Source organism: Arctopsyche grandis, chromosome 4 (genome assembly GCF_051622035.1).
Source record: "Arctopsyche grandis isolate Sample6627 chromosome 4, ASM5162203v2, whole genome shotgun sequence".
In the NCBI taxonomy this organism is placed as follows: Eukaryota; Metazoa; Arthropoda; class Insecta; order Trichoptera; family Hydropsychidae; genus Arctopsyche; species Arctopsyche grandis.
The window spans coordinates 28,320,333-28,464,511 of NC_135358.1; the positions used below are offsets into that span (position 1 = coordinate 28,320,333).

General features: G+C 31.8%; 1 protein-coding gene across 5 annotated transcripts; it reads left to right on the forward strand.

Moving 5' to 3' along the window:
- Positions 1 to 20,581: 20,581 nt before the first annotated feature.
- Positions 20,582 to 75,764, forward strand: dsx (transcription factor doublesex). 5 transcript variants are annotated; one of them, XR_013260533.1, is made up of 5 exons: positions 20,582 to 21,484; positions 70,274 to 70,414; positions 72,245 to 72,375; positions 74,437 to 74,477; positions 75,351 to 75,390. XR_013260533.1 is itself a non-coding variant. In XM_077429846.1 (5 exons), the coding sequence occupies exons 1-5, from the start codon at positions 20,941 to 20,943 to the stop codon at positions 75,645 to 75,647; spliced, it is 819 nt and encodes a 272-aa protein (XP_077285972.1). In that variant the 5' UTR covers positions 20,582 to 20,940; the 3' UTR covers positions 75,648 to 75,764. The 5 variants fall into 5 exon arrangements, 3 of the variants coding, with proteins under 3 accessions (XP_077285972.1, XP_077285973.1, XP_077285974.1); XR_013260532.1 differs by lacking the exon at positions 75,351 to 75,390 and adding an exon at positions 74,568 to 74,604; XM_077429846.1 differs by lacking the exon at positions 75,351 to 75,390 and adding an exon at positions 75,637 to 75,764 and having other exon boundaries at positions 72,245 to 72,326.
- Positions 75,765 to 144,179: the final 68,415 nt, after the last annotated feature.

Below are 144,179 nucleotides of genomic sequence, written 5' to 3' on the forward strand. Positions count from 1 at the left end.
TACTGCTCTTTCTGTATTTGCCTTTTGTCCTATTTTTGCGTTAAAGTCGCCCATGATTATTTTAAAGTGGTGACGGCTATTATCGTATGCGTCCTGTATTTTTTCGTAGAAGTCTTCTATTTCCTCGTCTGGGTGGCTAGATGTGGGGGCGTACACTTGGAAGATTTGACAAGTGTACCTGCTCGAGATTCTTAATACTATATAGCATATACGTTCCGATATGTCGCTTATTTCTATAATATTTCTTTCTATTCTCTTATTGATAAGAAACCCTACTCCTCCTATTCTACCATTTGGTAGCCCTCTCCAGTAGAGACAGTTACCACTTTTTAGGATTATTTGGTTTTGCTGTTTTCGTCTTACTTCACTAAGTCCTACTATATCCCATTTGATATTTTCTAATTCATTCTCTAATGCAAGCACACTTCCTTCACTCGATAACGTTCTTACATTGTACGTGGCTAAATACAGGTTTCTATTAGCTAAGCTATCATCCATCGTCACTCTTACCTTGTTGGCGGTTTGGATATTATTTTTCTCGCATTTATCCAAGATGTGTTGAGAAAAAGGCGGTACTTGAGAGAGATTTCCATTCAAGGAGTGAGTTCTTACCGCCATAGACTCTTCTCTGTGGTCAGCTTTGACAGATAGTCATCCTAGGTATCACTTGGATCACTTATGAGTTATTACATGCCATTTAACAGGGTTACTTTGTAAGTGAAAGTAGTTAGTTATGATAATAATAGATTAGCAATTGTTATACTACTTTTTTATAAATCTTTATCGTGAGACGCCTCTTTGGAGACAACGGATTTATATATGTGAGTGCGGTTTGCAATTTAAATATATATATATATATATATATATATATATATATATATATATATATATATATATATATATATATATATATATATATTATCATTTACAGCCATTCGCCATCCACTGCTGGATGAAGGCCTCTCCAACACGCTTCCACTCGTCTCTGTTTTGCGCAACACTCATCCATCTCATTCCGCACATTTTCCTAATTTCGTTCACCCATCTTCCTTGCGGTCTTCCTTTTACTCTTTTGCCTTCTCTCGGGTACCATTCATTCAAGCACTTCTTTTGTCCACATTTCGTCCATCCTCCTAGCTACGTGACCCGCCCATTGCCATTTCAATCTCTTCACTCTATCCACTATATCCACTACCCTTGTCATACTCACCCACGTGTTCCGCTTTCTGTCTTTCCTCGTTATGCCAAGCATACAGCGTTCCATACTTCTTTGAGTGCATTGGATTTTATTTAGCATCTTGGCGTTCAGTGTCCAAGTTTCACATCCATACGTCATCACTGGCAAAACGCATTGATCAAAGATCCTTTTCTTCAGGCAGAGTGGCATTTTTGATTTAAAAACAGCATTCATCCGTCCAAATGCACTCCATCCTAATTTCATACGTCTCTTTGTCTCTTCATCTTTACTACCATACATGTCAATTATTTGACCTAAATATAAATAATTATTTACTACTTCTACTGGTTTATCATCTAGCGGGATGCTATCAGTCATGCAATAACTATTCTTATCTACGTTAATTTTTAGTCCTACTTTTCTACTTTTCTACTTTCTTTTTTAAATTATATATATATATATATATATATATATACATATATATATATATATATATATATATATATATATATATATATATATATATATATATATATATATATATATATATATATATATATATATATGTATATGTATATCAACACATGTGTATATAAAATTTATGTAGGGTTCAATTTTTGATGGTACCTACAATGTACGTGTAGAAAGAATGCCAAATGAGACTTAAGTACATATTTAACTCTTAAACCATATTGTTCTCGTTGCGCCGAAACGAACTCTTGTTTAATCGAAGAGCTAAAACTTAAATGTATATATGTATGTTTACTGGATCCCTGCATACCAACTTAATCATTTATACAAGAAAAATCCTGGGTTCGAAATCGCGGCCGGCGCACTGTGTATGGGGATTTTTAAAGGAAACGGTAGCTTTGAGCTTTCGTAAATGAGCCAAAACTTGACCTAATTCAACGGCAATATAATGAATATTATATTATGCCTTTAGTTTTTTAATGCTTTAAAAATTGAAAATATTCTCGAAATATGTGAAAAAACCTATTTAGTCGAGATAAATCGATTGGTTAGAGGCACAGGACATAAACATAATATTAGGAGATGAAGGTTGAAATATAATAGATGTATAATAATTTGGCGTATTTATTAATGAATTTCTAAAAAAAATATTAAATATTAAAAGAAGAAAAAAAACATTTTTAATATACAAAATTCATTTAAGGAACTATATTACAGGGACCCGAACCGTTATTTTTTTGTTCCCGTTCGTCAAAAAAATATATATCGGTTCAGTTTCGGTTTTCGTTTTTCTTGTATTTTAATATTAGCAAGTTAATGTAAATATGTACATACATCCACACTGTGTGTACCTCTCTTTATACGGCTTTTCGCTGTAACTTATTGTGATCATATAGGTACATAATTAAAATGTCAAAGGAGAATATTCCCTAGCATGAGAAATAGATGGCGGATTCTGATGCTGCTAAAATGCAGACAAAATGCATATTTTTTTATTTTTCCCACTTATGTCTTTGACTTTCTCTAGGTGTCTCCTATGGGTGTATCTATTTTTTTAAGTTTTGTAGTTTCAATTCCCGTAAAAATCACTCAACGTCATTTACTCGCTTTGCAATTTCATCGTGAATTCTTTTAATGGCCGCAATGTCTCAATTATGGCATTAATTTCGATCCATTTACAAGTGTTCTAGAAAATAGTACTGCATATTGTTTTCAATTAATAAACTATTTTTGAACAAAATTCTTTACATAATAATAAAGAGTTTAACATATCCAATGTATGTACTATTCCATCTAGTAATATTTTTATTTTATTTTATTAATTGAAAAATCAACAGACAGGATGTACATAGATATGTATAAAAAAAAACAAAAAGTAAATAAATAATATATGTAACATCCGAGTCCAATAATAGATTTTTACAAAAATGAAAAAGATAAATATAAGGAAAACAAATTAAAAAGTAAAGAATAAAGGCATGACAAAATATGTAGAACATTGCATAATTAAACTATAGTATTAAAATATTTGGAAAAGGTTATAAAATAGAATATAAGAAGAAATTGAAATTTTTCAAATATAAAACAAATGAAAAAGGTAAATACAAAATAAACAAATGAAAAGGAAAAGAATGAAAGCTATAATATGATTAAATAGCACATTACATAACTAAACTAAAGTATAAAATATTGGAAATATTGGAAAAATAGAATAGGAGAAGAAATGAATCAATCGGTCAAGATTCTCTTGATGTTAGACCTGAATTGATGTAGGGAAATACCAAATAGATCAACCTCATTCAGCTCTCCGTTAAACATACGATAAACGCGCTGTAGATAAAAATATTTTTGGGAATTAGTATTGAAAGGTTCAAGTGAAAAGAGTGCAACGCGTCTAGAGTACCGAACTGGGATTCTGAAATTAACCTTATTCAGTAAATCAGAACAATCAAGGAAACCATTTATGAGCTTAAAGAAGAATATAGCATCAGTATGTCGTTGCCTGACAGAAAGATTGTCAAAAGAAAGGATTTTTAAAATGTCGGAAACAGTAGAATGGGTATAGGTAGGAAAAAGGTAGCGTAAGGATTTAATAAATTTAAGTTGAACTTTCTCAATACAATTAATATGGGATAAATAAAAAGGTGACCAGATAATTGAGGCAATTTCAAGGTGAGACCTTACAAAGGAAAAATAAAGTAATTTTAGTACATAAGGATCATTAAAGGGTTTTGTTGAGCGGAGTAGGAATCCAAGAGATTTAAATGCTTTGTTGCACGACTATGTAAATAAAAGGCAAAACTAACATACTACATATGTACGTATGTAATCCTTTGTAAAAAAAATGTCGGAAACAGTAGAATGGGTATAGGTAGGAAAAATGGGTATAGGTAATATATTCTATTGTAGGTATTTTAGTATCACTATCGTTAAATTTCATTATAAGACGAGGGATTTTAAACCTTTTAACCAAGTCGCGAGCTTCTCATATAATTGTATTTAAATCGGAATCGTTAATGGAATCTTTGATTGCTAATTATAAAGTATGTGCCACACACAATGCCAGCCTTACACCCAATGGAGCCCTCGGGCAATTTTTTCTAAAACCTTTCTAAAATCTAAAATTATAAAAAATGGATTACCATCCTCTCTTTTCCCTGCTTGGGACCTTGCTACAGTTTCAGGCAGTGTCAGCAAAAGCATAGCAACCCAAATGTTTGGATATAATTCTTATAAATTATGCTGTTTTATAAAATTGAATACAATGATTGGATTAAGTTTACCTTAAACTTTATTTCAAAGAAAGGCTTTTAAATTGATAAGTTCATTGCTAATAATATCAGATTTTGAATTCGCGGTGAGCTTAATTTGAAGAACGGCTCTTTCCAGTAGATTGTTTACAATATACAAAAAACCCTACATCTTTGAATATTCGCTTAACTGTTCGAATCTAAGATAATTTTTTTAGGAATATAATTGCACGTAACCAGTTAGAATCTTCCAGCGATACATTGAAGCTGAAAATAGTGTAAGCAATCTTTGGAGAAAAAGTTTACGATGTTACAGAAGATTTCGCAGCGTCGTATAGCACAAGATTTAAATTGTGGCTGCCACAGGGAAACGTTAGTTACATATAATACAGAAGGGAATGCGCCTTCACCCAATGAATAGAATTTGCCGAGTGCAAATGTGTGAGTTTAGGCGCCTTTGTCGCTATAATCTAAAATTTTGTAGGGTCTTAGGCGCTCTAATTTTAATTTTAAAGCGCCTTTGGTGCATCGAGCGGCATCCCAACTTATTTGGCGCCACCCGACCCAGCCCCCCCCTCCCCCTCTAAAACCGGCACTGACCACACATTTTATTCCGATGAGATGAGGGAAAGAACGATTTTCAATGGAAGAAATCATCTCCATTATATTTTGTAACTGAGTAGATTTGTTTGATGTCGATATTATATTTATCTAAAAGTTTCAAAAACATATTTTTAAAATACATTCCTGTGTGTTTGTCCATTAATTCTATCATTTCCAAAGTGTATATGTATATTAGTTTTACCGAACCGCAAAAAAATATCGGTTCGGTTTCGGTTTTCGTTCTGGCAAAAATAGCTGTTATTCTGGTTTTCGGAATTTCTATTCGGTTCCGGTTCAGCTCCCTGCTATATAAAAAACAGTTAAATAATAATAAAAGCCACACATAAATATGTATTTGAAATATTTCAAAAAAAAAAAATTTTCATGGCGGTTTGGCACATTTTTGTTTTTTTTTTCCATCAAAAATAATATATTTGGAAAAAAATTGTTATTCAGAAGGTTTATTTTCAAATCAACAATATATAATAAGTGAAACGTAAAGGAGGTATGTAAAAAATAAAAATATTCGGTAAATTAATCTCTCATATAATATATTTTAGTCAAGATGGGGTGTGCACTGTCATCTATATTTGAATAGTAAAACTAACTTTCATTATAATTTTGAGAAAAAATAATATTTGCTTAAAATATAACATGTGAATGCAAATATATACGCAAATTAAAAAAAACTGTTACTTAAATTTTGGCTTATAAATTAGTATATCTTATTGTTTTTTTTAATTAGTGACATCTATAACATCACGTTTTTAATTTTAAATATAAATGGTTTCGATTTTTGGTAAAATAAAATTTTATAAATGATCAAAAGATGTCTATATTTAGTGAACAAAATTTTAATTAATAATTTCGCGAAGATACTAATATTATAATAACCTATGGGTCGCGACCTTTAATTAAGTCGATTGATATATTTAATGGATCGCGAAATATTTTCATTAAAAACAATACAGAGATACATACGGATAAGATATTCTTTTTATCATAATCAAACGCATTGTTTTCAAAATAGTCAAATTCTTTAATTTAATTACCTTGTGTATTTACTTTATATGAAAATAAAATAAAAATTGAGGAATATTTAATATTTTCATCACTGAATAATTTAATTTTAGGTATATAAAAAAAAATTTTTGGCAATAAAATAAAAAGTCTTTTTACTTCTCGGTGAGAAAAGTCTTTTGCCTTAATAACACGAACAATAAGTCGTGCAGTAAAAATGTAAATTATGTCGTCCCATACAAATGATTGTCTTAAAAAATCATAGCAATTTCTTAGAAAATTATTATCACTAAGGCCTTTCTTAAAAATTATCACTTTCTCAAATGCTACAAAGATGACAAGACGGGATGAGTAAAAAATGAACATATGTAGGTATATGTTATATACATATACTTGTTTCTTTTCTTTTTTCTTTGTTTTAATACAAATATGTATGAGACTTTGAACCTAAGAAAAATGTGTGAAACACACATACATGAAAATTGCTAGATTAAATGGAATTGAGACTTTCTTCCAGGGTTGTCGGAGTCGTAAAAATTAACCGACTCCCTTAAATTATTTTTTTAATTAATAAAAGTTATAACGTTATGTGTCAACTAGAGTCTCCAAAGTAAATCCACTAATAAATTGAAATTTAATAATATTTTTACAAAAATCGTGAATATCCATTACATTATAAATAAAATCGTTAAGTTGCACGTATTTTGATGTGTTATGGCCAAAAATAATTACTTTCCCCATCTCATACTTTTTATATTTCCATTTTTTTATTAAATTGATTTAATTAAATTAGAAATTCCTACAAATTCACCATGAATGTACTATTTTTTATTTGTATTTATTTAATTATCAATAATACAATAAATTTTGTTACATGTCAATTTTTAGTAAATCGTTTAATTTCTTTAATTTTTTTTTTTTGTTTTAAAAACGATATTATTTTTATTATTAATAATATTTCACATTGGCAAGGAAAGTCGATTTTAATAAAATCGTGGAGTTAGAATCGGAATCTAAGTTGAATCGTAAGATAAAAAAATCGGGGTCGGAGTCGTTTATGGTGGTAGTGCGCGTATGTTAAAATGACGAAATAAAACATTCAGTGTCATTACAATGAAAAAATGTCATTGAAAATGCTCTCAAACATTCTAGAAAGTCCAGTGGCGTAGCGTGAATTCCTGGTGCCCCCCCCGCAAAATATATTAAGGCGCCCCCCCCCCCATATATTCATATTATTTACTTACAACAAAATAACTTTCCAAATTAATAATTTATACCTTTTTTACGTAACGTTATATATACCTATATATCGAAGTGCATTGATAGTTTAATCTGGACGACCAACAAGCAGTGCACAATCTGTTTAAAGTAACTGATGGTGAATTTTCCTTAAAAACTTTCCACCTGCTAATGGTGACAGCGAAAAATTTATAAATTTTATTGGTTTTAATCATATAATTTTGTTTTAGCTAAAAGACGACAGTCTTCTAGCCCTATTGGCATAGATCAATTACACACTGAGGATGAATTCAAAATATTGTATAATAATGTATGTCATACATATAGTACATACACATATACATATAGTACATACACATATACTTTTTAAAAAAGTTATTTCAAAAAAATTAAAAAAAATCAGTGAAAAAGGCGCGCTTCGTGGCGCCCCCCCCCCCCCGCATTGCGGGGTCTGCGGGCGCGGTAGCTACGCTACTGAGAAAGTCCTATTACTCCTATTAGGTTTTGAAAATATCCTATAATCATCTAAAAAGCAAATAAACTATCTAGAGATGTTTTATAACCTAGAAAAAAGAAAATTCTCGAATATTCTCGGCGAATAATCTTTTGGAGAATATTCTCGGAATATTCTCGTTCTCCGAGAATATTCTCGACTTACAACACTGTATATGTACATACATAAGTATCTTAATAGTTAACCTCAATTCTTATACGTGATCGTATTATCTTTAAAGAGGAACATCTACTTGCAGCTACATAATGGACATGTAGACATTTTTTACTTTTTGAATTACATACATCAATTATAGAAAGGTGTAGTTTTCGTTTTTTTATTATTTTTGTGAACGACAAATGGCCACTAGTGAGCTAAGCTCCGCCCCATACACCTAGGTGAACGACCAATCGTACTTCGCCTAGATTAATCTTACCAGCCTCTCGAGGTAAAACGACAATTAATATGCTACAATATACCTATGTATATTTTGCGTGAAATGATAATAGCATTGGATACCCCATTTTGTTCCAACGCATGATCACTTTTTAACAAACTGATAAAACCATCATAGTTCCCCTAATCTATTTTTTTGTCAATAATATAATATACATTCGTTCGAAAGCTGCACAAACAAATTATAAATGTGATCATTCTTATTGTTCTACATATATACATATGTATTCCAATATTGTCAAAGTGACAGTCTATCACTGAATTTTGATGTTCCTACTCAATTATAGTTAAAACGTTTCTTTGATGCGAATTCACATTTACTACGCAATTAATTTGATTTAGTCCATCACAGACTTTAAAAATACTATAGAATAAATATCTTATAAACGTGCTTAAATAAGGAACTTTGACATTATTACTATAAATACATGAAAGAAAAATTTCATTCATTGCATAGAATAATTCTTAATTTTTAGGCTCCAATTATAAATGATTTTTTCACGGAAAAATGTTAAACATGTAGTTCGAAAAATAATTTCATACTTACATAAAATAATTAAATCACATTATTAATTAACACAAGTCTGATTGCATATCTATGTATGAATCTAAATTACATATACATATTTATTTAAATACTAGGATAAAATGATTGAGTCCACAAACGTTCTGAAATTTATTCATAATTAACCCTGAAATCCGTTCAAGTTACATATATGTATATACATAGTTTGTTATAGCGTGATTTAAAGTTTTTTGTAAGAATCGATTCCAAGGCTATTAAAAAACCAAACACTTTGCATTTTCGCAAACACCAAATTGTTAAACTTAAACTGGTTTGTCCTGCTTCCCTTTTCGATTTTATCCGGTTTTTTTTAAATCTACTCTTCAAAAGGTAATGAACCAGTTAGTTGAATAAAAGTTAAAACCTCATTTTTGCATGATCGATAAACAATTTCGTTTGAATTGTAGAAAAAATACATTTTATATTATGTGACACGAAATCAAATTCGAAATTTTAGTACTCATACCTAGAATATGAAGAATTTTTCATACATATGTAGTAGTTAAATAAATATTATATTATATATGTATTTTAAATTTAATTTATTATATATCAATTCGTTTCTGTTTTGTGGAACTCTCATCCATCTCACATTTTTTTTAATTTTATCCACCCATCTTCTTTGCAGCTTTGCTTTCACCCTTTTGCATCCCTTATATTTTGATTTTAAAATGCTTTTTATTATTATGAAATTATGTTCACAATACATCTTATATCTATTTTAAAAGCTACTGATCTACTGATCATTTTCTATTTTACAATTTAATTTAATTTGGTTAGTAAACATAGTATTATATTATTCTAATGTTAATCTACATCATAATAGGAAAAATAGCTCAAAAACCTATTTACAATCATTTCATCCCTTATATGATAGTCTAGATATTTATATATTTATGTATGTATTTATATGTTTATGTGGCCTGCCCTCCTTGTACTAGTCCCCTATAATTTAAAAATATCAACAATTTAATCACAATAAATTCAAATCGTTGTCCATATTGATATTGTTCAGATTAGTGAAGTTCAGAAACTGGAATCATCCCTACCTAAGGTTGTGGTAGTGCTTGATTGATTGCTTGCACGGACTCACCGTCTAAATTCTGTTCCCTTCGCGGTACTGGCAAATTGTTATGGTCTGTCGAAGATATGTAAAACGTTTTTTTGATTTAAGTCTCTTCAAGGATTTATAGAAGCTTCACTGAGAATATTCCGATTTGTGTCTATCAATATTTTTTTATTAAAATAACGCATAATTACACATATATGGCAAGGGACTCGGATCGCGAAATGATTCCCTCAGAACAAATCAGTGCGAGGCCTTGGAATGTTTTGAAGACTGACAAGATTTTCTTTAGAAATAGATAATATGTTAACATAAAAATGAAAAATTATACTCATCAAATTCGAGACAGATTATTATAATTCCCCTGTTTTAAAAGTCACGGTACACCACTGGTATGTACATACATACATATGTAGATACAAATATGAATATTATGGAACAACGTACAAACATAGTCTTATTTGTTATTGAGAGAACTTTAACTTTTCTTGTTTGTTATCTTTGGGGCAAATCGGCCGATTATTAACATTCTTTGTTATAGACACATACACACATACACACCAACTTCAACACTATTGTTGCTTCAAATTATGCACAAATTTAGCATACCTTGCATGATATGACACGGCTGTAACACTATGAATACAGAGAGCTTGGCTTTGACTTCCCTTGACACCCACATTACACATTACACCGTATAGAAACGGGTCAATGAATTAATAAATAGAGCAAGTGACATTTTAAAATGTATACCAATGATTCACACATTCGAATGAAATTAAAATATCATCGTCATCCCATCGATTTACCATTGAAAATACAATATATATGTAATATACGAAGGAAAGTTGCATGATATAACAGCAATATAATTTTAAATTGAGCTTAAATTTGATCGCACAAAAAAAATTCAGTAGTAATTCACAGTACGATATAAATTATAAGCTCAATTTTTAAATTTGAAATTGTTATATGTATGTATATTGTATCGAAAATTTCGAAATGGATTATGAAATCAACATACATACTAATCAGTGTACCGACAGTGCTAAGTTTGATTATTTATTTAATCTAAATTATTATTCAATCGTTTAAACATTCACTTCTATACATTATCAATATGTATGAACTTAATTTATGTACATATGTATGTATATATTATTTTTTCATTTTTATTATTTTTAACTGATTAAAATCTATTATATTTTCAAGACTAAAAATTGTACTAAATGGACCCAGAAATTACTACATATTTTCAATTCATATAGTGTTACTCACACTATTTCTAATTATTTATCCCCTTTTTTACAAAGTACATACGTAGCTGATTTATATGTACATAAAGGCAAGTAAAAAAATGTTTTTACCTCACCCTACCTTGATTCAATTTTTATAATAAATCTAAAACATTCAAATATTTGTCCAATATTTCATTGGAATAGTTTCATCAGTAACGAAGCTCGCAAAGAAAAATTAAAAATTGAGGATGATTATTTAAATGTAAACAAAACGGTACTAAAGCATTGGCAACGGGACATTTACAAAAGGTGCTCGGAGCGTGAAGCAAAACTTTCTTACGACGAAAAACACAATATGAACAATACATTTATTAAAGGCCTAATTTAAAAGCATAGACTTAAAAGAAACATTAGTTAGTGGGTACCCATTCATGCAGGTCATTTTTTTAATTGAAAAATAAAGATCCGAACACTGTTTATCATATGGATATTTTGAATGTAGTGAGCAAGTGGAATTTTCAAGAATCTGTGCCAGCGACAATAGCCACGGCTGAAAGAAGTTTCAGCAAATTAAAAATAATCAAAAATGATATCTGTAGGTAGGTCGACATCACACTTCTGATTTAAACTTTTTGCCAATAGAACATAAATTAGTGAGTTATTTAAAATTTCACGATATCATTAATGAGTTTGCTAATTTAAAAAGCGAGAAAAATAAAACTATAGTTGCGTTTTTTTATTATTTTAAGTATGAATCGTTATTTTTTTATGATTGTGTATAAATGTTTTTTCTGTTTTGTAAATGTAGTATACATATATATATTTATTTTTCTCATATCTGTATTTTTTCGACCATTGTGGCGCATTAGGAATTACTGCAATGCCACAATGGTCCAAAGTTAAACATAAATATCAAATTACATAGTACCACGAATAAATATCATAGATTATTATAAATTTATGTTTTACATTTTTATTATTTAAAAAAAAAGTTTGATTTTGTATAATTTAATAGAATAAATAATTTTCGTGATAAAATTATTTCTTTCATTATATTTTTGCTATTAAGCTATTAAAAAATAAACATATAGGCGCTTATTTGATATTTTTGGCGCCAAAATTATTCCTCTCCATATACATACATAAGTTTCAGCATTTTATAAATCTTCTACTAAAATCATCAAACACATATGTACATATATTAAAATTGCAATACGATCTATATTTTTATCAAAATGAAGGTACATATGTACCTACATACATATATTGCGTGACATTTCATAAAGTACTTATTATTTTATAGATCGCATGATAGTGCCAATCCATCAATTCATGAACTTTTATTAACCTTAAATAATTAAATCATTAACAATTACATTGCATGTAACTGAAGTGCAACATCTATGAAGATTTTTTTTAGTGGAGTTGCAATTTAACATAAAATAAACAATGATTACTACTTGAAGAAACCGCAGTTCATTTATAACAAAGCTGCGTAGATTTCCCCATCACTAGGGAAACTCTGCAGTGCGATTTACAAAAATGGTCAGTGCATTTTTTTTTTATTTTTCGGAAATTGCACTCACTCGATCTAATTTCAGTGCATACTAACCAAACACAATCACCATGCGTATATGTATGTATATGTAGTATAAATAAATGCAACCGATCCGTATTTGCATTATGTAACGAAAAGTGCAACCGCACTAATAAGCCAATGCAACACTATTGACATCCGAAAATACATTTCCAAAGTGTCGTCCACGTCCACGTAGACGCCCGGACCAACTGCCAAAGTTCGAGAGAGAGCAAAAATAATCGCATAAAAAATAAATACGGAAAAAAATAGAAGAGCGCGCGTTTAAAACAGTCCGACCCACGGTTGTTGTTTTAAATTACACGCGATCTTCGTGTGATGCCACTCACGCAATATTGGGTCCACTCACACTTGAGCGTAAGTTACGATTGCTCGGATGTGTGAATGCATGATGTGTGTGGACGAGAACGAGCACGTGTGTGAGGAGTTCGCCATTGTGTGCGAATTCAGGGACGGTCAACAGTCGATGTCGATATGCAAAAGGATACTTGTGTATAATACATACCGATCATGCTCGCATATATGAATTATTTATCAAATATTATAATACGAATAAGTATATGTAGAATAGAGTTTTGTCCGTTGCGGAAAATCCACGAGCACTTTGCTTTTGATTTTTAAATGTTTTTTATTATTACGAAATTATGTTCACAATACATCTTATATATATATATATATTTTAATAGCTACTGATCTACTGATCATTTTCTATTTTACAATTTAATTTAATTTGGTTAGTAATCATAGTATTATATGATTCTAATGTTAATCTACAGCATAATAGGAAAAAGAGCTCAAAAACCTATTTACAATCCTTATAAATGTTCATAATACATCTAATACATAATATTAATTAAAGACTCTCTAAAGTCGATGACCTAAAGCAGATTGTGTTTAGGTAATCTGTGTGTTATACCTGAAGGGTATAGACATTTTGTTGTAATCACCGAGACTCTTCACAAGTGTGTTAGTATGGTTATTAGTGATTCTGTCATAGAATCTATTGGTTAGTTTGTTAGTAATGTCTGTAGCAAACGGAATATTATATATGGCATGCAGTTTTTTCAAGTTAGTATACATATATGGGTGTATTATAAATTATTTTTAGGGATTCCACGAGCACTTAGAGTTATTTCCATGTAGGTGTTTTGTGTCAAGAAATGTGATGTTTTGTAAAGCGAATAGATCATAGGTAAAGACAGTGCTGGCCTTACACCCTATTGCGCCCCTGGGCATTTTTTAAGCGCCCTTAGAAAATTAAAAAAAAACGGGTTACCATCTTCTTTTTCCAGGCTCGGGACCGGCAGCAAAATGGTGAAAAAGATTTCCCAACCCCAGGTGGAGTTACAAATGAATAAAAAAAATAATAATTCAACTTTCCGAGCCTTTCTTCTTTCAGCAAAATCTATAATTAAAGCTAAAAAATCAAGATTTTCAGCGGTATCAATTTCAGTAGATAGAATGTCAGCAATATTCGCATAGCAACTCAAATTCTTGTAAATCATGCTGTTTTATAAAATTTCATACAATGAGTGGATTTATTTTACCTGGAACTTTATTCGAAAAAGAGGATTTTATTAATCGCTAAGTTCATTAATAATAATATCAGATTTTTAATCCACGGTGAGCTTAATTTGAAGATCGGCTCTTTCCGGTGCAAAAATAATTTGAAACCTACATACTTCCCGCGCGTTGCCGCATGATCCATGTGTTATATTTTTCAAATACCTTTTAAATATTTTTAATTTAATATTTATATTTAATTGCATAATATGAAAAAAATGATAAAAACTACCTACCTACCTACATATGTATATAGGTAAAGAATAGAAAACACCGATAAAAAAATTAATTAATTAATTAATTAAATAAATTTTCAATAGATGGCAGTAAATTCTCAGCCAAGCAGAAATATTGGCATCGATTCGAATATATAGAAGTTTTTTCTTTTGTTTTTATATCTTCGTATACGTTTTAGCAGTGACGTACATATTTATGTCGAATTGAAACGACTATACATACATATGTATATTATCTTATTATCTCAGACAGACAGACACACAGACAGAATAACGATATTATTTGTATATATTATTATGTCTCCCAAATTTTACAAAACACCCCGTAAATCTTCAAGTAAATAAAAAAAATTTAAAAAGTTCACATACCTACAATAAACACGCAAATGAACAAAAAAGTATTGATATGTAATGAAAAGTAACGATACTTCATATAAAAATAAATATTTTTTATTAATAATATACACATATGTATAAAAACGGACGCAATGTATGTATGTTTGTGGATATGTGAGGAACGCGTCGACCAGTCGTGTCGAGGAGACGCGGGGAAGCGAGGAAGTGGGGTAGTGGGTAAGTGGGGATCTGGTGCTGAGCGTCTGACATGTGCTCCTTATATTGAACGCCGAGCAACGTCTGGCCGAGCGACGGTGACGTCAGCGTTAGATGCGCTGTGCGGGAGCGTATACAACATCCATGGAGACACACACACACACACACACACACACACACACACAAACATTCATTCATCATTTTGAACGGGTGAACGAGTTAGATCGGTGAACAAGTAATGCGCACTCAACTTTTTTTATTAATACGTGCGCGCGTGTGCCTATAAATTACCTTACATTACATTTATATATAACATATACAGTTATTTTAATTCATGTATCAATTCATTTCCGAAACCACGCTGAAATCCACGGACACAAAACTAGTTGTTAATATGTGTTAATTATTAAGACTTACGAGAGAGAAGCACCAAAATAGAAGCTACATAAGTTCATACGTTGTTTTTGGATTGCGTCTCCATCTGACTGAATCAGTTAACCTTTTTACCTTCAGGTACATACACTGATTTCTCAGGAGTTCAAACAAAACCCAATTATGACCCATATTTGATGTTATATACATATATAGCTGAACCAGTCGAATTTCGCGGTAGCTGTATAAATACAGAAAGCTGTATATATATGTACAGAAATTGCAATGAGACGTGTAGCCGCTCGAGGACCGTCATACAACGAATATGTCGAATGAGCAATTTGAACAATTTGGTGTCACCCCAAAAATGATGTTACCCAGTTTCAGACCGCGATCCCCGCACGGGCCAAGACGCTACATATATTTGGATTGCATAAATAGAAATACTATACATAAACTGGATTTCACATACCTAATTTGTTGAATCTTACAAAAATCCTCTTTAGAGAATATTCCTTGTATGATGTATCATTATCATTCACAGCCATCCACTGCTGAATAAAGGCCTCTCTAAAACGCTTCCATTCGTCTCTGTTTTGAACAACTCTCATCCATATTATCCCATACATTTTCCTGATTTCATCCATTCATCTCCCCTTTGGCTTTCCTTGCACCATTTTACATGCTCTCGGATACCAGTTTCAGTCAAATAATTATTTCTTTCATCTACCGTCCGTTCTTCAGCTACGTGACCAACCCATTTAAATTTATTTACTCTCACTAATATATCAACCACATTTGATGTACTACTAATACTCGTATTCCGTTTTTCATCTCTCCTCGTTATGCAAAGTATACAGCGTTCCATACATATTTTAGTGCACAGGACCTAATGTAGCATTCTGACGTTCAATGCCCGAGTTTCACATTCATACGCCATCACTATCATGAAGAACAAAATGACTGTCCAATAGTTTTTCACAGTAACAAATAGCTCATCATTGCTATATTTAAAGGCAAAATATTAAATGGCCAGTATTTTAATCAATTTCGGTAAGTATAAATATATATATATACATATGTAAAACAGTTTTCGGCCAGTATTTTACTAACAAAATGGTCAATATTATATTATAAAATTTCAAAATAAAACATACCATTTAACATTAATACTGATCATTTAATACTGACTTTATATTATTTACACTGGTCACTTGTATACTGGCCATCTAATATAAATACTGAACTTTCATATTTAAATACTGAAAAATAGACTCAAATACTTACCAGACAAATGCAAGCTTATTAAAATAATAAAAAAACACAAAATATTTTATTATTTGGGAACATTCAGTGGGAAGAATGTACTAGAAAATGTATTTTACAAAAAATAAAAATACAATATAGTCACAGTCATTAACCCAGATTTGGTTGTAATTGGGCCTAATCGTATCTTTGATTATATAAATCCTATTCAAATATTTACTATACATACATAGATATACACGAAAATGATCCATCTTTTCGGAAGGACCAGTTCCTATGAGAAAGGTCGGATTCATCGATTAAATAATACGATAAAATCAATAAGTCGTGCTTGCTATATGTGTTATATGCTATATTTGTTATGAATCTTAGGTGTATACTTATGGATTTTTGCCATTAGAAAAATCTAAAATTTCAGATTACGTACAATAATTAAAAAAAATGAAGATTAGATTAGTTTTTATAAATATTAAATATTTAAATTTAGATTTACATTTTATCACATCCACATAGGGACACATGTATGTACATATTGACAAAAAAATATGTACATACATATGTGTATTAAACAACAATTTTATAAAGGACATATTTATTATTGGCGCACCTCACACCACATATACTTAAAATATTATTGTAATAAATATATACATATGTTGAAAGTTGAAACTATGACGTTCGAAAGTTCATACGAAAAAGTTGAACGCAACTGCATATAGCGTGCAACGGACAAAATTGCACTGCATTTGCAACGACGAGTCGCCCTCCTCCCCTCCCACATTCCCCCCTCCTTCCTAAGCCGTCCCGCTCACTCCCCCTTCCATTCCTCACTTGGTCTTGTGAGAAATCGTAAACTTCAGTTGAAAGTCTGGACCAAAATTACTTGATCACGGACCAATATCTATGAATTATATTTGCGGAAAATATCGACCGAAGATGCACCCACAACAAGATCAAGGACAATATAATATTATGCATAAAAAATGCAGGTCACGTAATCTAAAGGTTGAGGCTGATTCGCGAACGAGCAGTAGCCTTTTGCGAGCTACCGTTTGTTTCAGTGTTACCTAACATTTTTCCCATTTCGATCTCTCAAACTATTTACTAAAATCCGCAAAAATATGATCTCATTGATAGCGCTTAATGTCAAGTTTTCACTTAAATTATAAATAAATGTTGTGTTGATTTAATTAATATGCGTGATTGGTTGTACCACATTTGTATAAGAATGTATAAACAGACACTTGAATGCGTTTTACAATAAGAAATGGAATTTTTTTTAAAGAATCAGTCGTGATGCATTCCTTCGTTTCGTGCCAGAAGATAGTAGAATTCGGTGTTTATTTAAGTTTGCCATTTCTTGAGCCATATTCAATCGCATTTTCCGATGTAAATTCGCTATTAGAATTCAAACATGGTTGGATAATTGCGCTGTTAAAGTAACAGGGTCGAGTTGAAACGTGCGCTCGATGCACTGTATCGTAATTGTTTCAATAATATATGGTGCGTCCCATCAAATTGGATGGAAGATTTGTCTGAATTGATATGTCAAAATGTATTCACATTTTAAAAGTCAATACAATGAAATATTTATTGATTTATTCGAGTTTTTTTTTAAATATTCAATACATTTTACTTTATCTACATACATACATATGTACGTAGTAACAATAGATGAAGTTTTGTGATCATGCAAAAACTCGAGATTTTGACTGATTCTAACTCAGAATCGATTACTGATCACGTTTTCATGATCTAGAAAAAAGTGTGTGTGTGTGTGTGTGTGCCTGTGTATTTTGGGGATTTTTTGAACACTGTTAGTCCTATCGAACTAAATCGGTTACTGAAATTCTTGTTGACACGACGTAAATATTTTTCAAATTTTTAAGTTGACTGGAAATAATACCTCCCCTTTATAGGTACCCTTTTTTTTAACTTTTTGAACTCAATTATCTCCCAAACCGCTTACTGAAACGGATTAAAAATTGTTTACATGTAATAAAAATAACAATCTTTATAACTTTATATTTTTTAAATATTTTTATCTGAACCGGAAGTAGTACTTTTACTCTAGAGAATCGAGATTTTTTATGTTTTTCTCAGAAACCTTTTGGTTTATTTAACTGACATTTCATATCTCGAAGTTTAAGCGTAATAAAAAGTTATGTATAAAATTTGGTAATCATCCCTCAACCGGAAGTGGCAGTTTACTCTTGTTCGATTTTTTTTCCACTATTTTTTTCGACCCCTTAAACATGTGTGGTCTTAACGAAAAAATTCAAGTATAATTCATGTATTAATGTGATTAAAATAAAAAAAAATCACTAATTTTAATAAACCGGAAGTGGGATTCTTTCCTCTTAGAAAGGTCAAAAATGTTGTCGCCTGGATTCTGTCCACATCCCTCAACGTATTAAGCTGAAAATTTATATTTGTATTCTTTATGTACTAACTTAGAGCTGCTAAGGTTTTGGTCAGAAGTCGTAAACCGGAAGTAGTATTTTTTTATTAAACAATATTTCATTATTTTATTTTGACCTTTTAAATTATTTAAATCTTCTTGATATTTATTTTTTGTTCGCCAGCACGTTTATTGATGTACGAATAAACAATAATAATAATACCGATTTAATAGAATTAAAAATATATAAAATTCATGCAAGCTACATATGTATGCATACACAAAATTTAAATCAATTTACATATTTTAGCTACCTTATGGTTTTAGTATAAAAAGCAAAACAATTTAAATAATAAGATAATTTAATAATAAAAGCAGAACAATTTAAATGTATAAGATCGTATGTCGTCATAAATAAATATTCTATAAAATTCATAAATGTAAAAAACTAAAAAACAAACAAACAAATGAAATTTCCAAAAAAATCAAAGGAGTATACATACATATGTATGTACATAAATATCGGGTTTCAAAAAACATTTTTATAGTTTTTCATTTTTCCAGTTTATCTTTTGTACTTTTCTAAATTGTTTTTTATTTTCCTTAATTTTTAATTCTTCATATTTCTTTTTGATTTTCTTTGTATTTGATTTTTAAAAAAATATATATTTGATATTTTTGTATTATAACTTTACTTATTAACAAACTCCTTGAGTCTATCAGCAACATATGCCGTCTTATTTTTAAGTCTAAGTATTTTAAATAAATAAACGTAAGAAAAAAATCTATTTCACAGAATTAAACTAAATTTTCGGTTTAAAATCAAAAAAATTTAATACAATCACATTTTTGGGATAAAAACGGATTTTCGAAATTAAAAAATATTTTAGGTACAAAAGTCGTGGTACCTACCATAAATTTATTTTAGTATTTATAATGAACTCTTACAACCCTAGCTTTTATTTAAAATATCTGGATGGAAGGTAGCTATTTTCATATGTAGTTTCTGGCAAGACGGTGACATTGAACTTTCGTTAATCAGTCAAAACCAATCATAATCGAATTAATTATACTACAATAGATGACGTAAATGACAAAAAAAAATATTTTTAAACAGTAAAATAAATTTAAAATATTCTAAAAAAAAAAAACACGAAAACGGTCCAATTTTTCTTCTAGGTAAATCGATTGGTTAGGAGGCACACGAAATAATTTAAAATTGATGATTATTTTTTTTAACGTTACGTCACAATCTTTCCACTAGATCCATTGTTGGAAACCCAAAATTCGCATTTTGCCCAAAAATTCCTCCAGAATGTCATAAAAAAAGAAGTTGTATTTGCTTTTTATTATTTAAATATATAATAAAGAGTTTCTGAATTAATAAATTTTCCACGAGCCGAGCCGAGCCGCTAAAAGTGCATCGGTGCAGCAACAAAGTCCCAGCCTACACAGACACGCCACCAACACAGTGGCGTGCGCTGCAAGTGCATGCCGCGACGCAACACAACACGCCAGTCGCACTCCGACATCGCGAGAGTTCGCAACTGGATCCCGTCCGCGTCTGGCGCCAACTTCTACTATCCCGTCCCATCCTCCACTACCAGGACCAGTATTTCACGTCCCTCAATAAACCCATCCAAAAACAACTCTCCCCGCGATCGTGTGCACCCCGACCAGGACACTGTGCCGTGTGTGTAACTACTCATATATCCACGTGCTCACAACAAACGACCGAGTGACGTACCCACCTAGAGGGGGGGAAGGCCTCACATTGCAACGGTGACCCAGTCGTCGCATCACTCCTCAAAGATTCAGCTTAAGGGGGAGTACCCGCCGAGAGCGGTGGATTCCTCATGCAGTGAGGAGAGCGGGATGGTGCCCGCGGGCAGGGGGTGGCGAGAGGGCGGCTCTTCAGCCGGCCCTCGCACCCCTCCCAACTGCGCCCGCTGCCGCAACCATCGTCTCAAGATAGCCCTCAAGGGTCACAAGCGCTACTGCAAATTCCGATACTGCAACTGCGACAAGTGCCAGCTGACCGCCGAGAGACAGAGGGTGATGGCTCTGCAAACTGCTCTGCGACGGGCCCAAGCCCAAGATGAGGCCCGTCGAATGGAGCACAACGGCGGTCCAATTCCTCAGGGTCCTGCGCCTCGGAGTCAAGCCGAGACTCCAACCTCGCCTCAGGACTCCCACGCTCCTCCGCCGTCGTCCTCACCGTCTAGTCCGCAAGATTTGCAACTAGAGTCGCGTACTTCGCCGCCTGTGATGTTGACTCCTGCCGCCCTATCGACGCCTGCCGCCCTTTTATCTCCTGCCGCCCAGTTGACGCCGCCCTCTGCCTACAAGCAGCTGGCAGCTCCACCACCGCCGCCCACTAGCTCTGTTTACCCGAGCCTAGTGCAGATGCAAGCCGGCGGTAAGCGCCTTTTCATTTTTTAAATCAATAATCTCCAATTGACCTTTGCCTGCCGGTGAAAAATCTATGACCAATTTGCTCATAGACGTCGTGTCTGCTTTCATGTTAACAGGAACGTTGACCGACCGATGTCTTATCACAAGAATCGAACGTGTTCTTTTCCGTCTTGCATTGACCATATTTAAGCTTGACTGATAAGGTCAGAACTCAGTCAATAATTCGGGCGTTTGATACACGGGTCAGAGAGTTACTAAACTCTACCGCTGATTAGTGATTATATCCAGACACTGTGTCTGGTTTCACGTTAACAGTAACCGAACCGGGAAATGATGCTATTGCGCCGACCTCTCTCTCATCTCTGGAGCCGATCGCGTTCTTTTGCGTCTTGCAAATTTTTTCTATTTCAAGTTTGTAAAATGATCATGAATGACAGCGACTAGTCTGTCTACTACTGTTTATATGCAAATATTTTATCTGCATTTACAATATTTGATAAAAATGATTAATATAATAAGCCTATATACAAATACCATATGATGTGTGTTACATTGTAAATGCTTCGTATTGAAATAGTTGCAAATAAATAAATAATAAATATTATTGTTTTGATGCTGTTTTAGAGATTCTCTCACGATTAATTGATTTTAATTTTAAATGCTTTTTATTAATGATAAATTATGTTCACAATACATCTTATATCTAATTTAATAGCTACTGATCTACTGATCATTTTCTGCTTTTTTGTTAGTAACTATAAAATTATCTTATTTTATTGTTAATGTACACCATAATACGAAAAAATGTTCAAAACCCAATTTACAATTTTGATAGGAATAAAAGTTACTTAATTACAATTTTAAAATATCTTCATGAAAATTTCAGCAAAATGTATGGAAATGTTTTATTCAACGCTCGCAGCTTCCACTGCTACAGTCTGAATCTGCTTCCGAAGATTTTTCCATTAATGGTTTATGTATGTCTGCGCTGTTTGGTTAATTAAAATTACAGTAAAAACAAATAAACGAACTTTAATGTATTGATCTTGCAAATTTAGCTACCAATAAGTTAGTTTACCCATCAACAATATGTTCACATATAACAATATGCTAAAAATGCAAAATATGTACATATTTTCGAAATTTTGTTGTTGTTATCGGATTTCGCTTAGTAAAACTCTACAAATAACTGTCGAAAGGCGTTGGGTTTCTGCATAATCTAAAGTCGTTATTTTTTTTCCTTTTGCTCTCCTCGAATGCATACAAATGTATGTATTCAAGACTATTTCATCTACATATTAGAATAAATATAAAATTCATGAAAGTTGTTTACAAAAAATAGTAACAAACATTAAATAAAAACAAAATAGTTGACAGCAAACATTAAAATACAAATCAATGAAATAAGCCTAATTGAAACCGATTTGTAATATTAATAACATCTTTCAAATTGAATACATTTTACCCCAAAATGTGCACAGTATCGTTACAACACGCAAAAATCGATGACATGTGAAATTATTCACACGGTGAAATATTCATTCAACCTTTTAAATGTAAGTTCTTGATATTTGTAAAATTGCGAACTTGTTGGTTTCGCCTGTTTACATATATTGATATCATTCGTGTTTTTTGATCTATAAAATATAAGAAGCGAGTTCAATTTGGAGGATATCATATTTTTCAAATCGTGGTAAATTTTACCGTACTATCACACTACGATAATTTTTTTCGCTACGCGCCTAAATGCAATTGCATTTAATGCATGCAATCCTCATGCACACACACACACACATGGTCGTAATTAGATACTACACGAGTGTGGTTCGATGACCAGTCCCGGTCCAACCATTCAAAAACTTGTTGCAGTTTTCTCTGATACTCGTTTCGCTTGAGCCTTGTACGTATCTCTAGATATGGGCACAACGACATTTTCAATAAATGCTTATATATCACAATTTCTGTATACATATATAGTATTATTAAAACAAATATTTGACATTTTACTATCAAAAAAACAAAAGTACCATGACCCATCTCACTAAATTATCAATTGTGTGTGTAATAAAAAGCGGCTAGTGTTGCTATTTTTCTTTTTCTTGTGCGATAATTACGAAATGTGCCACATGTACACACCGAACTGATAAGAACGATAGTGCGACACGCTTATCTCGAATGTCACTTTTGTGGATTAAAATATTGAGAAAATCAACACTCACCTCCATGTACCCATTCGACGTATCCTACAATTAAAGGGCACATTAAACAAATTTATGTTTTCAAATATGTACATTGCATTCACATGTTTGGAATTATTTAAAGCTAAATTAAAATATATATATGATGGCTTGATAGCTATACATATTTATGTGTACGTTCATTTATTTATTTTTCTTTGTATTCACTTAGTTAGTTATATTATTTACATCAATATAATACAAAATCAAGGATGCTGTGTGTGCCCTGTGACACACTTATTGTATTAAATCTGTATGCTATTGAGTGGAGAGCATCCTTATAACCTGTTGATATTGAATCGTTTACATACTATAGGGTTGCCGCGAAGTTTTATTTGGGGCTTTTCTTCAAAATAAAAAATATTGAATATACAAATCAGTTATTGTAAAATCGTGGAAAAATATTTAGCACACCCGGCAGCCTAGTGTAATATTATAAATCCTTATCAATCGTCTTTACGATTTTATAATCGTAACGATGATTTCGCGCTGACACATTAAAAAGTGCAAAATAAACCATTGTAAATTCACCTACTACGCATTTTAATACAAATTTATTTTAATCGATATTTGATAATTTATTGTAGGTTTATATGATATTTTTATTATTATAAATAAAAAAAATAGAGAAAATCAATTAAAATGATTACAATATTCACAGTTCTTTCATTGATAAGAATGGCGTTTTTTATATGATGAATGTATATATGTATATATGTATGTATTCAATCTAGCTCCATTCAAACCATGTTGGATTTACCCGCCTATTGTTCCTGGAAATGGTTAAACTTTCCCATGTACTATTCTGCCAATTTGTACTCATCGCCATGTCGTATAAAAATATCATAATTAACTTTATTTATAGACTGTATACGGCAGGGAGAGAGTCTTTCCATACTATTTTTTGAGCTCGCAATTTATACTCGAATGAACGTACTTCAAAGATATGCCAAATAATATTTTCTCGTACAAGAAAATAAATGGAGAAAATACAAGGACCACCCGTCGACTATGGCTTGATTATGGCTCCAGTCGTTAAGGGGGTGAGATCTCCCCCGATAGATCAGTTCAGTGCTCAAGAACCTTGACGACAAGCTACAGAGTCGCTACACCATAAAAAATACCATCAAACTTCAGCACTTCTCTTTTCAACCCTCACTTTGGAAATATCTCCGACAGTATCTGACCTTGCACTACTATTATATCGATCGCGGCTAAATTTCGCACTATACTCGTATGAACTCGTATACACGTTGTTACGTAAGGCTCTTAGAAAGGTTTTAAAACATAATTTATTGGGAAATAATATAAAAATGATACGAAAACCGACGGTTTCAAACATTTTAGCATGTGTATATAATAGGTATATATGTATGTGTGTATATATATGTATGTAAATTAAATACGTACCAATTGAGAAAGGAATATCTCCCGCAAACTGCGTAGAAAAGTTGGGCTTTTGTTGCGTTCGTTATCGAGCAATTTTCAACCGTGAAAACGACTTGAAATTATTTTGTTTATATGCACGTATGATTCGATCCAATTTGAAAACCATATAAACGTGTTTATTTTTTTATATACATTGCAATCGATAATGTTGTGAAACACATGCCAATAAAATGTTATATTTTATGCGCTGTTTTAGATTATAGTCGATTTGTCGGATTAGCACACGAACGCATGCAAACAACCGTGCAAAAGTTTTAAATTTCACATTTGATACAATTCAATATTAGATAACAGATTTAGGCAACATATGTAAACGAAAGAACAGCCGACCAACTCAGTAGACATTTTAGCCTTGATTTTCGCGATGCATTTTGCAAACATGAAACTACAATATTTGCATATTCCCGTTTTCGCACTTCGTTGCGTCGCTTACAATACAAATTTATGGCATTTATTTTTAGCTTACTTTAAATTCAATCTGTCGCTGATCACTAAGCATGCATAAATATATAATATGTGTGATATTTGTTATATGTAGATGGCAATTTACCAGTTAAAATTGTGAAAAAATGTCTTAAGTAAATTTTCTAACGTCTTTTCAAATATAATATTTACAAAGGTTCTATGAGTAAATACGAATTGATGATAAGACTTGACGGCACAGTATTCCTTATCGCTTGTGATTTATTTTTATGCACTTTATGCAACTGTCATAGATATACATATAATATACTATGACAGCATTTAATGTAATTTTAACCGTAATGTTAAAAGTATTTCCTCATCGATTTAATTTTTTTTTGTAATATATTTCTGACTATGAATATGTTCCTATAATTATTTTTGATTCAGAAAGTTTATGTATTCTTAAGTTAGTTAATATAGTGATGCACCATCTAATAAAATTAACTTTATTTTTATTAAAATAAAAATTTTACAATATTTTATTTATCATTAAAATTAATAATAGATTTGGTGGTTTCAAAAACAACTTATTCGCGCATTTCCTTACATTAAAAACCTTTTCAAAAATGATTTTGTTTATATACATATGTAAGTACAGTCGCATATTATGCGTATGAAGTTTAAAATTGGATTACAGAAATAAATAAATTACTCTGAATAAATACGGTTTTTTCCAGAGCTGTGGAGTTGGAGCATTTCCGACTCATTTTTATTATTTTCTTTAATATATGGTATTACTGTATGCGTCAACTAGGATATATCCAATTTTATTGAAGTTAATCCACTAATAAATCAATAAAATAAATAATTTATACATATATAAAAACCACATCTAAATTATAAAATCGTTAAATTGCACGTATTTTGATGTATTGTGGGCAATACTGATTGTTCCGTCTCACATTTTTCTTTTTTTCTCATTTTTTGATATAAAATTCATATACCACATATGTAAACTAATACAAAATAATTTAATGTAGGTAAATAATTAAATAAATAAATAAATATTTTAAATATTTTAATTTCTAAAGAAATAATTTAATGTAATCATTGATTATGTGACATACATACATACATATGTATCTATTATATATGTATGTATGTTTAGTTTATATAATGTATTTCTAAACATTGTTCAATAGTCAGTATGTCGATGCTTTATTATTTTCACAAAGCCTGAAAAGTAACACCAATTTTACATAACAACGAATAGACTGCCGTTTTTCTTGGGGTCATTTTTTAATACGTCGTGGGTCATAACACATGTATTATAATAACTATTTAGGTGATAGCGACAAAAAAGTAAGGTACACACGTACATGGGTCATGGGCCGTTTGATTACAAAGCGGTGATAAAATGCAACAAATTACAATATATTTTTTTAAGATTTTGTAAGTAATAGGGACAAATACAAATAATCTATTTACTATCCGTACATACATACATACAGCGGTATCATTTAATTTCTGTAACAACAGGTTTTCAATCAAGAAATTTTTACAATACGTAGTTATTACAAAAATTTTCAATTTTTTCAACGGCCTTATACATTTTCAAACAAATTACATATTATTATAATAATATCTAAATATCCCTATCAACCTACATACATATTTTTTAAATAATAATGGTCCATGGGTTTCTCGCCCCGTCCAATTTATCCTGAATTTGTCTATATTAGATACAACATAACTTCTTATTGAATACTTTTCTCGCAGATAACGCTCAGTGAAGAGATGTAGGTCTAGCAGTGAAATGTCAGATCTGACACATTTGGTCGTAAATCGATATATAGCGGGTATATGCCATTACACGAAGCTATACGCCAAATTTGAAATTTATATATACAAATGAGAGTTAAAACTATAAATATTTATATATCAGAGATAACTAGAACCTATAAAGCAAATTTTATAAAATATAGAGTGAAAAAAGAAAAAGTTATAGGCGTTTAAACAATTGAAATCTGACATGGCGAAAAGTGATAATAGGCTAAACAAACGGTGGATAAACGTCAACGACTATTTCGCCGGGCAGATTTCAAACGCGTCTTACACGATATTTTTGCACCATCGTAATGGCAGAGGATCCATTTTCTTATATTGATGACCAAAATGAGCAATATGGCAAAGTATGAAAACGATCGGATAAGAGATAAGAGCTATAAAAAAGTCGTCTTAATGTAAAACGTAAAAGAGGTTTCTAAAAATAGACTACGGTGCATTAAATAAGGGATTTTCGTTAATTAAAAAAATTAGGGCTTCTATAATACACATACATGTTCATAGATAAAATCATACACGTGAAATTATGTGTATATTTGAACATGTCGTCGTGATTGTCCAGTGGCGTACAAGCAAAACCGCACACCGTCTTATAAGTTGGGGTAGGTCGCCGACTAGTAAAAAAAAACAATCTATCTATTTACATTCATATGTATACATACACATTGTATAATACTAAATTTACGACCGGTTCTCTCTGTTTTTTTTTGTTTGATTTCTTCCGTTGCTGTATTCGCATATAAAAGACGGAGTGGTATTGCAATTTCATTATCTGATACTGCGGCCGCATCTATGTAAGAGCATCTCAACAGCACTATATTTATTTTATTAACATTGACTTTTCGCCTTGATATCAAAGGTGTCACGACCCATGAATATAAAATTGCTCTTTTTAGGTAATATCTTTCGAAATAATTTGTATTTTTTGTTTTTGTTTACATTTTGGCTTCGAAAGTGTCATGTTTTCTTATTGTACTTTTTGTGAGCATCCAATACAGGTATTCCTCGACTTACGACAGAAATACGTTGTTGCACCTCGGTCGTATGTCGAATCGGTCGTAAAATTTCCAAAAACGTAAAATTTTATTCGCTTCAAAGTGCATGTTTGCTAATTTCTCGATAATATGCGCCATTTAACTTCTTCTAAAGGGCAGTGGCGTAACAGCAGCCCACGATTTAATGTTTAAAAAATTAAATAGTTATGTTTAAAAAATAATTTTCTGAAAATCGTTAATTTTTTTCTGACTACCGAGCTTCTTTTCTTTGAGGCTAGGTTTGAAATTATAAAATCTCCTACGTGTTTCAAAAAATCATTTCATTGTGCGTTCATAGCACAATAGCAATTCATATCGAAAATTACAATTCAGCTATTATAATGAACTGGCAATTTAATTTAAGCATTTATTGTTAAATTTATTTATTATTTATTGAAATAAATTACTACTTTTAAGTTTAAATTAAGCTATTTTTGAGGGATTTTGTTCATATAAATGTCAACTTGTGTTAAATCATTTTTATATAAGTTTTAACTTATTATATAATACTAATGGTGTGCCCGTTGAAATTTTAACGGGTGGTTTCGGAAAAAAATTGATACGTGATTTAAAATAAAGTTACAATACGAATCCGAAACTGAATAAGAAATACAGATTCGGAATTGAAGCAAATATTGGGAACCGCAAATGAAACAGGAATCCAGATCCGGAACTGAAATGTGAATCCGTATCCAGAACTGAAAAAGAAGGAAAAGGTCAACTTCCTTTATAATTTGAGAAGTCAATTGGTTACAATAAAGGGTTTTTCATCTGCCCCTAGAATAATCCCTTCAGGAGTTCCTCAAGGTTCTCACCTTGGACCACTTCTGTTTATTATTTTTATTAATGATCTATCTAATCCCCCTACTGAAGTGTCAATGCTTACTTTATGCTGATGATCTTAAGGTTTTCCATCCTATCAATAGTGTATCGGATTACTTAAAATTACAAACCGACATTGATATAATATCTGAATAGTGTAATGTAAACCTAATGCATCTCAATATTTCTAAATGCTTCTCATTGACACTTTCTAGAAATCATATCCTAATTGTCAAAAATAACGTAGATCTTATAGCGAAAAACTGTGCCAGAGACTTACATAGGTATACTTATAGATTCCAAAATATCATTTAGTGAACATATTAACCATATTGTCACTAAAGCATATAAACTCTTGGGATTTATCTGCCGAGTTGCGAAGGCCTTTAAGAATTCCCATACTCTGATTCTGCTCAATTACAGTTTGGTTCGCAGTAATATGGAGTATGCCTCAATCATATGGTCTCCGTATTACCAAACTCACATCGAGCATTTATAGACAATTCAGAAGCGTTTTTTGCGCCATTTATCTTATAAGACTGGTCTTAAAAAACTGTTACCATCTTATAATGACAGACTTTCTTTTTTCCACATTGCAAGTTTGTTTCAGCGCAGAAGGGTTTCTGATTTGTTAATTTTATACAAGATTGCTAATGGTAATCTTGACACATCTGTTTTAAATGAGATTAACTTTAACGTTAATGCCCGATTCACCAGATGCACAAATCTTTTTTATCCACCAATTTGTCAAAACAACACTTCTTTCAATAGTGCAATCGTTCGTATATGCCGTATTTACGATAGCTTAGATGATTGTCCCGACCTCTTTAGTGACTCCTTTATTATTTTTAGGACAAAGGTGAAGAAAATAATCTGTGGTTGATTTGCTTCTTCACCTTCATTGTCTTTCTTTTTCTTTTTTACTTTATCTGTTTTTTTTTTTTTAAATCTTGATGTTTTTGTAATTTTACTTTTTTATATTACCATGTGGTGCTCACTGTAAATGGAATATTATATTTTTATTTGTGTTTATTATAATTTTTTGTCTCACTATACAACTTTCTTTTTATATTTTATTCTCTATGTGTGCCTATTTAAATAAATAAAAATCCGGATTCGGACTTCAAATAGGAATCGGGATCCGGAATTGAAGCAAAAATCGGGAACTGGAACTGAAATAGGAATCCGGATCTGGAACTATATATACATATATACAGTGGCGGACTGGGATTGAAATTAGTGCATGCCAGGAGTCAAAGGGGGCCCAACCAGGGTTAAAAAAAATTGTCCCCCCCCCCCATATAAAAAATTTTCTTTTCAAAAATGGGAATAAACAAATTTAGGTACAATAAAAATGGCAAAAGCAAAATAGATCCATAAATTACATTGTATATTTCATTTTAACCCTTGTCCTAGGTAAATAGAATGCATCATAAAATAATGCGGCATAAAAGCGGCTTTTACTTTCGGTAGAAAACACTCAGGGACGTCATTTCAGCTTTTTCTTGGGGGGGCAGGCAAAGATTGTTCAAATTGAATTTTTTTTCAAAAAATCTTTTTTATATCGGAATAAAAATGGAAAATATTCTTTGCATTCACCTTATTGTTATAAAATATGAAAAAAATAAGCTTAATTATAAAAAAATATTATGCAGAAAACCAAAAAAGCGCCGAAAAGCAGGCGAAATTTTTTTTACAAAAATCTTCATATGATCAACAAAAATCGACCATCTAACTTATTCATAATATTCACACTATTCCTTAATTTAGGGGGGCGAGTGCCCCCCTATGCCTCCCCCCAAATTACGTCCCTGAAAAAAATGCATAATATTTTCAATTAATGTTAATCGAAAATCGGGATTTTGGGGAGGGGGCCCCTATCCTATATTTCTATATACATGGATGTCTCTAGATTAGGAATAGATTTTATATTCGGAAACTGTTTAAAATTGTGTATTTAAATCTTACTATATCGTAGAAGCATAATCAAATGTTATTTTGAAAGTATGAAGTAAATTTAAATCGCTGGTTGATGATGAATCGTCCTATCAACATTGTTTTAAGCAATTCAGTTTATATTATTCATGGAAATTTGTTTATTCCCATTTTTATTTCAGTAGGTAGTTGTTACATAGTTATTGGTATATGCATAATCTTGAGGTTGGAAATGGGCCCGGCAAAAGGGCCCACGCAAATGTTGAAACTTACATTTAGAGCCTAATAAAAAAAGTTAACCGATCCTTGGGCTGTTAAATCAGGTATTAGTTGTTTGTGTATATCGTAAGAAATTTGTTTTGTTGAAATGCCCAAACTTTAGGTCCCGAAGTGCAATATCCTATAAATTTTTACACACGTGAAATAATTAAAAAGTTATTTATTTTTACTGAAGGCCCATATTTTCTAACAGATAGTAAGGCCCACATGCCATCGGGCATGTTCGCTTGTATAGCCAGTTATATACATATATATATATATATATATATATATATATATATATATATATATATATATATATATATATATATATATATATATACATATATAATTATTTGATTTACGGTACCAAATGTGCCCCAACGTTGATTGGCTTCCAAGTTTATAAATATTTTTAAAATTCATTTGGTTATCTGTCGGCGGCTATTTAAATTTTTCGCCTATTTGTATTTAAATTTTATGCGAAATTCAATATGCGCGCTTCAATAGTTCGACCGAACACCTTTAGAAAACTCAGTTTGTATAGAAATACTCTCTTGTGCGATCGATCGCTTAAATGCCCCGCATTTTACATACATATGTAGGTTAAAAAAAATTGTATTGTACCTATGTATATGTATATAAGGACAGAACGAAGATTGTAAACATTCGAATAGAATTTTTTTTTTAAAACACCTAAATGCATACATGTATATTTGTACGTAATTTTCCGATCTAGGCGGAAACGAAAAAAAATCTAATTTACCTTGAATTTATACGGGTCAAATTTGGAAGTTAAATTTAAAGATTGTTGACCACTGTGTTGAATACATTGTATGCGTAATTTTAAGATGATTATCCTTTTGAATGAGCACTGTGCGATGATTCCGTGCAGTCTTATGAAATCCTAACAATATGAAAATAAAAATTTTGTATTTTTTTCTTTTAAAAAATTATTATCAATAACGAATAAATAGCATGGCGTTTCATATACAGTGATTATTTTTATTACCTAGACTTGAACATTTTTGGATTTGATTTTTTGACATTGAAAAAAACATTCTCAAGTAAAATATATGTAATTTATTAACAATTATATGTATATTGCCTTTGTTTTGAAATTTTGACTGAATATATATTTCTTATGAGATTTCAACTCATCCGAAATACATGCACATATGTACATATATGTATGTCTACATATAACCTTTCTAACTTTTGATAGTACGAATTTAAAGCAAAGGTTATTAATATATGTATAAAGAACAACCAATGTGTGTGTACTGATCTAGCAAAAAGTTGACTAACCATCTTCTTAATATCTGTATTGCTCTTTTCTTCTGTCTCTCGTTTGCTCAGTGCTGAGTGTCGTGATCATTCTATCATCTGAAAATCTAATGAGAGACCGTCCTCTCGCTCGCCTTCCCTCTAGTGTAGCGGTGACTACCTCTCCACATTCTTCCTGGCAACATGGCCAAAGTAGGATTGAATCCTTTTTTCTACGTGTTGTGGAGCCAGCACTTTAAGGATGGAGACGTTCGTGCGTTTTGCAGTCCAAAGAATGCCCAACATCCGCTTCCAGCACCTAAACATGTCCCGTTCTCTCTTTTTATCGTACATATCTTGACTCCATACAATGCAATGGGGATAACCAGATATCGCACCAGATGGATTTTCGTTTTTGTCATAATAGAACGAGTTTTCCATATCTTTGTCACACTAAACATCGCCTATTTCGACATTCCGTATTATTCTGCGGATTTCTGATCGGCGTCCTCCTTCTCTTGAGATCAAGGCACCTACATATGTATGTAGGTAGATAAAATCATTGATTTCATAATCGTATTTTCAACCATTTGGACTTTAAGAAGATTTTTGTTTTGTTTTTATTTTTCTCAAGACCCAGGTGTAAACTCTTATTTATATTTCTTAGAATTAAAATATATATATGTACAACAAATCTTTTGGCGAAATCTCGTCTCTTGAATAAATCACATCCATTCATCCCGACATTAAATGTATTATTACAAATTATATAAATATTATAAATACAATTATCTAATATTGTACATCCCTTTATTTATGCTTCACCTCCTCTTCTCGGTTGCAGTCGTTCGAATATAATATATGTAATTGAATGCCAAATTTTAGATTTTTCTCGAATGACTGTGCCAAATCATAACTTCTTTTGAACTCAAATTGAAAAATATAATTCTTACTCCAATACTTATATGTATGTACATGATGTACATACGGTTTTTTCAACTTAACTACACATACATACATACATATGTTGGGTACAAACATCGACTCGGCGACGACTACAAAAATTTGGCAATCTAGTTACCACTAGCTTTCCCAGTTTTATTGAGCTCTGAATCACGACATTTCAACGCAAACTCGCATCCCCCCCCCTATTTCAACTAGACATGAAGTTAATTTAGATAAGTTCACCGATCGGATATTTTAACCCGCATTTGACCTCACATCGGGTGATTTATCTCGTGGTGAAGTATGTGTATGTGTTTGCGTCTCGTCGTCTATAAATAGCTAGGAAGTCCAATATGCGATTCGCGAAATATCTCGAGCGTTTTATTCATTGGATTTACACAACGTTGACGGCCAACACCAGTAGCGGACACATTCATATGTACATATATAAAAAGTTTTTACATCATCTCAGATATATATACATATGTACATTGAAGCTGTTAGTTGAGGTAAATCGTTAACGCGCTTAGAAGATGTGTGTGCATTTCATTGCGTTGTCGTTTTTTATACACTGCAAAAAAAACATACATACGAATGTAAAGTGCGTTCGCGCTCGGCTGGCGCGTCTTCCGCTGCCAACAAGATTAAGATCCAATCATTTGTTGCCCGACTTATTTTCATGCCTCCGTTGATATGGACATTTCAGCTACAATTTCCCTACTGAAATGGTATTGAAAGAAATGCGGGGTATAAAGTATGTGAACATATTATTATCAATTAATATGTTCAAATATGTATGTTAATCTTTATATGTTTGTTTTGTGTGTGTATGTGTAAAATGAATTCACATAAAAATATATCAGTAAACTTTATGACTATATTTCAATAACAATCATACATAATTTGTATAAAAATTCATATTTATTTTTAATTATCTTAAAAATTATACTTCAAAACTCAATAATGCTGCTTCTTCAAATCAACCAGATTTTAAAATCTAAATTTAATTTACCCTTGCATATTTTTTGTTTTTATTTTTATTTTTAATTTAACCGGTTTCACATCAATTAGTACCACATAAATCTGAATGCAATACAGTTTATTTTATTAATACCTCTAAACATTTTTGCAATGTAAATTTATTTAATATAAATTTATTTATTCTATAATTTGTATATAAAATTAATATTTTGAATAAAAACACCAATATTTTTTTTACTACCGCCATCTATGTATAAAATTAATGACTACCAAATGTCACTGAGATTAAAAATCTTCTGACCTGAAATGCGTCTTAAACGATATTTTATCTCTATCGTAATGGCGGAGGATCCATTTACTTATATTGATGACCAAAATGAGCAATATGGCAAAGTATGAAAACGATCGGATAAGAGGCAACCTTTTTCCTGAATTGTAATCGTCAGTGAAACGTAAAGGAGGTATGTAAAAATATATTTGGTTAACCATAACGACACAGGTATCGTTTAAAATGTTATTATTTTCAATTTTATCAGATCGAGAATACGATAGGTGGTTAAGCGTCATAAATAAAGACAACCAGCTGTAAAACTGCATGTGCATTGTGCAATTTTGTTAGGTACGCGACGGTAGTAAGGATTCACACGACATCGCGTTTTTCGTACACTTTTCAGTTGTAAAAATGATGTTCTCGTCGTGTAGAAAATTATCCGTGTATTTTGTTTTATGACCGAAACGAATTCACTTGAGAGGACATTCTTTTTAACGTCATATAAAATATAACAAAACGTATAAAAGTTGTCTAAATAAAGCTGTTACTCTAAATATAGCCAAACCTTAGAAATATGAAATTTTAATTCGATATATTGAATGGTACCGGAAAAAACATGAAAAGTAAGAGTACATACTGCTTTTAATAATACTTCAAAAGTTTCAACTCAAGTATAACGTGATAAGAGATCTATGTACATACATATGTATGTATACTGATTGGATATCTCGAGATCGAAATTTCTCACGATCACAATACATTATACTTTGTCTTTTAATAGTTCGTATGTATAGATGAAAATATGTATATAGTCAATGGTATTGTCTTTAATATTGAATTATTAATTCAAAATTTCCTTTTACGATCAAGTGTATTTTCTAACTTAATAAATATGAGTCTCACCATATTATTGTGCTACCAAGATCGCGTGCTTTTCGAATTCATAATCGATGAATTATATGCTAATATATTCTCCCTCGTATCAATTATGGTTCTTTCGCCGGTTCGAAATTAACATCAACCCTCCCTGCGGTGTTATAAAGTTGGTATTGGAATGATATATGTGCCAATTTTCCGGTAAATGTACCATAATTTTTTCCGACGTGTGTGTGTGCTTTCGAAAAACTATCCGGCAATATATAAATTTACACGGTCATAAAATTTACTTGTAATGGTTAGGTTGACTCGTTTGCAGAGTAATTGCGAACGCACTTGCGTTACATATTTGGAGAGGGTGGTTTCGAACCCGACCTGTATGTGTGTATCCAATTAATTTAAAATCATGCCACATACTGAGAAATTCTCGTATAATTTAAAAGCATATTGAGATTTTTACGCGACGCTTAACATAATCAATTTCATCAATCTGAATTGTCGTGATACATGCAACAATGTATTTTTGTATCGCGTATCTGTGCGATACCAATAATCAGTTCGTAAAACAAATGTGTTAGATTAATCATTTGTTATTGATTCACTTATGTTGTCTTAAATATCAATTGTATCATAGTTAGCAATCCTAGATACTCCTTTGTAATATTTTATTTTTCATACACTTTTATAATATTTTATTTAATTAATTTCTAACTATGCGCGTAATAATCAATTAAAATTATTATAATAATACATATACCTATATATGTATGTAAAAATATACATATGTAATAGCTGCGACCTGCGGCTACCGATATTAACGTAAATTATTATGTAAAATGGTCAGACACATGTGTCAAGTTATTCACAGAATTTTGTAGTGCTTTATAAGTAGAGCTAATTTTCAAGTTTTTTGTATGCTATGCATATATGTATATACATAAATATGTACTTATTTATGCTAACGGTATATATGTTTATAATAATTGCAAGGATTTTATCGTTGGAGTGCAGCAATTAAGTACATTCAAATGTAATAACCTCATGTTATTTTTCAATAAGTGAAAGTAAGAAGAGGTTAGTAAAAAAATATATGTACCTATCCGTTTAAAGCGGAAGAAGTTTATTTTTATAAAAATTAAAACTTTCTAGATATAAATTTGGTATTCGTATATAAAAATTTACTATGAATATATGTAATCTAAAATTATTAATGAGTCAAATCTAATAATCAATTTTGGATCGATTTTCTTGAAATTTCGCACACATTCATATTTTCAGTTACAACACTTTTTGATAAAATTTTGGCGCCAAAACGCGGTTAGTAATTTCGATAATACTTATATTTGAAAATTGTGAGTAGAAAATAGATAAATAAAAAAAGAAGGGGGCGCAAAGTACTCTAACAACGGCTCTGGATAAATGGTATCTTTTATTCAGTCGGATTATAAAAGCGTTCGTAAATTTTTTTCAACAGTAAAAGAAACAAAAAGATACTTCATAATTCGTTTCAACTAAAAATGGTAAATATGGCTTAGTTAATCGTTGACATAATTTATTTTTTAATTTTTTCATAACAGACTTATTTATAATTAAATATAAAATTTTCATTTTATTTTTAAAAATATATTATTAATAAGTTTATTTTTTTTAATATATACATTATATGTGCCATGACAGGAATTATCCCAAGGCGACATAAAATGGTTAGATTATTTTTATACATGAGTATAATATTTACAATTTTTCAAACATAACAGTTCAAATAAAGTAAAAATACAATAGAGATATCTATGAACATTCGACAAATTTTATTCAGTGAAGCCCTCAAAAACAAGTGTGTTGAGAAAACGGTGAAATATGGTGGTGGCTCAATTATGATATAGGGCTGTTTTTCCTGGAAGGGCGTCGGAGTCCAGCCAAAATAGAAGAAATAATGGACTCCGATATATACATCGATTAATCAAAGACAATTTGGAAGAATCAGTCGAAAAAAATGGGTATGAGGAGTACTTTCATCTTTCAACAGGACAACGACCTAAAACACAAATCGAATAAAACAGAGAAATTTTTCGAAGAAGATACAATTTAATTAATTGAGTGGCCTCCCCAATCACCAGATATTAATCCCATAGAAAATTAGTGGTCTATAATGGACCAAAAAATTTTAAAAATCGGTCACAATGATAAAAGTATGTTTTTCGATGAATTGTCCACTATTTGAAAAAAATTAGATGCTGACACACCAAAAATTAGTTGAAAGCATACCCAATAGACTGCAGGCTGTAATGAATTCCAAAGGATCTCATACAAGTTTTAAAAAAAATATATATCTCAATTTCTCTCCGTCCACTTAATTTTGTCTGTACTGCTCATTTTTACGTATTTTGCTCTTTTTTTTTTTAAATAAACAGTATTGTTTTTTTCGAAATATTTTTGTATAATTTTTTAAAAGTATCATGAATATTACTGATTTATTTCACTTGTGTAAAATGTATCATAACAAAAATATTCTGTCTTAAAGTTTTTTTCTGAAGTGTCCACTTAATTCTGTCGGGCACTGTATGTACATGTGCAAATAAAACGCAGCACTGCCCTATACTGCAGATTCTCGTTCTACTTCAATTTTACACGGTTGGTGGCCCCTGACCAGTTTCCGATCCATGATAGCTAGTCCCTGCTCACTGAGTCGTGATCTCAGAGTCAGGAAGGTCACCAATTGACGTTGCACGGCCACCGCGAACGCACTATACCGGTCAGAATGATCTTTTGCATATATCTAAGTGCATATGTATGCATATCTAGACCTGTCGCCGTGCCAACATTCCCCCGCAAACAAACCAGACAATGGCCGGACACCAGCTTGGGAAGCGCTTGTTGACGTTTTCACATTTGAGAAAGCACTGAGCCGGAGAGCAATCACGCCACCGCATTCATCAAACAGTGCACATTTTATTCGCTAATTGTCGTTGCTTTGTGGTACTTTGACGCAACTTTCAACGACGATTCTCCAACTTTATTCGATATCAAAAGAGTTCTGGATTTTAAATAACTCTCTGATATTTTATTTTTTACTAATTAATATACATATGTAATATAGCAATCATTTCTCCATATCGTGCCAAATAAATCAAGTTTTTTTCATAATACTATACTATGATATAAAACTTACTTAGAAATATAATATGTACATTGGATTTAGGGTACCTAGTAGGTACCTAAATGCAATAGAGTACGTACTACATAGGTACTACCTACCATTCATACCTGAGTTTTGAAATGAAACGGGTTGATATTCTCAAGATGAGAATACACGTGTGAGCACGACTCGATTGCATGACTAAGAAGTTATACGTTAACTGGTCTGATCAATTATTATCAAGTATATGAGTGCATTTATCGCAGACAACTTCATGAAATTATATCACTCAAGATATGTATGTACATATGTACATATGTCCATACATACCCACGGACAAATTTCTTCAAACAATCTTTATCATTTTCTACATACTTAATACCTAGTAAACTTTACTTTTTTTTTCACAAAATACGTATGGACGATTGTATTGTGTAGGTATAATATTTCTGCCAGATTATACATATTGTATGAAAATATTATATTCAACCTTTTTCATTTATCTGAAAGCTCTTTTTATACATTTATTTTGTTTTCAAACTACATACATACCTACGATCGTTCGGTTGTCGCATAGTGCGGTCAGACCTTTAGTGCCATATCTTGGAATCAGAAGTCGTCCTGTCCTGATTACGATCCAGCACCAATCAAAATTCACAGACCGATAATTTATTAGGTCAATTTTTAACTATACTTACGTGAGATTGGTAAAAATCAATCGAAATTATAACATTAGTCCATATATTTTTTGAAAATATCGAATTTTGTCATTTTGTGCATATGTACATATGTCATTTTTACATATGTCATTTTTGTCTATGCATATGTACATATGTCATTTTTACATATGTCATTTTTGTCTATGCATATGTACATATGTCATTTTTGTCATTTTGTGCATATGTATGTATGTTCCCGACAGAATTAAGTGGACACTTTTTATGTGTACACAAGAACGCGGTTTTCTCAAAAAGTATTTAACATAGAGCTTTATAGTTTTCAAAAATTAAAAGGGTGTTATTTTATGATCCTAATTTAGACATTTCGTTTTTTTCGCTTTATAGCTGTTTCGTTGACATTGCCGCATTCGTCACAATTCAAAAATTGGGTCGTGCGTTCATGCGGAACGAATGTGTTTGGGACCCTGTATTTCAGTTATTACTGATACGATTTCTTCAATTTTTTTGTGTTTTATCATTCTATTTTTTGAATTGGTAGGAGATAGTTGCTTCGTTAATATTGTTCCCGTGTAGTGTTGTAAAAATAAAATGTCGAAAAAAATCTAAAATTCATGCTTAAGTTCGAAAATTTGTGGTAGAAGATGATAAAATTGGTGAGTTTTTGTGATATCGCGAGTAAATATCATATTTCAAAGTGCTGCCGAAAAGATTTGGAATAAATTCAAAAACCATGACACTGTTGAGAATTTACCGGGTACGGGAAGAAAAAAATGAACAAATCGATGGGGTGATCGTCTGATTTTTAAGAAAGTAAAGCAAGAACCGACGAAAACTTGTCGGGAAATTAAAGAAGACCTGTCGTTGAATAACTTGGAGAAGACAGTGTCGCGTAGATTAAAAGAAGCTGGCTTAAAAAAATGTAGAATGCGGCGCAAACCTTTAACCAGCAAGGCGAACCAAGCGAAGAGATTAAAACTCGCCAAAAAATTTATTGCAATGCCTTTATCGTTTTGGAAACGAATTGTGTCGAGTGGCGAACGTAAATTTGAGCTTTTCGGCACAAAAAGTAAAAGAAAAGTACGGAAAAAATTCAGTGAAGCCCTCAAAAACAAGTGTGTTGAGAAAACGGTGAAATATGATGGTGGCTCAATTATGATATAGGGCTGTTTTTCCTGCAAGGGCGTCGGAGTCCAGCCAAAATAGAAGGAATAATGGACTCCGATATATACATCGATATAATCAAAGACAATTTGGAAGAATCAGTCAAAAAAAATAGGTCTGGGGAGTACTTTCATCTTTCAACAGGACAACGACCTAAAACACAAATCGAAGAAAACAGAGAAATTTTTCGAAGAAGATACAATTTAATTAATTGAGTGGCCTCCCCAATCACCAGATATTAATCCCATAGAAAATTAGTGGTCTATAATGGACCAAAAAATTTTAAAAATCGGTCACAGTGATAAAAGTATGTTTTTTGATGAATTGTCCACTATTTGAAAAAAATTTGATGCTGACACACCAAAAATTAGTTGAAAGCATACCCAATAGACTGCAGGCTGTAATTAATTCCAAAGGATCTCATACAAGTTTTAAAAAAAAAATATATCTCAATTTCTCTCCGTCCACTTAATTTTGTCTGTACTGTTCATTTTTACGTATTTTGCTCATTTTTTTTTTAAATAAACGGTATTGTTTTTTCAAAATATTTTTGTATAATTTTTTAAACCTAAGTATCATGAATATTAATGATTTATTTCTCTTGTGTAAAATGTATCATAACAAAAATATTCTGTCTTAAAGTTTTTTTTCTGAAGTGTCCACTTAATTCTGTCGGGCACTGTAGGTATCTACATACATATGTATATATGTAGTAAGACTGATTTTTTTTAGATCTTTCATACAGTTGTTAATACCTAAATTGTATGTATTGGCTGTACATATACATATGTATGTATGTACGAATTATCAATATATTTTCGTGATTGTGAGAAAATTCGACTGATTTGTACTTAGTATCGATTCCTGTTGGGGACCATAACATGTGTATGCAGAGTATCTTTTATGTATTTTGGAGATAATTCAAATACCGTCAATCCTATCATACTGAAACTTACTATCGGTTGATAAAATACGTATTATTAATCAAAATTTAAATACATACATCATAACATACATATGTATATTACATTTCATACGAATTTCGTATATAAATAAAATCATTGTGTTGATTGGTAAATATTAAATATATAATAAACATATGTATGTATGTATGTATATACATATTTCACCAAGTGCTCAAATGTATTGAATTATGTTCATAAAATTTAATTGGATATTTTTTATATATTCGACAATACACCTATATTTTTCTGATATGCTATATAAAATTTACATATGTATGTATATACATACTTACATATATTAAGTAACCTTGAAAGTTATAGTCAAAGCCAAAATTAATAATGAGAAAGGTCATTAATATCTCAACGAGATACTTGCGAATGTGTGATACATTCCGTTTTTTTTTTATTTTAAGAAATATTTTATTTTAACTATATTAATCAATTCAATCGTGACCCAATGACGTAAATTTCTGATTAGTTTAAAAGAAACATGTATTTCAAATTATATTTATATTTACTATAATTTTAATCACATATTGATATCACTGAGCAACAAAAATAAAGTAAAAATACCGGAGTGGAAACTAATCAATCTTTAGTAAATTTGACCCACTTAATTCGCATATGACATGACAATCATTTGTCTTGGCTTTCTCTCGTTTAAGAGATATGAGCGTTTAAAAAAATAGACAACCCTTATAAACGTAGTAAAGTGAAAATAAACGAAATATTATTCTCATAGTATATGTATATAGCTCATAGTATTACGGAAAAAATAAATATCTTGACTTTAATGCTAGATAATTAAATATATGTATTTTAAAGCAATAAATTACAATCAATAAAAGCAATAAATCAATCAATTATCAATTTTGGCACAGTAATACTTTTTTTTTAATTAATGACTAAAAACCAAAAATTTATAATATTTTTAAACGCTCATGCATATATTTTTAACGCTCTCAAAAATATGTACATAATCGAGTTCAGTGGGTCAAACTTTTTTTAAAGATTGATAACTTTTCGCTCCGGTAAATAAAAAACGTGATTTTTTGTTTCTTAGTGTATGTAAATACATACATACATACATATGTACATTTTAGTAAATTATTAAAGTAATACTACATAGTTTTTAAAATGTAACTAAGACGCAATCAATAAAACAGTGTAAAAATACTTTTAATCAATTAATCCAACGAGGTCATTCAAGAGTAAATCAAATTTAAATCATTCGTACCTGGTTTATTGTTGCTATTTTAAAGATAACAAACACGAAAAAATCGTAGTAGAGATTCCACTATTCGCCGCTATCAAGCAAACGTTATGAGTATAAATTGCACATAAACAAATATTTACACCGATAACGTTTGATATCTATGTAGCATAGTAACACTTTCACGATGCATTTATTTAAACAAATATATGTACATATAAAATATGTATGTAGTTGTCAAAATCGCTAACTAATAGTACATTTCATATTTGTACATACAGACATATGTATATCCAGGGCTAAATAAAAAAGAACCAGTGCGGTGTTTAGTTTTTATGACCCCCCCCCCCTCTTTTTTCATTACTGAAAAAATATGTGTGAAATAATTATAAAAAAAATCGAATTAACAAATATTCTTGTTGAAATTATGATGTTTTTATATTTTATAAAAACTTCCTTCAATGCATCCTCTTCAACATCTTTGATTTTTCAAACCTGTATTTGTGTATCAACAGCAAAATTTGCTTTATAGCAATGCCAAATATACGTACATGTAAGGTACATACAAATGTCAAAAACATATAAAATTTTAAAATGTGAATTTAGAGATGACTATTTATTATTTAAGCTGAGTTCCCTTATTTTATCTATCCTCAAGTGTCCTCAAAATTTTTCTTTTTGGAGTCTGAGAGTGTGACCACTAATATGAGTGTTTTCATTGAACGTAATGAGTTTGGACATAGGACAATTATGATAATTATTTATTATTTTAAAGACTTCAATTAAGTCGCCTCTTATTTTTCTCATCTCAAGTGATATTAATATTAGCCAAAATATTTTTTATTTTAATCATAAAACAATTTTTATATCAATCAAAGTGCCAGGGCAGCGACCTGGCTCAAAAAGAAGTACCAGGGCTACGACCTGCCCCGACCTGGCCCGACTACACCACTGTGTATATCCATTTTCATAGAATTGTCTACATCTACAATTGTTTCAAACTACTTCATCTTATAACTTAAAAAAAATATATAAATATATGAAATTACATAGTGTTGCGACGGGAAAAAATATATTTTAAGTATCTACATAAGAACGTGATTCAGAACTTTTTAACTAACACATTTTATCTTCTTTCTTATTGACGCATCCTTGTATGTACATAATATTAACCGAACTTACAGAAACATATGTAGCTCGTGCAATCAATGTCCGTCCGACATTATACAATTTTCAATTTGATTATTATCGTAATAGCAACTCGGCTATGCTCTCATATATGTACATACATATGTATAATATCTATGTGGATTTTTCATATTTTGCCTTAAAATTATAGCACCTTGACTTCCTTTCGTTTATCATCGTATATCCAGTTTTATTTCTTGCCTCCATTCCACATTTCGATCTTTGTAGTCGTTTTCAGACATACATACATATGTATGTACCTAAATTCGACTCCTCCTTTTGCAGGTGAGCAGAATCGTTCGTAACAACGAAACTTGTCCATATAAATTTTCATCCAATGGCCTTAAGTGACAGGTCGGATTTCTCATTGTTTATATTTAAAGCCCTCTCTTATTTTAACCGAAAGTTTAAAGCCGAGGGTATATTATTTTGAACGCCTTATAATGATTCGTGAATTTTTGAAATTGGAGTATTTTAGAACCTTGCAATCCGAAATATATTGTTTTAATTAGTAGTGCATAAACGCAATTGTTCGATTCAATTTTATTCGAGATGCATAATTCATAACGTTTGAATTAATCCGATGAGAATCACACTGAACAGAAGTCACCGTAGGCGATCATATTACCTTTTTTAATTCATACCAAAATGTTTTATAAATAAACGGAACAATGTATGCATAACGAAGAGTTTGAAATGTCAATTACTGATGTAATAACAGCTTGTATTTTCAACACAGTCGTAGAAATTAAAACTGCAAGTTAACCGGATGGCTGCCGATTCAACCATTCATTTAATTCACTGATTATCAATTTCATTAATCAAATAAAACGTTGTTAATTAATATTGAGGCAATCCAGACTAGTTCAAAAATGCTTATCATTATTAAATGATAATAAACCAACAGAATGGACTAGTGGTTAGCACATAATGCTTTGAACAGAGTGGTTCCACTGGTTGCTGCTGGCCAGACCTTGGTTTGTGACTCCAGATCGATCGTTTCCTTTCAGAGTTTGCCAATTTTTATGATTTTCATTGAAACGGTTCCTGCGAAATTGGCATTCCTTCCCCTATTTCTCTTGCAAATCTTGGGTTATTCAGCGTCTCAAGGTTCACCGGGTGTATAAAAAATACTGCAAAAAATTTCTGAATCTGTAGATGATTATCGTATTAAAATATCCTATTGTATAAATGTAAATAGATATAAAAATGAATGTCTGTCTGTCTGTCTAAGTGTCTCGAAGAGGCTCCTAAACCACTTAGCCGATTACGATGGAACTTTCAGGATTTGTTGTATGCATGTTCGGGAAGATTATTGTGAAAAAAAAACTGGAAAAAACGGGAACGGAAACGGAAAAAACTGGAATGAGTGTCATTGCAACGCAATAATTTCAAATGTGTTCTCTGCCTGCGTTTTTCCGACAAATGGGAACGGGAAGCGGAAATTGCATGCGTTATTATGACATTGCAACGCATGTCTAGTTCAGCTAGTATTAAATAAAATGCTTGCAATGCACTTTGCAATGTTTGACCATATATGTCATGTACATATAATGTAAAAATGTATTATAATTATGTATTACTATATAATTTGGTGTGTATGTTATTCTGTATGCACTCGTCGCATTGAAGCGATCTGTAAGACGAGTGTGCATGATTAATTGAATAAAAATAAAATAACAATAAATAACTCTTAATACTTAGTATAAACCATGAGAATTTCATGTTTCTCATGTTTATCCATATTATGTATGCAACAGCTTTTGCGTAAAATACATATGTATGTATGTATTTGTGTAGATACTGGTTTTATTCCATCAATTTGTTTACAATATAAGTTGGGATACGATCTGATGTGTACGTCACGATGTCGATTACACCACCCTCGTATGATTTACGACCTAACTACCAGTGTTGATCTCAACGGTGGTTGTTTATAGTGCATATTATTTGATGTGGTATGTTTTTCTAGTTTAAATTTGAAGCAAAATAAAATCCAATTATCAATTTACAAATATTCAAGATAATTCCAAACAATTTATTGAATCCTCTCCGCGATTGCTTTTTTGATAAATCGCGCCAATTTGTGCAAAACGTTACCTCACCTAAATTGGTTTTGAAGCTCTTGATCAAATTACTAACCTTTATCGCTCGCTGATCACAGACAGGTAACTGATCAGAACTTCCCCAACGAACCTTAAAGAATTTTCGTTTTGTACCGATCACACTTATCCGTCAGTCTTTTAACCCGCAAAAAATACAAATATACTATTAATATTATCTATCCCAACTTCTACTACGAAAAAAATATACATATGTATGTGTGTAGACAATCCACTAATTCATTAATTTATATTTCAATACTTAAAGTATACATATGTATATGACGGCCAACCCTTTTAGTTTTGAATATAAATAGTTTTATGAGGAAATTGTAAAAAAAGAGTGCAAAGGGTTCATTTAGGTAAACCAGTCAATTTTAAATAAGAAACTGATCATTATGCGCATGAATATTTTAAATCGACCAAATTATTATAATGTCTTATTTCGATGAAATATGTACATATAATCGACTACACATAAAATAACTATTATTATACAACAACTTCACATTTTGTTTTGATACCACATTCAATTGGGCATTTTAGTAACTTTAAACATATTCATCATAATTTAACCTTTTAACCGTTTTATTTTGTTCTCCGTAACCATTGATTTCATTTTATTTCATTGAATATTGTATGCAGCTGTCGATTTCAGCATAATAGTATGATGAAACTATGTCTGCGTAATTTATGTAGATATATAATTTGCAAAATACACTTTACATAGTTAAAACGGGTTAATGTCGAGGCGCGAGCTTATTTTCTTCAAATTGTATGTAATTTGGTACGAATTTTCCGACGAAAAGTTTTTTAACGGTTTATTAAATGTTATGCATTTTATCAGAGATCGATATAATCTGCCGCATTTTTTACTACAAAATTTTACAAATTTTTATCTTTCTCAATTTCGATCAAAAATAATATTAATATTATTAAATTGATTGGCTTTTTTGTAGGCAACCATAAATTCAGCGTGAAAATTACGAAGGCATTTTTATATAAATGCCATTTAATTGGCACCTTCAAGACGCAGCGGTAGCGCTTATTAAAAAAATCTCCGGCGCTTTCCTGTTTCTCAACTGACATTTTATTTTTGTATTATGCATCTTGGTCAACTGATGCTTCTCAGATAAACTTGTCGTACCGCTCGTCAATTCTAAGAAATTAAAACATCGAAGCGACGATCGCTACATTTTAAATTTTTGATCGATTAATAAAAACGACCCTCACAGTTTCATTATTTTTAGGTCACTTGCACATAATCGACATCTTATAATTCAAGCCTTCCGTATTGATATGCATATTGCGTGTATACATTTGCACGTGCACAACAAATTATCGTCTCGACCGTGTCGAGCATGGTGGATACTTTTGTCTTAATTTATAGCCAGGAATAGTTAGTTAGTTCTTGGCCGAAGTTCAAATCAAAGCACGTGTAACTTGAATTACATTCCACACCCTATACATACGTAATATATGAATAATCGTAATGGCTGCCAAATATATGTTAAATCCATTAACAGTCTCGCAAAATGGATGATTGCAAATCGATACAGTAGGTAGATTATCTGGAGTGTAATGTGCATACTTTAAAGATTTGTGCAATTTAAATCTTCTTGCCAATAGGCTTAAAGAGAAACATGGATAATGAGCGAGCGGACAACTCTATTAACGGTTCAAGTTGCGGAACTTTCAAACGAGAAAACGATATGCCATACTTTGACTGCTAATTATCAATATTAACCCCTCACATACCAGACTTTATAAATATCAAACTTGATAAATTATCTGACTAATTGTTAAAACATGAGAACTTTAATATATCTTTTAAATTAATGGATGGTTTTTAAAAATCCAAAGGATTTGAATAATTAGTAAAAAAGTAAAAATTATTATAGGTAAGTTGTAATAATTCAGGATATTATCTATCAGAATTTTTTTTATAAAATATTGCCTTTTGTTTGTTTTTGGTTAAATTTAGTGAAAATTTTTAAATGCTTTTCATTATTACGAAATTATGTTCACAATACATCTTATATCTATTTTAATAGCTACTGATCTACTGATCATTTTCTATTTTAAAATTTAATTTAATTTGGTTAGTAATCATAGTATTATATTATTCTAATGTTAATGTACAGCATAATAGGAAAAAGAGCTCAACAACCTATAAATATAGTGAAAATGAATATAATGAAAATCCGCTAATTTTCCGTCATTTGCTTGCATTTATTTTATATTATTCGACGATCAATACACGATAAAATGATTTTTATATTTTATTATAATAATTAACCTCGCGAATTTTGCATTATTTTAACTTAAAACATCATCCAGTACAGTGGCTAGCGAGTTTTTTTAGCACAGTAATTCAAGTGTTAATAACATGTTTAACATACATATATGTACGTATGTACGTATGCATATATACATATGTGCCTCAGATACAAACAGTATTCCAATAAATTATTTAAACATATACATATGTGTATGTACATATGTGCGTTGTAGACCTCATCATTTGATGATTGTACCTCCTTTCTGCACAGTGCTTTATTGGATGGCTCCTATTTCAAGAGCTATCTGACTTCTCAATGAAATCGTTGCTGCTGTGCTTGAATGCAATATTTTCCACTTCAGTGAACGTAGGTTATCTGAGATTATTTTAAACTATTTGTCTGGTAGACTGCGCTCAACATTATTTCCATAATTGGATGTGATGTATGAATGGAATTTCGATCTTCTCTCTTCCATTTGGACCTCGCAAGGATGTTTTGTATTTGCGGCTGGTTTTAATATCCATATGTATTAGTACGAGCTGTAGATGCGACATGTATTTTGTTATTTGATATTTTTACTTTTTCTGGTATTATAATGCTATTTTTTTTTTGTGATTATGCACAAATGTATATCCGTCTGTTTTTTTCTCATCTCTCTTTATTTTTACGACCATTGCGGCTGATAATGCCACAATTATTCAAACTTCAACTTAATTGAATAGATAATATTTTATTGACGTTCAATTAAATATCTATTGCCAATAACATGCATAGAATTTGCTCCAAAAATAAATAAAATGCATAATTAGAAGTTACATATGTCTGATTTGGATTTAAATTCATAAATAATATTCAAATATAATATAAAATTCAATCAACCGTTCAAACGTTTCGTTGAATCGCAAACCTTGTGATTCAAAGTAGTGTCGCTTGAAGATTGACAGCATAACATACAGTACTTAAAGGTTTAGCTGAGAAATGAAAATTGAATTCATCTGCATACTCGCATATATTTATAAATAACCCTGTCACCGATTGCTTTAAGCACGCATTTCTCGACCCGATCACCTGGATTATATTTTAATAAAATAAAGTTGATGCGATCGATACGCATTGTCGTCTTGGGAATTCACGTGGATGGTCCAAGTTTGATTAGTTGCCGCGTTAGAGATATACGTATGCACATTTCTGATTTATTTGTATTCCCCGACTGTCTACATCTCCAGCTACATTGTACTCGTCTACAAGTGGGATTTGTCTGTGAAAACACAATCAGATAGTTTTGCATGCCACGTGTCTGACCGACTTCGGAAATGACTTTGTGCATAAAGGGCGAAGTTTCCTAGGATTTGATTAACGATCTGTTTACACTGTCGCATTCTCCACCTGACATTGTTTAGACTTGACTACGAATGGGACGTGATGATTAGGAAATGCATCTATGTACAACCTATAGAAGTTGGCCACCTGTAGATATGTAATATCCTTCATAGAAATATAATGTCTATATTTCTACGAAAAATATTATAGGATTGCATAGGAACTATAGCTAACTAACTAAATTAAATATAATACTAGAGAATGTCGAGATATACATATGTAGTAACAACAACCCTAACATTTTCTTATCGTTACAGTATTTAGGCTCATATGGTTGAATGAAGAAATTGTTAAATTCAATAAATAGAACTTTTGTTTTGAAATGTTTTGCATTTGTTGAAATTCTCTTATGGTTGAGAACTACTAAAAGTATTTTTACATACCTCCTTTACGTTTCACTTACGATTACAATTCAGGAAAAAGTTTGCCTCTTATCCGATCGTTTTCATACTTTGCCATATTGCTCATTTTGGTCATCAATATAAGTAAATGGATCCTCCGCCATTACGATAGAGATAAAACATCGTTTAAGAAGATTTACAAGCCCGATAATCTCGGTGACGTTTGGTAGTCATTAATTTTATACATAGATGGTGGTAGTAAAAAAAAAAATATTGGTGTTTTTATTCAAAATAATAATATATATACAAATAATTTTATATACAAATTATAGATGAGGTATGTTTTTAAAAAACTTTTTTATGTACATTTGCATAAATAGCGAGATGTGGGATTTTATGAAATAGAGCCTGTATACCAACTAGCACTTACATTTGTATGTACATATGTATATGCAGGACTAGATTTAGACGAAGTGAGGCCCTAGGCTATATTACATATGAGGCCAAATAAATATGAAAAATTGGTTCACAATTTTTTTTTTAATGGAAAACAAATTGATAACTTATATATGTGGCGGATTTTTTGTTTTTATGATAGTCTTAAACTTAATGCTAAAGCGTTTTTCGTGATTAGTTCAATATTATGAAAATGAATTTGTTGGGTTTTGACACTAAAGGACACTTGTAATATTCGGAATTGTCGTAAATTTCATTGCGATAAAACCGAAATAAATGAAAATTTAAAGAATGAATTTCCTATGGTTGAATTTAAATTGTAAGGTTTTTATTACATTTGATTTGTAAAATGTTGAATTTAATTTGTAAATTGTAGAATTTGATTTGTTAAATGTTGAATTTAGAGTTACAATATCACAATAGTTTTTGTCCAAATTATTATTTTTCATTCCCACGTAAATCCCAAATCTATTTAACTAGTGGTTTCATCCGGCTTCGCTCGGTATTTTTAATATAAACCGCTTAAACATGGCTTATCTAACAGTAAACATTTTATTAAATTTATTTAAATAGTTTTATTTTATTTAAATTTATTTGAATATTCATTTGTTTTTTTATTAAATTTAACGTCACGGATTCTACGAACCAAAACTTACACACATACAAAGTCTCTTTCGAAATTTGATTCTTAATATAATACACATTGGCTGGAGGCTGCCTAGATCTTGAGGTCTTAGGCTGAAGCCTATGTAAATTCGGTACAGGTAATACGGCACTGCTTATATGAGAAAGACATAACACTCATTAAATTCAATAAATACCATATTTGTATCGTACATATTTCAACATACTCATGACGTAAAGAATTAATTTTTCTTTACTCGTTGCCAATGTACTGTATCATATTTTTTGCATGATTTGTACACATTCGATCACGCAACACACCGTAATTTTCGTCTCGCTTTGTGATTTCTATGCACATTTTAATTGACTATTTTGTTTAATTAAGACTGTAGTACAATAAACAGTATAAACGTTTTTTCAATGCATTTTTCACATTATTTTTTGAAAATACTTTTATCATTTTTTTTGTTGAGATCGTTTGTCGTAAAAGTTATCGTTAAGTGGACAGGTGTGTGCAGCTACAGTTTATATAAAACCAAGTAATTTTCTCAAAAACATGAAAGCTTCCGACCCCGAAGCTTTCGAATCGAAAACAATTTATCATAAATTTAATACACTGAAGAATTTATATGGAATAATATTTTAAATTGTTTAATTGATATCAAACTGTACAACATAATTCGCAAATTTTTATTTACACAATATTAAAAATTTTGATTTAACTTTACACAATTAAAAATTTATACCTATGTACGCCAACTACATATGTCAACTGCTTTTTACTTTATCTATGTACGTAGTAACAATAGATGAAGTTTTGTGATAATGCGAAAATTCGAACTCGAGATTTTGACTGATTCGAACTCAGAATCGATTACTGATCACGTTTTCATGATCTAGAAAAAATGTGTGTGTGTCTGTGTATTTTGGGGATTTTTTGAACACCGTTAGTCCTATCAAACCGAAACTTAGTATCAGTTACTAAAATTCTTATCGACACGACGTAAACTTTTAAGTTGACCGGAAATGGTACCTCCCCTTATAGGTGTCCTCTTTTTTTTAAGTTTTTGAATTCAATTATCTCCCAAATCGTTAACTGAATCGGACTGAAATTTTTACATGTAATAGAAATAATAATCTTTATAACTTCATATTTTTTAAATATTTTTATCTGAACCGGAAGTAGTACTTTTACTCTAGAGAATCGAGGCTTTTATGTTTTTCTCAGAAACCTTATGGTTTATTGAACTGAAATTTAATATATAGAAGTTTAAGCTTAATACCGAGTTATTTATAAAATTTGGTAAGCATCCGTCAACCGGAAGTGGCAGTTTACTCTTGTTCGATTTTTCTTCCACTATTTTTTTCGACCCCTTAAACATGTGTGCTCGTCACGAAAAAATTCAAGTATAATTCTTGTATCATGTGATGAAAATAATTTAAAAAAAAAATAAACCATCATTAAATTTTATAAACCGGAAGTGGGATTTTTTCCTCTTAGAAAGGTCAAAAATGTTGTGCCCACTACTCTGTCCACACCCCTGAACGTATCAAGCTGAAAATTTATATTCGTATTCTTTATGTATTAACTTAGAGCTGATAAGGTTTTGGTTAGAATTCGTAAACCAGAAGTAGTATTTTTTTTTAAAACAATATTTCATTATTTTATTTTGACCTTTTAAATTATTTTTATTTTCTTGATATTTAATGTGTATAATACTGAAAGTGATTTTAAGTATTAAAAAAAATTTGAACAAAATCCGACAACCGGAAATAGAACTTTTGTCTTGTGCAAGTTTCCATACATTTGCGCTCAATTTGTATCGCTATCATAGTTATTAGTATTTCATAATCTGTCTGTTCGGTTCAATATCGAATTTTGTGTTGTAACTTTCTTATAATCCTCAAATACATAGATAAAGTCATGGGTTGGTCACACCAGAATTTTTTTTTACTCACACAACAAAAATATTTACATTTTACATTTGTTTATTATTATTTTAAAATTAAAATAAATATCCATATATTCATATAAAATGTGTGGTGTGATGGATGGTGTCAATTTTCACGGCAATTTAATTTTAAATCGATTTTAACATTCGCTAACAAGACATTGCGGTGACTGCTCTCAATATGTATGCATATTAATTGAATTTTTTATTTTGACGAACAAGATTCTGGTAAAATCGTCGATTTCCATACCATGCTTATTTATACCCAATGTCGTTATATGTAATTACACGAGATAAATTGTGTTATCATTAACACGTATTAAAATGATATACATTGATGATTATCAGATAGCCGAAAAACTCTTTATATATAATATTATAATGCAAATCAATACAAAATGTAATACATGTTGACAAACGGGTCTGGGTCACTGCTTCGAATGTGTATATTTTATACAAATATCTTTAATGTATTGTCTGGCCACAGTATCAAATTGGTGTGACCTGCGAAGACACTGTGGTATACTTGTGTATTAAAAATAAATAAATAATCGTATATAATAATTGTCTAATGCGTGCGTTCGTGTGTACATAGTGTTGTTAATACCATGCTCCGTCTCTCTTTCTCCCCTTGGAGTCGTGGAAAGAGACGTGGCATATAATAATAATATTTAAAATTTAACTCATTTTTTTTTTAAATCGTGTTTTTAATTTATTCTTTTTTTAATGTGGCTGATCAAATATCGGCTTCCGTTGATTCTAATTGCAATATTTTACTGAGTGCACAAATATGTACATATGTACATATGTGCTATATGCTACAGGCCACTAGTAGCATATACATAAGTATGTAATATATGGGTCTACGTGACGAGCCAGAATGTTAAATTACAGAAAACTCAAATATCGGAAGACAAAGATCGAAAATCGAAAGATCTTAAGTCGAAAGATCAAAAAAAAGGGTGCATGGTAAACGGTACATACTCACTTAATTTGCGCGAGCAGGGTACAACAGGAACAAGAGGAACGGACTTTTCCCCCCGTATTCTGCGCGCGCACATTAATACGGGAGGAAAAGCCTGTTCCTCTTGTTCCTGTTGTATCCTGCTCGCGCAAATTAAGTGAGTATGTACCGTTTACCATGCACCCTTTTTTTTCGATCTTTGCCTTCCGATATTTGCGTTTTCTGTAATTTAACATTCTGGCTCGTCACGGAGACCGGTAATATATGGTAATACATGGGCTCCTTGGGCTTTGACTCCTTAGCTTCACGTAGAAACAATCATCTTGGTAAGCTTTTTCTAAAAAATCTAAGGGGTGAATGTCATCTTCCTGAAGTTCTGTGTAATCTTAAACTTAGAGTACCTGAGAAACTGAGAGAATCTCGCTCCAGAACTCTATTCCTGCCTATTCGGGCCAGAACTAATGTGCTTGATGACTCACCCCTTTCAAGAGCCATTCGACTATTTAACCTGCTTTCTGGGAGCCTTGATGTTTTTACTTCATCATACAGTTCTGTCAGGCAGCATATTTTAAATGACTTCTAGCTACATACATATTTACACATGTTGTTTTCATTTTGTAATTTTATTATTTAGCATAATGTGTATGTATCTTGGTTTTATCTTTATTTATATATGTATGCTATTTTTTATTTATATATATATATGAGTAATTTATATTTATTTATGTGTATTTATGTGTTTATGTGTATATGCATGTATAATGTTTGTATGTTTATGGATGTATGTAATGTATGTGTATGTATGTATATGTGAATATATATATATATATATATATATGAGTTCGGTCTTTCGTGTCATGCGGGGAAGACGTGCTTCTGCGTTCTTCCCGCTATTACTCGCTTAAACCCGGCTATTGCACGAAATTTAATCTAAAAATTTAACCATCTAATCACTTATTTTACTAATTGCATCCTAGTATAATTTAAGTGTAAAAATAAACAGACGATCGGCCGTTAACAGCGTTTTTAATATCAGTGATTGCGAAAAATTTTGTGTTAATTTTGTGTCAGTTACAAAAGCGTATACGAACGAGATACATCTCCCTACCTGAATACAAAAAAAATAAGGGTCGCCAGTCAAAATTCGGTCCCACAGAAGCAATAAATCTTCCACATAATTGCTTTCAGACAAAAATTTTTAACGAACTTTACTTAATAGAATAATAGCAAACAGAAACGGTGTTTCCCAACTGTCTAATAGTTCTTTTTCATATTTAATTTATATTAAAGTAATTCGTGTAATTTTATATTCTTTACTAAATTTATTATTAAAATATTAAATTGCAAACCGCACTCACATATATAAATCCGTTGTCTCCAAAGAGGCGTCTCACGATAAAGATCTGTAAAAAAGTAGTATAACAATTGCTAATCTATTATTATCATAACTAACTACTTTCACTTACAAAGTAACCCTGTTAAATGGCATGTAATAACTCATAAGTGATCCAAGTGATACCTAGGATGACTATCTGTCAAAGCTGACCACAGAGAAGAGTCTATGGCGGTAAGAACTCACTCCTTGAATGGAAATCTCTCTCAAGTACCGCCTTTTTCTCAACACATCTTGGATAAATGCGAGAAAAATAATATCCAAACCTCCAACAAGGTAAGAGTGACGATGGATGATAGCTTAGCTAATAGAAACCTGTATTTAGCCACGTACAATGTAAGAACGTTATCGAGTGAAGGAAGTGTGCTTGCATTAGAGAATGAATTAGAAAATATCAAATGGGATATAATAGGACTTAGTGAAGTAAGACGAAAACAGCAAAACCAAATAATCCTAAAAAGTGGTAACTGTCTCTACTGGAGAGGGCTACCAAATGGTAGAATAGGAGGAGTAGGGTTTCTTATCAATAAGAGAATAGAAAGAAATATTATAGAAATAAGCGACATATCGGAACGTATATGCTATATAGTATTAAGAATCTCGAGCAGGTACACTTGTCAAATCTTCCAAGTGTACGCCCCCACATCTAGCCACCCAGACGAGGAAATAGAAGACTTCTACGAAAAAATACAGGACGCATACGATAATAGCCGTCACCACTTTAAAATAATCATGGGCGACTTTAACGCAAAAATAGGACAAAAGGCAAATACTGAAAGAGCAGTAGGCAATTTTGGTACCGGCCAAAGAAACGACAGAGGCGATCGCCTCATAGAATTCGCAGAACACAACAGGCTCTTTATCACTAATTCATTTTTCAGGAAAAACACCAACAATAAGTGGACTTGGGAGAGTCCTAAAGGAGACAGAAACGAGATCGATTTCATCCTAACAAATGCCCTGCACTCCGTTAAAGACGTTAGTGTTTTAAGTAAAGTAGATATAGGTAGCGATCACAGATTAGTCCGTGCCAAGATGGCCATTAATATAAATTGCGAACGTAGGAAATTAATAAAAGGATGCAGTAACTCTCCAGATTTCCCTCAACTAAGGTCTAGGAAAAAGGAATTCGAACTCGAACTTGGAAATCGATACGGGAAATTAAACCCAGAAGCAGACATCGAGGAATTGAACACTGTAATTAGTTCGGTTCTAACCTCAACAGGTAAGAAATTAGGTGGATTCAGGAAACAGATTAAATTAAGCAAAATTTCAGCGGAAACAAAAAACCTAATTAAGCATAAAAGGAATTTAGATAGGGATAATAATAAGCAAGAATACAATCTAGTAAATAAGGAAATTAAAAAGAGAATAGTCAGGGATGTCAGGGATTTTAACAGCAAGCTAATAGAAAATACCATTAAGAATAACCGTAGCCTGAAAAAGTGCAAACAGGATCTTTTCTTAGGCAAAAACCAAATGATCGCAATCAGATCAGAGAGCGGAGTAATAATTAGGAATAGAGAAGAAATCATAGACAGAGTTTACACGTTCTATGCAAAACTATACGAGAACGACAACGGCCAATTCCCCGCTCTGGAATCGACACACGGCCAAAGGGTTCCTGCAGTATTGCCTAGCGAAGTAGAGGCCGCGCTAAAAACTGCAAAGAACGGTAAATCCCCAGGGGAAGATAATATTCCCATTGACTTACTAAAATGTGGCGGCCCCCCCCTAATTAATATCTTAGCTAGGCTTTTCAGCAAATGCATCCAGAACCAAGCTATACCAGAAGGATGGAATAACGCAACTATCATTTTAATACACAAAAAAGGCGACAAAAGCGATATCAAGAACTACCGACCCATTAGTCTACTTTCAGCGGTCTACAAGCTCTTCACGAAGGTTATTACAGAAAGGCTGAAGAATATCCTCGACGAGAACCAACCTGTAGAGCAGGCAGGGTTTAGGGCAAATTTCAGCACAATGGACCACCTCCAAGTAGTTGGCGAACTAATCGAGCGCGCCAACGAATATCAACGGCCATTGTGCCTAGGCTTCGTCGATTATGAGAAAGCCTTCGATACAGTTAGTCATAATGCAGTACTTAACGCTCTAAAAACACAGGGAGTGCCGGAAACCTATGTGGGACTGTTAGCTGCAATATATAAGAATGCCACAGCTTCGGTTAAAATTTTTTCAGGTACAGATAGATTTAGCATAGGAAAAGGAGTAAGACAAGGAGATACAATCTCGCCCAAGTTATTCAATGCGGTGCTTGAGGGAGTTTTCAGGAAATTGGATTGGGATACAGCCGGAGTAAGCATCAATGGTCGCTTTTTGAGTCACCTTCGGTTCGCAGACGATATAGTTTTAGTAGCTCGTGATTCAGCTGACCTACTTATCAGACTAACACAGCTGGACAGGGAAAGTAGAAAAGTAGGATTAAAAATTAACGTAGATAAGACTAAACTAATGTTCAATAGTTATTGCATGCCTGATAGCATCCCCTTAGATGATAAACCAGTAGAAGTAGTAAATAATTATTTATATTTAGGTCAAATAATTGACATGTCTGGTAGTAAAAATGAAGAGATAAAGAGACGTATGAAATTAGGGTGGAGTGCATTTGGACGGATGAATGCTGTTTTTAAATCAAAAATGCCACTCTGCCTGAAGAAAAGGATCTTTGATCAATGCGTTTTGCCAGTGATGACGTATGGATGTGAAACTTGGACACTGAACGCCAAGATGCAAAATAAAATCCAATGCACTCAAAGAAGTATGGAACGCTGTATGCTTGGCATAACGAGGAAAGACAGGAAGCGGAACACGTGGGTGAGAAATATGACAAGGGTAGTGGACATAGTGGATAGAGTGAAGAGATTGAAATGGCAATGGGCGGGTCACGTAGCTAGGAGGATGGACGAAAGGTGGACAAAAGAAGTGCTTGAATGGTACCCGAGAGAAGGCAAAAGAGTAAAAGGAAGACCGCAAGGAAGATGGGTGAACGAAATTAGGAAAATGTGCGGAATGAGATGGATGAGTGTTGCGCAAAACAGAGACGAGTGGAAGCGTGTTGGAGAGGCCTTCATCCAGCAGTGGATGGCGAATGGCTGTAAATGATGATGATGATGATATATATATATATATATATATATATATATATATATATATATATATATATATATATATATATATATATATGTATATATATGTATATATATATATATATATATATATATATATATATATATATATATATATATATATGTATGTATATATATATGTGTATATATATATATGTATGTGTAGGTGTGTATGTATGTATATGTATATATGTGTATTTTTATATTTATGAATGTATGTATGTGTATTTGTGTATACGTGTAAGAATTTGTGTATATATGGATGGTGTACATATATGTTTATATAATTGTCTTTGGCCAGGAAGGTGCATTGGGTTTACCTGTTAGGCCTTCTTGGTGTAAATTAAATAAAAAATAAAATAAATAAAATGTACATAGAATTACATTTATAATACTAGCAAAATTTGCATGATATTTCGAGATTTGGAATATACTTCGTACATCTTTCAAAATGATCCTAAATATTTACGACTAAACATAAAACGGCACTCGAATTTCCCCAATGTACTAGTGTCATCTATGGTGAAATTTTCGTACTAATAGCATTGAAAGAATTTTGTGTCGATAGCACATTTTCAACGAACTGCCATATTATACATGTATGTATGTAATATAGAATTGCACAGACATAAAATAAATTCTTTATAAGCGTTAAGTACGCGTTTTATCCACCTAGACCTAGAGAGAGAGAAAGAGAGAGAGAGCAGCGCGCCTATACAGAATGATGCAGTAAACACGTTCCGTTTTTCTTTTATGCATTTCCACCCAGCTTCCTCGCCCCTGCCCGTCGCCTTCGCAGCTTTTATGCGAGCGAATATTCGCGGCAATGAAGAAAATAATATAGCGCATACAATGGTCGGTGTAAAACTGTGGGCCGGGTCGCAGCCGCCGCACATAAAATGCATCCGAGCGAACGTCGACGGATAACTTGACATCGAATTTATGACCAAACTCCCCCCTAACCTCCCTATCCCCTTTTAGATGTTGTATTCGTTTTATGCATTCATAAAAACCTCACATAAACGGACGTTAATTTCAAAGTTGGAAATAATCGCAGCTCGAATACAATCCACCACCTATGTACATATAATGTACGACAATAAATGGTATCCGTAGGCATGCTATGCACTTTCTGGTGCATATTTGTCGCGTCTCATTATCCATATCCAAAGATTACAAACTATATTCGGATTGATCTACTTCTGATAGGCACAAAATTTTCCGCGATTCATTAAAAAATGTACGATATACTTCTAATGTGCTTGGAAAATATAATAAAATCTGAATGTGACATATTCATATTTATTTATTTTTAAAAGAATTTTTTGCCACAGTGTCTTTGCAGTTGCCCAAAATGACACTATGGCCAAACATTTAAAAATAAAAAATTCATACAAATAAGAAAAAAATGAAACATAATAAACCTTTTTATATTGTAATGCAAAACAAATAAATAAAAAAAAGTAAAACAGATTTTAAAATTAAAAAAAGGAATAAAATTGGAAAGGTTAGTCGAATATGCTTTTATATGTATGTAGATATAGTCGAAATTTGCTATGACCTTGTTCTTTTTGGATTGAGATTCAACATCTTTCACTGTTTCTAAAAAATAAATCCGTAATTTACCGATTTGCCTACTCTAGCCGATTCTAGCCTTTTACAATTTCCTTCTATTCATTCCTAGATTATAAGCACATTTTTTAGTATGTAAATACGGGTCTACGTGACGAGACAGAATGTTAAATTACAGAAAACACAAATCTGCGCACGCACATTAATACGGGAGGAAAAGCCTGTCCCTCTTATTCCTCTATTCCTGTATCCTGCTCGCGCAAATTAAGTGAGTATGTACTGTTTACCATGCACGATTTTTTTTGATCTTTCGACTTAAGATCTTTCGATTTTCGATCTTTGCCTTCCGATATTTGCGTTTTCTGTAATTTAACATTCTGTCTCGTCACTGAGACCGGTAAATACATACATATGTACATGTATTTTTTCTATTTTAACATACATACATGCGTACGTACATACATATATCACCAATACTAATAACAAAATTTGAATTATTGTTGTTTCTGAATCGAATGTCATTACATCTCTGAATAGAATTTCAAACGACGCTCACTTGAGGTCTTGATTTACTAATAGAACGAAACATAACGATTGATTTTCATGAAATATATATTTATCTTATGATAATGGTGTCCACGATACACGTAATAAATAATTTCAAAAATATTTTACGTGTTATTAATTACAGCCGACAACAAAATAGGCTAAACTCACAATCTTTACAAAACATAAGCCCACTGTTTACGAATATGATTCAAAAAAATTTCTATTTGGTCAAAAATCTGATTGAACAAAAATAAAAATTATCATGTTTTAACTTAATCCGTGGAGGTTTTGTATTTCAGTGGTATGGCAATATTGTAAAAATGTATTTTTCAATATACATATGTACATGTTATTCCATATATTCTTACTTCAACAATTTTAAAGACCACGTGAATGAAATTTTCCGATTGTTTTTCAATTCAAAAAAATTGAGAGGATATAGTCTTTATTTGAGTATTTTTTTATTTCGTGCTTTTAACAGTTTATAAATGATTTCTAGTGAAAACAAGAGCTTCCACTCGTGTGAATGGCAAAATGTATAATATGGAAAGCGCCATATGGAGTTTCGTTATCGTTATAACTGCAATGATACACTTACATATACATATCAAATACTTTACACAATAGACAAATTTAAACGGTATATTCGCAATGAAATGGTTTGAATGAAACAAAGCTATTAATGAGAATAAACTCTATTTGGTTTTTTATGCCAATGCAAATTCTTTCGTGAGCATTAAACTCATAGTTAGCACTTAAACATATTTTGCTTGGAACAATAATAATATAAATATTTTTTTGGGAGATTTCTTCATTTATTTGTTTCATTATACATATGTATATTATAAAGCATCATCTGAGGTATCAAAATATGTATTTTTAAAAAACAAAATATCCAAAAAGGAACAGAAAATATAAGCATGTTACCTACATATGTATGTTTCAGATATTTGGTAAATACTCTAGGTATGCTATGTCTGGCTCCTTTTGGTTCCGAACTAGAAATTTTGAGACAAAATTAAAGTAGGATTAAAAATGTTTACTTTGAATGGAAATAAAACGTAGCAAAACGATGATTGAAACATTGATGCTAAAATTCAAAATGTGCATCTACATATGTAGAGATATAGAATGTATCAATCATTGGAAACATTTAATTTTGTAATTATTATGATTTTAAATATTAAACCAAGCTTTTTAAACTAGAACGCAAGGGCTTTCGAAGCAATTAATTTTAATAAAAACCACTTAATTCCACCTATTTTGAAATTCGTACCAAAGTGCGACGTGTAAAATGTATATTTTAGTTTATTTGATATTCTTGGAATTTAACTCGGATGGAACCTCGACCTTTTAATGAATATCGACATCTCGAATAAGGCTGCTGTCGACGTATTTTTTTCAAAACCACGTACACCTGCTCATCGGCGTAACGCGACTTACGAAACCTTAAAAGCTTCCAAAAATGTACTAAATTAGTTTTTTTTCTCGTATATAAATGCATTATAATCCGTGCTCGCCGGTTGCTGAACTCATGCTAATGACCTTTATTATTATGTCAAGATGCTTGAATCACCAATACACCGTTTATACACATATGTATACAAGTACATACACAATTACACACTTTTATATGTATCTATGTTCGCATGTGTATTTTTATGATGCTCTTTTTATCCATTTTTTGCATACACGTATATATTATATCTGTATGTCGCATAATATTACGCTGTCGTCAAGGGATTTCTATAAGATTCCAGATATCATTTTCTGATTATTATCAGACTCGAACACATTTTGATAGTCTGATCGTACAAACAATTGTGTATAACATTGAAAACCGCAAGCGTCCTGTGTGGTTTTAGTACATAAAAATTGCTTATTAGATTAACTGCCACGCAAATTTTAATCTATATTTTTTTAGTTAATTATGAATGTATACAATTATATGTACATTTGAAATAAAAATATTTATTTTAAATGAGTTTTCATTTCTTACATACATATATACATTTGTATGATTATTTTGTTTAAAATTAAAACTCGGAATTTTAGCATTTTTGAAATGAAACGAATGAAGTGAAGCATTTTGTACGTACATCATTCGCTTTTAGAGGTAGTTATATATGCGTACCTATTAAATTGAAGTTTCAAGCCGACTGACTACTTGTTGTGAATCATTTCATTTATGCTATTTCAGTTAATAAATTTGAATTAATTAATTATTACACAAGAAAAGTTGCCCACGTGTGTGAACATTTTAGTTAAAATTTTTCAAACATAGTAACTTATGTATGTATGTATATGAAAACGGATAATTTAAAGCAACTTGTTCATGTAGTTAGTACATACTTATCCGACCTATACATATGTACTTGTCTACATATTTATGTATGTACAAATATAGGTATTTTAGTATGAGTAGATATGCATCTATACGTGACACACTGATATTTTCGATAATGGCCAAACATTGTAACCTTTTAGTATCGGTCCGGGAAACTGATACATTGTAAGCGTGGAAAACTGGGGGAAAACTCTACGGGGGAGGTAACACGGACCACTTTACGAGTGCAATTTCACACCGAGGAATAATTTCACGTAGTCATTTCGAGAACGTTCGATTGAATTTAAATTGAGTACGACCTGATATTGGAGCAATTTGATATTATCACCTTTAAATTTTAATAATTTAAAAAATATTCAATTGTATCCACATTCAATACACATATGTATCTAGTACCTATCTAAAATATGATGTGTAAGTATATACATATGTATTTTAGATATACAACAATTGCGCTCAATCAATAATGCATTTTAAAAAAGATGAAACTACAGCTTAATTACTAATCAAATATTCATTGATTAAAAATCAAAACCATGCTGATTTACCTGCATAGAATAAAAACTAGTTGTTATTAAGTATTTATCAAAAAATACTATTTTTAATAATTCCAGATTAGATTGGACATAAATATTGGTTACGAATCGAGATCTTTTTCACGTGTTCGCATATATTGAGGTAACTATACCTTCTGTTTCGTTTAAGAAAGCCATAAACTGTAAAGTATGGCGGACCGATTCGAATGTAAAAATGCTCATAAAATATGTCGTAAAAAACTCATTTCGAGGAAACGGTTAAGCGAAAACTGCAATCCGAAACGTTTAAATTAGTCAAACCTTTTTTAATTAGACATTTCGAACTCGAACCTACATATGTATGTGTGTGTATAATCAACCTCATAGGTCGAAATTCGAAACGTTTTACTAAATATGTAGGTATCCAATTTGTAAATATATACCTACCTATTCAGTAAAACGTTTCGAATTTCGACCTGTCTAATATATGTACATACATACATATCTAATATTATCTATATATTATACATATACGAATAATACATACAATACATAATCACAGGGTAGCATAGCTTTTTCAATACTAACAGGACGAAACCATTCAAAAAATCGCTTTTAATATCTAAATACAAAAAAATATTTATCCAAGCCCTTTATTAGGCATCTATTATTATATTATTTAGTATCTAATATATAATTTCGAAAGCGACTTTATATGTAAGTTTGTATATTTGGTTAGGAGCTTCTGTGGCGACAATTCAATTGGTTGAATATTATATTTTTTCGATTCAAATAAATTTAATAAAAAAAACAAATGAATATTTACTATTAGATTCGCCATGTTTATGCTGTTTATATTACAAATGCTGAGCGAAGCCGGGTAAAACAACTAGTATAGTACCTATATATAAACAATTACAAAACTCATTTTTACCAACATAAAAAAATGGTCACGTTTCACACGTGCATTTTAAATAGGTATTAGATTTATTTTATGTTCGTCACGAATTATTTTTCGAAGAGGGTACCCTTTAGTTATAAATAAAGCATAAAAAATTTTATATTACATTCAGTAGAAGGTAATTTATGACCAAATAACTCGTAAAGTATACTTATTCGAACCTTAATCGACATTTGAATGCCGGCTTAAAACCAATCAATGGTAAATTCAAATTACGATTGCTAAAAAGTCCATATGGATATAATTTTTAAGAAGATATTTTCTGTTTTTTAATAATTTTGGACTATTTTCATATGTACATAAGTAGGCACTTACAAGACTGTACTTGAATGAAAGTCCCTATGAATTTTGAAGTTAATTATCTCAAATATGAATTAACTCCGAAAAGATAAAAAAAAAAAGAAAAAGTCTATTTACAAGCTTTTTATTGCACTTTGATTTTTTCCAAATACCTTAACACATTAAATGTGTTTACGAACTAAAAAAAATCAGTATTTATTTATTTGTTGGTATATAATACCTACTTATGTTACTAGAGGTTGTGATTTCTCGACTTTTTTTGATTCTCGAGATTCGACAATCTCATTTTCTCGATATTTTTTTTTTGTTTCTCGAGATTCTCGATAATTCACGAGTATAAGTTTTTTTTTTTAATTTAGTGAATCGATTTTTTAGCATATAAAATCGACAACATACAAAAATCAAACGATACAAAGACTATATATGTACATATATTATATTAAGTGTTTATAACATTATTAGACATGATGAAAGAAAGATATAGTGTACTATACAATATAACATTAAATTAAAAAAAAATTTATTATATAAAAAAAAATTATAAAAGAAGGTATTAAAGAAAAAAAAGAAAAATATACAATAATAAATAAAAATAATATGTAACAAAGAATTTTATAAAATTCCTAGTGTTGCTACCCGGCTTTGCCCGTGTTTTTGTGACCAAAAGATAAAATACTGATCAAAAAATAAAATTACTGGAGATACCGGATAAATAACAAAAATACTGACCATCCATGCATATTATAATACTGACCATAAATTAATTAATATCTAAGAAACAAATACATAAATAATAAATCAAACATCTTTGTTTTATGTGTGTTACGGTGGGGTCGTATTGTCAGTGAAAATATATTTTCACTGGCGTTTTAGTGAAATCATAACCGTATACTTTCTCACTTGTACCTATGTGTATGTGACTTAAATATGGTGCGATTTCGCTGTAACATGTGCATATAAACATAGATATATATATATGATGACCGAATAATAACTTAACGGACAAATAATTAAATTAGAAGAGGCTTGTAAATACTGACCATCTATACATATTTAAATTACACAAAATTATTCACGAGTTAACAAGTATATAAATCAGTCAGTTTATTAAACAAAAACATGCAGTGATAAATTTAAAATATTCTCGAAAAATGAGAATCAAAATTTCTCGAGATTTCTCGATCACAACCTCTATAGTTATGTATAAACATACATATATATTATTTGATTCAAATTGAAAGGATCAACAATTATCAATAACGATAATTTAGCAAAACAATATTTCTTCCTTGTCGCTTTCTTCATGAGTCGTAAGTTTACTTGCAATAATAATAAGGTCGTTCTCCATTGTCTTCCGTAATTAAAACAATTAAAAGGATATTAAATTAAAACCAAAGTCTTATGTATTTGGAATGGGTCAAAGTCATTATTGCGCCAGTATTATAAAAATATGCCCTTTATTGAGGCTTACTAGGCTCCACGCTAGAACCAGCCCTGAATACAAACAAATCTATAGAATCTGCATATTTCTTTATCTGCATTAAAACCAATCAACCCAAAGGTACATTTAATATTTTTAATAATTTTGTCCTACCTAATGAATCCCCAAATGAGCTTAATTTTTTATCGGAATCTTATTAGAATCAATGTTCTATGTCAGTGGTTCTCGGGCGAAATTTTACCGTGGCCGCACAGGTGATAATAGTGGTCCCATGGAAATGTCTGGTGCCGCACCAAATTTAATCAAATAAATTAAAGTTACAAAAAAAGTGGATCAATTTATTCATAAAATAAAATAAATTTTAAAATTTTGGTATCTATTTATTTAATAATAATGCAAATGGAAATTGCTCAATACTCCTTTCTTCCAATCCAAGCCGCATTGCTGCTTCTAAGTTTGCGTCTGTCAACTGGTTTCTAAATTTGTTTTTAATAAAGTGCATTACACTGAATGATCTTTCGCAATATACGGTAGTGGGAAAAATAGACAATATTAATAAAGCAATTGTTGCCAAATCTTTATATTGGTTTCTTTCATTGTCGACGTATATTTCCAACCAAAATTTTTGAACCGAAATATTATTAAAATGGTTATTAAGTACTTGATCATGACTAATTTCTAATAATGCATATTTTACGTTAGTCCGCTTAATTAATCTCAATACTGAAAATGATTTTAATCTATTTTGTAGTACTATGAAATTTTCATTTGTCATCATAATAAAAGGGGAAGATACAAAAGAAACAGTTTTAAACAAATTCAATTCTTCAAACCTTTTATCAATTTCCAGATTCAGAGACTTAAGAAACTCTGTTATTATAAGTTTTAACTTTAATTTTGAAGTTGTGTCTGTCATCTTATCTATCAAATCACTAACAGAAGATAAAATTAAAAAATTGCTATTTTCAACTTCTGTCACAAGGCTTTTCGCTATATTTTTTAGTTTGTCAATGATGAGCATGGTTTCTATTATTGTTAAGTTACTTTTTTGTAGTTTTTAAAATATTGTTGCGTAGGGGTGGGTGGAGGATCCAAGTAAAAGGCCAACAGTCGTCTCACAGCATTTATTGATGATTAAGGAGATACACGCATTGCCAGTGCTAAGTCCAGAAATTACATGATATCGCCTACGTACCGCCTTATAAGGGGTAGATCTCTCAGGACGTCTAATCTGTTTACCTACTGTATAGTCACGTATTCGGATATGTATTCCCACGGTATGAGAAGTGCAATCATTGTTTCATGCACTTAGCTTGTCGCTAATCCTTAAAACCACTTACCCCGGTCACACGGTCTCTCAGGACGCTACCCGGTCTAATCCGATCGCAATTACTCGGCGGCTCTGTTTAGTATACGTTACAATATATTTAATTTTTTTTAAATATTAGTATTATTTACTTCAAGTCGCTGGTGGCCGCAGTAAAATCCACTAGTGGCCGCACTTGAGAACCACTGTTCTATGTACATATGTATACTAAATACGTTTTCCTTTTGAAATATCAAGTACTATCTTGTATTAAAATAATTTAAAACCAAGAATTTCTACATTTGCAAATCAATACAGGCCCAATATTTAATACTAAATAGAATGAATTAAACTAATTTTGTGAAGGTAGTAGATACTCACTTGCATACTACTTTTATTACTTTTATTAATTTTATCCTTGGATTAAAATCATTTTATCAAAGCTTTGCGTCAAGAGAACGCGATATCCGCGAGGTCTGAATCCGCCTCGACCAATGAGAGTACAGCAACACGCCCTCGCGTTCCTATTGGTCGACGGTGCCTTTACTTTCATTCGGCTCCATACTACATACCTTTCAACACACCTGCCTAACGAAATCGCACGTTCGATTATACCATTGCCGATGTCATTGTTGATATTCGATGTCGTAATTTCGCTGTAATTAAAGTTACGTCACACATCTGTAATCTTAAGCACGCCTCTGGCGATTGTATGCATAGAAATTAAGTGTGGGGGTGGAGCTTATCTCAGGGATGAACCAATGACGTCTCACTATTTATTACTGTTTTGAAATTACATGTTGTCATAATGATTTATTTCAGACATTTATATACTTTGCTGGCGCCCACCGGTTTGGCTAAAGGCTATAAACAAATAAAATCAATTGCTTATGCGAAACACTAATAGATATTTTATGTTCGTATACGTATTTTGTTAATTTCATTAAAAACCAAACTGTCGGTAAAAGTGAGGACACTCGACAGGAAAAGCGGGGCTAGATGTTGGTTGTCTTAATGCCGGTGCCAGACATGAGTTCAAAGAAGTGATCACTTCTTTGCTCACACATTTGGTCACATATTGTTGTATGTGTGTCCAGATATGTGTTCAAAGATTTGATCAACTAGGCTCGCGCAACTGGGCTTCGTGCAGTGTGGCAGGCACACAAAAATTTAGACTTTTATCCCTTTGATGTGCGCTAAAAAACCGACACGGAACGGCAAATCGCACTTAAGTGATCAAATATGTGACAATAGTATCAAATTACCGTGCTACACATGTGAACACTTATTTGATCACATCTTTGAACACATTTCTGGCGCCCGCATAATGGCAACCAACATCTAGCCCCGCTTTTCCTGTCGAGCGTTCTCACTTTTACCAAACTGTCTGTATATAAATCGACTTTAACTTTTGGTAATTTCGGTACAGGGGACGATTTGGTAAAAGTCGGAATTCTCGATAGGGCAGACCCTCTAGGCTCGGAAGCGAGGCTCGGTCGACTGGCTCCTTCCTGTCATTGGTTGCTCTTAGCGAGTACTCTAGTATTGCCGTGCCCTGAATCAACTCGACTTTTACCTGTTGAAATACTCCGACATATACTTCCTGGTTCGCATATAATTTCGGACGGTTGGGCAGCGTACGGAAATATTCCGAATTCCGGTAAAACGTGGTTCACCAGGATAATTTTGTGAATCCGAATGATAGTGAAATACATACGCAAAATGTGGAAAATATGTGGATGCGTGTGAAAAGAAAGATGAAGCGTCAATTTGGCACAACGCGTGCCCGTTTTGATTCATATTTAGATGAATTTGTATTGAACCACAAACGAATGCGTGTATATTCCATTTGCAATATGTGGAATATTTCCGTACGCTGCCCAACTGTATGAAATTATATGCGAACCAGGCAGTATATGTCGGAGTATTTCATCAGGTAAAAGTCGAATTAATTCAGGGCACGGCAATACTAGAGTACTCGCAAAGAACAACCAATGACAGGAAGGAGCGGGTCGACCGAGCCTCGCTTCCGAGCCTAGAGGGTCCTCCCTGTCGAGAATTCCGACTTTTACCCTTTTTTACTAACCTGTTCTTAGTTCAGAATTGTTTTTGTCGTCTGACGAAGTTTGGGTTCTTGTCCGATCGTTTTCAAACTTTGCCATTTTGCTCGGTTTTGTCATCAATATAAGTGAAAATAACGTCGACCATTACCATGGCGAAAAATAATCATAATAGACACGTTTGAAAATACTGCATCTTCATTCACGGTGACGTCTATCGTCCACACTGTCCCATTTGTCCACACTGTTCTGATCGTGTTTTTCCCTTTTCGCCCCCCCCCCCCTCTCGCTATGGCAGATTGAGCACTTTTTTATATATTGTCTTAATGTATGCGTATCATCATCGTTATCATCATTTTCACTCGTTCGTCGTCGTAGATTGTCGACTGGTTGATTAATTTTTTATTTATTTATCTAATCTTTTTGTTACAGGACCGATTGAAGTTTCATTGGATAGTTGCCACAAACTTTTGGAAAAGTTTAACTACCCGTGGGAAATGATTCCACTTATATACACCATACTGAAAGATGCACACTACGATTTAGATGAAGCGTCGCGAAGAATCGAAGAAGGTAAGTGTACGATGATTTAAATAACTATATAAACGTCTACGTAGAGACGTTCTTTATAAAAAGTTACTTTTACCACGGTTGGTTCATAATAGGTACATCGATAGCATTGCCAACTTAATTTATGTCGGGTAGTTAACTATACATATCTCTAAAATCAAATTCATTTTATTCTATTCCGATTGTAGACAAAGATACATATTTTGTATATGGTTTGTAGCTACATATATCCAAATATCTATTAATTTTTTGTTTCATCGAGGACAGCTACCTTTCTTTTGAATTTTACACACTTACAACTGATTATATACATACATATGTATCTGCTTATTTATAAATATGTTTGTTAGTTCATAATTCATACATATTTTATATCAATGAATTCTACTACCGCGTCATTTGCAGGTAGTAATCATTCCATTTATGATATTAAAAATTGCATCGTTTTAAAAAGCGTAAAGAAATATATTTGCTAGCGAATAAAATTATGTGTGTATTACTTACATTTTTACACTATTTTTGTGTATACTTATCTATTCTATACATTATTCGTACAACAAAAATTTTCTGTAATATTATATTATACATATGTAGATACTGACTTATATTTATTTGTTTGTTTCGCGCGACATTTATATAAATATGTTTTACTGAAGAATTTAAAAAATATATATATATAAACATATATAGTATAAAACTAATGGATATGTGGCTTTTTGCATTTTCAGCTTCATTAACATACATATACATATTTACATAAATATTTTTTACAGTTTACAGGTTTGTTTCTAAATACCTATATTAAAAATTAAACAGAAAATACTTAAAATAAATTATCATTTTTTACAATAACCATATGTTTATCAACAAGTGTAGTCAATTTTAATGATAATTTCTTTATTGAAATCAGATAAAAATAAAATCAGAATACTTATATGTATGTATGCAAGTAAGTATGTACATATATTTATATATGTATGTAGATACGTTCTAGAACATTTCCAGGCATACATATATGAATATAAGTTTACATATGTGCTTATATCATATGCTACTGGAAGCAAAAATAAGTAATATATTCATATAAATTGTATTATTATCAAATTGTAAATAAGTACGTTTATTAAAACAAGTTTTCTGATTAATTTTAAATTTTTATGAAGACATTCAGACTACGGCCAGTATTTTGTTAAACTATATGATGGAAACAATAAAAAAATTGTATTAGCGTTGTATATATTTATTTATTTTAAATATGTATGTATACAACGTTAGGTCTTTATGTACATTAGGGCGAAATCAGACAGCGGTGAATGTGGGACGTGGTTTTTTTTAGATAGTTTTAAACATATAGAAAAAAATGTGGCGTTCATGGGATAGTCCTTTCAAAATAATACATTCGACCTATTTCGTTGAAATTGTATGGTAGTATCTATCCTTGCTTGACAGTGATTTATACCAAAACGACCTAATAGGTTTTTGAGCTCTTTTTCCTATTATGCTTTAGATTAACATTAGAATAATATAATACTGTGATTACTAACCAAATTAAATTAAATTGTAAAATAGAAAATGATCAGTAGATCAGTAGCTATTAAAATAGATATAAGATGTATTGTGAACATAATTTCGTAATAATAAAAAGCATTTAAAAATCAAAATACCAAAACGTAATAATAAAAAGCAGTCGAATTTTAGTTATGAAAGGACTATCCCATGTACGCATCCAATGAACGCCACATTTTTCTATATGTTTAAAACTATCTAAAAAAAAACCACGTCCCACATTCCCCGCTGTCCGATTTCGCCCTTATTATCGTTATATGCTTTCAGGAAAATGGATCATCAATGAATATGCGCGAATAAACAACCTCAACATGTATGATGGCATAGAGCTGCGTCACTCGACTCGCCAGTATGGATAATATAAAAAATATGAAATTCAAATCAGTATAATAAATCAAGTGATTTGCGTTTTTTGCTCATTGAACAGAAAAAATATTGTGTCATACTAACAACAAATTTTCAAGTGCTTTTGCTTATTGCGCTCTATTCGTGAAATCAATATGAAAGAAAGTTCACTTTAGGATTGCTATAAAACACAGGCTCCCAACCTTTTCGGGTGGCGACCTCTTTTTACAAGCCTATTCTATGTTCCACTTCGATATCGATTCAGTATCTATTCCTACAGTCTTCCGATCGTTTTGATACTTTTATGAAAGCCAAGTGACTCATAACTCCAAAACATTTTTGATGCATGGAAAATATATGAAATATTATTTAAATGTGGATTAAAAATTAAAATTAAACAACATAGTATACATAAATCTACTCAATTTATTTTTGTTTTATTGGTTTAGTTGGTGACTCCACAGAAAACCTTTCGCGACACCATTTTGGATCGCAGCCCATAGGTTGGGAACCCGTACTGTAAACTAATCACAATATTACTATATTTTAATACAATTATTAATAACGTGTTTTGTTAAGTACGAGTGTGTATTTATACTTTTATTATTGATTTCGCGATATTCGTTTGCAGCTTTTTTTTTATTTATTTGTATTTTATTAAATACGCATGCCTAGTTTAAATAATTTAATTTATTTATATAATACATATAAACGCTGATTTTGAAAATTGGTAACAATAAATGAACTGAAAATGTAATATAACAAAATATTAATGAAAAAAGAACCGTTTCAAAATCAGCCAAATTGCCTGCGATTTAAATACATACATATATTTATATTTTACACTTGCACTATTTGTGTTGTAGTTCATTACATTTATGTACATTTACTAATATCTTATCATTCTTACACACCTATGGATACCTTTATTATTCATATATCACCTTTGAAGTATACTTACATATCTACATCATCATTTTAATACGTCGATTGGTACAAATTAATGAAAAATAACACTTTCAAAACAAAACATATTATAACGATTTATTTTGGGTAAGCCGTATACATACCTACATATAAAATAAAACGATTTTATTCATATGTAGTATATATGTATGTAGATGACATTTTTCTCAACGGTAACAAGTATACGCGTATTAGATCGAAAACCAAAATTTTGGATTTTCCGTTAGAGTATTTGTTTTTGTAAAAGTTGCATCTCATAAATTTATATATATGTATATATATATATATATATATATATATATATATATATATATATATATATATATATATATATATATATATATATATATATTTGTGTGTGTGTGTGTATTTTAAACCTATGCTTAAAACATACCAACAACCATATTTATTACATTTTAAATAAGTCGATTATGATAAGTTTTGATTGATAAAATAATGATAATTAAAATAACCGCTTTGCATTAGGGATTCATAGAACTACAGGTCATACCCGTACGAGATATATCTATCACTTCTGTAAATATGTACATATATATATATATACATATGTACATTTATATTTGTGGCTGAAACGGTTTATAAGGAAAATCATAATTTCGTAATATCATATTAAAAAATACTAATTTTACAAAATGTATAGATATACTGTATGTATATGATATACTTATACATATATAAAATGTATATAATGTAAAATGTATATATGTAAACTCGCCAAAGAAAACTTGAGCCTTATATAGAAAATTACATCTTAGTTTCTAGTTTTTCTGCTTACGAAATTTTAAACTGCTTAATATCCTAATATTATTCCTAATTGTTTTCTCAATAATATTTTTAAACCTAAAATTTAAAGAATAATTTCAATATATCCTAATTCAATCCTTTTCTTTGAAAATGTAGATGAAACATTTTTTTCTATTTTTAATTTAACTCTTAATTTATTACGGCATTATGTCTTATTTTCTATGCTTTTTTTTCGTGGTCACCTAATACTTTTCATACCAACATAATGTTTAAAAGTAAATAATGCTTTTATTGCACGTAGACACAAATATGTATGTATAAATGCAAATCGGGGCTATTTTATTTTCACGTAGTGCTTTAATTTTTCTCTGTTTATTTTCTAGTTCAGATGTAAGCTCGAGTTCATATAGCAATTGTAGTGAAGGTATGATTTTAAATAGTGCGATTTAATAATGTAGTAATATTATTGTATTGTATATATGTAGTATTTAACGGTGGAGTATTAACACGATAGATTTTGCTGAACTCCTCCGTCTCCACGAAGAGATCTCAAGCTGAAGATTGTTATATTAAATGAATTAAATCCAGATTAAATGAAATGAATTAAATTATTAAAATAAATAAATAATTTCTTGCACATCAATCGATAAAACTAATTACTTTAACGGTACCTTGATTCAATTTTTCTGATTATCAAACGAAACGCGATATCTTTACTATTTTAAACCTTTAAGTATTAATTTATAATACACAAAGCAATCACAATCCTTTACATTGCAATAGTGTATTCCAAACTTTTTCCATGGGGCAATTTTACGATAGTCTTTTGGGTTGATTTACACGTGAAACTTTTGCGAAAGGCTTGTTATTAAAACGGAGAAAATCGAGCCCCTTTTTATCAAATTTGAATATTTGATCTTCCCTTTGCATTATATAATTTGAATTTACATAAACATTAAAGGTATATTTGTGTAATTTTTTAGTGTTAACATTTTTTGTAATCCTTGATAAAGTAATATGGTAATCGAAAGTTCCAAGGAATATTGATTGGAAAACACTACATTTTTTCAATATTAAACTAAAGTGGCTAGATTTTTTTCTGTGAATTGATTTAATATTTTATTTATTCCGTTTTGCTTCACCTTCTTAACCGCTTTTTATTAGATTAAAAATATCAATTTTTAGAAAAAAAATTGTTGACTTTAGATTAATATATGCATTAACTTTAATTTTTAATTTTTACTTTATTTTTATTAGAGCATATCAAATACATTTGATATTTTTATTGGTCCCATAGATTAAGGATCAGCGGGGCGTACTAAAACGCTCCAAACTTGTATGAAATGTTCCGAGAGAATATACGATAAAAGAACATTTGTGCAAAGAGACTGCAAGATATAACAAGATATAACAAAAATTTCGATTTATAAAAAAAAACCAGTGCGATAAAAATAGAAATTTTCTTTTTTAAGATACATACATACTGCAATGTACATATAATAAAAAAAAACGTTAGTCACAAATTTTAAAAATTTTATTCAAAATATTTCATAATACTCATCGATTATTTGAATTCTATCCAGGTTTCAACTAAAGCAAGAAAACTGTTGAGTGCGTTGAAAAAATGAGTGTTCTAAACATTCTGTTTTAAAACAAATGTGTTCGAAATATCGCACATATTATCTATGTTTTATTTATTTATTTATCAACGATCTATAATAATACTTGAGAGGAAAACATTATCCTACTATCATTTAATAATACTTATTTTTGTTCCCGAGTGTTTGATAGAAGTTGGATAAAAATGACATTTGAATTGGATATCCAAAACATTTAATAATAATAATAATAATAATAATAATAATAATACTCTTATAAAAGAATTGGTTGTGCTACGTATAGTTAAAAACAAAGTATTTATTTCAAAACTAAATATTCCGTCGTTTGGTAGTAGTGTACAGTGTTAAAAGTTAACTAATTTATTTTAAATATAACTTCAAATGAGATTATTGTTGTGTAGTGACTTAGAAAACATCTAAAAGAAATATATATATATATATATATATATATATATAGATAGATACCTACGTTTACATTTGATGTCTGCTGTGTGACTTCATGTTCTGATGACTTCCGCAACCCGAAGTACCCTGACCCCTACTAGACTTATTCGGTAAGTATTACATATTTTAATTAAAGCAATATTTAATCATGCGAAATTGTGCGATATCATCTTTCGTGTTTATTTACACCAAAAAAATATATAAATCTATGTCATTACATACATTATTTTTAACTTTTTGATTTTTACCATCTATCTTAACCGCGCGTACAAGTAATTTTATTACATATATTGGAAATGTGTAGTATACACGTTTTAGGAATTCAAAGGATCAGTTTAGTAATTTGAGGTGAACTAAGCGTTCGTTTTTAACGATCCCAGCACATGGGAAAAAGAGAGAGGAAGGGGACGATCGTCGTTTCCGATCCGCCGCCATGTTATACATAATGGTTTGACGACCTCTAATGATGGCTGTCGCTTTTACCATCAAACACACACACACCCATACATAAAATATATACACATGCAAAATATAGGTTCGCCAATCGGTTTATGTTTGTGTTTTATAATATGCAATTACGGATTGTAAAAATGAAAATTGAAAACTGCCGCCACACAAACGCGACGGTAGTAAAAAATGCTTTTATCTTAGTCTGAACCGCGACTCAAATTGCCTCTACCGACTATCTGGATATTTACATGCGAAAATCAAAATGAAAAATAGCTACATTCGCAATGTCGACACTTTAATGGATAATTGCCAAGTGAATAGCACTCATCAACGTTTTATTTTTTTTTAATTCAGTGTGAATTTTAAGACACCCTGTGAAATTGGCCTTGCTATAGTAACTAGTAATTACAATTTAATAAATTTCAAACGATAATCTAACTGAAAATATATACGGCCAATGTAAAAAACTAGTTATCATTAATAATTACTGCGATTATTCGGGTTAGGAATGTATGTATGTAAAAAATTACAATGTATATAGAAAGTTACAATGTATGTGGAAAGTAACGTTAAATAGGTTTTTTAAGCTAGATTTTTATAAGGTTTGGTTAAAAAATTAGTATTCATGGCATAAATTGATTATAATCAATAACCGGATTTATCACATTGACTGTAACATAATGTTGCATATTATTTTACATTCGTTATTAGCACTAAAAGTTTGTACTACGAGTGGGCTTTTAAGACAATTAACCAAAATAAACAGAATGTACACGGGTTTGCTTTTAGAATATTAATTTCCAATGTTTACTTGTGTGCATACGTGTTGTATGTACATACGTACATACATACATATAGCTCTTATGTTAAATCGCATACAAATAAATTACATTACATGTGTGTGCTCGCAGGCTCGCTTATTGCGAAATTATTGATTTTTAAATTATAACTATAAATGTGTCCAGTTTAGTGATCTTTTTTTTTATTGCAATATCGTGTATTACAACAGAGAAACATGTGATTATGATTTAACGATATTTTTATAAATAACACCAATAGAAACATATACATCATCATCATTTACAGCCATTCGACATCCACTGCTGGATGAAGGCCTCTCCAACACGCTTCCACTCGTCTCTGTTTTGCGCAACACTCATCCATCTCATTCCGCACATTTTTCTAATTTCGTTCACCCATCTTCCTTGCGGTCTTCCTTTTACTCTTTTGCCTTCTCTCGGGTACCATTCAAGCACTTTTTTTGTCCACCTTTCGTCCATCCTCCTAGCTACGTGACCCGCCCATTGCCATTTCGATCTCTTCACTCTATCCACTATGTCCACTACCCTTGTCATGCTTCTCACCCACGTGTTCCGCTTTCTGTCTTTCCTCGTTATGCCAAGCATACAGCGTTCCATACTTCTTTGAGTGCATTGGATTTTATTTAGCATCTTGGCGTTCAGTGTCCAAGTTTCACATCCATACGTCATCACTGGCAAAACGCATTGATCAAAGATCCTTTTCTTCAGGCAGAGTGGCATTTTTGATTTAAAAACAGCATTCATCCATCCAAATGCACTCCATCCTAATTTCATACGTCTCTTTATCTCTTCATCTTTACTACCAGACATGTCAATTATTTCACCTAAATACAAATAATTATTTACTACTTCTACTGGTTTATCATCTAAGGGGATGCTATCAGGCATGCAATAACTATTGAACATTAGTTTAGTCTTATCTACGTTAATTTTTAATCCTACTTTTCTACTTTCTCTGTCCAGCTGTGTTAGTCTGATAAGTAGGTCAGCTGAATCACGAGCTACTAAAACTATATCGTCTGCGAACCGAAGGTGACTCAAGAAGCGACCATTGATGCTTACTCCGGCTGTATCCCAATCCAAGTTCCTGAAAACTCCCTCAAGCACCGCATTGAATAACTTGAATTAATATTACAAATATAAACATATACATATTATACACAAATTAATTTTCATTGGAATAAAATTCAATGCAATTGATGGATGCAATAGGATGAATATGTACATAGTTATTAATATAATAAGACGCGATATATTATTTGTATATTACAATTTTATAAAAACGTACTTAATCTCGCATTACGACGCTTTTTATTAAAGTGCAATATAATAATTTTGATATTATACTTTGCATAATATCTTTCTTTTCTTTTCCGCATTTATGTATATTACAAAATTGATATTAGCATTGCGATACTTATTACTCTTTACATATGTATTATATATAGCAAGCGTTTATTGTATTAATATACATATATTATATACATAATTATATAATGTTTTAATAATTGTAATTCATCTCCTGTCTGATACGTGTAATTGCAGCTGTATTAGCACATACACATGTCTCGTTATAGATGCAAGCGATCCTCCTCTTGGTAGGTTTTTTTTATTTTTTCCTGTCTCACATCTCACCACATATGGTCAGGTGAGATAAAACGAAGCTGTCACGACTTTTTTGTTGCCGTTCTCATTACAGTTTCAACGCTTTTCTTTAAAATTTTAGAAGCGTATCATTACAAATGACTGATCCCGTGTTTGGATCTCAAAATAAAATTACCAGCGCTTTTTTGTATTATTTTACTACCGATTATGTACCGTAACACTTCACGTCTTTGTAATAAATACACACATACATGTAATTCATTGCATGGCGCCTTTCATTAGATCGGGCAAAGAAACTCTACAGTTTATAAAATTATTATTATTAATTTTCACATTTGTCTATGCAAATCCTTGTGTTTAATGTGGAAATGATAAAAAATATGCATATATAAATATTTCGATTTGAGCATGTTACAGGTCTATCGTCAGTCTAATTACCTCTAAAAGTTTGAATCTCATTTATCCCCTATTGAGAGTGTTATAATCCCGGTTTCGAAACCACTAAATTTCGAAATTTAAATACCTATGTATGTACATATTCACTCAATCATAAACAAATTTTTATTTATCATAAAATTCAATTATACATAGATACATCTCAATAAAAATAATCGAGCGTGCTATCATATGTTTTGGATGAGCTTACTGATGAATCCAGTATTTTTCAAAATAGTCACATGTGTGTAGAAATATTATTTACCGCTATGTATTTATGTACATGTATGATCATTCGTAGATACATAGATCTAAAACAATGTATGATCATTCGTAGATAGAATCGCTATCGCACCGCACGTTCGTCCCAAATCAATTGATTGATCTGTTGACAGCGAGCCGCAGATTTAGAGCATCTGCCTCGCCGAAGGTCGGTCAATTTGCGGCTATCTCACTAAGATCGTTCCGATGCACTGATTGAAAATAAAATTACAGGCTAACACGTGATGGAAGCTGGCGCGAGTGTGTGATGGCATTTAGTATGAGTTATGGGGAGGAAATCTAACGCGCTACGCTCCCGGCGAGCTTTTGCAAATTTCACCGCAACATTTTACCTGAATAACAACAAAGATACACATTGCAACAATATCGTAAAGTATATACTATATAAGTGCACGGGTGTACCGCCATGCGTATCTCGCAACCAATTAATCGAATCGTAACGGTCGTTTTTAATGATCAAATTATTCATAATATTGCATAATCGGGGTTCCAATCGACTTAATTAATACAGTGAATTTAATTTGCTCTAAAATATATTTGAATTTTCTAATTTGAAAACCCTGGTATAAAAGTACTTGAATATTTAGTGTGATGTCATACTTTTTAATGCAATTCTGCTGCGTTTTAATTTGCGCAAATAACTATGTGTGTATTTTGCAGATGTTCATACATATGTATGTAGATATGTACATATATGCGGTTGAAGATAACGTGCGATAACGATAGCCCTTGACCTATAGAATTATCTGTTTATATATGAAGTAATAGTGTGTGATTTAATGTAATATTACGCTCACAGCACGTATAATACTTTTTATATTTAATTAATAATTTTATCTATTTAAACTGTTTTTAATGCAAATAAATCAAAATGCATAAATTTCAAACTTCTATACGACTACACGGAGGTTGTAAATAAGCACAGATCATACGATTATACCTACATATGTATGTATGTATTAATTTGTAAATCGGTATGAATTGGTTTTTGATCGAAATGTTAACCTAAATTAGATTCTATAGATAGGGTTTAAGAACCGGTATTAAGATACCGGAAATAAAAAAGGCCTAAGTCCAAAAATCCAAAATCAGTTTTATGTCATTCTATATACCAACGATTTTTAAAATATAGTCCCCAAAATCTCCAAAATCGTATTTTAATAGTAAAAATCAAAAGCAAGTTTGTATTGCTATGTACAATATTATGTACAATTATTATACATAGAATGCATTGAAAAAAGCCGATGTATTTCAATTCTTAAAAATTGCACTTAGATCAATAATAAGTTTAAGCAACCCTCGTAAATAGTCCATGATTTTGTACTTCATCATTCAGGTTCAGTCTATGCTTTACAAATTAATTAACGTTGCTTTATTATGTTGAAATGGAAAAGACATTTTAATCGAGTGCATTCCCTGTAAATTAATTGTAATTACACGTTAGCCGCAATGTGTTAACGGAGAGAGAATCATCAAGAAAACGTTTAAGCCTACGAAGGCGGACGCAATGCGAACAAATCGAGATAAACCTTAATTGAACTGCGAATAGACCATCTTTTTATACCTTGCCAGTCATTAAGCACAAATAATTACCAACAGCTCAGTCGCCATTTTGTATTCTATTTTTTTTATAACGAGTGTCGATTTCGAGCAACACTGTTGCTCGCCGTTACACGTGCGACAAAACAGCGGCAAATTTCAATTATCCTCTAATGATAGGCTTCGTCAATCTCACTAGAAAATCTCTCAATGAGAGGATACCTGCATTTTCCGGAAAAACGTCTACACAACAACGTGGCGGATCTGAGTTATTGCATCAATTAAGTCTCAAGAGCATATGCAAATCTGTGAAACGCGTTAATTGGAAAGAGTATATAATTGTCTTTATAACTATCACTAGCGGCATCACGTTTCAAAATTATATATTGAGGCATAAACTAATACTTATGACTTTACGATCTTAATTATTTAATTGTATATGACTTACGTAGAAGACGATCTTGTGTTTTCTATGTATAATAACATTATATGAAGTACATATGAGCCGTTATATTTTAAAGTGGCAGAAGTCCACTTTTCTTCATTTCGAGAAATATTTCGCAAAACATTAAATATAATGTTTTACTTTCTACGTATAATGTTGCCTGTAATACGTTTATTCCGTTTTTCCGAGATTCTGATATCGAACTAAAAGAAGTAGTAGCAATTTCTGAATTAAGTCGAACAGAAATAGTGTTTTTGGAATTGAAAATTGGACTTCTGCCACTTTCAAATACAACGATTCATGTCTATATATATATAACCGCTTCGTTTGCAATTAAATTAAATAAACGAATCTCACATTGCGTATTTCTATATTGGTTTTCATATCTTAAAAATATTCAATATCTATTATCATTTTTGAACTGAAATTGATAGATCTAAAATACATGCTAAAATCAATATTTGTATCGTAGCATACATACATATACATACGTATGTATATGTAAAATATGTAAAACTTGAATTTATATTTCAAAATGAAAATATATAGGTATTATTAAACATAAAAAAAGAAAGTTTGTAAAAACTAGTCATATTTACGATTAAAAAGTAGAAACAAAATTGCTAACGATTTTTTTATTCATTTCTTTTAAATCTTGTATACCTACATGCAGAATTTTTCGCCGATTAATTTTAATTTTAATAATCAGAAAATTTCTTATGCCTTATTAAATTTGATGCCAGCCGAAAATAATCATCTCAATTTGATGTTACAAAAATCGCTTGGGTACATATCGTTAGCATAATAAAAGAATCGGGCAACGCAAACATTACCCGAATTATGCATATTTCAAGTTGCTTATCGTTGCAATAACTGAGACAGAATATTTTTATACTGAAGAGTTAATAAATAAAATAATAATTTCACCCGAACAAGGTGTGGCTGATTAATAACGCAAAATATCGTTTTTCATGTGCATCTTTCTGCATTAATTTATGATATTTATTCCGAGGCATAAAATCAAGATTAAGGTTCGTTTAAAATTCATAACGAATCCTCGGACTTACTTTGTCTTTATTCATATTATTATTACACTTAACCACCGGCTACGTACACCTCCGCATCTATCAGGTCAAACGATCTCCGCAAATTAGTTGTTTACGGACGGACAAGTCCATTGAAAAATATTGCAATTTTTCAATAAAGTTGACATTTTCTACATATTCACTTATCGAGAGACATCATCTAAATATTATTACTTTGGATGCAAATTACTGTATTTATTTGACACGTTTATCGTTTATTTATAGTGGTCATTTATTTTATGATACATATATACATACATATGTATATAAAACGTCATAAACCAACATTTCGTAATTATTTTTCTCCTATTTCTAAAACGTGGTATAAAGTTTACGGGGTAAGAAGTTCGTCTACGCAAATAAATGGTTTTCCTATTACACCCTTATAAAATTCATCGTTGCAGAATTAAATTTGTACATACATATGTACTATACGAGATACAATATGTTTATCATTATATTTTGTGTCAAAACATTGCTAGAAGTAACATATTTGCGGTTGTCACATGTCGCATATCTATCTATCGGCTTCCTTATAGCACAAATGCATACGTTGTAAAATAAATTATTATAACATATTATGTAGTACGTAATAAATAAACATAATTAGACGTATTATAATAATAACATTTCTCGTTGAAAATGATAATTTGCACATCATTTACATACATATGTAGTATATAAGTCTATGCGATAATCCTGTCCAATTTATATGACGGCGATCATTGCATTACTATGCGTGTACCGAAAACTCATAGTAATAATAAATAACTATATTTTAAAGTTATTAGTTAGTTAGATATACATACATATAACTATATGTATGTATTGTTATATACAATAGCACGTGTAATTATCTAAACGGGCTGCTCTTTGGGAAATTCACTAATTTGGCGATATAGAAAATACGCCTATATTATTTATTTATTTATTAGAATACATGGGGAAAGCGGCAAAGCCGATAGACCCACAAGGATTCGCTTGGTATAGATAATGAGATAATTACTCGCTTAGTATAGATAATGAGATACATTGCAGACCCCGCAATGGGGGGGGGGGGCGCCGAGACTTGAGGGGCGCCCCAAAGTGGCGTGCCTTTTTCACGATTTTTTAAGTTTTTCTGTAATTTCTTTGTAATATTTTTTTTAAAAACCTCTGTTATTTTTCAACCTACATATTTGCATCTCGCTTTATGTACGTATAGCTGAGAATTATCTCATATCCTTGTATATATTTTTTCGGTGTTAAAACAATAAAATAAAATTATACGAGGCGTTAAAACCAATAAAATTTACAAAATTATAATTTTTTCGCTGTCAACTTTAACAGGTGGGAAGTGTTTAAGGAAAATTCACCATCAATTACTTTAAACAGACTGTGCACTGCTTGTTGGTCGTCCAGATTAGACTCTATTAATGCACTTCGATATATAGATGTACATATACAAATAATTTTAAAAAGTAAATTATGAACAATCAGAAGAAAAGTGACTAAAAAATAAAATGGAAAGTTTAGAATTTATTCTCCTACTCGTGGTTCTTGAAAAATTCTTCAGTTTCCCAACTTTTTTTCAAAGCTCCTTCAATCAATAAACGCTGATGTTATCAGTAGATGTAGGACCGGAAGCGTCCTTTTTCCAGGAAACAGGGCGTTTTGGGTCTATTTTCCAAGAAACAGGGCAAACTACAAAGCTAGAGATCATAAAAAAAGGTTCATCATAAAAATGAACAAAGTACGACGAACATTAAACAATGAACGGCGCAAAGTTGGTCCGCTCTTTAGTTATCAGTGCTCAATCTATGATTAGAAATGGATATTGCGAGATCAGTAATTTTAGAAATAAATTTGAAGAATTCGTAACAATATTAGGGCTGAAGCCAAAATTGAAATTGAATCGCCAATCTCTTATCTAAAAGCATTTTGATGAACTTAGTCATGATACACGGTTCCAGGATCCGTTAAAATAATTTTTAATCACTTTTAAATGCGGCAATAAACGTAACCTTATTGCAAATGAAGGTTCGTATCACGTTATTTAAACATTGTTTCAAAGTTCGCTTTCCTGCAAAGCAATTATCAGATGACGATTTACATATGTGTACTCGTATATTGTGAAGCCAAATCTCTAGCCAACTAATATGACAATGATTTTGAATAATCATTGCCTAATCAGGTACTTGATTTCCGTTCGTGCTTAAAAAAAAAACCTTTTAATAATAAAAAAGATCGACGATCGTCTGGAATTCACGCTACGCCACTGGTATTTGATTTATTTTTTGACATTTGTTAATGAAAATGGAGTACTGATACAGATTTTATCATCTAGCCACATTTGACGGATATCCTCATAGCAGAAGTTGAGTTACAATAGACTCATGACGTGCGACAATGTTTATTGGCAAACATATGTACGTATACGTACATAGCTACTGCTAATGCACCTATACACGCGTCTCCAACTAATGTTTCTCAAACTGATCAGAAATTTACACGTCATTTACTTTTAAACTATTGCCAATTTCATATTTTAAATAGTAATTTACCACAAACCATAAATTTTCTATTATGAACACATACTACACATATCGGAGGCTAGAAATAAACATAGGTAGGTACATATAAAAACAGATAATTTAAAAAAATATTTTCATCTCTTTTGACTATAAAACCAACTTCGACCGAAACTGAAAGAGATTTTTTCCATTGCTAAGAAATATTTGTTCCAAATCTATAAATGGGATTTCAGATTATCATTTAAATATTTTATTATCCTTAACACTTGACACTTTTACATGAAAAAAAAAATACATCACATGTCCTGGGATCCTGGGAACGATCCTGACCTCCATCCCGTATCCCGGGAATTAAAAAAGTCCGGGAAATCAGAAATCTTAGTAAATATTTACGTATATACATACATATGTATATACGTATACAAACTTAAACTATTCTTGATTCAATTATCATTGCTTTGATTTTGAAAATAATAATACTTTGGGAAGCAATGATGCAATTTCAGTCGATGAAGCATTGTTGCAATTGCTCTGACACTGAAGTTACAACATGAGATTCTATCGATCGACAGGGTCACGGACAAGGCTTCTCTATTATTATTACATTGAGCGATCGCAGTCATTGTAATGTAATAATCCACTTGTTTCTAAACAGACCTTCTCATTTCAAATTGTAAATTTTAATTAATCAACTCAGGAAATGAGCACCTGATTTTTTTCATATATACATATAAAGCTTGAAAATTTCAAGCATCTATTTATATTTACATATTATTGTAAAATAAATTTATTAAATAAAATTATTATAATTATTGTATATTAAAATTTAATTTATAAGTACAACCTGCAATTTGCCTAATATCGAAAACGATTATCTTAAACGCAAAGTTGCAATGTGCATTCGTATTGCGCTTGCACTTGACCCAGTGAGCAAAACACACTAATCGGTTTAACCCGTTTCATTGAAGGGCTACGCTTCTCAAACTGTAACCGTGTCGAAATTATACAATTTTAACTATGCGATTGCGAACGCTAAAGGAAATTTCCACTTGCACATTCCATACGCAGCGTCGAGTACCGGTGTCAATTAAACACTGCTAATTTGCATTGCCAACGGACAACTGCATCTCAACTGCACATATGTACATTTGAAGAATATATATTATATAAATATTGTGCACATTGAAACACGCACACTCACAATGTTTTGATATTTATTTTTATATATAGCCGTAATATACAATAAACTAGAAACTCGTATTGAACATCTTTACTTTTGACTAATAATAATATGTATTTTGAATAATATATTTTTGCACAATACATATAAAATTAAATGAGAGTAATGTATAATAACTATGATCACCTAAAATTGTACAAAAAATATTAAAGACATTACAAAATATGTACAATAAAACCATTCATGATGTCACATTTCATTATTCAATGTCGCGAAAGATTAAATGATAAACCACATGGCTTATCATTTACATATGTATATATATTTACATATGAATATATGTACATACATATGTATGAGCTTGTTTCATTGAAAATTCAAACTTTTAAAATACGAGACAAAACACTAGTACATTTTATACATCGTTATTCGACATGCCGACTGAGATAACAACCAAGCTAACACAAGCAGTGATTATTTACATATGTATGCACATATTACTGTATTTGTAACAGACGAATGGACGAAAAACATACGTATATAAAATATTTATATCTCATTTTGAAGACTAATGAATGATTTTTCTTTCTTTAGTTTAAATACAGTATCTCAAAGTCTGGTCGTACGGGATTTTTATGACTTTGGTGTACTCTAATGTCGTAAAATATTACCGCTGCAATGCAACTTTATTCGATTTTCGTGTAGCTTTATAAAATTCGCATGCATAAACAAATAAAACCTTTCAAAATTACACTCCATTGCAGATTTTCATAAAATTAGCTAAATTTATCTTATACTAGCTGAACCCGGCATGCGTTGCAATGCCATAATAACGCATGCAATTCCCGTTCCCGAGTTAAAGTCGTGGTAATCTGACTTATCCAGTGTTTAACAGCGGAAAACGCAGGCGGCGAACACATTTGAAATTATTCAATTGTTTGTTTATTTTACCCTAACAACGCAGGTGACGACGCGAAAACATTTTAAATTATTGCGTTGCAAAGCCACCCATTCCCGTTTTTCCGGTTTCCGTTCCCATTTTTGGGCGATTTTCTTTTACAGAAACCATCGTGGACATACACACGCTAACTCCTGTAAGTTTCATATGTATATATATATATAATATGGGTCTACGTGGCGAGACAGAATGTTAAATTACAGAAAACACAAATATCGGAAGGCAAAGATTGAAAATCGAAAGATCTTAAGTCGAAAGATCAAAAAAAAAATGGTGCATGGTAAGCGGTACATACTCACGTACATACTCACTTAATTTGCGCGAGCAGGATACAACAGGAACAAAAGGAACATGCTTTTCCTCCCGTATTCTGCGCGCGCACATTAATACGGGAGGAAAAGCCTGTTCCTCCTGTTCCTGTTATATCCTGCTCGCGCAAATTAAGTGAGTATGTACCGTTTACCATGCACCATTATTTTTGATCTTTCGACTTAAGATCTTTCGATTTTCGATCTTTGCCTTCCGATATTTGCGTTTTCTGTAATTTAACATTCTCTCTCGTCACGGAGACCGATATAATATGTATATATGGTAGATACTTACTATTTTTAAATGTAGACTGTTTTTTAAAATTACACCAAAAGAAAAAGAAATTCTTCAACAACTTGATTTGAACAGAAAAAGTGGGAAAAACATCAGATAAATCAGATCTTTGATAAATCAAATTGTTAAGCTGGTGTGTTTCTTTCGCCCCAGAACTACCCTTCCTAGTGCAAAATTGTGCTTGGTTCAAACTTATAAAAGTTCCAGTATAGGGATTAAAGCGAACAATAAAAGCTCGGTTTTAAGGGAGGACTCGATCGTTTCGGCGAATAATTTCGGTTTGGGGTAGGTTGTTGGAGTAGCCGCTTTTCTTCGCCATTTTCCCACCGGTTTTATAACCCTCCCACGAGTTTATGGCTGTTTTCTTGCAACCCCTTTCATTATTTCACACAAACGCATTATAACGCGCATAAAAAACGTTATTGTTTCGTGCCGTTGCGAACGCCAGCGCCCGTCTTACATGAATATTCATACCGAACAATATGAAACTAAGTTGATCGTAAAACGACACTGAAAAACTATCGTATATTATATTATCAGGATGCACCTTTGTGTATAAATGGCTGTATGTATATAAATTTCTGCAATGCACTTTTCGCACCTCCATTGCGTCTCGAGAGAGTTGAAAGGAAAGATCGTTCGTTCTCAATATTCTTATACACCGCATGAGAAATATTTATGCGATAGTGAAGCCTTCGAGCTATTCGAATTCCCACTTTTCGATTCCAGCATATTGAACAAAGATTTACTGGGACATTAAATGTTGCCGCACTCGTGATGTTGCACATTCAATTGGATCTAACAATGCGTTCTCGGATCGGCGTGACTGCCGATCGGTTAACCTAAGAATGTTATACCGATATATAAATTTTTGCTTTTTATTTATTAGATTAAAAATTTTACGATTTTTCAAATGCAAATTTTTATTTATGTAAATTTTATTACCTTAAAAAATTGTCTGCTATTTTTATATCACATTGAACGATCTATGAATGCGGTTGTGTATTTTTCTTTCAGTTGGCTTTACAGATTTAATTATTTTTCATGCCCCCTATTAATGAATAATTTAGTAGAAATCTACCATAAAATAATAATTCTTCTAATAACACCTTAAAATTATGCTTTATTCATGAACATCGGAATTGGTGCATTGATAGACTATCAAAATTTACACCACTTATTACTATATTTTTATTGCTTTATTAGAATCATGATTTCAATCAATTTTAATTAATTCATAATAATGAAGCATTATTATACTAAAGATTTACTTTTATGTACATTACTATAGTACATACATATGTATGTATGTATGTACATATATTGAACTCAGAATCGAATCCCGATCACGTTTCATTGGCTTATTTTGTCCGCTGTTAGAAACAGCTAGTCGATATTTAGGAATTATCTAAAAAAAAAAATTCCACAAAATTAGCAAATCAAGAATGTTATGCGTTATGTGTTATAATAGCACAATATAACTTCACATATGTGTACATATTGTACATACATACATACATATGTCAAATTACGAACCAATTCTCAAATAAACAGACCATTTAATTAAATTCAGCATAAAGTTCAATGCACTCGACGAAGTATGGAACGCTGTATGTTTGGCATAACCAAAATAAATAGAAAATGGAATACTTGGGTGAGAAGTATTTGGATTTTGATTTTTAAATGCTTTTTATTATTACGAAATTATATTCACAATACATCTTATATCTATTTTAATAGCTACTGATCTGCTGATCATTTTCTATTTTACCATTTAATTTAATTTGGTTAGTAATCATAGTATTATATTATTATAATGTTAATGTACAGCATAATAGGAAAAAGAGCTCAAAAACCTATTTATAATTCTTATAAATGCTCATAATACATCTAATACATAATATTTATTAAAGACTCTCTAAAGTCGATGACTTAAGGATGAGAAGTATGACAAGGATAGCTGATATAATAGTGAGTAACGAGATTGATATGGCAATGTGTGGGTCACATATAGCTAATAGAAAGAACGAAAGCAGTGCACGAATGGTACCCGTGAGAATGTAAAAGGATGCAAAGACGACCACAAAGAAGATGAGTGGATGAAATTGGAAAAATGTGTGGTTTGACATGGATGAAAGTTGCGCAAAGCAGAGACGAAGTGTGTTTGGAGAGGCTTTCATCTAGCAGTGGATGGCGAATTGTTTTAAATTATCATGACGATGATATTTATGTATGTATGTATGTACATACATATTTAATCAAATATTATATAATCTTAAGCACATCACCTAACAAACAATTCAAAATTTCCCCGAAATATATTAAACCACTATACGTCGATTGTTATCGACTATGAAACCATAAGATGTATATGTCTTGCAATAAGCGATTTATATGATACGATACACGTATGTGTGTATGTATATAAACTCAGGTGTGTTCACGTAGACGTGGATCTACGACGGCAGTATTCACGTAGCGTAGTGCTACGAATGTAATCTCTCGCCTTAAAAGCATGGGTAATATAACAAAGCGTCTGAACCGAAACGACTCATAAAAGCTCAACGCGGCAGTTGCCGTCTCAACACTAAACCTACGAAATGAACGGGCCGCTTCCGGCGAATGTGCACTTTCAGTCTACCCTGTATGTACCCACCCGCTGCCACCCCTCACGTTATTGTCCTTCGAATTCGCTTAATTTATACTCGGAACGTGTGCGCACCCCCACTAAACGGACATTCTACGTCTATGTATGTATGTGCCTTCCGATGATTGGATACGATTGACGTTCGTGCTCTCAAAACACTATCCAGCGGAGGAAAAATATTATAATAAAACAGGTCCGTATTCGAAGGACATTTTCAGAGGAAAATAGTTGGTTCGTTTTTTTAATACTTATCATTACCGCGAAGATAACTCTATATTGTAGATATCGCGGTCACATTATGGTATCTTCTCGATATCCTGTATCCTGTGGTGAACCAAATCATCTACGACCATTGCCACAAATTATGTGTTACCAGTACGAACAAAGATTTACTACTAAATCACAACATTGTTTGTATGTAGCTTTTCAACATTCAAGTTTGAAAAAAAATTGACAAATTAAAATTACACTGAAAAGTTCGAATCTGTAGAGTTTGCAGCAGTGGTTTCCAAACATATTACTATTAGGCCTCCCCCTTTAAACAAGTTGGTGCCTCTCCCCCCCCCCCTTCCCTCTGTACTTCATAAAATGCTAAAAGTATTTCATAAAATAATAAAATAAAAATATAATTGACATCAATAAAATTCTTCTTCCAACTGTATTATCAGCAAGCGATATTTGTCGCAACTGTTTCGCTGAACATTATTTCAACCATATCAATAGCCACTGGCAAAACTAGTGTCTCTCCTCCTATTGTATGTGGTTTTTTACATTTTGCAATTATTTAAGAAACTTTGTACGATTATAGCAATGCATTTGATAGAACGGAAACTATTTTCTTGAAGGTTTGCTTCTGTTTATTAAACTGATCTAATTTTCTTTGAATAAATTATATGGGTTACCAACGTATTCAAAATATGTACATATATAGTTCCAAAGTGCTGTTTTAATTATCTTGGTATCATACTATCTGTTGCCAAAACTTTTGTATTTCGTACCAAATACATTGTTTTTTCAAGCTATCTATAATAGCGCTTGTGAATCCCGTTGCTAAATATGATGAATCGTATTTTCTTGTCCTCATATTTTTACATACTTCTTTGTAAAAATATCCCTATCGCTTATATTCCTAATATGTGCATATCTTCACCGTCAGTATCTTCATTATCAGAGAATTTTCTCTTGTAACCAGTCGTTTCAGGAATTGAATTTAACGTTATATTTTAAGTATATATTATTTTATTGTGTTATGTTATAAACTAACTTTTCGCGCCCGCCTTTGTACTAGTCCGCGCCTCCCAATTTGGAAATCGCTGGTTTAAAGCATTGTATTCAAAATATATAAATACCTTATATCATTGACATCCACAACGGCTCTTTGTGATACGATGTTACAAAATCTTTTGAAGGAATATCTATCAAAAAATTTTCCACCCTTTGGCTATATACCTAAAAAAACCAGGGAGATACTCTTTATAGACGGACTTATTATTTTTCTAATTGCATGTTTCTTTAGATTCGTACCTGTATGCTTGAGCGCCCCGCTTTGCGTTTAAATGTCTCGATTTGCGATCGTGTGCGCCGTTCGGTGCTATATGCACTCGTGTGCACTATTTCTGCACTAGACACGCGCGCGAAACGAAACTGGATTAACTCAACCGCCCCGATATAAATAAGTTGTTCCGTCGTCGAAGCTATGGATGCATCTCGTCTTGGTACGACTGGGAAATGGACTGAAATAGCAGCCGGACCGAAATACATACAACGGGAAACGAGATGCAATGAAAACTGCGCATCCTATAATTACGCGACACCTCTCGCACACACCACGTGAACTTGTTTTATGTATGTTATCATTGCACTTAAAAAATATTTATTTAATTCTTCGACCCGATAAAAATCAAATCGATGAAATTTTCAATTACAATACATATGTATCGCGGAAGTGGAATTATTTTGAATACAAACAATAATTTTATTTTACTACCGCCATCTATGTTTAAAACTAATAAACAAACGATGGATAAACGTCAACGACTATCTCGCCGGGCAGATATCAAACGCGTCTTACACGATATTTTTGCACCATCGTAATGGCGGAGGATCCATTAACTTATATTGATGACCAAAATGAGCAATATGGCAAAGTATGAAAACGATAGGATAAGAGGCAAACTTTTTCCTGAATTGTAATCGATGAAAGTTAAACGTAAAGGAGGTATGTAAAAAAATGGCGTATGAATCAGTGTGCCCTGGAAATCTCTGTATTATCGCACAAAATTACTTATGTAAATGCGCGCGAGCTGGGTACAAGAAGACACAGTTATGCCATACAGCATCCTCTTGTATCCTGCTCGCGCACACGTGTAAGTAAAGTTAGGCGGTGAGATAGATAGATAGATAAATAGATAACGGCACGCCACAGATATGTAGCTATTTATTGCGTATTAAAAATATCTCAATTGTATACAAAAGTACATTCAAACTCCATTCATAAACATAAAAATTAAAACTCTTTAATGCTAATTAGCTAATTTTTTCAATAATCAAATAATAATATCAAATAATCAAATCACGATAATTCAGAACAATTTTGCGTTAACTGTTTAAAACTCATTTTGATGTTGTTAAATAGACAAGTCATTTGATTATTTCTTATGCATTGTACCTGATTTCAAAGATATAGGACCTGCAAATAGCCAATAATTCGCAGATACAGTACCTGCAAATAGCCAATAATTCGCAGATACAGTACCTGCAAATAGCCAATAATTCGCAGATACAGTACCTGCAAATAGCCAATAATTCGCAGATACAGTACCTGCAAATAGCCACAACCATAAATAATTCGATACTTAATACAAATACAGGAAGAAATATACACATAAATAAATTCATGTGCATACGTTGAATTTCTTCATTCAAATTGAAAATTTAATTTCATACGTTCATTTGGTCGTATTATATCAAACTACTATTTTATTTCCTACTCTTTCAGTATTATCTCATTTTGCATAAAAAGCGGTATGAGCAATTTTCGCCGTATGCGACTGAATAAAACGAGAATGAGGGTGGGTAGGTGGGTGGATGGGAGGATGGGAGGATGGGAGGATGGGAGGATGGGTTGTCTGTCTGTCCGTCGTCTACCTGATGCAAGATGCGTCGCCGCTGCAGCGATCGTAAACATTTTATGTCTCGCGCTCCGTAGACGGGGGAACTGAACCAGGCCACCGGCTCACTCGATCCAACCCCATCGGGGGAAAAACACCCACACCACCATAGGTCCTCCCGTAAGGGACGCCGTACGTCACGTTCGAGGTCGATCCATTTATTATGCAACCCCCTCTCGATTCGTGACGATGCCGACACGTCGTTAATTTCAACTTGCGTGAAATATTCAGATTTTAGAAATATTTCATTAGCAATGCAATAATTACAATCTGCAGTTTTAGCATTCAATTCAAAACTTTTTATTTAGACCTGCAATATCTAAACTTTTGAAAAATCGCACTTCTGATTTAAGTCCTTTTTCAATTAAACATAAATTAGTGAGTGATTTCAAATTTAACAATATCATTTATGAGTTTGCTAATTTAAAAGCGACAAAGTATGAATAACACTGTTCGACACGAAAAATGGTTCAGAGACGAGATATGACTTTTCTTATAGAATTATGCCCAGTGAACACGAATCTGGTAATAAAAAATGTTGATTGGCTCAAGATTCGGAGATATATGTATGTGTTTTATATTCTCGAGCCAAATCTCGAATCTCTAGCCAATCAACATTTTTTATTACCAGATTCGTGTTCACTGGGCATAATTCTATAAGAAAAGTCATATCTTGTCTCTGAACCAAAAAAAAAGTCGTCATTTGTCGAACAGTGTAATTATCATATTGTCAACAAAAGTTACTCATTTTTGTATGTTATAAGGCGGGTATTCAATTTTCTAAATTTAACTATTTTATGAAAAATCTATAAAACTTTCATCAGACCTAGACTAGAATACGCTTTTAACATATGGAATCCTCATTTTAAAAAGGATATTACATGTATTGAAAGGGTTCAAAGGAGAATTAAAAAGATTCGTTCTAAACTCAAATCACTTTCTTATAACGAAAGATTGAAAAGAATGAATCTCACTACATTGGAGACCAGAAGAACTAGAGTTGACTTAATCGAAGTCTATGAAATACTTAATAATCACTATAATTGTCATATGTCTAATCTTCAACGTGACGTAAACACATTCAACGTAAACACTCATCTCAGAGGTCACTCGCTTAAACTCCAAAAAGAAAAATCTAATAAATTGATCAGAGATTCCTTCTTTTCAAACGAGTGGTTTCGGTTTGGAATAGTCTTCCCAATGATTTAGTAACCTCTGATAAACTTAATATTTTTAAGAACAAGCTTGATACTTTTTTTAACACTAAAGGATTTCTGTAATTCTTCTTTCCCATAATCGTAATTCTGTTTTTTTATATTTTTTTTTGCTCTCATATTTTTATTTTAATATTGTTTTTTTTATGTATTTTAATTTTTCTCATTTTAATTGCATATATGTACATATGTATAATTTGTTAGAATATGTTTGATCAAACCCCTTGGGTCTATCGGCTTTGCCGCCTCCCCCAAGCATATTAAATAAATAAAATAAATAAGTAGTTAAATTGGTACCACGAATAAATATAATGTTTTATAATAAACTACCCGTTTTACCCGGCTTCGCTCAGTATTTGTAATATAAACAGCTTAAACATGGCGATTCCAATAGTAAATATTCGTTTGTTTTTTTATTAAATTTATTTGAATCGAAAAAAATATATATCGAATCGTCATAGAAATTGGTATGTTTTCGATTACTAACTAACAATACTTACAAACTTACAAAGTCTCTTTCGAAATTATATATTAAATTTATGTTATATATATACATTTTTATTGTTTTAAAAAAATCTTAATTTTGTATAACGTAATTTCAATACAATAAATAATTTTCATAATAAAATTATTTCTTTAATTATGTTTTTGCCATTTAGCTGTTAAAAAACAGACATAAATGAGCGCTTATTTGATATTTGCCGAGGGCGTCAAAATCACAGATACGGAACTGCCTACTATGTAAATCTAAAATTTCTAGTTAATAGCCGATTTTGACAGATTGAACCAGCTAAAGGACTGCTTTAGAACGATTGAAAGTGTGATTTTATCGTTATCTGATATTTTACTAAGACAAAGATTACCATACTAATCTTAAAAAAAAACTACTATGTAAGATTTAGCCAATCTTACATAATAGATGCTAGAACCAATTTAGCATCTGATCTTGATCTGAAATAGAAAGTTAGAAATTCATCTAAGACATTAAGTAATCCCTAAAAGATCATCGATTATTAATACGAATTTATATACACATGGGTATATTTTAAAAAATCTTTAGACTCACGCTTGTCTTAGCTTCATACAGAAACCATTCATCAAATGATTTTCTTGAAATTCTTTGATGAAGCCTCTCTACGAAACGGAATAATATCTTTAATAAATAGTCCGTAACGATCAGTATCTGTATAAATCATCCTTTTATGAACAGAAAGCCGGAGCGAAAAATGTAAATTTTGTAATTCCCACAGTGAATCCAGTGGAAAACTTGCGCGTATTAAGGAACGTTAAATAAAAAAAATCGATTTTAAGCAATGTACCGTGCCTCCAACCATTTGATTTATATCGATAAAATTTTTATGAAATATAAACGGGTCAAAATAATATATTTTGACATACTATATAAAACATATATATGTAGAAAACTGTCGTATTACAGACAACTAAATTAATATTAAAAATATGTCTGCGTGTTTCTTTTTTTGACAAATAGTCGTGTAAGATACAAGAGCATGCACAAAAACGATTTTTTTTATTTAAGAATATGTTTCAATTAAGTTTTTTTATGGTAATTTATGCATAAATCCCCCGGCGATATTATTCGCCGGCGGTAAAATATTCACGGTCAATCCAACATCGTGTGCATAACTCGTCGATACTATTAAGGGTTAGGTACGTAGGCGGGAAAGGGTGTAATAATTTTTTCTTTATGGCAATTTTGTTAGTATGAATCACGCTAATGCAACTGACCCTGCCAGACCGGTGCAGTGCTATTGCACAACTTCCGTGTATAAAATGATGCATACTGAAATACATAATACATGAGGATCGTCGTGTGCATATACAGCACTTGACCTTGCAAATTAGTGCACACTGACTGGCCAACTGTTGACACGTGACTCTCGCATGTAATGCCAATGTTAACACTGGCAATTTTGATAGCCAACACGTTCTATAAAACATCTAACGTGGATTTGAATATATTAAAATTAGATCCTATTCAAATTTACAGTCAAATGCACGTCCAACAAATTTAATTTTACGATCGAACCGAATTCATACACTTTTTACCGAAAATGGCTAAAAAAAATATCATAACTTATCTACTTCCATATAATATAATATTTTAAGTACATAAATGCATAAATATGTATGTATGTATGTATATAGTATATACATGCATACCCAGACAAAGCATTTAAGTCATTAAAAAATGATAGGACTCCGATTACGGCCATAACTGGGGTTCGTTTATGACTTCGCTAAAATATATCAAACTAAAAAGATTTTTTAAGTATTCTGTGGATAAAAGGCTTATAAAAATTATTTTAAAAATTGACCACGTTTTGCCTTTACATACATATGTATGTTTCATACATACATAAATTGGTGCCATCATTATAAAATTACCCTTTTTTATCCACGTATTTACTTATGTGTGTATATGTACATATGTACATATTATATTATAACATACAAATTATAACGTTCTAGGAAATGATTCAATAAGGACTGTTATTATATTGTGTATGAATTTTTATTTCTATAAATGATTCTATAAGTCATTCCATAAATGATTATTATATTATATTGTATATCTATGCCTATGCGTTTGAAAGAACTTGACATACATATTCATTCAATTTATTTAATCATATAAAATTCACCGTATCAAATTATTTTATTTTCTTTAAAAACAAAAATCGATTTTCTGCATAGTAGGCGCAAATACGTAAAATGTAAAGTGAAACCATAAAAAAGAGAGATTATTTATCGTCTTGGAAAAGTATTGCGTAAAATATTTTATTAACAATAACGCTTGCGTGCAATCTACAAATATTATTACAAATAAAACAAATCATTTCAATTATTATATTTATCACCTTGAAAGGTGTGAAAATGTAAAATTTCACGGTTTACTTGTATCAAGCGCACCTAACAGAAATCACGCCTCAACATATGTATATATTTAAAAAAATTACATATGCATAGTGCATACAATACATATGTATGTATATATGTATGTATAATAAAAAAAATCATTGAAATGAAGGAATTGCGAACCTACATACATACAAATGCAAGTGTTAGTCGCGTAAAATACGAATCAAAAAGTAATCCATATTATAGCACTTTGACTTATAGTTTTCAAATTTTTAAGTTGACCGGAAATAGTACCTCTTGTGTCCTCTTTTTTCAAGTTTTTGGATTCAATTATCTCCCAAACCGCTGAAAAAATCAGACAATTTTTTTATATGTAATAGAAATTATAAATTTTATACCCTAATATTTTTACCTCAACCAGAAGTATGTAGTACTTTTACTCTAGAGCATCTAGGTTTTTTATGTTTTCCTCAGAAACCTTTCAGTGTCAGTGTACTGGACTGAAATTTCATATCTAGAAGTTTAAACTTAATAGCATGTTATATGTATATAAAAGTTCTTGTTCGATTTTTCTTCCACTATTTTTTTCGACCCTTTAAATATGTGTGCTCTTCACGAGAAAATTCAAGTATAATCATTGTATCAATGTTATGAAAATAATAAAAAAATCATTATATTTAATAAACCGGAAGTGGGATTTTTTCCACTTAGAAAAGTCAAAAATGTTGTGACCCCGCGATTTTTCCATACCACTAAACGTATCAAGCTGAAAATTAATATTTGTTTTCTTTATGTACTAACTTAAGGTTGATTAGGTTTTGGTTAGAATTCGTAAACCGCAAGTAATCATTTTTTTTAAAACAATATTTCATTATTTTATTTTGACCTTTTCAAATATTTATATCTTCTTGATATCTTATGTTTATAATATGTATAGTGATGTTGAGCAATAAAAAAATTTTGGACAAAGTCCGACAACCGAAAGTAGAACTTTTGTCTTGAGAAAGATTCCTTACATTTGCGCTCAATTTGTATCGAATATACTCTCATATCCAGTATGTTTCATTATCAAATTTTGTTTTTATACTTCTTATAATCTTCAAATACATAGATACTATCGAGGGTTGTTCACATCCGAACTTTTGTAAATATTTAAACAAAACTCTTATTTGTAATGTATTAAAAATATCGTGCTACATCCTCAATTTGGCAATGTTACTGTATGATCGAAACGCGCGCTGATCGTTTCGAACACTAAGAATCTCGTTTATCGAAACCGGTCCACAGCATAAAATATAACCACATCCAAAGGGTTTAAAATTCGAATGATCAATTTCGTTCAATTATCGTTCGTTTGTCTTTAAATAAATAAATAATTGCTGTCAAACTTGTTAAGCACCTTGTCGATCATTCGAAGAACGTATGTAATTGAAACCTTTTCCGTTACACTGAATTGCTTTTTTATCACGTACGACTCGAAAGATGCATTTCACTTGAAATTTATACACTGGATAAGCATTTTAGCACTTGCGAATCATAACATCTGGAAAATCTTCATACTGATTTTCATACCAGGTTCAGAATTTGTTGTCCTTGCATATACATATTGATTATCATCGCCCTTGCAGAAGTTGACTTCGGATCTGATCCAAAAACCGGTCTAGTCGGTCTCGACCGCCAAAACTTCAGTGTCTCTCAATTATTTATAAGATAATCGTACGATTGGATGGGCAGAAGTGGGGACAAACCGTCTGCCAATTTCGTGGTCCACTGACTTCCCTGCGGGTGTGATTGTCCTTGCTTAAGTTGTTTACCATTCGCACGTTGACCGCTCCTGCACAATTCAGACCGTTCAAACCTACCACATGCAAATACAATACCGTTTGTATTTAAATCGATTAACTTTTATGTCAATCAAACTTTTTTACTGTCTACGTTAACTGGTTTGAACGATACTCATAATATGTTCCTCGTTACTTTTGAATTTGACCGTCAAAACATGTTCTACCACCTTTTTCCGTATTTTACGAACTAAAAATCGATTATGTACAAGAAATTATCGGCAGCTATGCGGTTATCCAACACTGCGGAGGTATAGCAAAAGAAAATCTCTGAAATTATACATGTTGCCGCCTTTAACCAGTACAGAGTTAAAGGTCAAGCGGTTGAACAGTATCTGATTATATCGACGAACGCGCAAATCTACGTCAATTGATTGTAATCGACCCTTACTTTTTTTGCATTTTTGCCATTTACATGAATTGACTTGATCATACATTGTACATACGTGTGTGTGTGTATTTTTATGCATTTCTTCTTCGTATAGCTGAACCTGTGATATTTCACAAAAATCATGTGAATTTTTTTGCCATTTTACCATTCAACCGTAGTTAACCATTTCATGGAAAAATATTGGCGTTTATTTCAATTTCTTAATAAATTGCAAGAAAGGCTCTTGAATATGACCCTTCATTTTACTGATATCAAAATAAATTGAAAGATCAAATGCGTTAGAATATAAAAATGTTCGGTTATTAGCATTTGCATATTTGACACGTTATTAATACTCATTTTTATTAAAATATAATGTGAGTAAAATGTTTTTCAGATGTGAAATAGGTATGTCTATATGTCTAAGATAACGCTCACCGTACTACAATAGTCGTTTCGATTCGACATACATATGTACGTCACAGCTAAACCACTGCCAAAACGTAAGAAAAAACTATATATACTATTGCTATATATATACTAATTACTACCATTGTTTCCTCGAGGCAGAGAATTTACCGCCATTTATTGAAAATTTATTTAATTAATTGATTTTTTATATTGTTTACATGTAGGTAGTTTTTACCTTTTTTTCATATTAAACAATTAAATATAAATATTAAATTAAATATATTTAAAAGGTATTTCAAAAAAAAATTCGACCGCGTGGAGATCGAACACATGACCGACGACACATTTCTTTTAATTTTATTTATTTAATAACTTATGCCAACAGCCTTGCGATGATATGTATGTCATCGGGTACAATACTAGCTACATACATATTTCATGTTTTTACAATTTTGTATTTTTTCATATTTTTATATTTTTATATTTCATGTTTTTACAATTTTGTATTTTTATATTTGTTTTTTTTTTTATTTATATATAATAATAATTAATTTTCTTTTTATGTAGCCATAGTGACGACTTGGAGTTGATCTGTAAAGTCACTATGGCAAATTTGTAAATAAATAACGTATAATGGGAAATCTTTTGAAGATGATTATGAAAGTGGTACGAATTATGGTACGACTTTCGCCATAAGTACAGTAGAATGAGTATTTAAGAAAGACTAAAATATACCCGGACAAATTTGAGTATGACTAGTTTATACATACATATATACATATGTATATAAAAAATAAAAGTTTTTTCCATAGATCAATACAACGGAAATAAGGGTGAGCGAATACAAAAACCACAGAAATTCGTGACCACATTAATGTAAATTTAACGCATCGAATCCAATGCGAATGGAAGAGCCATTCGAAATAAAATACAATATTTTTAAACCACACCGCTTTCGAATTGCATGGGCTTCATAAATCACCAGATAACCATCCAGAGTTCCATGTCCCGACTTCAGACCAGAAAGATACACTAGAATCGTACACTTTTCAGCGAATTGCAGTCACAATAGCGATCACAATAATTTTATATTTTACTGCGGAAAACAATCCATAATTTTCTCACATATGTACATACATCGACCGCACTGTAAATTGACATTTTCATGCGTCTAAACATGTCACATTTATATTATAATACATACATACATATATACAAAAGTACATACTACTTAGAAGTGTCGCACGCGAAGGTCGAGATCAAAACTTTACGATCACCTTTCAATTCTTCATTACCGACTTGGATCTGCGTTAAACTACTGAAACACCCACACTAAGGTCAACCACGTGGTCCTATATCCAGTTTGATATACGAGACAAACTTGGACAATGTCGTACTTTTGTCGTAATTTTGCGTTGGGGGAAATTTATTACGGCAATAATAACGCAAACAAGAGTCAATTGTTTTTTATTCGACATGTTCGTGGTAACTGCATGATCACAAAATACTGGATATATGTAACAATCTACGTGTGCAAATATAAACATACATATGTATATCTAAACTGCACTTTTCTATCCACTAATCCTGTTTGGATCGCGGTTACAGCGCTTCCACCCTCGTGAAGATCTTGCAATACCACTCTACATACATACATGCAAATTTACATATCAGTGGCGTGGCGTGATTTTTAAAACATGGGAATAAGTATGGACAAAATAAATGGTTTTTTATTATTTTTGAATTATAATAATCTGTCTTGAGGTAATATAATTTTTCAGTTTTGTGCTAGCAGAAATATTCTTAGTATCCTACTTTTCTTAATAACATCTTGTTTGCCTTTAAAACTTAATCTTCTGAATGATTTGGCGAACAACCGATTGAGAATGCAACATTCCAAGGCCTCCTTCCTTATTTATTCCGATTTCTGGTTTAGATTGAACTTCACTAATCCAATTGAACAATATCAATATGGACAACGATTTGAATTTATTGTAATTGAATTGTGTAATTGTAATTGTGTAGTTGTGTGAAGTAATTGAATTGGCCTCTCAAAGTTTTTTGCATGCGGGCCCAATTCTTTTGGTATTGACTATTCTGTGTGAATGCGCTCATTAGCGGCACATTTGAGTATCAGATCACAATATTGGCTTCAAAAATGGAATTGTTTAGATGATTGATCTCAAAAATCTATTCTTTTGAAAAATCTCTGATAAATTTTGAATTATAGAAGAAATTAAAGGAGTCATAGATATTTTAATAACACAACTTAAATGAAGATATAACAAGCTGTATGACATTTGTATATACATACATATGTACTCGTCTTCGAACAGTGGCTCATTGAGAACATATTTTACACCAGGTTTTCTCAAATATTCGAATTTATTCGTTTATTTATTATTTTTCGATCTGCGCATTCTTTGTGTCCATGTGAAATCGTATCTGGCATATCTAGAAGTAGGATAGCCAAGGTGCCGCTCATTGTTCCAATGTTGTAAATCCTTTGTAAAAAAGGTTCGGCAAACCTTTAACGATGTATTTACAACATTTGAACAATACCCGGCACCCTCTGGGTCCGGGCCTTAGTCATATCATTCGATACGATTATTTCAATAGCATTTAACATATACATAGGTATTTTTCTAATAGTTCTGATAGAATTTTCCCATATTAAAAATATATCTATAAGATATTTCTATAGTTTGTCATAGAATATGGAATTATTTTTCCAGGGCCCGGAATTCCCATAGGCAGTCCTGTGTACATATGTATGGGTAAACATTACGTACATATATTATACTATGCACTTCGATAAAACGATTTGTTGTAAGAGGCTACATACATATACATACATATATATGTAAAGGCACTTCCGTATAAGATACATAATACGCCATTGAAGCTATCGCATCATGCGGGGGTGTAATAAATTTGAAATGTCACCGTTTTTGTCACCATTTATATACCATACATAAATACATACGTATAATGGAACATATGCAGAACCAAAGTCACAATTGTGAATTAAACTCGTCACACGGGATTCGTTAATTGGCGGTCGAGGTTTTTCCAGCCTCCGAGAGAGCCGCACAAAGCTTACACGCGATTGCCCCAAACTTTAGCCGACAACCGAATGCAACATGTTTGCAGTGTTGTAGACGTGTTCGCCATCCGAAGTCGTAACTAGGTGGTCAATTTGCGTACACGCTCGACCGACTGTTTGTCTCGGACAGTTCGCGTTCTAATTGAAGGGAATATTGAGTTGGTTCAACGGATAGTTGCTGGGTCGAAGTAACCCGCACTAAGACCGCAGACCGGCGCTTCACCGCTTCTGGACTCGATTCGTTCCCTTCCTTTTGTGTCGATGCTACAGTCGAAGTGTATTTATTTCAGTTGTATAATAATATTCCAACTGGCGTTTTAGATCATTCATATTCGACTACAATTAGTAAAATATATCTCTACAAATTCAAATACACTTTCAACAATACGCGCCAGTTATTTATTTATTTATATATAGTTTTAGCTATCTAGCTAATTTAAAAAATACATTCTTAATTACTCTAAAACTTTATGTATAAATTTATATGCACCGTCCTTCACAGAGGTGTCTCCTCGCACCTCGCAAGAATGCATCCACGGTCTTAGAAGACCTGACGCACCAGGGAGGACATTGTACATGAGCACACACACCCCTGTGAAAAACACCCCCAACTGTCTAATTTTTTCTTACTCTACCTACAACTAAATTGTTCTTATTTCTAGTATAATAACTAAAGCCCGGATAATCAGCGTGCCGTTCATTGGTCAAATGTTGTAAATGCATTGTTAAAGGTTTGCCGAACCTTTTTTACAAAGCATTTACAACAATTGAACAATGAGCGGCGCGTTTTGGGTCCGTACTCTAATAATAACCAGTGAGCGGCGCTAGGATGCGCCAGCTCGAAATAAATGGGTTTCTTTTGTCAATTTCTATTGTTAACCTTTTTTTTTTGCTCTAGAGAGCAAAAAAAAGTTAACAACGGAAACCCGTTTCAGCGCATTTTCGCGCCTATCTCTGATAATAACTATGTATATCTCTATTTCTTATCGTATAATCCTTAAAATACTTATGTAGGTAATAACTTATGATCTAACTTATAAACAAAAGACAATGTACTAAGATTTAAACGAATTCTAATACTCATCCATCCCAATTCATCTAACATACTTTTAATACTTCTTAATCTACCCACGTTCAAAATAGCTCTCATAGCTTTATTTTGTAATTGTTGTATCTTTCCTAAATCTTGGCCATTAAACATGCTAAGCACAGTGGCACAATAAACCACATGGGCAAGACAATCGTATTATAGACTAAGATTTTACTTTTTGTACTTAAAATATTTCTTAGCCTACATAAGACACCAACTATTCTAGCCATTTCTTTAATGATGTATTCATTGTTTTATGCGTAGCTATTATTTTAATATGTACAGTTGTAATCTAACAGATGGATTTTGACAGCTCTGGTGTATTTACGAGTGCTTTAGAATTATATAATGCGTTAATATTTGCTAGATATTATGAATTATGTAAGGTATAATGAGTATCGTATTACGATAACTCTAAGAATATGCTCAAAACAAAAATGTGACTTTCCAACTCAATTTACTAGTTGAGTGACCTTTCCATCTTACCTCATACCAACTTATAGTTGAGGTGTATTTTCAGTTTGTAATATATATGTATTTTAACCAGCTGGAATATAATTTTCCATATGAATCAACTTACGTTGGTTAGACGGAATATATTCCAACTAGTCAAAATATGGCGCAACTGAAAATACCAACTATAATATAATATAATACCACATAGCGAGGGATGCCGTATGCTGTACGTGGGATATTTTTTTTAGATAGTTTTAAACATACAAAAAAAATTTCTTATACGCAGTATCGTGCGGTATATATGTACATGGGATCGTCTATTCATTGGAGATATATACCAATTCGACCCTTCGGACGGAACTTCGACCCTTCAACTGTACCTACATATATATAAATCGTCAAAATATGTAATTTCATTAATTGCGAGTTTACGACAAATGATAAATGTTCTTAGTCGATATGCAAACTATTCACTTGTACAGGTTGACTTTTTAGCCGTGATGTCACGGTCGACGTGTAACTATGAACCAGAACTTTTCAATTCCCACTTATTTATTTATCAAGCTTCCTATCAACTTTACATTTTTATTTCAAATATTGCAGGTTTTATTTGACATAATAACTCAATAACAGTGCTTAATTTTGTCGTCATAAAATATACTGACTTTCCGTACACTACATATGTATAATACTGTAACGTAAAGATTAGGTGAGTGGGGCTCGTGGACCGATGGTTTACTAGCGCAGATCACCTGATCTGTCGTTCCCGCCAAAATGGCCTCTACGAATGAATGAGCCGTATGCAACGGCCAATGGGATCGCCTGGCCCATCGACCAATAGTTTTTGAGCCCAAACGGGTATAAATATGGGGCGCTCTCGGTCTGGAAACCATTCCGACCTGGAGCGCCGACGAGAGCTGACAAATAAATGACTTCTACAACGCTCCTGCGTCTTTCTCTCCGATTCTGGAAGCCCCCTCTTCACGCCCACGCAACAATACATAATTTCAATCTTTCTAAAAAATATTTTTCAAATTAGACTATTAAATATAAAATATTTATTTTGTCCATAAAAATTTAAATAGCACTAATTTAATTAATTACATATACTGGTAATGCGCAAACTTTTTGACACATGGGCCAATTTATTATTATTTACATTCTACCTATACATATACTATTAATAAAAGAAAGGGAAAATACACAATACAAATGTGCATACATATGTATGTATAATATATGAAAATGCGTATGTGTGTATGTACACATACATATAATGAAATCTTTTCATTTAATTTTAACATACAGTAAGCTTATATAAAAATATTTTTTAAGAACGGAAGGGTCCTGCCGCAATTTTAGCGTGAAGCCGATACGGATATTAAAATTCTTGGGAAGTCGGCCCAAACAAGTGGATGTATTCAAAATAAAATAATTACCAGACATCTATCAAGTCCTATGTACCTAGCAGGGAAGAAACATGTTTGAAACAATAATTTCATAAATAATACTTTCTTAATGATATAAATATTCTTTCATATTAAAAAACGTCATAATTTTAAAATATGCGAAACTCACTATCGGGATCTACTTACAAATATTCTATCGAAAGTTGAAAGCAGTGACTTTTGTGTAAAGCAGTTGTGCGAAACGAAAAATAGAAATGATTTGTTGCACACTTCGGCGACCTTTGGATAAGATTAATACGTACTATGAAGTTCTCGCAAAGGGACAACGCTCGCCAATTTTCCGTTGGCCTTTGACAAACGACCGATTAACCGGTCATATTAAGTCTCGTGGCCAACTGCTTAGTGCACGATAAAAATATATATAATAAAAAATATCGAACTTTCGAGGAAAGCTTTATATCCAGACCACACCTGTGCGGCATAAAATCAATTTTAACTGCAAAATAAACATACCAAGCCCGTATCGAACCTCAAATGCCACAGCGTAGCTCACTGGTTTAAGCGATTGCTCGCCATTAAAGAGGCTGTGGGTCGGAATCGAAACATTTATTAGATTTTCTCGATGATTACGAGTACCTCTTCAAGATCGGTTATATGTCAAGATCTGACGATTATTAAATTCAGGTCGGCCGTCGTCTCCAAATTTGATTTTATCAAACTTACATAATTGTTGTGACGGTTCCTATAAAATCAACATACCCTCCCCTATCGTAAATTTGAAAGCATTGTTGCGGTATTATATGCTTGCGGTTTGTTATAAAAAATATTTTATATATTGTTATATCCTATATTGTTATATGTAAAATATGTTTGCGATACGTACACACCTATATGTATGTACACAGTTAGCGATATTGTCGATTTACGATAACATGTTATAACTAGTCACCGGACCCAGAAGGTGCCGCGTGTTGTTCAAAGGTTGTAAATGCATTGTAAATGCATTGCATTACAAAAGATTTACAACAATGGAACAATGGATAGCACTGTTGGGAACCGTGCCAACTATGAAATCAGAAAAATTGGCAAACTCTGATAGGAAACGATCGACCTGGAGTCACAAATATCCAAATCTGACCAGTATAGCACTACAGATGTACTCAGAAATATTCTTTTCAATCGAGGTCAGCTCATGGGATCGAACCCGGCGCCTCTCGGTGTTAAGCAGAATCTTAACGACCAAGCTATGCTGCTGGCTATTTCATACATATATACATATAGAATCATACGATGGGATACAATAAATTGGGAATCCTATTGTATCCTGCTCGCGCACACTTAATTAAAGCAATGCGATAAAAACTGAGATTTCCACGGCACACTGATATATATGTATGTACATATGTATATACATACATTCATTGATTGCCTGGTTTTTATCTCTATGAGAATCTTAACCAAATTTTATAAGATCTTAGCATAAAGGGAAAATATTCAAGTGTGACTTCGAGACGATAGTCCACTAAGAAACTCTTAACTTTCCTAAACTAAAATAATATTTTAAAGAATAAAAAAAGCTCGTAAAAATTTCGGGTAAAAGTGCGAGTAAAACCATATGCGTTTCGAACATCTCATAATGCACTATTCAAAAGCGAAAAACATATATTTATACATATGTATATAAATATGATATTGTATTGTATACATGGAAAATTCGTGCGAAAGATTTGCAAAGCGTCAGCGTTGTGTTGTATTCATTGTTGTAGTGTTGTGAATCAATTCAATTATTATTATTTGCTTGTTTGCGATATAAAAGCGCCATTTTTTACGTGCATGCGAAAAATTTCGCCGCCACTTTAATTATTATCATTTGAGGATATATTGTACGTATCTAAAGTTGATGGCGATCGTTTCAGTGAAATCTGTTTGCACCGCAGCGAGATAATATGTACGAGTCGTGATTTGTTGTGTATGCAAACAGTTGTTCGGCAGGAAAACGTGACCTTTTAAATTTGTTACGGCCTGTTATATGGTGGTTAAAAAAAACTCATTTAATGCACATAACCACTACTGTTATGAAAAGCTATTGTGATCACGGATACACACACAGGCTCTAATTCATACATCCACAATCTCACACTGTAAATGTATAAAATGGAATAATTAGCGATTGAAGTTTTCTCTTTTCAAAACGAACATCTTGCATGTTAAAGCAGCGTGTAGCTGGAAAAAGTTCTTAAATATATACATTTAAATTATATTATTATTAAAGGTAATTCACACGCGTTACATATTGTTGTGGGTTATTATTTGAAATTATGATTGTTAAAAAAAATAAATATATAAAACAGGATTGTTACAGTTGAAGTGTATCTTCCAGTTGTCATATGTTTTGAATAGTTGAAATATATTCTGTCTAGCCCACGCAAGTTGATTCATATGGCGAATTACATTCCAACTGGTCAAAATATACCTTCATATACATACATATCAACTGAAAATACAGTTTAACTTTAAGTTGGTACCAGGTGAGATGGAGAGTTTAGGTTTTCGTGAAAACGTCACTCGACTAGTAAATTGAGTTGGAAAGTAACATTTTTGTTCTGAACACACTCTTAGAGTTTTCTTAATTCGATACTCGTTACCTTTATTCGTAATATCTAGCGAATTTGTAAGTTGTTCGAGTAAATATGATTTTGTTTAAAATAAAAAGCTCCAATAAATAACTCACGAGTAAATCGTGATACATTATCAATAAAATATTTTTTATACCTATTATACGTACATTTTACTATTATATATGTATGTATTATATAAGGTGTAAATTTTCAGCATATAATGAATGAATCATATCATAAAAATAATGCATGCTTTATTTCATTCACATAACGCTACATTCACATTTGTGTAATCATATGCTTTTTTCAAACAACTAAATACATATTATTCAGTCCATTTCTATTGAATCTAAAAAACACACTTCCTTTCATTCTTTTCATGTTTGAAAATAATCTTCCAACATGAGAATCGTACAATTTCCGCCTGCAAAAGCGGCATTTCAATTATTCGATTAAGCTTACTATATCAGTCACAAAAAGGGGTCGTTTTAAAAACAATAAATTTATTTATTAATGTGCGAAAATTGTCCGTTCCGATACAACCGAAGAGGCGTCACAGTCAACCTTCGCCGATAATAGCACCGGTCTCTACAGTGTTAATCGTCCCGTTTGACCGATAACAAATTACAGGGTTGAACCCGTTGAAATTTCCACCCACTCGCCCATATTGATTGCCCGAGAATATCTCGAATAGGATTTTAGTATATTTACGACCTCCCATAAGTTTACGACCGTTTCGAGCGCTCTTCCCGTCTCTAAAAGTGTATTAATTTATGAGTTTTAACATTTGGCGTTTTCTTTTGACAGCCGAGCTGATACTCATCGACTATACCAATATGATCCGGCGATATAGATTGCTCCAACCTTCGAATTACGACTACTGGAAATGGACACCGCTGCCGCTGCTACGCACCTTCTCAACACATTTTCACAATTCGTTCAACGCGCACTCTTAGCCATGCGCGCGAACGCACCACTGCTCCAGGTACTGCTATAAAGCTTAATCCCAATCTAAAAATGTCCATTCACGCAGAGATTTGTCTGAAAGTATCATATATGTAGAATCTATGGCTACGACATTGTCATAGATAGAGACGCAACGTACAAACATATCCAGAGAAAAATCTCTAGAATTCGTTTCTGAAAATCATTTGTACCGTTTAACCATAAAATCAAACTTACAATACAATATACATATATTACACGTCATATATGTAAATATTGGCAGACAATGCGTTGGTCTTTGAAAATCACTTCTACAGTCAAATTGTTACGTCTACAAATAAAGCTCTGCGTGAATGCCCACCTTTATCGCCACACATATATTTTTTTTTTGCTCAGTTCAACAGTTTAATTTATGTCACGCAATGTTTATTTCATATTGACTTCGTCGATTCACTCAAATGTAGCACTTAATCAAACCAAACCATACATATATGTACAGTGTACGACGAGAGGTGGGAGGGGACCCGGGGTAAAGTTCCAGGGCCCGGACTAATCGAGGGGCCCCGTGTCGGAAATCGTACTTGTTATATTATACGTATTACTATTAAATCATTTTAAAAGATAGCAACTAACTAATAGAAAATGCCGCACTCGATCTTTTTTACATTTTTTTTTAATTCTGTTCGGTATTGTAATTTTCAAAGAATTTTTGAATAGGGGTTTGAAGATTTGTCAGTAAACTTCAATTTAAGCAAAAAAAAATGGAAATGGTTAACGGGATATTCTTGGAATGGATGCAGAAATGAAAAGTGGTTATTAACGGTACTTGCGCCAAAGTTGAATCCATGTAATTTATGAAAGTCAGACTATCCTTGCACCTTTTTTGTTGTTAGATTTCTAAAGTTAATATTCCTTGTGAGGCATCGAAAAGATATTTAGTGAATAAAACAACTTTTGGATTATTTTATACTTATTATATGTTAATATTTCGTACTGCCGCCTCGATTTTGAATAATCGCCAATATGCGCTGATTTCTTACAATTAATTTAAACATTCCATCGTAATATCATTCTCCCAAATTTCGGTTATATTTTTACGCAATTCTATGATATTTGATGTCCGTCGTTTTGCCAATTTTCTCTTTGAACGCCCATAGGTTTTCGATCGGATTCAGATCTGGATTGTTTCCCGCCCATTCTGGTGATTATATGCCTAGTATATTCTTAAATTCTGTGATATATAAGTGAAAAGGGATATTATGAATCATTTAGTAAAATATTTAGACACAGAAAATCGAAATTGTACTCGAGGCTCGAGCGCGATGGCATAGTGTAGAATCGTCTTGATAATTCTGCATTCATTATTCCCTCAATAATGGTCAGGGATCCTACACCATATGCGGTCATACACCCTCAAACGATTAAATAGGGTGATTGCGCAACGACCGGAGAAATGCATTCCGCGCGGTATCTTTCGCCAACTTTACGACGAACCATGCGCATCCCATCCTGCCTAAAGAAATTAAACTTCGATTTTTCAGAGAATACAACTCTTTTCCAATCATCGACAGGCCAGTTTCTATGGTTCTTAGCACAATTTAGATGATTTTTTCACATTTTAAGCGTAAAAAACGGCTTTTTGGCAAGGCGATGTGTCCGATATTCATGCTCCGAAAGTCACTTCCTCAATGTTTTTTTCCGAAAATGTCATATGATCTGATGCTTGAAGCTCTGCCGGAATTTCTTCCGCTGTTTTGAATGGATTTTCTAGCATCATGTGCTTGATATGACGATCTTTACGAACACTAGTCACACGTCCTCTTCCGTTCCCAGGTTTCCTCCCCAGAGTAACAGTTTCTCGATATTTTTTCAAAAATCGACGAGCAGAGCACTCTCCAAATCCCACTCGACCAGATATTTCACGCATAGAAAGATTTTCTTGGAATAACGTAATAGTTTTAGATGGTTGCGCGGTGGCGTCTAACAAAAAACTGCCGAACTTTTAAAACTTTCATTGTCTCAAATATCAGGCACCTGAAGTGTGCCATACCCCAAAAAAAAAATGAAAACAATCGAGACATAATTCTGGGAAAAAACCCAAATTGAATGTAATATGCAGTCATCCGGCTTTTTTGTGTCCACGGCTGCATATGTTTTAATAAATATTTTGCATATTAAAAATATATTGAAAAGATCTTTAGAAATTATTTTTCCTAGGGCCCGGGATTCCTCTCGGCGGCCCTCCACACATACATATGTGTATAGAATTTGTGCACGTACTAGAATTTCGTTGAGATAATTTTCTTAAAGTTGAAGTTCTGAACTTTTAAAAATTTAAGTTAACACATAATGATTCTCGCTTCTGTATAAAGATATATCATTAAATTAGTCGTACATAATCGTTCCCATTCCGAATGATTCACAGGCCGCAGCCACGTCCTTAACGGGCAGCATGCGGCCCGCATTCCTGCACCCAAATTTTCTTTTTGTCTACCGTTCGAGTCACATCAATCTTTAAGAGTTGCCTTATTTAAATGGTTATTTGCAAACATATTTTTTTATAACAGTGACCAGTGTGACGTAATTAACGCGGCCACTCTTCGTATGAATATATCGCCCTCGTGCATATTTAAATACATATCTGCCGATCTCAAGTGCACTCGCTTCGATACATTTTGATTACACTTTACCGCGCTTACATTATATATTTTCTTAACGATCGCCATACACACATACACACACACCTATTTATATCACTACACTGTAGATAAATAACGTACGGTCAGTTTAAATGAAAACGACGGCTAAATTTAATTCTTCGGCAATTCTCTGGGAATCAATTGATTATTTTTTAACCCGCACGCGGATAGCTTGCTTTTTTTTATTTACAACCTTTTTTCAGTCTGGAAATGTTGCCTCGGCAAAATGAACACCTGTTGTTGTAGTTGATCTTTAGAACGCACCCACCTGTAGATGTGGTACATACATATAATATTTTATGCACAAGAAACTTTAAACAATTTTACATAATATAACGGTTTGAAAAGTATTTACAATGAATCGACAATTCATTATAAACGTTTCAATTAAAGAGACATTTTTATTATTTATTGATCATTGGTGAATAATGGAACAAATCGAACAAGTTTACAATTAAAGCCGAGACTAGTAAGAATGTCATTCGTTTTAATTAGCCGAACGGATAAAAAATATTACCACAATTAAGGTTTAAATTAGCTAACGTTAATTTCATTCACAATTCCTGTTTTTGATACATACATACATAATTCAACTGTTCGAATACCTATATATTACGTAAATTCCGAGTATTCTTTGAAATCTAACAGATACATACATAAAATATGAGTTTATTTTTGTATTTATTTTATTACTATGTTCGTTATTACAAAATATGAATCCTAATATTGGTAGTTCAAATATTTATAAAAAATTCAAATGCTAATTAACAAATATTCTTACTTGTTAAAATTATGATGTTTTTTTTTTATATTTTATAAAAACTTCCATACTGCATCCTCTTCAACATCTTTGATTTTGCAAACCCGTCTTTGTGTGTTTTATTTCCCTTATTTTATCTATCTTCAAGTGCGTATGGTCTATTGTTTAAAGAATGTTTTGTGTGGATTTTGATAAAATAAGCACAAGTTTTGAACATGCTCAGATTACTTGTTGTGGTCACCAAATGTTATAACTAGAGGTAGGATAGTCACGGTGCTATCCATTGTTCGGCAAACCTTTAACAATGCATTTACAACCTTTGAACAATACACGACTCCCTCAGGCTCCGGTGACTAGTTATAACGGGAATCTGCTCACAATATTTGTATACAAAATTTTATATGAAATATTGGCCAAAATATTTTTTAATTGTACTCATAAAACAATTATCAATCAAATATTTTACCCATAAATCTAGTCCCCATCACCTAGTCCCCTTGTATCCTACTTGTATCCCCTTGTATCCTACTTGTATCCCCTTGTATCCTACATAACCATAAGTAAGGCTATACGAGAAAAACGGGGAGATTTCCACGCCACGCCACTGATCTATATAAATTAAATAATGGGACTTGACGGAGATCTCCGTAAATTTTTAACAGAATTTGATTCATTAAATTTTATTCATTTAAATCGGGCAAATATTTACATAATACAGTGTATTAACGAAATATAATAATAAAAATCAATTCATGAAATGAAGTCGATAATTACGTTGTCAATTTTTACATACATACATATATAGCCAGCACTATAGCTCAGTGGTTGCGATTATGTTTAGCACCAAGAGATTATTTAATATACTGCTGGTTAGACTTGGATGTTTGTGAGTCCATGTCGATCGTTGTTTATCCAGAGTTGGCCAATTTTATCTGATCATTGTTGAAACGGTTCCTTGAAATTGGCAAAAAATCATCCTACCTGCTGTCACATATCTTCTGTCTTACAAGTCTAAAAATCCATAGATGTCTCAATGGATTAATTAGTTAATTAATTGTTAATTTCGTGTTCTTCAGCTTCTCGAAATACAATGATTTATGTAATAAAAATGCTGCATTTTTTGTAATTCATTGTCCAGGAAGGCGCATTGGGGTCTTCCTGGTATATACATATGTTACAGTGAAAGCATATTCAAGCAGTGAAAATGTATCAAACAATGAATTTACAACGTTTAACTCTATAAATTAAACCCTAAAAACCCAATCTTAAATGAATAGGGCCAACACTCACTTAACCAAACCTATCCTAACCCTTAAATAATATCAACCCTAACAATCTAATCTTAAATTAATAAAACCAACTCTGATAATGTAACTGATTATGATGTCTACGATTACGATAATTTCACAAATAAAAATATATATACAATACATACATACAGACAGATACGTAGCTAGAGACAAAACAAACATATAAAAAAAGCTATCCATCAATACGCACAACCCACTTGTCTATGACATTATACATACATATGTATGTATGTATGTATGTGCATACATAACCAGTTACAAGTGTGCACTGCATTTTTATAACGTTATAATAAGCAACCACAACCACTTCAGCAGAAGTTTATCGACTTAAACGTCTTATTTTCACAATTTCCTAGCGGCAACAGTTCGTATCGTACAATCGGCGTTTACGTTAAGCGAGGCTTACACTACGCGGCTTGCTGAACACATCAGATACGGCGTCAGCACGTTTTACCGTTTTTACTACAGTGTGTGCCTCGGCGGATGTGTACACTCAGTATCGAGTCCAGGGGGTTTATATAATCGTTAAATTAGTCGCCACTAAAAGGCCAGCAAACTTCCACAGTTTGCTTGCTGGCCTTTTTGAACAATTGCACCGGCCAACTACCGCGAACAATGGCCGCCAACACTAAAAACCTATTCCTGTTTATATTATACATACTACATACTACATACCGACCTAAGTGCATATAAACAACGCAATAAACATCTCTAGCCGTGAGACTTGGAACAATCTATGTATGTATGTACTGTAAGAAATTGTTGTACATACATACATACATACATTACCTCCTTCCTACAACATCGGGTGTTTACTTTTTCTCGTTTCATCCATTTTTATTGCGGTTCGATTGCGAATAAGGCAGAAAACGATTTGCATTTTAGCACTACGCGCTGAAAATTCTATTGACTGTTTTTCCGAACGCGTGGAAATCAGTGAGTAAATTATTACGATACCATACATACGTCAGTGTATTCATACCTTTATTATCTACATGAATATCATACACTTTTAACTATTATCTATTAAAATGTATGCCTTTTTGTTGCTATAATTCCGAGTAAATTATTTATGAAGTCTGACCAATTCGAAACAGTTTAATTGAAATCAACTATGAGTCACCTTTGTAATTATTTTCACATTAAAAATTGCTTCTTGAAGTGGTCTCTAAGAATATTAAAATAATAAAAACAATTTTATAGTTGTTATTGCATCATTCATTTTGAAAATCACTAACCCTGGCAAAGTAGCTCAGTATATTTGTATATCAGATATATGTACATACATATGTATGTACCTATACATACATATGCGATTATTAGTATAGTATTTTACTTGAAATACAATTGATGTTACCCATAAATTAATGGAAAAAATAAATATATCACATACACATGTATGTAATTTATACCTTATATTTTATAATCAAACCTCAATGCTATTGTGCTTTTTTTTAATTTTATATAATAAATATGTACATATATGTGTAAAATGCTTTAAAAATATTTTTTTTATTTATTTATTATTTTATTACACATATCTAAAATTGTGTATTCGGGAGCCATACCTCACTTTAAGCCCAAGTATGTACATACATACATACATACATACTTATGTATATGTAAATTTTTTTTACATTTTTACTAGGAATGTCAAACAAACCCCAATGCGCCTGCCTGGCCAATTATATACATCGATAAACAATTAATAGAGTAATTTTATTAGAGACATCTTTATTATAGAGCATTATAGAGACATCTATGGATAAATTTGCAGCATTTTATAAATCATCGAATTCGAGATGCTGAAAAACTCGAGAAATAGATCAAGCTTGTCGATTTATCGGAACCGTTTCAATGAAAATCAGATAAATCGGCAAACTCTGACCGGAAATGATCGACCTGGGATCACATATCCAAGGTCTGGTCAGCAGCATCGAGCAGGGATTGAACCCATGACCACTTGGTTTTTGATTTTGATTTTTAAATGCTTTTTATTATTACTAAATTATGTTCACAATACATCTTATATCTATTTTAATAGCTACTGATCTACTGATCATTTTCTATTTCACGATTTTAATTTAATTTTGTTAGTAATCATAGTATTATATTATTCTAATGTTAATTAATGTACAGCATAGTAGGAAAAAGAGCTCAAAAACCTATTTACAATTCTAGCCACTTGTATGTATACATATATACATATATGTATACATATATACATATATGTATGTAATTGCAATGGATTCGTATAAATCTCGCAATATCAAAGATATCTAGATACATATATCATATAAAGTAACACCTCGAGTTTTTAACACAAATTATAATATTGTATTAAAATCATTTAACTGGCCAAATAGTATATTATATTTAAGCTGTGTTATATATAGATATAGAATAATGTATTCTATATCTGGTGTTATACCTATACCTATATAAAAGATATTACCGAAACAAATCATTCCTCTCCGTGACGAAATGTGTTTCTATCAATCAGTTTCCCTTCATACAAATCCGCGTTCACTCTACTTAAATATACATACATACATACATAGTAATAAATATTTATGTATATATGTATGTATATATATATAGGATATTCTTAGAAATTTCTGAGAAATTCCGTTCAAAGCTTTTATGGCATTAACATTAACCGATCAACTGATATGTTCCCCCAATCAAACCAACCAAAACCAACAATTACAACTCAATCGTGATCCTATCTCTCGTAATGCAATCCAGCCGCATCGAAACGATTTAATCAATTCGGCTCGCCTCGTTTTCCCATCCTTAGTTACACTTTAGGCACCAGTTTGCGATTATTGCCCGTTTTATCATCACGAAAGTACAACACTCACTGCATTCATATGTATGTAAGAGTACATACATTTATATACACACGTGGAAACGAAATATTCACGCTCTCGATAGAACAATAGCGTTTTACGACATTATTTACAACAACTCGATGTTTGCTAAAAGGGGAAGTCGATCAAATTTACGACTCGCGATTTGCCCAGTTATCGATACTTACGATTCGCACACGTGCGATACCACTTTATTTCCTTCCGCCACGTTAGTCATCATCGCTATACAAATTGAATTAGCTCACGAGCATTCTTAGACATTTCCTCTATGCACTACATAATATTCAGTGTCGTCGCCCTAAGACCAAGATTTCGCATAGAAATACATATAAAACGTCATAAGCAATCATCGAGGTGTCTATGTAGTGTTATGTATACTACCGGGGCTTCGTAAATCAATAAAGTCGCTTGAACACACGCGAAAGTGTTTAATCAATGACTTTTAAACGTTCTACTTTGAATATTTGCAATGCTAACTAAATTTTTTCCAGATTCAAAATAAGGTGTTTAAAATCGTGTCCCTAAATTGTTTCAGTAATCATACATATGTACATATGTATATGCTATGTACATAGTTATAATAAAGTGTGAAATATTGTTGGATTGCTTCAAGATGAACAATACTATCAAACCCTACATACATACATACATACATACATATGTACATTACCATCGTATTTGAAATATTCAAATATGCTTCACTACTATCATTTTAATAGCGATACATAAACATGCATCCTTCTATTGACTATAAGAACAATATATTATTACTTTTATAGGCAAGCTATTAAGCATATAAAACAATATAATAAAACTGTTACTGTAATTTTATATTCGTTTCAACTGACCTTTTTCGAAATTATTATATAATATATCATAATAAAAATCATTAGCTTATTCATGCAGTCATGGAAATTATCGATTACCTTATGTACATACATATATGAAAAGATTTATAGTATTTTTAAATCAATTTTTAGAAATAACTGTATAATATTTATCATTTTCTACAATTCAAAGTCACGGCTGGATGCTTTTTTAAAACGTATTTTTGTTGTTTTAGGGTATTTTATTAAATGTAAAATTATTAATATTATCTAAATTACCTTAGACCAGAATCATTCAGTCTATTTGAATTTTTTCAATGGAACCTTGCATTACCGGCTGATAATCTCTAAATATTTCGAATAAAAAAAATTTTATCGCACCCAATATATGTACTTTCTTTCAGAGTTCAAAGGAGTTTCAAATGAAAGATTATATCCAAAATAATTATTTTACAAAACATTCTGCGGCCGTTGCATTAACACGCTTTCAATTTCTATTTTATCCATTCTGTTTTTGAAAATTTTATATTTCCCCATGATATCATTACGGATTTCCCTTGGGCGATATTAAACTTGTACTCATATAAATTATAGATTATAATTTTTTGAAATCATATTCAAATAGTACTGACATTGTGGGTAGGATGGTTTTAGCTAATTTGATTTAGCCAAGAACCGTTTAAACAATAAAATCAGATAAATTGGCAAACTCTGACAGGAAACGATCGACTTGCGGTTACAAATATCCATATCTGACCAACAGCACTACAGAGTTTACTCGTAATAAAACAACCCTCTGGATTGAACCCGGCATCCTTTCGGTGGTACAAACGCAACCACCGAGCTATGCTGCTGGCTTGATTGTAAAGCCCAACGAATGAAGTGCGAATTCAATTTGTAAATGCAATTAATAAATATTGAGATGACCTTTTTTCCCCTCAACCCCAACAATTCGATTTTCTTTTATAGGGACATAAACATGACAAAGCGAGGGCATATTCTCGGTCGAACCTTCATCAACAGACGAGGACAGTGGGGCAGGGCAAGACAGGATTATTTTAACCTACAGTGCACTTTCGGTAAACACACATACACAAACCAAGTGGGGCATGCCTCAATATAAACTCGGGACTCTCGTTCCCTGAAATAAGTGGTATTAAGGTTTCGCTTTACGAGCGCGTCGAGTTTTTATTTCCGCTCGAACTCGCCCGCTCTACCCCACTGCTCTTATTGCCCCAGGTCGGTCGTACCGAAAGGGTTAACCCTCCCTCCTTCTTTTCGCATTTTCACCTGTCTCGTCGTAAAGTTCCCCGCCTTTATTATTTTATATTCATAAGCGACTGGGTTCTCCTTTACGTTTACGCGAAAGCTCGCCAATATTCAACTTGCACTCTTTCATCGATTTCACTTTGTTTCCCGAAATATATATATTAATTCCACTATTTTAAACGACGACGCACAGAAATCTCTCAAAAATTACATAGTTTTCCAAATGTATCTACCGACTAAAGCTTAATTACCTATGAGCGTAATCCTTACTTTTACAATAATTCACATAAAAACTGCAATCCATGACTCGGATTCGATTGGTCTGCAATATTTTTACGACTGGAATGGTGAATCGCATAAACAAAACTTAACGACTCAAAACCTTCGGTAGATACATATATCCTGGGCTGACCGTCGCCGCCACGTTGCAATTTGTAACGTACGTACATGCATCCATACATATGCGTCTATAGAAGGTTTTATGAATTGTACATCTGATGATATCTTTACGACTTCAATACTAAACGTCAGTCAGTCCAGGGTTACTGTGTATGTGTATGTATGTGTATGAGAGAGAGGGGGATAGAGAGGTTTGCATGTATGTATGTGCCATTGTAAATGCATAATGCGTGTCAGGGTGCATTGCAGACGGACGAACGGACAGTCATAAAATCGCATTTGGCGAGTTCGATGCTTTTATCAGACAATGGCTGAAACGCGAAAATATTCACGCGCACTCACTATAATAATATAAAGGATATGAAGCATGTATTCTACGATTTTACGATATGACACATTACGGTGATATTCAATTTGAGATCTTTTCGCATTTTCTCCATAAGACCGAAGACGGACAAAGGAAAGCTTCGTAATATGAAAGCGTCTCTCATAACAGACATAATGGAAATAAAAAAATATCTTCAACTACTTCTGGATAATACATATAACACCATTGATCTATTATTTTATAGCTAGCAACATACTATGTACATATGCCGTTATATTTGAAAGCGGCGGAAGTCCAATTTTTAGTTCCTAAAACACTATTTCTGTTTGACTTAATTAACAAATTGTTATCAATTATTTATAAATATCGTTCCAGTATTTTTAAATATCGTAAAATGCAAAATATTATACTAATGTTTTGCGAAATATTTCTCGAAATAAAGGCTCATACATACCTACATACCTACTTCAAAGTTCATTACCACTGTAACAGACCTAGCTTTTGTCAATTAATTTAAATATTCTATTCGCATAACTTTAACTACACTATTTTGTGATAACTTTTGCATTAATATCGTTGCTGTATTTCCACGAATAATCGAAAGGGTCGAAAGATAGAGAGCATTAAAAATAAATTAATTTATACACGTCCATATCCCGGAACGATGCGTTGCACTTGTGTACCCCGCATAAAAATGCATATGTGCCATTTACGCACTTCCTTACTAGCCAGTGCAAAAATTAAAATCAATTATGTATGTACATACATACATTGTTGTTCAAAAATAAATTGTGAGTCAAAGTTTCGGATGGGGTGTTGTGAAAATTATGGTAGCGGCGACCATAATAATAATTATGGTCAAATTAAATCAATTTTATTCCTTTCTGCAGCAACTAAAATACGGGCAAAATCTTCTTAAAAATTTAACGCTCAACGTGTGCAAAATTTCAATGTAAATATATAAATTATGTTAAATTCTGAATTTCACATAATAATTGTTCATTATAGACATTGTTTACACATGCCCGGGTGTCATAAAAATAAACTGCCATGGCAGCTACCCCTGTCCAAACTACCGTGTAACATTTAATTTTTAAATTTACTTAAACGTTTATTTTGAATTCATATTTTGATATCATCACGCTTGTCATTCATCGTGCCTATACATAAATATCTATAGAGTGGTCTCTACAAAGGCCTTCAATCCGAGATATACATATCTTGGTGATATAAACGGCGCCGAAAATCTCTTGAGTAGCATAAAAGATTTACATATTGATTAGTGAAAACTTGTATAGATATTTCAATTCACACAAAAAAACATATTTAATGAATTAATCAATATCGGATAAAAATTCGCAACTAGCAATAGACTTAACAGTCACGCCATTTAAAATGAATTGTATTAAATGGGAAATCTACATTAATTCACGATCTAATAACAAACGATTATTTTAGCATTTTGCTATTTTTCTATTTGTTTTCGTTAGCGTGTTTTCTTTAGAAATAGAGAGGACGTAATTTGTTCGAGTTTGCTGTTTAAACTAACTTTATATGTATGTACATATGTACATATAACGTCACTGGAATTGATACGCATTTTATGATTGAAGCCAAAATAAAAAGTTGAATTTAGAAGGAAGCAACACACACACATTGGCAGAATCCCTCTGAAGTTTTTGATCCGGCAATAAAAATAATCTATAAAACTAATGCATGCCCCCCCCCCCTCGCAGTAGTACCCGGCTGGTAGTAGTTTAGCTGCAGCGATTTAAACGGATCGAAGGGTGCATGGAGCCGATCGTAAAAGTCCTTCTGGTCCTCCCTGACCCTCCCTAACCCACTCCATCTCACCCCATCCCACGCTGGTTAAACTCAATGCCTCCCTTTAAGTCTGAAGGTTCGTCTGACTAAACCGTAGAAAGGGAAATTTGTTTGAAAGTAACAAGACATAATTCTCATTTACAAATACATATGTATATACATACATACATATGTACATACATATATGTACGCACATAAAAGAGAAACACGTAATTTCTAAATCCTTTCTAATAGCATTCTAAAAACGGAGATTCATTAAGATCAAATTTATTGTGCAGTAATTGGAATATAATCAAATTTTCAGGCATGATATATCTCAATATAAATCTTGGAAAATAGGATGCCATTTATAATTTAATCGCATATTATTTTCTATTTATTAGATATGTAACAATATTACCTACAGATAAAATGGTGAAACTAGTAATAAAATTTATTTTCAATTGTATGAATCTTCGATAATATTCAATGAAGAGAATTAAATCTATTGCTATAGCGATGACATAAAACACTTCATAATTTAATATGATTTCCAAGGCTTTCCAAGTAAAAGAGAGTTTTTCGCAGATTTTCATTACTGCATTTTTTCATGTTGCCGTGATAATTTTGAAAATAAAAAAAATGGTTGAGGTCGTCCTTAAGTACATATGTACATTAAGTCTGAAAACAAAAAAAAATACGAAATGTAAGGGGGCCAAAATGACCTGTTTTGACGTAAAAAATAACAAATAATTGCTTCAAAATAAGTAATTTTGGCCTACTACTTATATTTCGTTTTTTTTTTCAGATTAAAGGTACATATATACTTAAGGAAGCTGTCAATGACTCGCAATTTTTCGAATTTTTTGTCGAGATAAATCGATTGGTTGGAATTACAGGACATTGTTGAGAAGCAACTAATTTATTTTCCCTTGATACGATGAAAATTTTCCACCAGATTCATCGATGGAAATCCAAAATTCGCGTTCTTCTTATAAACTTAATTCTATTGATATTTCAATATTAGACTTATTTTTTGCGTAAGGGATATTATAGAATCAAAATGTAAATTTAAAAATAATTTTAGCCAACGTAATAATATTCCAAAGCTTTCGTTAATTTTTAATTGAGTGTACATAGTTCTTTCTTCCTGGATTTAACCCATTTGAGTAAGTTTTTAAAATTCCCAACTGTTTAAAAATACATACGAAGACTCTTTCGACTACGTATACCATCTATGAGATAAATCTAATATGCACACAGCTATGTACATACATATGTATGTATATAAATAACTATGTACATGCAAGATATTATCCTACTTCTTCTGATAACAATAGTATTGGCCGTATTAACCTTTGAAGGACGGAGCGTCGAGATCGAACGAGTGTCCCTAACCGGGATCGAGTAAGACCCCAGTATTTTTTAATCAAAGTATAGCTTTTCTCAATACAAATGTGTTCAAATCATTGTATACATCAACATAAAAAGTTTTAGTCCTATAGCATGTTTTTGACTATTTTTGTATTAAAAAATATCGACATGAAAACGCACATACATAGGTAAGTCCAACAGGCGACTGCATGACTCAAAAGCCACGCGCCAAAAGCGACGCAAACAATAGCTTACGAAAATATAGCTGTCTCTTTCTCTCGCATTGATTCATCGATCAACAAGAATATGCAAGCGAACAGTCAAAAACTTGACATCGCTACCGCCTTTAAATCATACTTTGGAACGTAGAAATGTATAAATGTATTTTTTTACGATGTACCGCTTTTCTAAATCATACAAAATGTATTAAAATAAATTTCTTGTAGTTCATTCTGGGAATACAAGAAATATAGGGTGTATAGCTTTGAAAACCACATAGTTATTACGAAAAACGTAAAAATTGGGGCACTTGCATACCCCACTTCGGTGAGGGAGGGTTAAGAACTTTTAAAAAATGAGTAATTGTATCTGTTTTCCATACGAATTCACGCGTTTTCCATGATTCCATTTACCTTTCCAGGACCAGTGTTGCCACATTTGTATCACCAATCATGCACACAACCCAGCATCCCGACAACGTTTCCTCACTTTCACACACACATACTGTCGACTGGTTTATAATCTGCATAAAATATTACAAATGCGACTTAAACACATGAGTGAATAATATATGCGCGTACTTTAACATCGAAATCGAAGCCACACAGGTATTCGCGGAATGGGTCGTAAACTGATCGTTTGCAGACTTTTATTGCCAGCTCTGATGAGTAATCCGAAACCAGACGGGGAAAGGTTCGTCAGCCCTGACCGGTGGTAGTTGCAGTGCAAAAAAAACCCTCACCCGACAAACGAAAAGCGATAAGCGAATGCCTAAATCGACAATTAAACGTTTTGAAAAGCTATATAGAAATATGTATGTATTACTACCATAAATTTACATATGTATGAATTCGTATATCAATTTTTATAAAGGTTCCAAATTAATCGTACAAGAGATCGCGCATTACAATAACGTGTCGGATGTTTTCTCGTATGTTAGGATTGTCCACGAACATAACAACTACATACCTTTACTACAAACAGTGTCAGACATAAATATTATTATCGAACGACATTCATTTCCGTGCATTTTCCGAGTGAAATGTATAATAACCTCATATCGAATAAATTTACTAACACGTACTAAATCTGATCGCAAAATATTAAATATGTTAAATCTTACAGGAAGGGTGAACGAATGTGACATTTGAAAACCATACGAAACGATATCAACCAGTGACGTCGCACAAGACAAAGATGAAAACAAAACTCTGTGGAATGGCAATAGTCATCGTCGAGAAAAAATACCGAATTATTTTAATTATCGAATGGGGGAGGGGGGAGGGGGTGTAAGGGGTCGTCGAATCCATTGCATATTGCACAATTCATTGGAAACAGAATGAAAAAATGAATGTGGTTGTTTGTTATGATATTTGAATGTGAAAAATATGATCATCCTATGTATTATATATTCCAAAACAAATTCCTAATCATAATCCTATAAAGTTCAAAACTTACTGAATTTGATTTTGTGTATTACTTTTAATATTAGCTTATTCTTGTGTATATAGATATAATTTTATGGTGTACTATATTTTTTTGTATTTTATTTAAGACGATTTAATAAAAAATCATGTTATATATATACATCGTATGTTTTTCCTGGTTTTCCTTTATTTATTTTACTTTGCATCCGAATTCCCGAGAAATATTTATATGCATGCTGTGGAAATTCACACAAAGAAATCACAAATACGAACAAATAAAATATTTTACTCACACGTTTACAATGTTTCCGCTGCTCCGTTTCGATCACCTGGACATTGTTAAAAGATAAATTATATGATATTAAAAATTATATACCTATATACCTATGTATGTACATATATCATTGATTAATCAGAACGATAAAATTCATTAATATTGTATAGACATGCATTCAATTATACTCACAATGGTAAATTATCCCATTTCGATGAACTTGAAACCACTAATTCTTCCTATTCTTGGCATAAAAAACACTTTTTTTATATAAACAATGATATTGATTATTAAAATGTATCGTGAGTTATAAAAGGTAAGCATAAAAATAAGAATTTCATATATTTTTCAAATAAAATATTCTTTTGTTAACTCTGAATATGTACTACGAATTTTTGTTGGTCTTATTCAATGTAAAAAAATAAAAGACTTTCGCAAGAAACATCTAATGTATGTATGTATATATATTTATGTACATATATAATACATATGTATAATATTATAAATATATTTTAATGTTATAGAAATTAAATAATATACGCACTCGCGAATTTTACGATTTTACGATCAATCAAACCGATAGATTGATAATCGTTAAATATTATTATTATTATATATATTCACTTTCACTATACCTATACATAGTAATACGTTATATTTGCACGCGAATAATGTACCGATTGCTTATTGCATTTATTTATCGTTGAATTTCGATAAAATGTCATGGCCCGCCGTTGCTATTTTAGCGACTGTCGTTTTTTCAAAACAAAATATAAAATATAAATTTTCAAATTTGAAATAAATTGTTAAAGGCTATTAAATTAAATTTAAATTGAAGATGGATGTCGATCGTTTCCTTTATTATGTGCACGTGCATTTTTATCCATAAGTAATAATTGACGCAATTAAACGTACGTTTTCATGTGAATATGAAGTATACAAAGTACACGACACACGCGATGGTGCTTGGCAAATTCAAATGTACATAATTTATACACATAATCAATGGCGGATTTTTTTCCAACAAAGAAACGCAATTAATTTTATTTAAAAATATCACTCAATCAGGCGCATAGGCATCGCGGTACTGCAGGACTAACCAACCCGTTTTTGTATGAAAAAATCCCCAAAATATTGAGACACACAAACACTGCTGCTAGTGCTGACTAGTGATTCTGCACTAGCAGCAGTATTTGGTGCGACTAGTGACTGGTGCTGACTAGTGATTCTGATTTCTCGATGATTTTCATTTCTCGAGAAATAAGAATTCTCAATTTAACTTCTTAAATTTCTCGAGAATTCTCGAGAAACTTTGATAAATGAAAAAATGTATATAACACAGTAAAGTGTCGTTTATTCGACATAATTGGATTCAAGAATACAAATATATGTTTTGGCATTATTTTTGTATGTATTATCTTAGTGTATACATAATTACAATAAAAAAACTAGAAAAATACTAAAACATTTAAATTTTATTTTATTAATTATAACGTAAATTTACATAACTTTATCTCTTACAACGTTGATTTAATTTTATTATTACATATGTATGAATTAATATTAGATACATTATTACTAGAGGTCGGAATCTGAAGGGGCCGGAAACGTGCCGCCTATTGTTCCATTGTTGTAAATCCTTTGTAAAAAAGGTTCGGCAAACCTTTAACAATGCATTTACAATCTTTGAACAATAAACAGCCCCTTCAGATTCCGGGCTCTAATTATTACACATTATTTTTAAAATATCCCTTTAAAAAACACATGCCTTCTAAAGTAGAGACAGACAGGCATCCCGGTTCTTTATTTTGTTCAGAAGTTTTCGGCCGTGGAAAAATTTCTCTCGTTTAATCGTTGCTATTTTACAAAAACAACATGAAAAGTAAACCTTTTTGTTTTACCAAAAATGAAAAATATTCTTAATTTTTTTTGCATTCTGCCAATTCCCACGTCTTATTTCTTCTTATCGGAGAGGTTTTTATAATCACCAAAGCAAAGAAACCACCGCCGGTCGGGTAGAGTAATAAAAATAAATATTAATAGAAAAAAATCATGTAAAAAATTACAGTGTATTCAATGCATTCAGAGGATAATTGAGTATTTCTAAAGATTGACGCGTTTGCAATGTCCAGGTCAAAATAAGATTAGGCACGTTATAAAGTAAGAAATCATTACCAGACCCCTTCTAAGAAGTATCCACATTAGGTATAAACCCTCCCTTTCTAATCTAGCTTTATGAAGGGCAGTGGTTGTTAACTTTTTGAAAATATTAAAAAAAAATATTTTTGTATAATAAAAAATGTTTTATAGAATTTCTCGAGAAATTATAAAATTTCTCGAGAAATGAGAATTCTCAAATTGTCATTTTTTTTGACATTAGTGCTGACCACTGACCTAGATTGAACCGTAAATAATTAAAAATAAGTCTCAGGTGAATAATGTCATATAAATACATAAAGTCCATTTGTAATAATTAATAACCATAATTGAGATAACCGTCTGATCGTATTGTATAACGACTTGGATGAGCATGGTTGAGGTTGCCACTCTTACGAATGAACTATAAAATGCTACAAAAGAACTGTCAAACTGACAGAAGGCATGCTATCGTCTCGACTCTCGACAACTACCTTACATATGTACATACATACATAGTTACAATCGGAAAAACGTGACAGAAAACGATGAATCTATGTAGTTTTTATAATCGTCCATATTGTGCCAGCAAATTAATATACTAATAATAATCAAGAAAATCGATTTAATATAAAAATAAGCATATGTACTAACGAAGGCTTGACTAATCTTATTTTTATTCTTACTCTTACATTTGATTAGCCCATAATCCACACGCAGGGGAGTTGGGGATAATTCAACCCCTCTCCCCAAATTAAATCATTGATTGGAAAATGCTTCAAATACATATTAAATATAACTTATTCTAAAATAATGGCCACTTCGACATGAGTAATAATGAACAATAACCACATAACATTTGTAAGTACGACCAGTGCAGTTATAAAATGGACTCGTAATTGGTTTCTAGATATCCTACTTTCATATTTAAAATTTTGCAGAAACCTGTTATTAAATGAATTGCCTTCACTTAGCCAACATTGTGTTTTGGTTATTTGTAATGGAATATTGACATTATTTATTGGGACCTAAAATGTTCACTTATACATTTACTACTTCTGAAACAACTTGTCGTACAGATATTTCCATACAGCTCTGATAAACATACATATATAAACGTATGATAAATGAGATCCGACGATAAACTCATTGATCTGTAAAATAATCCTGTTGCCAGAGAAATTGGATAACATCACCAGAGTCGGCACGTGGATTTTCGCGCCTGTATGCAAGACGCCTAAAAAAATTGAGAACTAAAAAAAAATAATAATACACAATAAAATACAAAAAGAAATTCAACACAAAATAAAAACACTACATTGGTAAATTTGTTAAATTGTAAAAATTAAAAAGAAGTTTGTTAAATTGGTTTCGTCTGGCTTTTATTTCAGCGAAATTCATCTGCAAAACATCAATATTTATAAATAGGCAATTTCATTTTCTATTGAAATTACTACCAAACGAAGATTTTTTTTATTTTTTCGGAATTGTTTTTATTTCCATATTTTACCTTGTTTTTCCGAATCGGTTGGCTTCCCAAAAACAATATTATAATGTAAATATACATTTACATACAATATATGTATGTATTCATTTTAAAGTAACATTTAAATATTTTGTTACATTATTCATTTAACATGTTTTTGAAAATAAACTCGCTTTGTGTTGTTATTTTCATTATAATTATTTTTGAATAATTGTAAAATACAATATTATATTATTTTTAATTTTATATCTTGTATCATTTTGTTGAAGAAATGAAAATCAAAGAATCTAAATTTTCAGCTGAACATAAATTTTGGTATTAAAAAAAGCCGATAATGTCTTTTTGGAAAATTTGTAGTTATTTTATTTGTTAATTTTACACGTTTCAGAAAAAATCGGCCTGTGGCGCATGTAGTACATCAAGTATTTTATATTTTTTTCTCTTGTTTCTATATTCTTTATACTAAAATTGTACATTCAAAAAAAAAAAAATCATTGACAATACTTATTGTTATTTTAAGGAAAGTTTTTGGACATGCAACACTATTATTTATTTAGTATTTTTATCTAGGGGGGGGGGGCAGTTTTATAGCGGAGCGTCCCGTTTTGAGTCCTGGGAAATACGATCAAACAAAGTTTCATACAAAGAACTCATACAAAATTTGTGTTAAAAATATACATATGTATAATTTATTGCTTCCAGAGTTAATAAGCATTGCATTCCTGTGAGAATTTCGCGGAAAACGTTCATGGTGGTAGTGCGCGTATGTTAAAATGACGAAATGACACATTCAGTGCCGTCAGAATGAAAAGATGTCATTCAAAATGCTCTCAGACATTCTAGAAAATCCTATTACTCCTATTAGGTTCTGAAAATATCCTAGAATCATTTAAAAAGCTAATAAACTATCTAGACATGTTTTATAATCAAGAAAAAAGAAAATTCTCGGCGAATAATCTTTTGGAGAATATTCTCGTTCTCCGAGAATATTCTCGACTTACAACACTAGCCATACACTTCACACACGCCACGAGCCGGCTCTGGACATCTACTATGTATATACATATGTATGTAGGTGCAAACAAATACCTAATCGCGATTAGTTTATTTCAAACCGGATTCAGAGTACGTCGCTAAATTGAAACTTGCAATATTAAAGGGTAGACAAAAGGCATATCAGTCGAAAATCAATCGTGGGGTGGTACAATTGAGAAGAGGCGACTGATGCGATGCAGCGCATGCATGAAGTCATAAAATGCATCTCGCCGCAATAAAAGCGGGGTTCGCATTACCTGAAGTGAGCGCGGCGCAGCATCGGGCCAATAAAATTTATCATCTCGCCGTTTTCGGATTAATGCGAAAATACGATATCGATGCTAATTCAAAATGATATATTTTTATTGCGACAACCGTGCGCGGTAATTTGATGGGCGGACGTTATAGTGCTACGTGCACTTTTTACGGCTCGTCGGGATTCGAACCGGTGCGAATCGTTTCGCAAAATTTTACCGCTTCTGACACACAACAATCACAATCCGACGATTCTTTCACGTTTTCTTTTCTCGTATTCGTCATAAATAATCTTGCTCAACATCGACATATGTTTGATTGAACATACGAGGGTTTTATTGGCTGTATACATACATATGTACATACATACATAGCTGACGTTGACCGAGTTGCTAACTTTTTTTTTTAATTTGTGCCGTTTAGTATTTCAGCATTTTATCAAATTAAATTTTGACATCCTTTCCAACTCAGCTAGAACGCTGTCTTTTGTTAGGGATTGCAATACCGGTTTACCGGTAAATCGGCAAAATGTCGCCATCAGTGAATACCCACCGGTACATTTTAAATGTTAATGTCGCCATCAATAAATTTTTAAATTTACCTTTAATTACCAGAAACTATAATATTTTATCGCAAATTAAGTACATACATATATAAGCTATATACATATATAACCGTACCAATATATAACATACATATGTATATAACCAGCAGAATAGACTAGTAGTTAGCATATAACCCTTTGAACAAATTGTCACGCGTACAAATCCCACTGGTTTCTGCTGGCCAGACCTTGGATTTGTGACTCAAGGTCGATCGTTTCCTATCAGAGTTTGCCAATTTATCGTTTTTCAATAATTAAATTACTTTAATAAACTGGTTATCAAATTGATCTGAGAAAACTTATGGATATTTTTTCCTTGATTTTAAACAATTTTCTAAAATATTTTATTCTGATGAATTCATAATATTGCGAGGTTCAATAAAACTGAAATAGTTTTTCACTAACTGTATTCCTTGGAAGCGACTTTTAAGTTGAACGGTTACCTTGTCAATAATGTTATAAAATACATTTACTCTGAATAGTTGTTCACTGTTGAATCTGTAATCGGATGCTAACTCATCAGAATGACGTTTAATGATATTTTGACGTTTGTTTTCAAAATCATCATTTAAGCCCCACTTCCTGGCCATTTTTTTCGCTTCTCATATATTCGATTTAACACCAAAGTGGCTTCGTCTAAAGTAAGATCTCATTTTAGCAATATTTTCGTACTCGAGCCAACTAAATGTGTCATACACAGCTAAGCTTATACATATACATATAACATCAAATATGATCCATACTTACTTGGCTTTTGTTGGAATACCTAAGAAATATTCGATATTCGAATATTTGGGATCCCTAGTAGCTACGCCACTGCAGTGAGTCTACCTACGAATATCAAAGAACCGTATTTCTAAACTTGTGCCGTCTGGTCCTCGGTTTCTATGTCTACGCATCATTGAAATGAAAACAAATTAATCTTAACAAATTCAAATATATTCCCTACACATACATACATAACTAAAACAAAAATACGAAAAAACCCGTCTGTTTGATGATGCATTAAAATAGTGTTTATGGTTTTTGAATAAATCCTTATCTATATCCTCGGTTGAGCTGAATGTAATACATGTGAAGTAATTATCGCATAAACAGATTATTTATTTTATAATGCAAGAAAATGTCGATTGTGCCGTGTCGAAAAGTTCCGTACCTACCGCAAAAGCGATCAAATTTTATTATCCCATGATATGTATAATACTTACATATATGTATACATTTGGAGTGTTTTATATTCATTTGATACTAGTTCACATACGTTAATATACGAATACTTATTTTATTGTGATTTCGTATTTACTTTAATAATTTGTTTCATTGTTAATACAACTCAATGACACGAGTAGGTATTAGAAGCCGCATTTTCCTCAAAATGTACCAAACGCTCTATAATTCTATAACATGTACATTATGTGTGTAAGTGAAAGTATACATATTTAAACAATTTAATACTTTAAGAATGCAAACAAAATGTTCCAATAAAATAAAATGAATAAAGTCATAATGTAAAATTTATAAATAAATACGGCCAACCATTATCATTCCGGTCTTATGAAATAGCATTTAAATTTATTGCTGAAGTTGTAAATAAATTTCTGTAGCTTCATAGTGTATTTATTTTACGCAACAAATATTTTCACTATCGCAAACGTGATTATAATGAAAATCTATAAATTTTCCAAGCTTTAAGCTATAGAATTCTGCTTATTTTATAGATATTGGATACACAATCTACAAAATAGCAAAATTTCATCGAACTTTTATTTTATTGAATAACAAATATTACGGCCAAAGGTTCATTTATACCATTACAGCTCAAGAAACTGCACGAAAACAGCACTACGAAAAATATTCTTTAGTAAATTTCGCAATGTGTATGTCACGTACCGAAACAGCGGTAACCGACACGATATTCATATTATACAGCAGTACCTGTCATTGAAAGGCATCAAGCAGAACCGATTTTCTTAGGCCAATGTGGAAATATTCACGCATGGCGTGACGCCATAGTGGCAAGTGCACCCGTACTAATGAAAGTTCTGTCATGCGCATATGAATATTTTCAGTATTATTGTTACAAGTAATATTGCGCCATATAATGTAGTAGTATTTAAATTTAAAATTTTACTTCCGAGTATTCGGTTTGTATGCATGTACATTTTGGACGGAAAAATCTATTAAATTCGAGAGGAAAATAAAAATATTTAAATTTCACTCCACCTCTAGTTGAATGTCGACAGCAAATATAGTATTGTGTACATAAAAAGAATACATATGTACATAAATATTTTATCAGACCTGTCATCCTAGAACGGTTACGTTCGACGTTTTGAACACATGCCAAATGCCAATGCAGAAAATGCATAAACCACACTGCACTTTCGCTATATCTGGATATAAAATGTGGCTTTATTACTATCGCATTTGCGTGTGTGTGTGTCGTTGTAAATATCATAATTTACTGGCGGTGGCATTAACAATGTCGACTTTCATTGAGCAGTTAATGTTGTAATTGTTATCTGGTCCATAGTGGAATGTACGACATTAGCAAACTCCACAACATATTGAAACTTTTTTGTTTTTACGATATATGTACATATGTATTATCAGTGGTGTAGTCGGACCAAGTCGCCGCCCTGGTACTTCTTTTTGAGCCAGATCGCCGACCTGGCACTTCGATTGATAAAAACATTGTTTTTAGAGTACAATTAAAAAATATTTTGACTAAAATGTCACATAAAATTTTGTATTCCAAATATTGTGAGCAGACTCCCGTTCTAACACTCGATGACCCCAATCGAATAGTAATCTGAGCACATTCAAAACTTAAAGGAAATTTAATGAAATTTATCGACTTTTTTTATTTAAAACCATCCAAAAATTCGAAAGAAAACATTATTTGAACTATTGACCATACACACTAGACTGCAGTGGTTCTCAGGAGAAATTTTACCGTGGCCGCACAGGTGATAATAGTGGTCCCATGGAAATGTCTGGTGGCCGCACCAAATTTAATCAAATAAATTAAAGTTACAAAAAAAGTGGATCAATTTATTCATAAAATAAAATAAATTTTAACATTTTGGTATCTATTTATTTAATAATAATGCAAATGGAAATTGCTCAATACTCCTTTCTTCCAATGCAAGCCGCATTGCTGCTTCTAAGTTTCCGTCTGTCAACTGATTTCTAAATTTGTTTTTAATAAAGTGCATTAACTGAATGATCTTTCGCAATATACGATAGTGGGAAAAATAGACAATATTAATAAAGCAATTGTTGCCAAATCTTTATATTGGTTTGTTTCATTGTCAACGTATATTTCCAACCAAAATTTTTGAACCGAAATATTATTAAAATGGTTATTAAGTACTTGATCATGACTAATTTCTAATAATGCATATTTTACGTTAGCCCAGTTAATTAATATCAATACTGAAAATGATTTTAATCTATTTGGTAGTATGTACTATGAAATTTTCATTTGTCATCATGATAAAAGGGGAAGATACAAAAGAAACAGTTTTAAAAAAATTCAATTCTTCGAACCTTTTATCAAGTTCCAGATTCAGAGATTTAAGACACTCTATTATTATAAGTTTTAATTTTAATTTTGAAGTTGTGTCTGTCAACTTATCTATCAAATCACTAACAGAAGATAAAATTAAAAAATTGTTATTTTCAATTTCTGTCACAAGGCTTTTCGCTATATTTTTTAGTTTGTCATTGATGAGCATGGATTATATTATTGTTAAGTTACTTTTGTGTAGTTTTTAAAATATATTTAATTTTTTTTAAATATTAGTATTATTTACTATTAAGTCGCTGGTGGCCGCAGTAAAATCCACTAGTGGCAGCATGCGGCCACCGTGGCCGCACTTGAGAACCACTGCACAAAGGATAAATAAAATGAGGGAACTCGGCTTAAATGAATAGTCATATCTAAATTCACCTGTTAAAATTTGATTTTTTGACATATGTACATATGTACATGGTTTTAGAACTGCTAAAAGCAAATGTTGACACACAAACACGGGTTTCGCAAAATCAAAGATGTTGAAGAGGATGCATAATGATTTTTTTTATAAAATATAAAAAAATACATCATAATTTCAACAAGTACGAATATTTACTAATTATTATTTGATTTTTTTTATAAATATTTGGACTACCAATATTAGGATACAACTTTTTTTAGTAAGGAAAAAAGCGGGGGGGGGGGCATTTAGCACTACACTAATGTGTATTATACATATTTTTGATTTATTATTGTGTCTATTTTGGTGGTGATTATTTTCCCTCCGGATGCATTTTCCAATTTTTCCGGTTTGTGTGTGATGTAATAAAACCACCACATAAGTAATTAACGAGAGGGGCGTAATGAAGGGACGCTCGGTTTATGGCCGCTGTTTTACTGCTGTCGGCCAACTAAAACGCTGACACACCGGGCTAAGTTCCGAAGCAGCGCAGATTGCGTTTCAATTTTGAAACTCCATAACGATTTCGAACGGCTGGTTCGAGTGGCACTAAATACGCGTAATAAAAACTTTTAACTTTTTCCGTTTCTTCAACTTCCGAAAGTGCATCTCGGAGTTAGTTATGACTTATGAGCCGTCAAATGAGACTGCGGTGTGTACGTATGCACTTGCATTCGTGTAAGGGGGAAGTCGTGGAAATGCAAACAATACATTTTCAAAACATGCCTTCGCATACAAAACATTGGCATCTTAAGTTAATGTTATTTTTGTGTTCGACAATAATGGCGCTACCCTTGTGTATGCTAAGTTCTTTAAACAAGACATTTTTAAAGAAAACATTTATTGTTCTACAGACATTGTCAAATGAATTGCTCATATATGTACATACACCAAGAAAGAATAGATGCAAGTACAATAAGGTAATGTTGAAAGTTGGCGGTGAAGTTGAACCTCAAGGTGTGCACTCAAGTTGCAAATTGCGCACATTGGAAAAACCGCATGCAATTTTGAATATTTTGTATTATTATTTGATATTTTTAAAAATTGCAGAAACATGTCAAAAAATCTAAGCATTTACAATAATAAAAGCTCAGTATAATGGACTTCAAATTTGACAAATAAAATTTCATATCAAATCTGAAAATTACTAAATGTTTATATTCTGAAAAAAAATGTTTATTTATGTATTTATTTATAATGGGTTGATACGATACGAGTAAGCCATGACCGAGTCTCTCGGACGAGTCAGGCGTTGCTCGTAGCGTGGGAAAGAGTGATCCGAGCTAACATACGATCTGAGCAAAGGCGAAAGCACACTGAAAGGCACGCGGCAAGTGTTTTGTTTTAGATACTTTTGTACATACAAAAAAAAACCAAGCCTAGCCCTACCTGAGGTTGTCTGGAAGTTGACCGGAGGTGGTACCTATCATTTTATGTAGGTATTCTCGTTTTTATAAATTTTTGAATTAAATGATATTCTAAACCACTCAATAGATTGAATTGAAATTTTTAACAATTAACAAATTATATAAATTTCATACATTTTATTTTTATACATAGTATTTTTAAATATTTTGTCCTCAACGGGAAGTAGTATTCTAGAGAATCGATTTTTTTTTTTTTATATTTTTCACCGAAATCTTTCAGTGCATTGAACTGAAATTTCGTATCTAGAAGCTTAAACTCAGCACCAAGTAATATATAAAATTTAGTGAAGATCCGTCAACCGCTAGTAGCAGTTTATTTTACCCAATAATCGATTCGAGATTTCTATCTTTGTCTTTTTCTCATGTTTAAATCATATTTCGTTATACCAAATGCCTACATGTTTAGCGTCGTGTATGTATTTATAAATAAAAAAATCTCGATTTCGAATTTTAACATGATCAAAAAACTTCATCTATTGTTACTACGTACATATGTACATATTTATTTATTTTTTACAATTTCGCCATAGTGACATTACAGATTAGCTGCAGGTCGTCACTATGGCTAATTTATTACAAGACATTGAAAACTCATAATTAACGAGACATCTAAATACATAACTATCACATACATTCACATGTAAATTGAAACAATACCTGCCATATATTGTCATATATTACAAACATATGTAGTATAAAAACGATTAATAACATTTTTCATGTAACAATAAGAATTTTTACATTCCATAAACAACTACAGAGACATATATGGTGAGAAATCTGGCGAAACCTGATATATAACAATAACTCAAGGTTTGCAACAGAAAATTGGGAAAGAAAAGCCAATTTTACAGGAACCATTTCAATGAAAATCAGAAAAATTGGCAAATTCTGATAAGAAACGATCGACCTCGACAAACTAAGATCTGGTCAACAACGAGACTCTTAGTGGGAATCGAACCCGTGACATCAAGCACGAAAGAATTCAATACTCACCACTAGACCACGCTGCTGGTTATGATATTTTTACTTTATCTATTTCTTTATGTAGATAAAGTTAAAATATTGTAAGAAAAAATTTCGATTGAAAGTTAAGGATTTACATATGTATATACATACACGTACATACATACATATATGCGCCACTTTGTAATACATAGTTCTGCAGAGATATTCGAAAATTAATTAAATGGGAAAAAACTAGAGCAAAACTTATTATTTTGAATACTTGCTTCTTAAAAATGTTTATTAATTTTTTTTCTGTTTTTCTCATGATCGTTAACTTGTATGTTCATACATACACATATATGTATGTATGTATTACACATGTTAATAATGCAAGCTCTCCAAACTTGGGCTCTCGGATATGGATCTCCACGTGATCGCCCAGAGGGTGAAAATTTACATTCAATACGACTCATTTGCATTTTTATTGTGGATAGGTGGTCACCGTTAGTTTCAATAAATCTGGTCAGATATTGAGCATTTTCTAAAACGAGGAACCAACCCTGCTCGACCCTGACCCGTTTGCACGTTTAAATTTTGCGGTCAATGTCTGTCGATACTGTATTTTTATTATTTGGTTGCTTTTTACCGTTCGGGCTCATTGATGTGTCTCGACGACAATTGTGTGCGAAACGTGAATTGCACACACCTGTCGATGAATCACCTGCCTGAGAGGATCGATCTGCGCTCTCTTTTTCGATTTGGATAACAATTCAGCTTCGTGTAAATTAAATCAATGACAGTTATCATTTTTACTTCTAATCTCATAATTTGTTAAAAATGCTGCAAAAATTTGTCCATAGATGTCTCTAGGAAAATTTTAATGTTTGATGATCGATGCTTGTAATTGGCGTTGAATAATACTGACGTATAATTTTGACCGTGGATGTCGTGTTAATAAAATAAAAATGGGTGTGTATGTAGTATGTACCTGTGTAAATAAAATAAAAAAAAGTAAAAATAGTATACTCAAAGCTCAATTGGTAAATAAAGGGGATATCTTTGTTGCGTGTTAAAATTAGAGCTGTTAAAATTTTAATACAATACATATATGTATGTATTAAAATTTTGTAGGTGCATATGTATGTGTGAATAAAAACAACCAAATCTGGTATATAATAATAATAACAATGTAAAATATCTCTCGAGCTTTTACAAACTGATATAAAACCGATTCCACATAGTAATATATTTATCGCAATAAACTGAAAAATTAATCGACAAAACATAAGACAGTTTCAAATAAATTTAACATGAAATAGCACCAGTGTATTCCTTGAGCACGAAACATTCTCGTGATTTCGAGTGTACAAAAGAGGAATATGCTTATGTCTAAGTACATCTTGTACTCATCTAGCCCGATACATTCCTGTCGCCTACATGTAGATTTCAATGGCTATATAAATGTATTACATACATATATATATGTACATATGTACATAATATGTATTACATACATATATATGTACATACACATGTACGTAATATGTATGCACGTACATGCAGCGCGTGTCGCGAATCGCCTTTTACAATTCGCCGCGCTTGTTCGTTTTTATTTTGCGAGTAGTTTGCTCGAAAACGGTATGAAATTGTACTATATGAGTGAATAAAAAATGCATGTCGATAAAATGATTACGGGAAAAGTTGAGATATTAATTAACCGGTCGTCATTCGAACCGGTCTTAATGTTATACCTACTCTTACCTTTTCCGATACGCGAATCACCCGCTCGCCGAATGGTTGCTTTTTATTTTACATCCATTCCTTTTTTACAAGCCTCATATCAGCTTATTATTATTTAATATTATATATGAAGTGTTAAAACTTGTTGGCGGAAGCTTTGGCTATATCTGGAATATTTTTTAACGATACTTTGTCATTTATCTACATAATTCTATGAATCTTAGTTAGATTCTTAAAAAATATGTAAAAACTATGCACTGATATTCGATTTAGTTAATGAAATGCCATGTTGTATTTTTTTGTAAATATTTCTTAATCAGCTGGAAATATGAAAGCAGTACTTATTATTTATCATCATCACTTACAGCCATTCGTAATCCACTGCTTAATAAAGACCTCTCCATTACGCTTCCATTCGTTTCTGTTTTGGGAAACTCTTATCTTTCTCATCCAACGCTTTTCTGATTTCATCTACCCATCTATCTCCCTTGTGGCCTTCCTCGTACAAATAAGGGCTTAAATGGCATTCTCTCGAACACCATTTAAGCATTTCCTTCGTGCATCTATAGTCCGTTATTCTATCTAAGTGTCTCACCGTTCAATCTCCATTTTCATTTCGATATCTTTACTCTCACCATTATATCAACCACCCTTATCATACTTTTACAATTTATTCTTATTATGCCAAGCATGCAACTTACATGCACTTGACCTTATGCAGTTTAATCATTTTTTTTTAATTTCTTAGATTCTTACCCTCAAGATTTTTCCATAAACATATTATAAGGTATATCAGAACTATTTCAACTATTGAATTTAGGGCTTTTTCATTTCTTTTCCAAAGCTATCTAACTGAAGTTCAGTTTTAAGCTCCAAATTGCTTTGTAACTAAGTAACGTAATAAATTTGGTGCAAACCCTTCAACCCAAAATGGCAGCTTACTCTTGTTCGCCTTTTCTTCTGTTCTGTTTTTATCCCTTTTATTAATATTAATAACAACTATTTTTTTTGTTTTAGCGTATATCCTTAAAATTAATATATCGACATCAAAAATTTTACATTTCAATTTCTTATGAACCTGCATCAATATATGTAAAGTAAAAAAAAAGTCTGTTCAAGGAACTGCTTTGATAAGGTCAATTTTTATACTTTGTCTACGATACGTACACAGTGTGCGTTTTAATAATTAAATTACGATCGTCAATGAGTAGAGATTAGATTAATTATTCAGTGTGAATCGGTTCAAACTGGTTCTGAACATTTTTATTCGCTCGATAAAGCGTTCTCTATAACATCATACTATTATAATGTTTACATTTGGTATAATCTCAGTGTTGATAATAAATTAACTTATAACATTATTATATTAAATATGACTTAGAAACACTCGTGTTTTATTTGTATGCGAATTGAACAATATTTGATGTTTACATTAGTGTAACCTCGTTGCGACGAGATAACACACAATCACCACGCTTGGCCTTATATTAACATGCACTCAATGTGATGCAATTTAACCTAACTGCATTCGGCATTCTGAAAATACACTTGTTCATTTAATATCATCAAGCTATATAGCTGTGTGTATAAATCTCACGATACTTCACACGTGAAAGCGGTTTTCTCGATCCTTCGGCGAGATAGCTCAATCGACTGAGTTTTTCCTGGAGTTTTCCTCGTTTCCGCTTATAGCGCAACACGGTTTAAGTGCGTCTGGTTCGTTCGGCATATCCCGGTCCTGCATCCTGGAATCTCCATCAGCCGTAAAGCCAGCCAGGGAGGGTGGTCATACCATTTCGTTTGCTTCGTTCTGCACCGGTTCAACTTTATTACAGGTGCATTGCTGAGCAAACCGAATAATGACAATACACCCAACCCACCACCCCCCGAAGCCAAATTTCCTCTCAAATTCCAATTTATTTATCCCAAAGCGTATCCCTATAATACGTATCTACTTTACAATATAGCGATATCTGTAGTATAAATTTAATTAACATAATAAAATGCACTAGATAACCTTCCAATCCCGAGGAAAACAAATTAGCATTAATAATTATGACAATAATAATGTGAACAGTGATCAATTGAGTATTGAAATGTAAATACTACATTATATAAGTAATACACATATTTATTAATAGAAATGTATACATATACATATGTACGTAATATCGACGACAGCTTTCAATTCAATAGTTGAACTTATGCTTTGACATTGAAATTTATTTAAATTCAACCTAATTAGAATTTTTGTTTAATGAATGAAACCCACTTTGCATGAATTAAAATTAACGATTCGCTTCCGCCTGTGCGGTTTCCATGAAACGCTTCCAATTATTTATACATTTTAAATTTAAATGCGTTTTTATTGCTAACTTCCATACAATTCGTACAATTTTAATTGTAATATCTCGATTAAATATTGATGTAGTATAAAATATGATACTGCGTTCAGCTATTGTGTCAATAATATATTGAAAAAAAAAATTTCAATTTCATGTGAAATTCAATCGTTTTCAAAACGAAGTCGAGTTTTCCAAGTAACAACTACATGTACATATGTACGTATTGCACTATTCTGATTTTCACTTCTTGCAGGTTTTCTATTTCCACGAAACGCTGTTTTCCCCCGAACGAGAACACGGTTTCATACCTCTGATAACTTATTCAACTCTGACCGTGTCGAATAGCTTCATTTTGTCGGAACAACACAGATATGGGGATCGAATTCTAAACAACTTTCTGACTTTTATGAAGATTGGCAGTTACAAAAATGTTCTCTTTTAAATTAATACTACGTACACATATAAATATGTATATATATATATATATATATATATATATATATATATATATATATATATATATACATATTTAATAAGCGGTAAATCTTTTTATGTTTGTTCTTTTTATGCCATATTTTTGTGAAAAATTCGATGTAGATCCTTTCAAGGTGTTCTTTGCATGATAAATCCTCCTGTAGTTTCGTTTATTTGTGGCAATTTTATAGCTTGCACGTGCTACCGTCTCGTGACATACCACAAAGATACTTAAATTGTGAGAAATTACATAGACAAAGGACTGTTTATACAGAATGGACTATAAGCGGCTGAAAGCATTTATACCACAATAACTTAGCACAACTAGCCAAAACAAAAAGTCTTCTTTACCAAAGTGTCTTAATCAGGATCATCCGAGATAACCTATCGTCGGCTGCTACCAGAACCTATTTCCTTTATAGTACAAACATTCACAGATAGAGCACATACATATATTTCTTTCAACGTGTTAGAATTATAGATATGCATGTATCATATAACCCTTCTGGTTCGCTTCCTTTACAGTATTGGAAAACACATTTTAAATTGATTTTTGATTTTTAAATGCTTTTTATTATTACGAAATTATGTTCACAATACATCTTATATCTATTTTAATAGCTACTGATCTACTGATCATTTTCTATTTTACAATTTAATTTAATTTGGTTAGTAATCACAGTATTATATTATTCTAATGTTAATCTAAAGCATAATAGGAAAAATAGCTCAAAAACCTATTTACAATCCTTATAAATATTCATAATACATCTAATACACAATATTAATTAAAGACTCTCTAAAGTCGATGACCTTTAGCAGATTGTGTTTAGGTAATCTGTGTTTATACCTGAAGGATATAGACATTTTGTTGTAATCACCGAGACTCTTCACAAGTGTATTAGTATGGTTATTAGTGATTCTGTCATATAATCTACTGGTACATTTTAAATGACCAGAGTGTAATACATATGTATACTAAACGTTTTCTTCTTTTCGTTTACGTTTTCTTCACTTTAAATCTGAAACAGCTACTATAAATGCATAAAGTGCATTACTTAATTAGAGTTTAGCCTATATATCATATCCATATTTACGTCTAAATGTTTAGTCAAGCCACGAAAGTGTACCTTCTTGGCATTTTAACTTTTAATGTCGGGACATGTCAATCGACACTTGAGTATACTACACTCGAGGCACAGACAGATTTGAGTATACATATCTTCGAGCACGTATTTTAAATATTATCATTTGGCATAAGGCGTCTTTTTCTTACCTTTTTTGGCATTGTTTAAACTCATCAATCGACATTTGTTAAGAAAAAAACAATCATAAAGTTCGAATATTTCTGAGAGGCACTCTGCGTTGATATATACACACTCGATCGTTTTGTACGTCAACGCGTTATAAGCTCGGCTAGCACACCGACTTTATTTCAGTCGCTTGCATAAATTATAAATCAATTAGCATTGCTTTGAGTGGCTCAATTTAATTATGGCCGTCTGAGCAATAACAAGTCTGGAGCATCCGAGTCCTCTAAACGCGGTACTGGCAGTTAATTGTTGGAGCGAAACGATCCAATATTTCAAACGTTTTATGCGAAACCTCCCAGAACGATTACAAAATGTCACACAACTTCTATGTCGGTATTCGTCCGTCCTTCGCCTTGTTTTTGGCTCGTGGAGAACACAATTCTACCAAATTACTATCGTAAAGATAATCCCTCACATTCGACCCAGACGGACACGTATTATAAAAGTATCGCAATTTTATTTTGTTTTTTTTTACAAAAACGAAGAAAAACAAAAGCGTATGTGCTGGAAGTGTTTTACATCAATCATACTATTATATAGCTGTAATTTTTTTTCCTTCCACTCAGTGACGTTTGAAGTACGAAAAATTTAAGACCTTCTTAAGTTTCGAGAATTATTCTGCTAAAATTTTTTCCTAGTTCAATCTTCTTTGTTCTTATTAATCATAAAAATATTCATTAAT

Coding starts and splice junctions, on each gene's coding strand:
- dsx (XM_077429846.1), top strand. CDS start 20,941: ATGGTGCCCGCGGGCAGGGGGTGGCGAGAGGGCGGCTCTTCAGCCGGC. Junction 21,485..70,273: donor AGTGCAGATGCAAGCCGGCG/GTAAGCGCCTTT, acceptor TTTTTGTTACAG/GACCGATTGAAGTTTCATTG. Junction 70,415..72,244: donor GTCGCGAAGAATCGAAGAAG/GTAAGTGTACGA, acceptor ATATGCTTTCAG/GAAAATGGATCATCAATGAA.